We start from the raw sequence: 144,179 nt of genomic DNA, 5'->3' as shown, positions 1-144,179 counted from the left end.
TGTGCTTTTCTCAACAAGAACACTACTGTTATTCCACAGACTTATTATTTCACTTACTAATATTGCTGGTGTAATTTGAAATCTGATATGCTAACTCGTGTCCATGCATTTTTGTAAGAATTTATGAACAGTGTTGAGTACAGGCTAAGTCATAAAATGAGAATAGGTTATATTGAAATGCCCCTTGCTCCAATATACTGTTTGCCATGTTAGTGTTGTGCACAAGCCTGCTAGACAAAAATGGGAGTCAGAAATGCAGAAGATGTTGCCCATGTATGCAGTGTTTCCCAGCTCCACCCTTTGAGTACCCCCAAAAGCACACATTTTTTATGTTGCCCCGGACAAGCACACCTGATTCAACTAATCATCAAGCCCTCAATCAGTTGAATCAGGTGAGTTTGTCTGGAGCTACAATAAAACTGTGTGCTGTTTGGGGTACTCAAGGATTGGAGTTGGGAAACATTGAGTAGAGTAAGATGATTAAAAGTTTTGCAAATCAGACTCAACCACCTGAAGATTTACATTATTTAGATTTTTCTTAAATGTGGAGTAATTTGTAGAAATCAAATGTCACATGAACATAGATCAGAGGTAGCCAACCCTCTTGGAGAGCTACCACTAGGCAGGGATAGCCAATTTCACCCAAATTAATTATATTTTAATTTAACATATTTACATGTTTGTTTCTTATGGACAAGGAGAGACTGCATGTTTAGCCACTGCCACCAACCGTTAATATTAGCATTTTCTAACCAAAAACCAATGTAATTATTATATATATTTTTTTACTAATCAAGTCAGTTAAGAACAAATTCTTCTTTACAATGACATCCTACCCTGACCAAACCCTAACGACGCTGGGTCAATTGTGCGCCACCCTATTTAATGTCCCCCAGTTAGCATACTCTAAATGGCCAAATAATGGCCAAATAATCTCAAAGTAACTTCAAACAAAGTGGTCAAATGTTTAGTGTGTATTCAACTTTAAAATAATTATATTTAACATGTTTATTCCACCCTGGTCAAGGGCCTAAGCAATGTGAAAATATGTAGAATTGGAGGAAATTATAGTGACCGCACTATAACTTTCCCAGTTGGGACAATACATATATTGATTGACACACATCGTTTGGTTGGTTGGTTGGTTGATTGAGAAGAACTAAGTCAGCTTGATAATGTATGTTTTTTTTTTATCGCAGGCCCCTCGTTGTCAAGGAAGAGGAGACACCACCAGTGATTAAGAATTTGGAGGATAAAGAATGTCTGATGTAATTGCTGACAACAGCAAATCCCAGTCCAGAGATGCAGCAGGACATGGAGTAAAAGAAGGGACATCAATCAGATCTGGAATAACAATGGGAACCTCAATGATTGAATATAGCTACAACTCAACATCCTGACTCTGACACCAACGCCTTCTAACTCTGAAGCTGTCCTAATATGGACACCGTAATCTGGAATGGACTCCACCCTACGGTCAGAAACCTTACTGACTGGCCTTTGTTGCCCAACTCTATTTTATTGTTAATAAGACTTACATTCCATGACAGTGAGAACTTTCAACTTCCAGTGTGTCCAGTTTGCATTTGTTTCTCTAACTGGAAAAAAAAATCCTTTATAATCACTTAATGTAATAATGGCTCACAGATTATGTTCATTTGTTTACAATATTATGAGACGTGCAAACTATTGCATTGTAGTGATTTTTTATTCATGATTGTCTTCTCTGTCAGTGTTTTTTGCAGAACTGTAAACATATTATTGTAACATGCACCCAAGGAGTACATCAAAACAATATATTGAATATGATTGCTTCTCTTGAAATCTTTAGCCCACAACACAAAAAACATGCAAACCAAACATAATAAAATCTGAATGAGCCGTAGTGGTTTGACCAGGACCGTGTTCCTTAGGCACACAACAGAAAACGTTTTAAAGCGTATTGCAATGGAGAGTGCAAATGAGACTTTCTTATTGGACATGTCCAGGTATTCTATCCCTGTTTCAGTCCATTTTCTTCCATTTGGTGCCTAATGAGCACAACCCAGATGCAAATATGTGATTCACAGAGATACGTAAGCTTGTTTAATGTTTAATCGTTGTCTTGTCTTTGACTTGCTTCTAAAAGTAAGAGATGTAAATGTGACAAGTATGTCCTATGTCTACTTCTGTTTGGCTCATGCAATATAGTAGTGCAAATGCAAAAACACCGTTTTTTACAACACAATAAATGAATGTGAATTACAATGTGTGTTTGAACAGTGGGGAACCATAATGGCCTATTTTTTTATTTTACCTATTTAAATAGGCAAGTCAGTTAGGAAAACATCTTATTTTCAATGACGGCCTAGGATCAGTGGGTTAACTGCCTGTTCAGGGGCAGAACGACAGCTCAGGGATTTGAACTTGCATCCTTTCGGTAACTAGTCCAACGCTCTAACCACTAGGCTACCCTAGGCCCCATCCCCCAAAAATGTTTGTTTTTATTTCATGTTAGTCTTTGATGTTTTAAATTATATTATGATTTTTTCACTTCAGTTTGTATTGGAAAAACACTGAAGAGAAAAAAAAATATCCAATCAGGATTTTTCTTTGGTGCCCTTTGGGGAGAAAAATCGAGCTAGCTATGTCAGCCACTGGCTAGGTCCTCAGAAGGTAGACCAGGGATGAGCAACTTTGATGGTGGTGGGGGCCACAAAAAAATCTAAACTCATCATGAGGGGCCGCAGTTGCTCACGGTTTTGTGTACCCATATCCCCAAAATGTTACGATTTATCCAAGGGGTGTAAAGAAAAGCTTGCCGTTTTAAAGCAATTTTGCTACTATTCTGACCTGTTTCAGGAAACTAGGCGTATGTCGCAGGTCACTTCTTCACAGGAGAGCCATTTGAACTTAAACTTTTTTTGGCAGAAATGCCTTCTCGAACATGTGAACTTTCATGTGCCTTAATAACAAACATGTATGCCATCTGTAAATACAAATACAATTGTTAAATTATGAGCCTAGTTGGTTTTGCCGCAGAAAAAGTCAGCAACCTTCCCGCTAGCCGTGATTGACTGAGATAATGAATGGGCTGGACATGCTGAGAGATGAGTTTGGACTGATCTGCCATATAGCACGCTTCTGTCTATTTGAGCTGGTCAGTATGTGTAGGTAATCCGGTCTAACGTGGCTTTTACATTTTTTGATCACATTTTTTGAACACGTAAAACTGCATGAGTGTTGCTCTCCACTTTCTGGAGGCCCGAGTTTTGAAATCAGTGGAATTTGAGTATGATGGCTATAGAGATGGAGAAAACACCTGTCTCCAGATTACATCTTCAAACTAAGGCATCCGTGACAGGAGACGCTAACCCCATAGGATAACCCAGGCATAACCGTTTTGGTTCCATGTAAATCCCTTTCCACAGAGGGTTCTACATGGAACCCAAAAGGGTTTTTACCTGGAACCAAAAAGGGTTCTCCTATGGGGACAGCCAAATAACCCTTTGAGTGTATACACAACTGTAATCCCGTCCCCTGACAGGAAAAGTGGGTGAGTTGCAAAATTATTGCATCGACACAATTACACTTAGCTCCTCAACAAAAACTTGTTTGGTGGAATCCTAAAATCTACCTGAGAATAGATTTTTAGGAATCTCCAGGTGGTGACCACGGCCCCTACACAAATGTGTATTCAAATAGTCATCCAGTCAAACACAGATAGACATAGCCCCTACCAATTTACAATTCCTACTAATTCCTTATAGGGCATGGTTTAACCACTACACTCTGAAAATAATTATAGGACAGGAAAATGTTCTGCCAGGACTTGTTGTGGGTGAGAAGTCAGCAGGTGGTGGTTAAAAGTGTTGGGCCAATAACTTAAAGGTCACTGGTTTGAATCCCTGAGCCGACCTTGGTGAAAAAAAATATGTTGATGTGCCCTTGAGCAAGGCACTTAACCATAGCCGCAGGATGATGTATGGAGGTGGGTGTGGAAGAATATATTTTTCTGCATGTGCTACAGATCGCTATATCAGTCCGCTCCTGTAAATTGCTCTGGATAAGAGCATCGGCTAAATGACTAAAATGTAAAATGTACATGTACAAGTCTGGCTGTAGAGTTTTGAACCATTTGGAGTTTATGGAGGGAGCTTGTGTTGATTTCAAAGAGTAGTGAGTTACAGAAGTCTAGTTGTGCAGAGATGAATATATGAATGAGGGTTTCAGCGCCAGGACAGGAGAGGGAGGACCTGACTCCAGAGATGTAGCAGTGGTGGAAGAATGAGGTTGACAGTCTGTCAGATGCTAGGGGGTGGGGCTGCTGCAATGTTTTTGCCCAAGCTACAGATGGACATATTAGACAGCTAAAACAGGACTAGTAATACCTTTGTGAGAAATAAATAAATAAAAATGCAATTAAATATACATATATATTTGACCGACCAGTTCGATTCGGTCTTATATTGAAAAATGTGAATTTGTATTTTTTACATTGGATAAAAGTAGAGACAAAATGGTATATCATCCACTACAGTTGAGGAACAATGGGAAAGTTATTCTGCTGTGAATGTTGATAAACTTGTAACCCCACTTTTGAGAAAATGGCACTTCAGTGTTTTGGTACACCTATAGTCACTTCGCCCTCACCTACATGTACAGATTACCTCAACTAGCCTGTACCCCTGCACACTGACTTGGTACCGATGCCCCCTGTATATAGCCTTGTTATTGTTGTTCTTATTGTGTTACTTTTTATTTTAGCCTACTTGGTAAATATTTCTTCTTCTTATATCTTCTTGAACTGCACTGTTGGTTAAGGGCTTGTAAGTAAACATTTCACGGTAAAGTCTACACTTGTTGTATTCGGCACAGGTGGCAAATAAAGTTTGATTTGATTTGTATAGCACACTATTACTTATACAGCTGATATAAGGACATGACATGAGACAGGAGTAGAAACTAATGTGGGCATGTTTAATGCTTTCCACAGGACAAAAAAATCCAAGCATTGCAATGTACGTAAAAAAGGGGGGTGTTAGAGATCCATAAAGGGACAAACTAGAATATCAATACACAACATATTCCTCCCCCTTTACTTTTGATATCTTGTAAGGAAAACGTAAATATTCACTGTTTTTCATATTTTCTTTTCAACATAACTGTTCTCTTTATGTACATAAAGGAATTTTTTAGACTAACCTTTTCTGACCTAGGGAAAGAGGGAAGACTGCCTCATTTCCCAGACTTAACCCTGGGGTGTATTCTGCCCCAATTTCAGAGGTTAGTCTGAACTAAATATTCAACCTTTCACCTTTCAGGGGTCGTCTTTCTTTTGCAGGGTAATGACGACGTACAGGTGAGTCTACAGTCCCATTGACTCTGAGTCTGAGTGGTGATGGTGTATGCCCAGAATGGGGTGTAACAGTACCCTGAATAGGCACTCTGGCTGTTTCAGGTGAGTCAGGTGCACTTTCCACATTTGTAGGTTGCTTCTGTGGATGTTCAGGTGATGGCTCGTAGTCATGGTAGGTCTCCAGTAGCTGATCTTGGTTTGCCACTTGACATGAGTCATCTCTGAGGTTGGTTCCTGGCAACATTTGATCCACATGTCTCCTCCAGATTATGTTCTCCGGTGTGGGAACTGTGTAGGACACAGGCCCTGTTTGTGCGACCACTGTTGCTGGTACTCACTTTGAACTTTTGTAGGAGCTCCGAACAAGAACTCTCTCTGAAGCTTCTGTCTTTTGTCTCTCCACCTGTGCTCTCTTGTGTCTGTACAACCAGTTTAGTCTTTGGAAGTCTCAGGACATCGAGTCGCGTGTGAAGCGGTCTTTTCATCATGGCTGACACAGGTGTCACTTTGGTTGTAGCATGGGGGGTGTTTTTGTAGGTCAACAGGAAGGTGTTTAGGCACCCATTGAGGGACCTGTTGCCTTGTGATGATTTTAAAGCTTGCTTCATCGTCTGAATAAATCTTTCAGCTAGGCCGTTCGTTGCAGGGTGATACGGCGATGAATTGATGTGCTGAATTCCATTTGCCTCCATGAATGACCACCACTCCTCAGACACCAGTTGGGGGCCGTTATCGCTAACGAGTTGCGTAGGTAATCCGAAGTGACTGAAGATTGACCGTAGTGCTTCGATGGTTCTCTCTGCTGAGGAGCTCTTCATCATTGTGACCTCAGGCCATTTGCTGTGAGAGTCAACTATGACAAAGAACATACCAGTGTGCCTGCATAGTCTATGTGGCCTCGCTGCCAAGGCTCCTCTGGGAAGTCTCATGGGTGTAGTGGTGCTAGCTGAGGCATGTTAGCTAATAGCTAACATGGACTGTTAGCTAATAGGTCCATCGGCCAATTTCTCATGCCACTATTTCTATTTTGCCAATCGGCCTGGGCCCTTTTTACCACACAAAGCCCTGCTTATCCATCATGAATGGACTATTGACGTAATCTAATCTGCGACGTCCCCTGAATGCCCATCTGCTAGCCGCTAGCTGTCTAGAGCATATTGGACTGTTAGCTGAATAGATCAATTTGCCAATTGGACTGGACCCCTCTGCTACACGGAACTCTACTAATCCATCACAACTGGTCTATTGACGGAACCGCACGAGGAGGCTAAAACAGACTTCTCTCCGTCGCGTCGTCCCTCTAAGGCCCTTTCTGCTAGCTTGCTAGCCCTGGCCTGCTAGCTGTCTGAATCGCTGTGTCGCCAGCCCAACCATTCACTGGACCCTTATGATCACTCGGCTATGCATGCCTCTCCCTAATGTCAATATGCCTTGTCCATTACTGTTCTGGTTAGTGATTATTGTTTTATTTCACTGTAGAGCCTCTAGCCCTGCTCAATATGCCTTAACCAACCATGTTGTTCCACCTCCCACATATGCAATGACATCACCTGGTTTAAATGTTTCTCGAGACAATATCTCTCTCATCATCACTCAATGCCTAGGTCTACCTCTAATGTACTCACATCCGACCATACCTTTGTCTGTACATTCATTATGCCTTGAATCTATTCTATCGCACCCAGAAACCTGCTTCTTTTACTCTCTGTTCCAAATGTACTAGATGACCAGTTCTTGTAGCCTTTATTAGCCGTACCCTTATCCTAGTCCTCCTCTGGTGATGTAGAGTTTAATCCAGGACCTGCAGTGCCTATCTCCACTCCTATTCCCCAGGTTCCCTCATTTGTTGACTTTTGTAACCGTAAAAGCCTTGGTTTCATGCATGTTAACATTAGAGGCCTCCTCCCTAAGTTTGTTTATTCACTGCTTTAGCACACTCTGCCAACCCGGATGTCCGAGCCATGTCTGAATCCTGGCTTAGGAAGGCCACCAAAAACCCTGACATTTCCCATCCCAAACTATAACATTTTCCAACAAGATAGAACTGCAAAGGGGGCGGAGTTGCAATCTACTGCAGAAATAGCCTACAGAGTTCTGTCTTACTATTCAGGTCTGTACCCAAACAATTCGTGCTTCTACTTTTAAAAATCCACCTTTCCAGAAACAAGTATCGCACCATTGCGCTTGCTATAGAACACCCTCTGCCCCCAGCTATGTCCTGGACACCATATTGATTGATTGCCCCCCATCTATCTTCAGAGCTCATGCTGCTAGGTGATCTAAACTGGGACATGCTTAACACCCCGGCCATCCTACAATCTAAGCTTGATGTCCTCATTCTCACACAAATGATCAATGAACCTACCAGGTACAACCCCGAATCTGTAAGCATGGGCACCCTCAGAGATATCATCCTAACCAACCTGCCCTCCAAATACACCTCTGCTGTTTTCAACCAAGATCTCAGTGATCACTGCCTCCTTGCCTGCATCCGTAATGGGTCTGCGGTCAAACGACCACCCCTCATCTCTCTCAAACGCTCCCTAAAACACTTCGGGGAGCAGGCCTTTCTAAATCGACCTGGCCAGGGTATCGTGGAATGATATTGACCTCATCACGTCAGTAGAGGATGCCTGGTTATTCTTCAAAAGTGCTTTCCTCACCATCTTAAATAACCATGCTCCCTTCAAAAAATGTAGAACCAGGAACAGATATAGCCCTTGGTTCATTCCAGACCTGACTGCCCTAGACCAGCACAAAAACATCCTGTGGGGTGCTGCATTAGCAAAAAATAGCCCCCTGTGATATGCAACTTTTCAGAGACGTTAGGAACCAATATACACAGGCAGTTAGGAAAGCTAAGGCTAGCTTTTCCAAGCAGAAATGTGCATCCTGTAGCACAAACTCAAAAAAATTATGGGACACTAAAGTCCATGGAGAATAAGAGCACCTCCTCCCAGATGCCCACTGCATTGAGGGTAAGAAACACCGTCACCACCGATAAATCCACTACTATTGAGAATTTCAATAAGCATTTTTCCACGGCTGGCCATGCTTTCCACCTGGCTACCGGTCAACTGCCTGGCACCCCCCACAGCAACTCGCCCAAGCCTCCCCCATTTCTCCTTCACCCAAATCCAGATAGCTGATGTTCTGAAAGAACTGCAAAATCTGGACCCCTACAAATCAGCCAGGCTAGACAATCTGGACCCTCTCTTTCTAAAATTATCTGCCTAAATTGTTGCAACCCCTATTACTAGCCTGTTCAACCTCTCCTCCGTATTGTCTGAGATCACCAACGATTGGAAAGCTGTTGTGATCATCCCCCTCTTCAAAGGGGGAGACACACTAGACCCAAACTGCTAAAGACCAAAATCTAACCTACCCTGCCTTTCTAAGGTTTTCGAAAAGCCAAGTTAAACAGATGACCGACCATTTAGATTCCCACCATACCCTCTCCACTATGCAATCTGGTTTCAGAGCTGGTCATGGGTGCACCTCAGCCACGCTCAAGGTTGTAAACGATATCATAACCTCCATCGTGAAGAGACATTACTGTGCCGCTGTATTCATTGACCTGGCCAAGGCTTTCGACTCTGTTAATCACCACATTCTTATCGGCAGACTAAACAGCCATGGTTTCTCAAATGACCGCCTCACCTGGTTCACCAACTACTTCTCTGATAGGGTTCAGTGTGTTAAATCGGAAGTCCTGTTGTCTGGACCTTTGGCAGTCTCTATGAGGGTGCCACAGGGTTCAATTCTCAGCCCGACTCTCTTCTCTGTTTACATCAATGCTGCTGGTGATTCTCTGATCCACCTCTACGCAGACGACACCATTCTGTAAACTTCTGGCCCTTCTTTGGACACTGTGTTAACTAACCTCCAGACGAGCTTCAATGCCATACAACCTCCAACTGCTCTTAAATGCAAGTAAAACTAAATGCATGCTCTTCAACCAATCGATGCCTGCACCTGCCCGCCCGTCCAGCATCACTACTCTGGACGGTTCTGACTTAGAATATGTGGACAAATTCAAATACCTAGGTGTCTGGTTAGAATGTAAACTCTCCTTCCAGACTCACATCAAGCATCTCCAATCCAAAATTAAATCTAGAACCAGCTTCCTATTTCACAACAAAGCATCCTTCCTTCATGCTGCCAAACATACCCTCATAAAACTGACCATCCTATCAATCCTCGATGATGTCATTTACAAAATAGCCTCCAACACTCTACTCAACAAATTGAATGAATTTTTTTCACAGTGCCATCCGTTTTGTCACCAAAGCCCCATATACTACCCACCGCTGCGACCTGTACGCTCTCGTTGGCTGGCCCTCTCTTCATACTCATCGCCAAACGCACTGGCTCCAGGTCATATACAAATCACTGCTAGTTAAAGTCCCACCTTATCTCAGCTCACTGATCACCATTGTAGCACCCACCCATAGCACGCACTCCAGCAGTTATGTCTCACTAGTCACCCCCAAAGCCGATTCCTCCTTTCCTTCCAGTTCTCTGCTGCCAATGACTGGAACGAACTGCAAAAATCACTGAAGCTGGAGACTCATATCTCCCTCAGTAGCTTTAAGCACCAGCTATCAGAGCAGCTCACAGATCACTGCACCTGTACATAGCCCATCTGTAATATAGCCCATCCAACTACCTCATCCCCATACTGTATTTATTTATTGATCTTTCTCCTTTGCACCCCAGTATCTCTACTTGCACATTCATCTTCTGCACATCAGTCACTCTGGTGTTTAATTGGTATATTGTAATTACTTCAACACCCTGGCCTATTTATTGCCTTACCTTGCACACACGGTATATAGATTTTTTTCTACTGTATTATTGACTGTATGTTTGTTTATTCCGTGTGTAACTGTGTTGGTGTGTGTGTCGAACTGCTTTGCTTTTTTCTTGGCCAGGTCACAGTTGTAAATGAGAACTTGTTCTCAACTAGCCTACCTGGTTAAATAAAGGTGAAATTAAATAATAAATAAAAAAATAAAAAATAAAAAAATGTTTTTCTGTTGACATGCGGAACATGACTTGGCCTTGTCTTCGATAGCTGCTTCCAAACCTGGACACCAAAAGTAGCTGCGTGAAATCTCCTTCATTCGCACCATGCCACAGTGCCCTGAACGGAGTTCTTCAAGCTCCTGCCTTCTCAGTGGTGGCGGTATGATGACTCGAAAGCCCCATAGCAAGCATCCAGACTGAACTGTGAGCTAATTTCTCCTCACTTGGTAAGGTTTTAGACTAGTCAGAATTGGGGTAAAGATGAACGGAGCAAAACACAAAGGTCCTTGATGAAAACCTGCTCCAGAGCGCTCAGGACCTCAGACTGGGGTGAAGGTTCACCTTCCAGCAGGACAATGACCCTAAGCACATAGCCAAGACAACGCAGGAGTGGCTTTGGCAAAAGTCTCTGAATGTCCTTGAGTGGCCCGGCTGGAGCCGAAACTTGAACCCGATCTAACATCTCTGGAGAGACCTGAAAATATCTGTGCATCCAACTTGACAGAGTATGAGAGGATCTGCAGAGAAGAATGGGAGAAACTCCTCAAATACAGGTGTGCCAAGCTTGGGGAAAAAGTCTGAAAAAAACAACAAAAAACAATAGATCATATTCATAGAAATAATAACAGCACAATATTATAAACTCATGCTCATATTTAGAAAGTCCAAGCAAGCCTTTAGGCATGTCAGCCCAGCCTGCTCATTTCAGTGGATCCTATTAAGAGAAAACTACCTATATACTGTATATCGCAAGACCAGTTCTTTATGTTGATTTACATGCAAGACATATGTCATGTAGTCCTCATTATATCCTGTTTTATTCCGACAAAAAATGGAGGAAAAAGGAACATAGATTCTAACGGCCACTAATGACTGCCAGTAGAAATGTGTCTTAGGCATCACACTACTTATAAAGGAATACGTAAGTTTAACTTACAATCAACCCAGACACAGCCATGGCACAGTAGCCAAGAATAGATGGAGTTATGACAATCCAAAGCGAATAAACATGTAAAAAAAACTATCCTCTCTCCACCCACACACATTTTGTTTTTATTCCAGGGTCGTTGCTTTATCACCTCGGCTGTTTTACATCTAGGCCTATGTCATTAGGATCAAGAAAATAAAAAGTAGTTTAAACAGCTTAGAATAGAATAATAACCTGGGTGGTTCGAGCACTGAATGCTGATTGTCGGAGAGGTGTGGCAAATCAGACCTTTTACCACGGGTATGACAAAGCATTATATTTTTGCTGCTCTAATTACATTGGTGACCAGTTTATAATAGCAATAAGGCACCTTAGGGGTTTTGGGTATTTTGCCAACACACCACGGCCCGTAACCAGGCGTTGTGTCACGTTTAAGAACAGCCCCTCGGGCCTCACTGTTTAAATATACCCGTCAAAAGTTTGGATACTCCTACTCATTCAAAGGTTTTTCTTTATTTTTACTATTTTCTACATTGTAGAATGATAGTGAAGACATCAAAACTATGAAATAACACATGGAATCATGTAGAAAGCAAAAAAAGTGTTAAACAAATCAAACTATATTTTATATTTGAGATTCTTCAAAGTAGCCACCCTTTGACTTGATGACAGCTTTGCACACCCTTGGAATTCTCTCAACCAGCTTCACAAGTAATGCTTTTCCAACCAGTCTTGAAGGAGCTCCCACATATGCTGAGCACTTGTTGGCTGCTTTTCCTTCACTCTGCGGTCCCACTCATCCCAAACCATCTCAACTGGGTTGAGGTCGGGTGATTGTGGAGGCCAGGTCATCTGATGCAGCACTCCATCACTCTCCTTCTTGGTCAAATAGACCTTACACAGCCTGGAGGTGTGTTGGGTCATTGTCCTGTTGAAAAACAAATGATAGTCCCACTAAGCGCAACCAGATGGGATGGTTAAGGGTGCCTTGAATTCTAAATAAATCACTGACAATGTCACCAGCAAAGCAACCCCCACACCTCATCCTCCATGCTTCATGGTGGGAACCACACAGATCATCAGGTCACCTACTCTGCGTCTCACAAAGACACGGTGGTTGGAACCAAAACTCTCAAATTTGGACTCATCAGACCAAAGGACAGATTTCCACTGGTCTACAATCCATTGCTCATGTTTCTTGGTCAAAACAAGTCTCTTCTTCATATTGGTGTCCTTTAGTAGTGGTTTCTTTGCTGCAATTTGAAGCAGGCCATGAAGGCCTGAATCACGCAGTCTCCTCTGAACAGTTGATCTTGAGATGTGTATGTTACTTGAACTCTGTGAAGCATTTATTTGGGTTGCAATTTAAAAATATATATTTGGGCTGGTAACTAATGAACTTATCCCCTGCTGCAGGGTTAACTCTGGGTCTTCCTTTCCTCTGGCCGTCCTCATGAGAGCCAGTTTCATTATAGCGCTTGATGTCTTGAAGTTTTCCGGATTGACTGACCTTCATGTCAAAAGTAATGATGGACTGTAATTTCTCTTTGCTGAGTTGAGCTGTTCTTGCCATAATATGGGCATGGTCTTTTACCAAATAGGGCTATCTTCTGCATAATCACCTCTACATTGTCACAACACAACTAATTGGCTGAAACACATTAAGGAGGAAAGAAATTCCACATATGAACTTTTAACGAGGCACACTTGTCAATTGAAATGCAATTTTTGGGCACCAGTAGAGTAGCGATCTAGCTATATAAACCACGATTTGTTTAACACTTTTTTGGCTACTACATGATTCCATATGTGTTATTTCATAGTTTTGATGTATTCACTAAGCACACAGCTAATACAACGCAGGAGTGGCTTCGGGACAAGTTTCAATGTTGTTGAGTGTCCCAGCCAAAGGCCGGACTTGAACCCAATTGAACATCTCTGGAGAGACCTAAAATTAGCTGTCCAGTGATGCTGGTACTTATGTCCAGTGATGAATACTTATGTAAATATGATATTTCAGTTTTGTATTTTTAAATAAAATTTGCAAACATTTCTAAACCTGTTTTTGCTTAGTCATTCTGGGGTGTAAAATTGATGAGGGGAAAAAACTATTTAATCAATTTTAGAATAAGGCTGTAACGTAACAGAATGTGGAAAAAGTCAAGGTTTCTGAATACTTCCCGAAGGCACTGTATTTTTGGTTATGTGTTGTATCTCTGCAAAACACCCTTTTATAATTTCCATGTGCCATGTATGTTTCAACTGTGCTGTGATGTTTCACAGAAATTCTGAACCTTTCTAATCGCATTATATCTACAGATTGTAAGTTAAAGATAAATATTTGTACTAAAAGTGTTATTATTTTGTTGACTGAGTCTTTCCAAACCTCCCAACCTTGCTATTTGTAGGGTCATTTTAGATAAATGTTAATTTTTCAACCATTCCTGAACCTGTGACCAGAAAAAACGACATAGTGGCAATACCAAAATAAGTGATATAACAATTCTGTCTCTTCGTAGAAAAATCTGCAGAGATGAAATGGTTCTTTGCTCCATACACATAATTATCTATGTGGCAGGAATTATGTATAATAATTTCATTGTTTTTTGTGTCGGTTTATAAACCATGTGCTACAGAATTGGTACATCGAAAATCTCTTCCCAACTATTTTGCAACCCAAGTAAAATTGGTATATTTTTTTATTGATTGCATTTTTTTATGCCAATTTGTCTTCAATAAAGGGCAGACATACAAGTTCTCCACCTCTTCCCCGTTCCACTTGCCTGCTCCATTTTTGTTGTAATTTTGTATAGAGCTAACATTTCCATATATTTGTGTTAACTGCACAAACATCACTTTTCCTATTCATAATATCATTAACAAAGATAATTCATTTTTTTAATGTTTCCATAAAGAATGTTTTTTTTTATCAATTAGTATATTTAAATTTAACCATAATATTTGTTCTGACTTCTGGAGGAATAAACTGCCTTTCTATGGATTCTTTTAGAAAGGGCAATATTTAGAAAAAGGTTCCATTTTCAATTAAATTAAAGTGTGAGGTTGTAATCTAGATAAAAGGAAAAAGGCACGTTTTCAACAAGGGGTGAGCCATTCTTACTAATCTAATGGACAGTATAACTTTTGTATGACTGATGTTTTTAGTGAGAGGTTTAATGCTTTAATATTGAATCATTTTAGCCCCCCGAACTCATATTCATTATATAAATAAGCATGTTTAATTTTGTCTGGTTTGCCGTTCCAAATAAAGTGAAATATATGTTGCACTAATAATTTCAAAAACAAATAATTCAGTGTCGGCAGGGCCATAAGCAAATATGCAAAACAGGGATATGACTAAAGAATTCATCAGGGTGATTTTTCAACAAATAGAGCTTCCCATGGTAGCAAGATCTTACCTTTTTTTGCTAACTTTCTATTGAAATTTGTTTGAGTAAATTCATTTATTTCTTTAGGGATATAAATACAGAGTATGTCAACTTCACCATCAGACTATTTTATTGGGAAACAACATGCTAATGTAAAAGTTGTATTTTTTAGTTGTCCATTAAGTAGTATGGTCCCGTGTGGCTCAGTTGGTAGAGCATGGCGCTTTCAATGCCAGGGATATGGGGGACCAGTATGAAAAAGTACACAAATGTATAACTGAGCAATCCTATTGAATTGCATTACCTCTGAAGGCATATTTAGAAGTGTCACATACAATAAGGGAATCTGCTCTACCTACAGTATGTTACGCAGGAAAAAGTCATTTATAAAATCCTTTGTCTTGGTTAAAAACAGTTTGTCATTCAGTAGCCTTTTATTACATTTCCAATATCCTCGCCCATGTGGAAATTCTGTAAGTGACGTGGATGCCAATTATTTGATGGTCCGACAACATTCTGTCCCCTATCCCCTACTTTTGGTGCCAGCACGAAGGAGTACAAGAAAGTAATCAATGTACTGTATATATAACTAGGTCTGGATTTTTATGCTACCATATATCCACTAGTTCTGATGTGTCCATGAAATTCATTATTTCATCTGAGTGATAGTTTCTCGTGTGACTTCCTTATAAACCTGTATTATTATAATCTCCCACCATAATAGTCATTTGTTGCTTGTGAGCTCGATAGATTAGTATATATATTTTCGAATCAGTGTGCATCATCATTATTTGGATCATATAGATTAATTAGCCAAATACGTTTATAGTCCAATATTTAAAGGGATTTACCTTCCTTGCGGATCTGTTTGGACAGATTGCCCATTCGGATCAAAAACCTTTACAATTATAACTACTGTAGCTATACTTATTTCACCACTTACCATAATGAGTTTCAATTATGCTTACTGTAATATATGCCTGTAAAATTACTACTGACAAGTACCATGATGATCAAGCTGGTAGACACCCTGAATGTATCCATACTTACCAATACTACCAGAATCAATGTCTGACATCTATCCATGTAGCTGTACCTTAATATATGCACTACTAAGCATACTGTAGCTGCAAATTAGTAACCCTCCAATTGTATTGCAATATCTCTCCCATCATAGCCTCCGAAATAAAGAAATGGATAAATCAATAAGATAGTACTGAGGACAACAAGTCAACCAGATGTCAGCAAAAAGTGGAACATAATACTAATGACAATAACTAATTGTATCAATAGTGATAATCATACTAACAATATTAGCCATTAAAGAAATATACCAACAATAATATAACAGTACTCACCTTCCCAATATTCAACAACATCCAATTATGGTTTTCACCAATTACAGCAATTTCAATAATAATAATAGCAATAATGATAACAATAGACATATCACCATTACTGCTGTTAGATCAATTCCAATACTGACAATGACAATAACAATCATAGACACCAAGATCCTACCAATTATTCCATTGTGATCTTCGCCAAATAGTAATAATAACAATATTTATGATAATGATGCTTATATTGGTATTAATCATAAACACTATCATATTAATAGCTACAAAAACAGTGATAAATTGTAAAAATAACAATAACAACAACAATCCAATCATCATCCTCATCACTGGATTTTTTTGTTGTTGCAAAAACAGTCATGTCATATACAGCGGCTCATTATTGTCTCACTTTGCAAGTTGTCAGTTGTCAAATTCAACAAAAGAAAGGCATGTCGGGCCATTTCGTTCAGCTCATTAGATCCGTTTGCAATTCTTTTTTAAAAGTTCAGTAAAACATTAGGCTCACTTATTCCCATTCCTACAATCACAATAGAGGTAAAATAATTTGTTAATTCTTTAGATCAGAATTTCAGTAAAACAAGATTTTTGTTTTTTAACAACAAGAAAAGTTATTGAATTACTCACACATTTCCAATTTGGCAGAACATAAATATTAATAAAAAGTCCACATGTTTTATCCTTCTTATATTCTAGCATTACAAATATAATTTGAAGAACCTGCATTGATGATGGGAATCTGATTTACACATCACAAAACCCTTGAAAATAATACATCATCCTAATTTTCTAATTGCACTTGACCCTAAATGTCACGTACGCGAGGAGAGACGGACCAAGGCGCAGCGGATGTTGAGTTCCACATATTTATTATAAAGTGAAACTTAGCAAGAACAAAACAATAACTCATAATGAAACGTGACGACGTGGTGCACATACACAAAACAATATCCCACAAATGCAGGTGGGGAAACCACCTACCTAAATATAATCCCCAATCAGAGGCAACGATAAACAACTGCCTCTAATTGGGAACCATATTAGCACCCACATAGAAATATCTATACTAGATCACCCCCTAGTCACACCCTGACCTACTACACCATAGAGAACTAAGGACTATCTATGGTCAGGGCATGACACTAAAGGACAAATAGCACTGTATGCAGATCTGGCAATTATAGTGATTGTTATATACAGTACCAGTCAAAAGTTTGGACACACCTACTAATTCAAGGGTTTTTCTTTATTTTTACTATTCTACACATTGTACAATAATAATGAAGACATCAAGACTGTGAAATAACACATATGGAATCATCTAATAATCAAAAAAGTGTTACACAAATCAAAATATAAAGTTGAGATTTGAGATTCTTCAAAGTAGCCACACTTTCTCAACATCAACTGCTCAGAGGAGAATGCGTGAATCAGGCCTTCATGGTCACATTGCTGCAAAGAAACCACTACTAAAGGACACCAATAATAAGAGACTTGCTTGGGCCAAGAGACACCAGTAGTGGAAATCTGTCCTTTGGTCTGATGAGTCTAAATTTCAGATTTTTGCTTGCAACTGCCATGTCTTTGTGAGACACAGAGTAGCTGAACAGATGATCTCCTCATGAGTGGTTTCCACCGTGAAGCATGGAGGAGGTGTGATGATGCTTTGGTCGTGACACGGTCTGTGATTCATGGGACTATCATTTGTGTTTCAACAGGACAATGACCCAAAACACACCTCCAGGCTGTTTAAGGGATATTTGACCAAGGAGAGTGCATCAGATGACCTGGCCTCCACAATCACCCTACCTCAACCCAAATGAGATGGTTTGGAATAAGTAGTACCACAGAGTGAAGAAAAAGCAGCCAACAAGTGCTCAGCATATGAGGGAACTCCTTCAATACTGAAAAGCACTCCTCATGAATCTGGTTGAGAGAATGCCAAGTGTGCAAAGCTGTCATCAAAGCAAATGGTGACTACTTTGAAGAATATAAAATATATTTCGATTTGTTTGACACTTTTTTGGTTCCTACATGATTCCATATGTGATATTTCATAGTTTGGATGTCTTCACTATTATTGTTCAATGTAGAAAATAGTAGAAATAAAAAAAACTTGAATGAGTAGGTGTGTTCAAACCCTTGACTGGTACTGTATCTTTCGCCTTTATTTTTCCATCTTTTCATTCCTATATCAAGAATGTATGCTTATCTATAGCCGTGGTTACCCCTTGTATTAATATGTGGTTGTCGTCCTCCGATCAAGATGATCCAATCACTATCTAATTGAGATTTGTTTTGTCTACACATGGTAATAAACAAGGTAATAGACACCTCTTATAAATACGTACAGACATATGTTACTTTATCTCCAGTAACAGCATATTCGGGAATAGTACTTTCTCATCTCCACATACATGATAGCGTTATACCATCAAACTCCACTGATGAGACGTGTTATCCTTATCTCTAACGAGACATGTGACACTCTGAGACATGTTATCCTCGTTACTAAAGGAGACATGTTATCCTCAGACAGTGGTCACCAACCTTTTCTGAGTCAAGATCCCTTTCTGAGTCAAAATGCATGCCGAGATCTACCTCTCTTATTTTTTATTCACATGCCTTTAAAAATGTAAGCCTATGCAACATTAACCAATTAAAAACAGTACTGTAGCAATGAGGTTTGTGCAGTAAGGCCCAATACATGATCACCGCATACTGGCTTTGCCTGAATTTACCTTCCAATGCATTGTTGTTCGGGAATTAAAATATATATATATATTTAAACATTTGTGGTAGGCTATATGATCACACCGGTAATAGATCCATTGTTGTATTACTTGTGAGGCACAGCTGAGTGAGCATACATTTAAATAATTAGCTTTTTATTTTACTGGGCTGATGATGGTGCCTTCATCTGATGGTCAGTCTCAGAGGAGGGAGAGAGCAGCAGACTGAGGGTCCATCTCTCAACATCCCTCCGCTCTCCCTTTCCTCCACTGACACTGACCAAAAAGGGACACTCTCTTCCAGCTGATGGTGAAACTCAAGTCGCACCGCATTATTTCTGCCTCACGCACAAATTTATGTTGCTACTCCTATGATCAGAGAAAGTGAAATATTCCTTGATATTAAAAAAGACCCAAGCCGCTAATAATAACAACAACCCAAGCCTATAGATACACTTTCCTACTCATTCATTACTGCTTCCCTGCTTGTTGTAGCGCTGAGTGGAAATAGGAAGAACGGGCATTTTATGTCTTATAAAAGCGTTGAATACTAAGTGTTGACAGTGCTGAGTAAGAACTTTAACATGAACTCACTCGTTAAAAACAGCAGCTCTTTGTGCACTTACTTGATTTCCTCTCCAGGCCCACCGGGAAGACAGAGTTTGTACCTTCAGACATATGAAATGGTAACAGTTTGCCTACCCGGCACGCAGGGCAGCTGAATTGGCTGCACCTACCATCAACAGCCCGAGACAAAAAAAAATGGGAACAGAAGTCTTTAACGTTGGGTTTTTTACAGAAATGTTTGGCGATAGACTAGAAATGACTTGGAGATCGACAAGTCAATCGTGATTGACCGGTTGGTGACCACTGCTATGAGACATGTCACCCTCAAATGAGATCCTGAGACATTATGTTATCCTCTATCTGTAGATCCGATGGGCGGTAGTGGACTTAAGTATTTACATCCACACCACCCCATGTGCATCTTCAACAATTCTAAATGCCTACAGTAATACTTGTGCTATTATCAGTAGTTCAGACCACATAGGATGTAACTATAGAAAGGTCTATGTACTATATGTATTTTGTTGATGCTACTTTCTATACATATTTGTATTTATAATGGATCCCCATTAGTTGATGCCATTAGCTGCTCAATTTTCAGTATTTTTGCCAATCGGTTGTACAGCCAGACCTATTTACCATCTCTTTTGCCTCATCCCTCACAACCATACAGTCATTTTCTTAATGGATGCATGCTTATTAGTAACTGGGATAAGCAATTTCATAAATGTGACAAGGGTAGCATCTGGTTGCTCGTCATTACACTCCATGGAGCAAAAAATATTCACCTCAACAACATAGGAATCATTACAAAAATGATTGTATGACCTCTTATACACAATATTAGGCCCAACCTTTGGAACTTTGGTTTTCCTTGAAATGGCTGTGATCACTACATCCAATGGATTTGGATACTGCTTTCAAAAAATGTCTGCAGCATTAGCAAAGATATGATCAATACATGTTGATGATTTCGTTCCTGTACTGTTTGTAACTACCCTGGTAGTTTGATTGATAACCTGAACCAGGTTTCAGGCTCTAGTTACAGTTTGAAGCTTTTTCTTCAGTGGCTAGCCCGATGAAAGCCAGTCAATATCTTTTTTTTTTAATTACACCTCTCTATTGATATCACATACATTGTCAAACATTTCACACGTTATCCAGATACTGACTGTTAGCACTTGGTCTATCGAAGCTTCCCACCAGAACCCTGTGCTCAATAACACCACGTGGTAGTAGTCCTAGACTACGATGGCCGGAACTCCTAGATAACAGAACCGTAGATAACGGTATAGCTCGCAAAACTTAACTCACACAGAACTGGAAAACTCAGCTCATACAGAACATGTTGGGGTATTTATTCAGACCTCTTTCACATCAGAGCTAGTCCCCCTACAGCTCTCATTCACTCAGTACTTAATAGCTGAATTTCAATCCGATTATTATCCTAATTTCAAAAATATCCAAACTTCTCTTAAGTCCAACAGAGAATTGTCAGTGGGGCCTCTCCTTCCCTCACTCCAACATTCTCATAAGTCAAATCAATTAAGAGAAAGAAAATAGAGAAATAATAGAAAAATTAACACAAAATAATAAAAGTAATGATAAACAAGGAGTAACAACTTGCCTTCAGAAAGTATTCATACACCTCGACTTATTCCACATGTTGTTGTGTTACAGCCTGAATTTAAAATTGATAAATTATTTCTCTCTCACCCATCTACACACACGCATGTCATTGAGCATGTTTGGGATGCTCTGGATCAATGTGAGGGGGACAACATTCCACAGGCCACAATCAACAGTCTGATCAACTTTATACGAAGATGTGCCGTGCTGCATTAGGCAAATGCTTTTTTTTGTGTGACCAACGGATGCATATCTGTATTCCCAGTCATGTGAAATTCATAGATTAGGGCCTAATTGATTTATTTCAATTGACTGATTTCCTTATATGAACTGTAACTCAGTAAAATCTTAGAAATTGTTGTATGTTGCTTTATATGTTTTTGTTCAGTATTTCGATTGGACTGAGGCATCCGACCACAGTGCCAGTACGTACTTGGTTTCTAATGAAGACATGATCTTAATTCTGGAGGAATTGTAGGTGTCATTGTCCATAATTACTCCAATAAAAATTGTATTTGTCACATACACGTTTAGCAGATGTTATTGTGGGTGATGCGAAATGCTATATGAGTCTTCAACTACATCCAGAGGTGGTCAGGAAGCTCTATCACGATCACATCTATTGATTGTCTACACCTGTCGAAAAATGTAGGCACAATCAGAATGTGGACAAGATCAGGACAACAGACGTATGTTAGAACCAGGTATAAATGGGGTTTTAATGACCAAAAGGGTTGTGTGCAAGTTGGGCATATGAGATCTATGCATTAGGCCAAATTGGTACCATAATAGAGAGAATAAAGTAGACGGCACGGGTCAAAATGTCGATTTATGGCCCTGTGTCCAGATGACATATCCAAATATGGGCATCTGGCCAGGACATCCTGTTCCTGTTGTCACGTCTTAGAGGGTGTGTTATTTTATATCTATATTGCATATATTCCTTTGAAGTTGTCATGCTGATTGATGTCTAGGGACCTGGTTGAACTGGGGGGGGGGGTTCTGTGTTTGAACTTTTGAAAGAGTATGGCCCCACACCCCCAGTTTTATTGCCCTTATGGTTGCTATCTATGAAGCAGGAATGTCTGGGAGGGTGATTGTGTGTGTGTGTGTGTGTGTGTGTGTGTGTGTATATGTGTGTGTGTGTGTGCGTGTGTGTGTGTGTGTGTGTGTGTGTATATGTGTGTGTGTGTGTGTGTGTGTTAGAAACAAGGTCCCTTGGCATTGTGTACATTTCAAGCTTTCAACAACAATAAAACAGCCATCTAAATAATGTTTCTCAGCCTAACACACTGTTGAGTTTCCTATTTAGTTCTCTTTATATGTACATGCACAGAGCTTCCAGATGGCTCCAGCCTATGGATGTTCGGTGCATGTACACCGGGGAGATTAGAACCCCAAAGAAAAGATCCTAAAGATAATTTCAGATTCAGGTTTAGGGTGTAATAACTTCAGGAAAACCACATTTCACACTATATACAGACATAGAGAACCAACACATAAATGTGTAACAGGGATGAATGGATATTCAATGTACAACAGTAGTCTTCGGTAACAAGCAATACGTGTTAAATATGTGTCACAGTCAATCATGACAGCCTCTTTATGAAAGGCCTTTCATAAGTCATATGCAAAACCATAAAACTCTGACAAGAAAACAATAAACTTTAACACGACTACACGCATTGCCATTATTTTAGTGTCCATCCACCAATGGTTGAATTTGGTAAAATTGTGTGATGGCGATTGGCTGCAGGGGTTTTGCTTCTGAGAATCCCCGTCTAACAGTCGTTTCCCAATTCCCAATTTCCCCAATGATTTAATTCAAAATATTTACTACATACGTTTTAACACACGTTATAATTCAACATGTTTTACTATTTCTTACAGATAAAGGGGCTGGTTAGCCCTGACCATTATCCGTTTCCTATTCACCATCGCAAAGACGCTTGCCCGCTCCATCAAAGCTTGCCCGCTCCATCAAAGCTTGCCCGCTCCATCAAAGCTCCGTTTTTGCTCTGGACGTTTTCGCTCTAATTGTTCACGATTTTGGAAAAGACTGTCCAGCTTATTCATAAGTGTTCTGATTATATGATAATCACGCCATTTAAAACTGAACACCGGTATAAAAAAGTTTACATCCTTGCATGCTTTGGAAAATACATATGAACTGACAGATTTCGTCGCATTTGCACTATATCTGTCATGTTACTGTGGTCATTTTAAAAGTCAAACATGTGTGTAAAGTGTACATGTTTGTTTCACTGTAGATTTGTTTAAGCCCACCTAGAAGCACCTGATTTATCCCACAGCATTAATTAATAAGCTGGGTAGAAACTGTTTCGCCATAAGTAAAGGCCTTTCATAAAGAGGCTGTCATGATTGACTGTGACACATATTTAACACGTATTGCTTGTTACCGAAGACTACTGTTGTACATTGAATATCCATTCATCCCTGTTACACATTTATGTGTTGGATCTCTATGTCTGTACATAGTGTGAAATGTGGTTTCCCTAAAGTTATTACACCCGAAACCTGAATCTGAAATTACCTTTAGGATCTTTTCTTTGGGGTTCTAATCTCCCCGGTGTACATGCACCGAACATCCATAGGCTGGAGCCATCTGGAAGCTCTGTGCATGTACATATAAAGAGAACTAAATAGGAAACTCAACAGTGTGTTTAGGCTGAGAAACATTATTTAGATGGCTGTTTTATTGTTGTTGAAAGCTTGAAATGTACACAATGCCAAGGGACCTTGTTTCTAACACACACACACACACACACACACACACACACACACACATATACACACACCCACCCACCCACACAATCACCCTCCCAGACATTCCTGCTTCATAGATAGCAACCATAAGGGCAATAAAACTGGGGGTGTGGGGCCATACTCTTTCAAAAGTTTCAACACAGAACCCCCCAGTTCAACCAGGTCCCTAGACATCAATCAGCATGACAACTTCAAAGGAATAGATGCAATATAGATATAAAATAACACACCCTCTAACACGTGACAACAGGAACAGGATGTCCTGGCTGGATGCCCATATTTGGACATGTACACATCTGGACACAGGGCCATAAATCAATATGTTGACCTGTGCCGTCTACTTTATTCTCTCTCAAAAACCATTGGACCATGGTTGAGACAAATTGAAGGGGACAAGTGAAACAAACATGAGTGTTTATTTTCTTGTATATGGTCACCAAGCTCTAAATTATATGTCATCACTGTTATTTGTCATTGGCAGGAAGCAGAATTAAGATGTGTTGTGTGTAAAAGGGATGCTTTGCTTTCAATATTTTTGCTCTAATGTGCCTTTAAATGAGCCTCTTTCAGCTAGCTTGGGACAGCTTGACAGTGTTGTCTTTTGGTTGGGCTTTGTTGTATTTTTGGCTATTTACACCTGGCTCTTGGCTGTCATCATTTGCAAAGAGCTTAAAGGAGCCGACATCGATCTTCAAGCTTTCGCATTTTCAAAAGACCCCTTGATGTTTAGGAATTTATCTCTCCAAAATCACACACAGGATAAATATTACATTTATTGCTGCTTCTTGTCAGCCTTTTGCGTTGACGCAAGACGTCCTTTCATGTTTTAAGTGCTTTATCTGACACATGAAAAGGAATTAAAAACTGAGCTGACACGTTCGACATTGCTCCATCCCATAGTTGTTAAGGATTGTGATGGTAGGAGTCAAAGCAGGTATCGTATATGGAGAGAACCCAGACTGAACCACAGTGAAGGGAGCCCTTTCTTTCTACTGGGGTACATTGGGGTCAGAATCATTACAATATTTTAATTGCTAATTTGCCCCAACATTATTTAATCAGCATTACAAGATGCATATTTCTTGATGTTCAGTTGATCCCACAACAGTTAGAACATTCCAGTGGCTGATGTTCGTGGGAGGTAAATAACATTATTCACAATAACTTTCCACAAAGTTACACGGTATGTTTGATTGATAGTATTTATACTCCATTTTACCCATAGTGAATACAGATATTGACATATACACTACATGACCAAAAGTATGTGGACGCCTGTTCGTCGAATATCTCATTCACAATTCATGGGCATTACAATGGAATTGGTCCCCCCTTTGCTGCTATAACAGCCTCCACTCTTCTGGGAAGGCTTTCCACTAGATGTTGGAACATTGCTCCGGGGACTTTCTTCCATTCAGACACGAGAATTAGTGAGGTCACTGATTGTTGGGCGATTAGGCCTGGCTCGCAGTTGGCATTCCAATTCATCCCAAAGGTGTTCGATGGGGTTGAGTTCAGGGCTCTGTGCAGGCCAAGTTTTTCCATACCGATATCGACAAACCATTTCTGTATGGACCTCACTTTGTGCAAGGGGGCATTGTCAATTCGGGCAGGTCTCCTGGAAACCACCAAATCCAGATTTGTCCGTCGAACTGCCAGATGGTGAAGCGTGATTCATCACTCCAGAGAATGCGTTTCCACTGCTCCAGAGTCCAACGGCTGCGAGCTTTACACCACTCCAGCCGACGCTTGACATTGCGCATGGTGATCTTAGCCTTGTGTGTGGCTGCTTGGCCATGAATAGCCATTTCATGAAGCTCCCGATGAACAGTTATTGTGCTGACGCTGCTTCCAGAGGCAGTTTGGTAGTGAGGGTTGCAACTGAGGACAGACGATTTTTACACGCTACTTACTCGGCGGTCCCGTTCTGTGAGCTTGTGTGGCCTACCACATTGCGGCTGAGCCATTGCCACTCCTATACATTTCCACTTCACAATAACAGCACTTACAGATGACCGGGGCAGCTCTAGCAGGGCAGAAATGTGATAAACTGACTTGTTGTAAAAGGTGGCATCCTATGATGGTGCCACCTTGAAGGTCACTGAGCTCTGTAAGGCCATTGTACTGCCAATGTTTGTATATTGTTTGTAATGAGAACTTGTTCTCAACTTGCCTACCTGGTTAAATAAAGGTAAAATAAATTAAAAAAAATATATGGCGATTGTATGGCTGTGTGCATGATTTTATACACCTGTCAGCAATGGGTATGGCTGAAATAGCCAAATCCACTAATTTGAAGGGGTGTTCACAAACTTTTGGTGATGTAGTGTATATCAAGTGACCTTAACAAATGGCAGAGAACATTAATGAGAGGGAATTTCCTTGTTGACATACATAAACTGACTCAAAAGTTGTAGATGTTGGGAAGCCCTGTCATGTACCCCACCAGTAGGTCTGTGTCACTGTAATGACCAATGTCTCTGTGATGCGGACATATAGACCATTTTCTAAGTAAATTTGTCCACTGACTCAATTACCTATAGCAATTACTCATAGTTCAATACATTGGCTGTACGTTCACTTTAGCTGTAGAGTTAAATCTCAGACCACTACCAACACGTTGACCAGTGCCACTAATAATAGATTCTGACCATTTAAGTTTTTGTTTATCTGTCCTCTTGAAATTAAGTGAAGTCATAGTGAATTGGTTGAACTGGGTGTATGATTGTACGTAGCTAGCTAATAACTAGTTCCAAGTCTACATTATGTCACGTGAGAAAGCTGGAAATTGAGGTTCAAGACTAACTAACTCTTGTGGCAGAGCTCACAACATTCCAGAAAGAACTCCAGACACTCGGTGGGCTCGCAGCAGGACTCGAACAGGATCTGGTGGCAGTGGGCGTGGCAGTGTAAGTCCTTACACGGGTGCTTCCTGGAGGGCAGCACAGCAGCAGGAACAGCAGCGGAAGCAGGAGGAGCTGAAGGTGTGGAGGCAGGAGGAGCAGGCCTCCAACAGGCCCAGGATCAGTGTGGAGCACTGGCAGGACAGACAGGCCAGTATCAGGGGCAGGCAGCAGCCTACAGGCAGGCAGCGAGGGAGAGAGAGAATGGGAGGGAGAAAGAAAAGGCTTTGATTTAGTGACATACAGTACATCCAGTGGGAGAGCCAAAGTAGATCAGGTCAGATTGAGTGCATGCATACAAATCTACAATATAATCTAAAGTAGAATCCAATGTAGAACAGGTCATATTCTGTGTTCATACAAAATTGCAATATAATCATACAAAACTACAATAGAATCCTTTGAAATCCACCGACATGCATAAATGTCAGTACTGGGGTTAACAACTGCATTATTCCCAATTAATATGATATTATATTAACAATATATATGCCATCCAGAACTTAAGAGATTTTACCAGAGTGTGATTGTGTTTACATAAACTCAGTGCTTGATTACAGTCCACAGGGAGAATAAAAAAATAAAAGTGCACTGGTAATGAGCCACTGGTGCTGTCATGGAATAATTGCTACAAAATTTAAACTAAGTACATATGAAACTGCATATATTAACCTCTGTAATTATCATTGTTTTTGGCAAATCTACTGTGGGGTTATGCAAATTAAGGCATTTTATACTGTTTACTCAAGTGAAAAAATTTGATGATAATAGATCACCCCTGGGAGAGGGAGTTCAGCTCGTCACTGCTTCACACACACACACACACACACACACACACACACAAAGTTATGGTAATGATGCTTATGAACATGAAAAGGGCTCATGTATGAGGCTACAGTTTTGATTTAGTACAAAAGACTTGTTAGTACACAACTCTATAAAAACAACAACATGAACACAGTGGTAAACAAGACCTTGACTACAACAGACTTTTTCATAGTTATGTAAGAATTATTGTTTCAAATGATTAGTGTGTATCTGGCATCTTCATTGTGGCACAGGGGATGTGTGTGACGTATAAGCACGCAAGTCTGGCAGCAGGTGCAGAAGGTTTTAATAAAAAAAATTACCTGAAGTTGTTACAAAACAGGAGATGCATACTGAATGAAATTCAAACCAATACTGCCTGATGACTGAGGAAACTGGGGGCTATATTTAGGGCGAGTAGGTTTTTTCTCCCTCCTTAAGATCAACATTTAAAATGTTTGCCAGAGCCAGATTAGTTCAAATCGAACGAGGAGTAGATAAACCCTCTCAAACTTTTTCAGTTTGTAGTTGGCCGTCAGATTTGCACTGATAAACGATGGGGATGAGTAGCATGACTGACTTGTGACCATTGCCCTTGGAGTCAAATATAACCTATTTTTAAAACCTCTTATAAAGTTGTTTTGTAGCATAAACTAGGAATTTTATATTTTTTACATATATTATGATTGTCTGTTTGTTTCATATCTGCAAAGTAGTTCAAACGCTGTCAGTTCCACAGCAAATACGGGTGTTAATTGTCACCATGAAAGGTGAATGATGGGCATCTTTCAGGCAGAGTTATAATGCTTGTTCACCCATGCACTCTGCTCATGGCCAGGGAGAGGAGGGACATCCTGTGGTCCGTACCTCTGCGGGTCTCTGCCTCCAGGAGCCCCAGAGCGGAGGGTGCAGGCCCAGTGTGGAAGTCTGTATGGGGATCACTGTGGCTCCTGGTGGTAGCCCCTCTCTCCTCCAGAGGACCCCAGAGTGGAGTTTACAGCCGGTAGAGCCAAGGCCTGAGGCTGGGCTGGAGAGATCTGTCACATTACGATAAGAAACATGCCTTTTTCATTTGTTTTTATGGCAGATTTAGTGGAGTAAGACGTGAAGGAGACATATGGTTCCCCAAGCTGCAGAGTTAAGTTAACCATCCATATGGTCAAAACAGCCTTTTCCTATGGGTCTTCTATTAGATCTGAATGGTATGAGTTGAGTCACTACTCAGTCTTGTTAATGACTAAATCTCTGAGCAGTTTTAGAATATGAATGAATTGGAAGCCTCCCTCACATTTTTCTCACTGATTGACTGAGCTGACACACTGATGATAATTACTTCCCTTTCAATCAACCTCAGCCCAGGGTGAAAGGCCACTTTTAATATTAACTAGTCTAACATCGATATGATTTATGAAACATCATAATTTAACAGTTGATTAAGGCTAGTGCTAGACCTAGTCTAAAAGCATACAATGGAGATGTATTCATTGAAAGTGCAGTTGGTTTGTCTACATGCCTACTGCCAATATGTCCAGTCAGGGTCATCACTTACTTGTGATGTGGTTATTGTTGGTGGTGTTTTCCCTGGTCATGCGACCTTGTGCTGGAATTTTCCTCTGCAGTGGGATCGGAAGTGTGTTAACTTGAAGGAGAGCCAACAAAAAAAATGTTAAAAAATGTATGGACAGTACAATGAGTACACAATTATGGGATATTTGACAAGTTCTCTATCCATTGTCCATGAACACATTTGTTTCCATTTTGCAAAATATCAGCCTGGGTGCTGGACTGTTTCTGTATTACAACGCTATATTACCATCTCACCAAGACAGCGACAAATCATTTTACTAAAGCAGAAATAAACTGTCACTTTGGCTAGTAAATTACTTCATAATACCATTCTAATTCATAGAGCTATGTTTTCCGTAAAAATCTAATTACCATGTTACCATAGCATCGTCGTATTGAATTTGACACTATTTGTTAATTTGTAAATGTACAAATGTATAATATATTCTTACCGTGTTCCTGGTGTTCCTCCATTGAAGGTATTTCAACTGTCACGCCCACAGGAGAATGGTCTTCTATCTATGGACATGTCTTCTCATGACTGGTAGCTCACAAACATACTTTCTAACAGGTTTAAAGAAGACAATATTCAAGATATTCAAACTAAAATGAGTAATGTCCCTTCAATGCTTCACATTTAGTGTTTCTCTTTCTCTATCATTCACAGACAAGAAGTCAGCGCACCTCTTCACAACTCAATGCTTCCAGCCAACTAGTGTGAGTCATAACTGAACTGCCCCGCGTGCGTGTGTATGACTTCTGTACGTGTCTGTCACTTTTCATAGACACTGGGGTAACATGCCTTTGGTTCCTATTTAATAAATGATCAGTGTAACTGAAGACTGTATATTCTTTAGGTTAGGTTTTACTGTATGTGTTCGCTCCTGTGTGCTGGTAAGGGCACAGATGACAGACAGGTAGGATTCCTGTTGAGGTGGTTTAATAACGCTGACTATGCACAGGCACGGAACAGCACCGCACAGTGTATGTAGTATGGATGGGCTAAGGCACTTAGTGGTCTGGTAAATATCAACAAGGACGCACACTGGCCTTGTCTAACACAATGAAAGGTACCTGGTGAGAAAACACTTTCTCTCACTTGACTTCTCTCGAGCTGATCTTCTCTGAGCTGGAGATCGCTCAGCATGCTGTGCTACACTTCACCAGTGGGCGGAGCTACAGCTCTGAAATTATTAATTAACATTACTGATATGATTACAAAAGGCTGTGAAGTATTTGTAGTTACAATCAGTGAACTTCATTTGGGCCCCAATAACAGAACAGCTTGATCATGGAATAGGGGGGACAGCGAAGGTACAACTGTATGTATGACCAACCATAATGCCTTCACCGTTCTGCTTTAAGTCATCTAACACAATGCAGACTTATACCCCATGGTCTTGTCAGTAGAGCAAGAGCGCCCAAACCCTCACTCAACCCACCCAACCTCACCTCTCCAGAGCATCGCAAACAGTTGAACACAAATGGAAAGATACGTGCAATAACAATCTACACCTACAAACTTTTCATTAAAAAATTATGATATACTTATTTCTGTAATGTCAGTCTTCCTGTTGATAAACCACTGTCATTATCATAAGAAAGACTAGAGCTTTTCATGGGTTAGAAACAAAATGTGGATGATTTCATCATTAGAATCACGACAGGTCACAGCATCACAAACAGTACTGCACAGGTTAAGTGGACTAAATGATGAATCTTTTAAGTTAGCTTATGATATTTATAGCTCACCGGACATCTTCAAACAGAAAAGGGCTGGCTGTTTGTGGGAAAACAAAACAGAGGCCAGTCCTTTTTACCGCTACTAACAATGATTAGCTACGGATGTTACACGGCCAGCAGAAGACAAAAGTAGGGCAAGGTGAGAATTTAGGAAAAAATCTTCCAAGACCCATGTTCAAAAGAGGATGTCTACATAGCCTATATTTTGCACACTTCATAGCCGGTTGTATATTGGTTTGCTGCTTCAAATAACATGTACACCCTGGTGGGCACAATTCTTGAAATGATTCATTCGTTTCCTCCTACAACCTGGAGTACATTTTAAGACACCCTCAGCCTCACACCTACCCCTTCTTTGAGTCAATCATACTGTATTGATGATCTTTTTTGTATTCTTCAAAACAATAGAAAATGTGCCGTTTGAATAAATAACAGAGTACAATATTATATAAAATGCATGATTTTTCTAATCATAAATAATATTTGAGTACTCATAAACCACATACATGAATGTAAGAAGAAAGAAATGTGCATTTTGAACATTTATTTTTATCTAACCTTCATTTAAGAAGAGTCATGCTGAGACTACAGTCTCTTCCGCAGATGAGCCCTGATGAATACATCAATAAACAACAATTACACTACAGTGCATTCGGAAAGTATTCAGACCATTTGACATTTTCCACATTTTGTTACGTTACAGCGGTATTGAAAAATAGATTAATCCCCCCCCCATCAATCTACACACAATACCCCATAATGACAAAGCAAAAACGGTTTGCAAATGTATACAAAAAACTAAGGAAATATTACATTTATATAAGTATTCAGAGCCTTTAATCAATACTTTCTTAAGCACCTTTGGCAGCGATTACAGCCTCATGTCTTAAGTATGACGCTACAAGCCTGTCACACCTGTATTTGGGGAGTATCTCCCATTCTTCTCTGCAGATCCTCTCAAGCTCTGTCAGGTTACATGGGGAGCGTCGCTGCACAGCTATTTTCAGGTCTCTCCAGAGATGTTTGATCAAGTTCAAGTCTGGGCTCTGGTTGGGCCACTCCTGTGTTGTCTTGGCTGTGTGCATAGGGTCCTTGTCCTGTTGGAAGGTGACCCTTTGCCCCAGTCAGGTCCTGAGCAGGATTTCATCAAGGATCTCACTGTACTTGCTCCGTTCAGCTTTACCTCGATCCTGACTAGTCTACCAGTCCCTGCCGCTGAAAAACATCCCCACAGCATGATGCTGCCACCACCATGCTTTACCGTAGGGATGGTGCCAGGTTTCCTCCAGCTGTGACGCTTGGCATTCAGGACAAGGAGTTCCATCTTAGTTTCATCAGACCAGAGAATCTTGTATCTCATGGTCTGGGAGTCCTTTAGGTGCCTTTTGGCAAACTCCAAGCGGGCTGTCATGTGCCTTTTTACTGAGGAGTGGATTCCGTCTGGCCACTCTAGCATAAAGGCCTGATTTGTGGAGTGCTGCAGAGATGGTTGTCCTTCCGGAAGGTCCTCCCATCTCCACAGAGGAACTCTTGAGCTCTGTCAGAGTGACCATCGGGTTCTTGGTCACCTCCATGACCAAGGCCCTTCTCCCCCGATTGCTTAGTTTGGCCAAGCAGCCAACTCTAGAAAGAGGCTTCATATTACCAAACTTATTCCATTTAAGAATGATGGAGGCCACTGTGTTCTTGGGGACCTACAATGCTGCAGAAATGTTTTGGTACACTCCCCCAGATCTGTGCCTTGACACAATCCTGCCTCGGAGCTCTACGGACAATTCTTTCGACCTCATGGCTTGGTTGTTGCTCTGACATGCACCATCAACTGTGGGACATTATATAGACAGGTGTGTGCCTTTCCAAATCATGACCAATCAACTGAATTTACCACAGGTGGACTCCAATCAAGTTGTAGAAATATTGATCACAAGGGTGATCAATGGAAACAGGATGAACCTGAGCTCAATTTCGAGTCTCAAAGCAAAGGGTCTGAATACTTATGTAAATGATTTATTTCAATTTCTAATAACCTGTTTTTCGCTTGGTCATTATGGGGTAGTATGTAGATTAATAAGGAATATTAATTTGTTTTAAAATAAGGCTGTAAAGTCACTACATATCTACATTTGAAGTTTGACGTTTACACACCATTAGGTTGGAGTCATTAAAACTTGTTTTTCAAAAACTCCACAAACTTCTTGTTAACAAACTATAGTTTTGGCAAGTCGGTTAGGACATCTACCTTGTGCATGACACAAGTAATTTTTCCAACAATTGTTTACAGGCAGAATATTTCCCTTATAATTCACTGTATCACAATTCCAGTTGGGTCAGAAATGTACATACACTATGTTGACTGTGCCTTTTAAACAGCTGGGAAAATTCCAGAAGATGTCATGGCTTTAGAAGCTTCTGAGCTAATTGACATCATTTGAGTCAATTGGAGGTGTACCTGTGGATGTATTTCAAAGTCAGTGCCTCTTTGCTTGACATCATGAGAAAATCAAAAGAAATCAGCCAAGACCTCAGAAACAAATTGTAGACCTCCACCAGTCTGGTTTATCCTTGGGAGCAATTTCCAAACGCCTGAAGGTACCACGTTCGTCTGTACAAACAATAGTACGCAAGTATAAACACCATGGGACCACGCAGCCGTAATTCCGCTCAGGAAGGAGACACGTTCTGTCTCCTAGAGATGAACGTACTTTAGTGCGAAAAGTGCAAATCAATCCCAGAACAACAGCAAAGGACCATGCGAAGATGCTGGAGGAAACAGGTACAAAAGTATCTATATCGACATAACCTGAAAGGCCACTCAGCAAGGAAGAAGCCACTGCTCCAAAACCTCCATAAAAAAGCCAGACTACAGTTTGCAACTGCACATGGGGACAAAGATCATACTTTTTGGAGAAATGGGACAAGCAGTCTGGTCTGATGAAACTGTTTGGCCATAATGACCATCGTTATGTTTGGAGGAAAAAAACGAAGAACACCATCGCAACCATGAAGAACTGGGGTGGCAGCATCATGTTGTGGGGGTGCTTTACTGCAGGAGGGACTGGTGCACTTCACAAAATAGATGACTTCATGAGAAAGGAAAACGATGTGGATACATTGAAGCAACATGTCAAGACATCAGTCAGGAAGTTAATGCTTGGTCGCAAATGGGTCTTCCAAATGGACAATGACCCCAAGCATACTTCCAATGTTGCGGCAAAATGGCTTAAGGGCAACAAAGTCAAGGTATTGGAGTGGCCATCACAAAGCCCTGAACGCAGTCCTATAGAAATTTTGTGGGCAGAACTGAAAAAGCATGTACGAGCAAGGAGGCCTACTAACCTGACACAGTTACACCAGCTCTGTCAGGAGGAATGGGCCAAAATTCACCCAACTTATTGTGGGAAGCTTGTGGAAGGCTACCTGAAATGTTTGACCCAAGTTAAACTATTTAAAGGCAATGCTACCAAATATTAATTGAGTAAACTTCTGACCCACTGGAATGTGATGAAAGAAATAAAAGCTGAAATAAATCATTCTCTCTACTATTATTCTGACATTTCCCATTCTTAAAATAAAGTGGTGATCCTAACTGACCTAAAACAGGGAATTTTTACTAGAATTAAAAGCCAGGAATTGTGAAAAACTGAGTTTAAATGTATTTGGCTAAGGTGTACGTAAACTTCCGACTTCAACAGTATATATACAATTACACAATACATGAAAAGCAAAAACAATCATACGAAACACATTCTTCAGTAAAATATATATCAAATATACACTACATGACAAACGTATGTGGACACCTGCTTGTCAAACATCTCATTCCATTAATGTGGAGTCTGTCCCCTTTTGCTACAATAACAGCCTCCACTATTCTGGGAAGATTTCCACTAGATTTTGGAACATTGCTGCAGGGACTTGCTTCCATTCAGCCACTAGAGCATAACACGGAACCCAAACCGGCTGCGCGCGTGTGCTATCGTGCATAAATTAATTTTGTCCCCGTACACCAAACTCGATCACGACACTCAGGTTAAAATATCAAAACAAACTCTGAACCAATGACATTAATTTGGGAACAGGTCGAAAAGCATTAAACAGGTATGGCAATTTAGCTAGTTAGCTTGCACTTGCTAGCTAATTTGTCCTATTTAACTAGCTTGCTGTTGCTAGCTAATTTGTCCTGGGATATTAACATTGAGCTGTTATTTTACCTGAAATGCACAAGGTCCTCTAATCTGATAATTAATCCACACATAAAATGGCCAACCGAATAGTTTCTAGTCATCGCTCCTCCTTCCAGGCTTTTTCATCTTTGAACTTATATGGTGATTGGCACTTTCAAAGTATTACCACGACAACCGGCAACAGTTAGTCTTTCAATCACCCACGAGGGGATAACCAATGAGAAGATGGCACGTGGATACCTGTTTCTATAAACCAATGAGGAGATGGGAGAGGCAGGACTTGCAGCGTGATCTGTGTCAGAAATAGGAATGACTTCTATTTTAGCCCTTGGCAATGCAGACGCTCGTTGGCGCAATACTTGAAGAACATGGATTTTTACATTTATTTTGCGACGCTTGCGCACACGACGTGTCCGGTCTGGGCAGCATGTAAATGAGGCCTGACAGAAGAGCATAAGTGAGGCCTGGCACTAATTTTGGATGATTAGGCCTGGCTCTCATTTGGCGTTCCAATTCATCCCAAACGTGTTCGATGGAGTTGAGGTCAGAGCTCTATGCAGGCCAGTCAAGTTCTTTCACACCGATCTCAACAAACCATTTCTGTATGGACCTCGCTTTGTGCACTGTCATGCTGAAACAGGAAAGGCCCTTCCCTAAACTGTCCCCAAATGCACAGAACCGTCTAAAATGGAATTGTATGCTGTAGAGTTAAGATCTCCCTTCACTGAAACTAACGGGCCAACCATGAAAAACAGCCCCAGAATATTATACCTCCTCCACCAAACTTTACAGTTGGCACTTTGCTTTGGAGCAAAGTAGTGTTCTCCTGGGATCCGCCAAAACCAGATTCATCCCTCGGATTGCCAGATGGTGAAGCATGATTCATCACTCCAGAGAAGGTGACATTACATTTCATAACACTTTTCACAACAGAGTGAAGACCCCCTTGTCTGGTTTTGAAGAGAAGGCTGTAGGGTATAAGACTAAGTTCACACCCTACAGTGTTAAAGTACCATATTCTTCCGTTTTCTTTCTTTTGACATGGAAAACAAAATTCAAAGGCACTTGCACATCTGAGCAATTTTTTGCAGGTGCATGGCAACCGTTCAACAAGATGAAGGAAAAAGGAAACCGCACACTGCTCTTTATAGTATCACTGATATTTAATAAGCTTATGTATCGGCCTCACGACCTTCGTCTGAGCTTTTGTGATTTTTTTTAAATTAGGACCCTTATGTAGACCTAGCCCCACCCACATCCGTTCCACACATCGAAAGGGGTTGGAGGCAAAGGAAAAACAAATAAGTGTCCACAATGAGGACATAGCAAGTTTTAATTCATCATTGGGAACATCGTACGAAAAACAGAGTAATCTTAAACAGGGACATAATTCATGTTCAATTCCCACTTTTCGCGAGTTCAAAGTATATGTAGTTGTGAACATCACGGAGTGTTATTTAGCTTTAGCTAATGTGTTTTTGTAACAGTTCATCTCGTGTTTTTCCCAATGCCAAATTAAGAGTTTCATCCACACATTGTGACGAATAGCCTCTTCTTAGAAACCTAATGCGCATCTCCGCTGCTTTTTCTAGATAATCCTCTGTGGAGTGGCATATACGGCGTAGTCTGAAAAACTGGCTTCTTGGAAGTCCTCTTTTTAATGGCTCAGGAAGGAAGCTGTCCCCTGTAATAGAGTATTTCTGTCCGTTTCTTTTCTATACAGAGTTGTAAACAGGGTTCCATTTGATTTCTCAATCCACATATCGAGGTAATGAACACGTTGAGAGTCACGTTCAAGAGTGAATTTGAGATTAGGGTCAATGTCATTGAGTAGTGCCATACAATCTGACAGCTCTTTTTCAGTTCCTTCCCATATGCAAATAAATGTCGTCAATATATCAATACCACTTCAGGACTTTATTCAAAAATGGATTTTCGTTCTCATTATTAACAAAACCTTCTTCAAAAAGATCCACATAAAGGTTAGCATAACTCGGAGCGAATGTAGAGCCCATCGATGTTCAATTCGTTTGGAGGTAGTATTAATCATCAAACCTAAAATAGCTGTACGTAAAAACATATTCAGCCAGCTCTAGAATTACGTTTTTTGGTTGATATTCATTAGTATCTCTGTCTCCCAAATAGTGTGCTACTGCTGCCAGCCCCCCCACATGGGGAATGCTGGTATATAGACTCGACATCTAATGTGACCAAAATACAGTCTTCTTTTAAACCCGTTCCCGCTCTCTCAAACAGAGAATTAGTGAACATAAAAATTCAATCAGCAGAAACGACAGGGATTATCCAGTCGCAGTACATTTTAATGACCTAAAGCAGACATTTCTAACTTTAGATTTTGTGGCATAATACTCTGAGTAAAAGAGAATGTTTTGGGGATTTTCACCCTCCAGACATTATTTACTAAAAGGACTTAACGATGAAATGCCTATGTATGTTATGTTGTGAATTTGAACATGAATTATGTCCCTATTTAAGATTACTCAGATTTTTTTCATACGATGTACCCAATGATTAATGAAAACTTGCTATGTCCTCATTGTGATTTTACAGACGTGTTTAATAAGTCTTATTTATACACTTTTGTAATATTTATGAAATGCATATTGTTATATTTGGCAGCACTTATTTGTTTGTCCTTTGCCTCCAACCCCTTTCGATGTGTGGAACGGATGTGGGTGGGGCTAGGTCTACATAAGGGTGCTTTAAAAAAAAATTTTCATCACAAATCTCTGAAGAAGGCCGTGAGGCCGATACGTAAAGCTTATTAAATATCAGTGATATTATCAAGAGCACTGTGCGGTTTCCTTTTTCTTTAGACATGGAAAATTGAGTATGGTACAATATTGTGACAGCACTACTATCAAACCCCCTGGAGCTGACTGCAATGCATTGCTTGTCTGTCATACAATATACAGGAAGATCCACTGATGTGGAGAAAAAAAACAGACTACTGAGGAGATAAATTATTTTCTGTCATGTTCAGTCCCAGTAAGCATTACATATACTTGAACTGTGTAGGCAGTGCCGGCCATGTCTGAAGCTGTCTATAGCAGACACTATTAATTATGTACAGTAGCACTGCCACATTTTTTTATTTGTAAAAAAGTGTTTAATTAGTCCAGGTTTGACTAATTTGGGGCCACATTATTAATTTACCAACAAGATAGGGGAATGTCTTTCAATGTTAAAAAATATATATATATTTGCACAGTATTGAGGTAGACCAGTTGAAGATGTTAATCAAAACAAAAAAAACAAGTGTGACTTTTGCCTATCGACTTGCTAGCTCGTTATGGGGTCATTGGGTGGGAAATAGATATCTTTTAATTTTCCCGAAGTCTATTATTGGTTTGACTGGCAAGCGGAGAGAACAGAGTGGCAATCAACAGAACGGCATTATAGAAACAGAATGACCCACTGTGGAAATAATTTGTTTTATGCATGCGTTTATTTTCAAAACAATCTCTCCAACATGTCTTAATCACATTCCGTCTCTATTTGTATGGCTCCCTGTTCTACAACTTGATAATAATGTTTGAAGTTGTGTCTATAAAAGGATGAAAAAAATAATTATAAAGCAGTCAGTCTGTCAGATGTGCCCATCGAACTGTAAAGGAAACAAGTAAATGTAACCAAATTTGAATATAGCAACATCAGAAGATGACAGAGGACTGATCAAAGGAGAGAGACACACGGGATGGGGGCATCATAAACACACTACAGACCCTAATTTTAAGAAGTAGAGGGGAATGCGGTTTTAAAAGTGTATAACATCAAGTTTCAGACATGAATGATTTGTGGTGTGTGTGTTAGGAGTGGGGAGGGTGTAAAATATGTCAAATGAGCTAACGAAAGTTGGGATCACAAATGTGTGTACAATCTATACATGAAAAATGAACAAATGTTTGTAGACTTTTATTCATAAATGTACAGATCTTCTGTAATGTACTGTACAAGGGTTCAGATGGCTATTCTCTTTTTCCTTAAATATATTTTTTTATAGCAACTGTTGACCTTAAAAAAATACTGAAATGTTAAATTTTTTTCCAATGTAATATTTTTGGTAACTAAGATCAAACAAAAACGAATGTAACGAGGTACTACAAAATATGGGTACCCTGTTTAACTACAGAATATCCTCGTTTGTCTCATTCAAGTATATGTTGTGCATTACAACAACAAAAAAACAGGACAAAAACATATTGAACCATTACACGGCACATACCAAAAAAAGTGATATCTTGGTAATGTTACTCATGGTACATACATCCAATACTATAAAATATCCAATAAATCAATACCATAAAGTAAATGGCAAACAATTTTCAAGACAATCTGTACGCAGGAACCTATAGTGTATACACACTGTACTGAAAAGGACAAAACCATAGAAAAAAAACAGATCATACAAGAGTAACAATACTTAAGAACTTATATGTATGTATATATGTGTATGTATACATGTCTATATATACACAAGTCTGCTACTAGCCCATTGAAACGCATTGAATAACAGATTTGTTTATAGGAAAAGGTACATTTTTTTTGAAAGGAAGCTTGTTTTGAAGTGTCTGTCCTACATATGAGATAAGATTATTATAATAGTTTTCAGCAAATATTTAACCCCTTTTTTTACGCACTAAACTACTTCCATATACTCACCGGACAGTTTATTAGGTACACCCATCTAGTACCGGTTCGGACCACCCTTTGCCTCCAGAACAGACCGAATTCTTTAGGGTATTCTTCAAAGGGATGTTGGTCCATGCTGACGCGACGGAATCACGTAGTAGCTGCAGATTGGACAGCGATACATTCATACTACCAACAGCCTGTTCCATCTCATCCGAAAGATGCTTTATTGGGTTGAGGTCTGGGGACTGAGCCAGGCCACTCAAGTAAACTCTACTCACTGTCATGTTCCATGCAATGTTTTTCCACTCCTCAATTGTCAAGTGGTGTAGAAGGCGTGTCCCCTGGTACTGCTTCCTCTTATTTTTTATTTTTGAGTGGAACTCAGTGTGGTCGAATGCTGCAATAGCCCATCCGTGACAAGAATCGACAAGTTGCGTGTTCTGAGATGCCGTTCTGCACACCACTGATGTACTGCAACGTTATTTGTCTGTTTGTGGCCCACCTGTTAGCTGGCACAATTCTTGCCACTCTCCTTCGACCTCTTTCAATTAGCTGTTTTCGCCCACAGAGCCCTAGACATTGTAGTGCGTGAAAAGCCCAGGAGGGCAGCCGTTTCTGAGATATTGGATCCGGTGCGCATCGCACCGACGATCATACCACACTCAGTCACTTAGGTCACTCATTATGCCAATTTTAGCATTCAATCGAACAGTAACGGAATACCTCAATGCCTGTCTGCCTGCTTAAAATACCAAGCCCTGGCCACGTGACCCACCGTCTGTAGAAGTGATCCATTTTCGTGAACGGGGTAGTGTACCTAATAAACGGTCTGGTGAGTGTACACTTTGATTCATTTTTTAAACTGCTACCGGGCGAGTCTTGTGGTACCGGGTGAATCTTCGGGCGAGTCTTGTGGTACCGGGTGAGTCTTCAGACGAGTCTTGTGAGGTATGTGGGCATCTCAGAGCAAATCATGTATGTTTTCGTTAGAGTCTCATCTTTCCATAGAGGGGTCATAATAGGGATGTCTCATGGTTTGACAAAGACAGCTGTAGCGCTGCCATCTTTCACCGTAGATGATGAAGGCTGACATCGGTGAATGTGTTGGATTGAGACGTAGCCCATGCAAAAAAACAGATCTCTTGCTTAGAGATTTTTATGAAGATGTTTAGATTATATGTCCAAGGGGGCGCGGACATTGTCTCCAGGTTAATAACAAATATGTAAAAAAATATGGCTTTGAAAAAAAAAAATAGGATAATGCCATCATGCCATCTTTCTCGTGTATACAGTACATTCCGAAAGTATTCAGACCACTTGACTAACATTTTGTTAGGTTATAGCCTTCTAAAATGGATTAAATAAAACATCTCAATCTACACACAATACCCCATAATGACAAAGTGAAAACAAGTTGAGAAATGTTTGCAAATGTATAAAAAATAAAAAACTGAAATACCTTATTTACGTAAGTATTCAGACCCGTTGCTATGCGACTCGAAATTGAGCTCAGGTGCATCCTGTTTCCATTGACCATCCTTGAGATGATTCTACAACTTGATTGGAGTCCACCTGTGGTAAATTAAATTGATTGGACATGATTTGTAAAGGCACACACCTGTCTATATAAGTCCCACAGTTGACAGTGCATGTCAGAGCAAAAAACAAGTCATAAGGTCGAATTGTCAGTTGAGCTCCGAGGCAGGATTGTGTCAAGGCACAGATCTGGGGAAGGTTACCAAAACATTTCTGCAGCATTGACCAAGCCCAAGAACACAGTGACCTCCATCATTCTTAAATGGAAGAAGTTTGAAACCACCAAGGCTCTTCCTGGAGCTGGCCAAATTGAGGAATCAGGCGAGAAGGGCCTTGGTCAGGGAGGTGACCAAGAACCTGATGGTCACTCTGACAGTGTTCCTCTGTGGAGATAGGAAAATCTTCCAGAAGGACAACCATCTTTGCAGTGCTCCACCAATCAGGTTTTTAAATGGTAGAGTGGCCAGACGGAAGCCACTCCTCAGAAAAAGACACATGACAGCCCGCTTGGAGTTTGCCGAAAGGCACTGAAAGGAAACAAGAATATCTAGTTTGATGAAACCAAGATTGAAATCTTTGGCCTGAATACCCAAGTGTCATGTCTGGAGGAAACCTGGCAACATCCCTATGGTGAAGCATGGTGGTGGCAGCATCATGCAGTGGGGATGTTTTTCAGCGGCAGGGACTGGTAGACTAGTCAGGATCGAGGGAAAGACGAATGGAGCAAAGTGCAGCGAGATCCTTGATGAAAACCTGTTCCAGAGTGCTCAGGACCTCAGACTGGGGTGAAGGTTCACCTTCCAACAGTACAACGACAACGCAGGACTGGCTTCGGGACAATTCTCTAGATATATCCTTGAGTGGCCCAGCCAGTGCCCGGACTTGAACCCGATCTAACATCTCTGGAGAAACCTGAAAATAGCTGTGCAGCGACACTCCCCATCCAATCTGACAGAGCTTCAGAGGTTCTGCAGAGAAGAATGGAAGAAACTCCCCAAATACAGGTATGCCAAGCTTGTAGCGTTCGAGGCCATAAGTACTGACTAAAGGGTCTGAATACTTATGTAAATGTGATATTTCAGTTTTACATTTTTAATACATATGCAAACATATCTAAAAAACTGTTGCTGGTTTGTCATGGGGCATTGTGTGTAGATTGATGGGGGGGGGGGGGTCGATGTAATCCATTTTAGAATAAGCCTGTAATTTAACAAAATGTAGAGAAAGTCAAGGGGTCTGAATACTTTTCGAATGCACTGTAAGTGCAATGTGCATCACGTCTGTTTCCTTTCTTAAAAGACGTAGAATAAAGAGTAAACATTTTGGGGGGAATGTGTTATAGTGGAGTGGCTTTACCCTTTAGTGTTTTTCTCAATGTGCATGTTCTTTTTATATAAGCATGCATTGATGTGGCCCAGGGTGATGTTCATTGGAGCACCAAACGGGAGAAAACAGAATGAAACGGAAGGAATACCTGGACTTAAAAACGTCATTTTTGCCTTCCATTGCAAAACGTTTCCCATCGCGTGCCCTAATAAACACCACCCAGGTCATGGTAAAGTGGACAGTTGTGGCTCCCTTTGGGTAGCCCAGTGCTGCCTGGCCCTGCTATGGGTTGGTCAAATCATATAGTTTTTCTTGAGCACTTCCAGGTACTGCTGTGTGGCCCTGCTGACCGGGTCCTCCACCACACTGAGACCCCAACCCAGGCTAGTAGGGGAGCCCGAGGCAGAGCCCACCGGAGACATCCGGGCAGAGCACTCAAGCTCTGCTGTCGCTGAAGAGAGAGAAGGCATTGAGGGGAGAGAGAGAGACAAGGAGAGAAAGAAATTATTAAAGGTAATGAAATGTCAAAATCATGTTTTTCATGGAATTGGATGATATTTGGATGAAACCAGATCAAAGTATGAAAATGGACTGTTTCTACATGACTAAAGTTTGATCATAAAGTTACTGGTCCCCTCCCCCATGTCAAACACTTGGACTCAGGAGTCGGGATTATTAAGGGGATAGAGTGGCATCACCCTAATGCTTGTTTAAATACACCAACGGTAACATCATAGTCTATTACCTCATTTAAATAAAGATGTAACCAACATCGAAGGTGTGTTTTCAGAGGGGCGTGGTTTATAAAGCTAGATACAGTTGAAGTCGGAAGTTGACATACACTCAGTGCCTCTTTGCTTGACATCATGGGAAAAATCAAAAGAAATCAGTCAAGACCTCATACATTTTTTTTTAGACCTCCACAAGTCTGGGTCATCCTTGGGTGCAATTTCCAAATGCCTGAAGGTACCATGTTCATCTGTACAAACAATAGTAAGTATAAACACCATGGGACCACGCAGCCGTCATACCGCTCAGGAAGGAGACTCGTTCTGTTTCCTTGAGATGTACTTTGGTGTGAAAAGTGCAAATCAATCCCAGAGAAACAGAAAATGACCTTGTGAAGATGTTGGACCACCTAAAAGGCCACTCAGCAAGGAAGAAGCCACTGCTCCAAAACCGATATAAAAAAAGCCAGACTACGGTTTGCAACTGCACATGGGGACAAAGACTGTACTTTTTGGGCTGATGAAACAAAAATAGAACTGTTTGGCCATAATGACCATCGTTATGTTTGGAGGAAAAAGGGAGAGGCTTGCAAACCGAAGAACACCATCCCAACCATGAAACACGGGGGTGGCAGCATCATGTTGGTACGCAAGTATAAACACCATGGGACCACACAGCTGTCATACCGCTCAGGAAGGAGACGCGTTCTGTCTCTTGGAGATGAACGTTCTCTGGTGCGAAAAGTGCAAATCAATCCAAGAACAGCAACAGCATCATGTGGGGGTGCTTTGCTGCAGGAGGGACTGGTGCACTTCACAAAATAGATGGCAACATGAGGGAGGAAAATTATGTGGATATATTGAAGCAACATCTCAAGACATCAGTCAGGAAGTTAAAGCTTGGTCACAAATGGGTCTTCCAAATGGACAATGACCCCAAGCATACTTCCAAAGTTGTGGCAAAATGGCTTAAGAACAACAAAGTCAAGCCCTGACCTCAGTCCTATAGAAAATGTGTGGGCAGAACTGAAAAAGCGTGCACGAGCAAGGCGGCCTACAAACCTGACTCAGGTACACCATCTCTGTCAGGAGGAATGGGCCGAAATTCACCCAACTTATTGTGGGAAGCTTGTGGAAGGCTACCCGAAACATTTGACACAAGTAAAAAAATTAAGGCAATGCTACCAAATACTAATTGAGTGTATGTAAACTTCTGACCCACTGTGAATGTGAAGAAAGAACAAAGCTGAAATAAATAATTCTCCACTATTCTGACATTTCACATTCTTAAAATAAAGTGGTGATCCTAACTGACCTGAAACAGGGAATTTTACAAGGATTAAATGTCAGGAATTGTGAAAAACTGAGTTTAAATGTATTTGTGTATGTATGTATGTATGTATGTATGTATGTATGTATCTATGTATGTATGTAAACTTCCGACTTTAGCTGTAGCTACTCTACTGGTGCCAAAATTTTACTGTAGGGAGTCAGCAAATATAATTAAACAGTACCAGTCAAAGGTTTGGACACACCTTCTCATTCAATAGTTTCTTTATTTTACATTGTAGAATAATAATGAAGACATTAAAAAATACGAAATAACACATGGAGTCATGTAGAAACCAAAAAAAGTGTTAAACAAATCCAAATATATTTTATATTTGAGATTCTTCGAAGTTGCCACCCTTTGTCTTGATGACATGTTTGCACACTCTTGGCATTCTCTCAACCAGCTTCATAAGATAGTCATCTTGTGTTCCAAGATGGCATAGCAGTCGGACGTCTGTTATTGTCGTCCCGTTCCGTGTATATAATGTTTTCTTCCAAAATATTTAGCATATATTTTTGATCTCAATTTCCATCTACGGACTGAACATACTCTCCGGCAACCCGCCTCACCCAATTTGGTACGGATCTACTAGCTAGTAGTCAGTTAGCCACTGCTAGCGGTCATCACCGTTAACTCGGACATCAGCCAGCCTCAGCCCGTCAATTCCTGCCAGTCTGCAAAGCGCGATATCAACCTAGAGCATATCGGACTGATTTTCTCTACCACATCTCCGGATTCATATTGCAAGCTCTGAACCTTAACACCGGGTCATCGCTGCTAGCAAGCTACTCCTGAAGCATACACCAGTTAGCCTGGAGCTAGCCTCAAGCTAGACCCATCTCCCAGATAGCCGAAGAGATTCCATCAGACAATTCCTGGGCTACAATACCTCTCTTGCCAATTGGCCTGGAACCTTTACTGCCGACACGATCCATCATGACTCGTCTGCCGACGTAACCGTTCGAGGGCGTTTCTACAGGCTCTTCCGTTGCGACGTCCCCCGCAGGCCCATCTGCTAGCCCCAAGCCTGTTAGCTGTCTGAATCGCTGTGTCTCCAGCTCACCTAGCTACTCACTGGACCCTATGATCACTCGGCTACACACGCCTCTCCTTAATGTCAATATGCCTTGTCTACCTGGCTTAGGAAGGCCACCAAAAATCCTGACATTTCCATCCCTAACTATAACATTTTCCATCAAGATAGAACTGCCAATGGGAGCGGAATTGCAATCTACTGCAGAGATAGCCTGCAGAATTCTGTCATATTATCCAGGTCTGTGCCCAAACAATTCAAGCTTCTACTTTTAAAAATACACCTTTCCAGAAACAAGTTGCTCACCGTTGCCGCTGGTTAAAACCTTTTTGGGATGCAATCCCGTTAACGGGATGATATGACAACAGCCAGTGAAAGTGCAGGGCGCAAATTCAAAACAACAGATATCTCATAATTAAAATTCCTCAAACATACATGTATCTTATACCGTTTTAAAGGTAGTCTTGTTGTTAATCCCACCACAGTGTCCGATTTCAAATAGGCTTTACGGCGAAAGCAGCACAAACGATTATGTTCGGTCACCACCAAGCCACAGAAAAACACAGCCATTTTCCCAGCCAAAGAGAGGAGTCACAAAAAACAGAAATAGAGAAAATGAATCACTAACATTTGATGATCTTCATCAGATGACACTCATAGGACTTCATGTTACACAATACATGTATGTTGTTTGATAAAGTTGATAAATATTTATATAAAAAAATCAGAATTTACATTGGCGCGTTACATTCACTAGTTCCAAAAACATCCAGTGATTTTGCATAGCCACATTCAACAGAAATACTCATCATAAATGTAGATGATAATACAAGTTATACACATGGAATTCTAGATATATCTGTCCTTAATGCAACTGCTGTCAGATTTAAAAAAAACTTTACGGAAAAAGCAAACCATGCAATAATCTGAGACAGCGCTCAGAACAATCAAGTGAAAATAGTCGCCATGTTGTGGTCAACATAAACCATAAATTACATGCTAAATATTCCCCTACCTTTGATTTTCATCAGAATGCACTCCCAGGAATCCCAGGTCCACAATAAATGCTTGATTTGTTCAATAATGTCCGTTATTTATGTCCAATTAGCTACTTTTGTTAGCGCATTTGGTATACATATCCATACGCTTGTTCTGGTCAGCGTTACGTCGGACAAAAACTTCAAAAAGTTATATTACAGGTCGAAGAAACAATCAGAATGTTTTATCATTAATTTTCAATAAAGTTCCAACCAGAGTATTCCTTTGTGTCTTGAGGAGCCATGGAACACAGGTAGCTAATCATGTGAAATGCGCATGACCAGGAAATGGCTGACTGGCAGACACCTGATTCATTCTGCTGTCATTCAGTCCCATAACACAATAGAAGCTTCATTCAAATTTCTATAGATGGTTGACATCTAGTGGGAGCCCTAGGAAGTGCAACTTCATTAACTTCTTGCGTCGAGCAATCCCGTATCCGGGAGCGTGATCATAGCCTCAAGCTCATTACCATAACGCAACGTTAACTATTCATGAAAATCGCAAATGAAATGAAATAAATATATTGGCTCACAAGCTTAGCCTTTTGTTAACAACACTGTCATCTCAGATTTTCAAAATATGCTTTTCAACCATAGCTACACAAGCATTTGTGTAAGAGTATTGATAGCTAGCATAGCATTAAGCCTAGCATTCAGCAGGCAACATTTTCACAAAAACAAGAAAAGCATTCAAATAAAATCATTTACCTTTGAAGAACTTCGGATGTTTTCAATGAGGAGATTCAGTTAGATAGCAAATGTTCAGTTTTTCCCCAAATATTATTTGTGTAGGAGAAATCGCTCCGTTTTGTTCATCACGTTTGGCTAAGAAAACCCCCCGAAAATTCAGTCAAACTTTTTTCCAAATTAACTCCATAATATTGACAGAAACATGGCAAACGTTGTTTGGAATGAATCCTCAAGGTGTTTTTCACATATCTATTCGATGATAAATCATTCGTGGCAGTTTGGTTTCTCCTCTGAACCAAATGGAAAAATGCACGCAGCTGGAGATTAAGCAATAATTTCAACGGAGGACACCAAGCGGGCACTTGGTAAATGTAGTCTCTTATGGTCAATCTTCCAATGATATGCCTACACATACGTCACAATGCTGCAGACACCTTGGGGAAACGACAGAAAGTGTAGGCTCATTCCTGGCGCATTCAAAGCCATATAAGGAGACATTGGAACACAGAGCCTTCAAAATCTGGGGCATTTCCTGTTTGAAATTTCATCTTGGTTTCGCCTGTAGCATCAGTTCTGTGGCACTCACAGATAATATCTTTGCAGTTTTGGAAACGTCAGAGTGTTTTCTTTCCAAAGCTGTTAATTATATGCATAGTCGAGCATCTTTCAAATATCTTGTTTAAAACAGGAACGTTTTTTTATCCAAAAATTAAAAGAGCGCCCCCTATATCGAAGAAGTTAATATCCCAAGGGGATTTCAATGGGAACTGTGTTGAATACATACCAACCTGAGATTTCTCACTTCCTGTTTTGATTTCTCAGGTTTTTGCCTGCCATATGATTTCGCTTATACTCACAGACATCATTCAAACAGTTTAAGAAACTTCAGAATGGTTTCTATCCAATACTAATTATAATATGCATATATTAGCAACTGAGACTGAGGAGCAGGCCGTTTACTTTGGGCACCTTATTCATCCAAGCTACTCAATGCTGCCCCCCAGCCATAATAAGTTTTAAAGACCCCTTCAACCCCCAGCTGTGCCCTGGACACCATATGTGAATTGATCACCCCCCATCTATCTTCAGAGTTCGTACTGTTAGGTGACCTAAACTGGGACATGCTTTTAATGCCCCGGCCGTCCTACAATCTAAGCTAGATGCCCTTAATCTCACACAAACTATCAAGGAATCTACTAGGTACAACCCAGAATCCGTAACCATGGGCACACTCTTAGATATCATCCTGACCAACTTGCCCTCTAAATATTCCTCTGTCTTCAACCAGGATCTCAGCGATCACTGCCTCATTGCCTGCGTGCGTAATGAGTCCATGGTCAAACGACCACCCCTCATCACTGTCTAACGCTCCCTTAAACACTTCAGCGAGCAGGCCTTTCCAATCGACTTGGTCCGGGTATCCTGGGAGGATATTGACCTTCTCGTCAGTAGAAGATGCCTGGTTGCTCTTCCAAAGGGTTTTCCTCACCATCTTAAAAAAATGTAGAACTAAGAACAGATAATGAGCTTGGTTCACCCCAGACTTGACTGCCCTTGGCCAGCACAAAAACATCTTGTGGCGTTCTGCATTAGCATCGAATTGCCCCCGCGATATGCAACTTTTCAGGGAAGTCAGGAACCAATATACTTAGTCAGTTAGGAAAGCTAAGGCTAGCATTTTCAGACAGAAATTTGCATCCTGTTGCACAATTCCAAAAAGTTTCCGAACTTTTGGAGAATAAAAGCATCTCCTCCCAGCTGCCCACTGCTCTGAGGACTTATAGATCCAGCAAACTGGATGTAGTCTATCACAGTGCCATCCGTTTTGTCACCAAAGCCTCATATACTACCCACCACTGCGACCTGTATGCTCTCGTTGGCTGGCCCTCACTACATAGTAGTCGCCAAACCCACTGGCTCCAGGTCATCTATAAGTCTTTGCTAGGTAAAGCCCCACCTTCTCAGCTCACCATAGCAACAGCCACCCGTTGCACACGCTCCAGCAGGTATATTTCACTGATCATGCCCAAAGCCAACGCTCACTTTGGCTGCCTTTCCTTCCAGTTCTCTGCTGCCAATGACTGGAATGAATTGCAAAAATCACTGAAGCCGGAGTCTTATATCTCCCTCTCTAACTTTAAGCATCAGCTGTCAAAGCAGCTTACTGATCACTGTACCTGGACACAGCCAATCTGAAAATAGCACACCCAACTAACTCATCCCAAAATGATTACTTACCCTCTTGCACCCCAGTATCTCTACTTGCACATCATCATCTGCACATCGATCACTCCAGTGTTAATGCTAAATTGTAATTAACGCGCCTCTATGGCCTATTTATTGCCTTACCTCCCTACTTTTCTACATTTGCACACACCGTACATAGATTTATCTATTGTGTTATTGACTGTACGTTTGTTTATGTGTAACTCTGTGTTGTTGTTTTTGTTGCACTGCCTTGCTTCATCTTGGCCAGGTCGCAGTTGTAAATGAGAACTTGTTCTCTACTGGCCTACCTGGTTAAATAAATATAAAATTAAAAAAATGTGGAATGCATTTCAATTGCTAAAAGTTATTTTTGTGGACTTGATCTCCTTCTTAATGAGCCAATCAGATGTGTTGTGACAAGGTAGGGGTGGTATACAGAAGATGGTCTTTTACCAAATAGGGCTAAGCAAAGAGAAACGACAGTCCGTTACTTTAAGACATGAAGGTCAGTCAATCCTGAAGGACACCAATAAGAAGAAGAGACTTGTTTGGGCCAAGAAATACGAGCAATGGGCATAAGACTGGTGGAAATCTGTCCTTCGGTCTGATGAGTCCAAATTTGAGATTTTTTTTTGAACGGATGTTCTCTGCATGTGTGGTTCCCACCATGAAGCATGGAGGAGGAGTTGTGATGGTGTGGGTGTGCTTTGCTGGGGACACGGTCAGTGATTGATTAAGAATTCAAGGCATTCTGCAGCGATACGCCATCCCATCTGGTTTGCGCTTAGTGGGACAATCATTCGTTTTTCAACAGGACAATTACAACACACCTACAGGCTGTGTAAGGGCTATTTGACCAAGAAGGAGAGTGATGGAGTGCTTCATCAGATGACCTGGCCTCCACAATCACCAGACCTCAACCCAATTGAGATGATTTGGGATGAGTGGGACAGCAGAGTGAAGGAAAAGCAGCCAACAAGTGCTCAGTATATGTGGGAAATCCTTCAAGACTGTTGGAAAAGCATTCCGGATGAAGCTGGTTGAGAGAATGCCAAGAGTGTGCAAAGCTGTCATCAAGGCAAAGGGTGGCTACTTTGAAGAATCTCAATTATAAAATATATTTTGATTTGTTTAACACTTTTTTGGTTACTACATGATTCCATGTGTGTTATTTCATAGTTTTGATGTCTTCACTATTATTATACAATGTAGAATAATGAAATGACCCTGGAATGAGTAGGTGTGTCCCAACTTTTGACTGGTACTGTATGTTTCCCCTTTCATCTGTGTCGGGTGTTAGCTAGTTACTGGCTTGGTAGTTATTCAGCCAGCATAGAACAAAAGGTGTGTGTGTGTGTGTGTGTGTGTGTGTGGGGGGGGGGGGGGGGGGGGGTTCAGTTGTCATGTCAACACATCTGTCAGTGTTGCTGTGAACTGCATTACAATAGACATGCCAAATGGGAGACGTATAAACAAATTGACATCAATTTTCAGTTTTAGGGTCTTATTCTGGTGACAAATAAAATAAAAACATTATTGCTCTTTACCACAATCCACCCGCAGATCCTACACACACCGTATCTGCGAGCTGTTGTCCAGCGTAGGCACATTTTCTTTTAATGTGGATTTTTGTACGAAACTCTGTTGCCAATTGGATTGAAACCTAGCTATTGATGCAATATCAATGCTGTTTGAGTTGCTTAGTGTATCACCAAATTGGCTCCCCGCCCACTAAGCCAGTGTTTGCAAACTTCCTGGCATTTAGCCATGAGAGAATGTACTTGATATTTATAGGTGATGTTTTAGTCACTCAAAAGGCTATTTTACATGGGAATCAGAATGACTGTTCGGGAACTTTAAATTCTAAGCTAGTGTGTAAAATATATATTTTTTGCAATAATCTGGACTTGTTCTTCTAGTATTAGAATTTAAAAACAAATACATAATTTCCAGATCTGAAAATACAACCCTGTTATTTTGTGTTATGATATGAACTTAATTAAGTCCCTGCATAAACACTTACCATGGTCCAACTCCTTTGATATGTTTCTCTCCAATTCATTCTGCATCTAGAAAAGAAGAGGAAGCATATTCTGAGTTATTGTGGTATAACCAAAATCTTTATCACTGCTGTGGGCTTATAAACAAGAAACAAGTTCAATTTTTTTTGTTTTTTAATAATAATGGATATCCTTATAAAACAAAAATAACTTGTACCATCTGAAAAGTAGAAGACACTTTCCATAAAAAGAGGGAAATTGCCCGCTTTACTTGTTGGTATTAAATCCACTTAACATAAGCCAATGTTGGTAAATTGTGCTTGATGAAAAAAGGCATACAGAACTGCATGAGAAAAAGCACTGCAATTTAGCAACACAACAGAGCATGCAAGCAAAGCTCTGCTTCAGCCTAAATGGAAACCGAATGGTGTTTCTATAGTGATTGAATTACGCCAACTGAACAGTGTTCACTGTTAGATTCTATTACTGGGATGTCAGTGGCAGTCGGTGACTTTTAAGATGAGGGAAGATGATAATTGTTTTTATGAGCATGGCCTTATTTCTATTGCAACATATTGGATGACTGTCACTCATATTCCATTCACCAAGCTCGATGTAACATCGATAGGTTTAGGCTATGAACATGATACTGATATTTTCAGTTTAAGAAAGGATTTTCAACAGAATCGGAGGAATGAATACACCCCTGATTACACACAAACAGTTTTCATACAGTGCCTTGCGAAAGTATTCGGCCCCCTTGAACTTTGCGACCTTTTGCCACATTTCAGGCTTCAAACATAAAGATATGAAACTGTATTTTTTGTGAAGAATCAACAACAAGTGGGACACAGTCATGAAGTGGAACGACATTTATTGGATATTTCAAACTTTTTTAACAAATCAAAAACTGAAAAATTGGGCGTGCAAAATTATTCAGCCCCTTTACTTTCAGTGCAGCAAACTCTCTCCAGAAGTTCAGTGAGGATCTCTGAATGATCCAATGTTGACCTAAATGACTAATGATGATAAATACAATCCACCTGTGTGTAATCAAGTCTCCGTATAAATGCACCTGCACTGTGATAGTCTCAGAGGTCCGTTAAAAGCGCAGAGAGCATCATGAAGAACAAGGAACACACCAGGCAGGTCCGAGATACTGTTGTGAAGAAGTTTAAAGCCGAATTTGGATACAAAAAGATTTCCCAAGCTTTAAACAAGGAGCACTGTGCAAGCGATAATATTAAAATGGAAGGAGTATCAGACCACTGCAAATCTACCAAGACCTGGCCGTCCCTCTAAACTTTCAGCTCATACAAGGAGAAGACTGATCAGAGATGCAGCCAAGAGGCCCATGATCACTCTGGATGAACTGCAGAGATCTACAGCTGAGGTGGGAGACTCTGTCCATAGGACAACAATCAGTCGTATATTGCACAAATCTGGCCTTTATGGAAGAGTGGCAAGAAGAAAGCCATTTCTTAAGGATATCCATAAAAAGTGTCGTTTAAAGTTTGCCACAAGCCACCTGGGAGACACACCAAACATGTGGAAGAAGGTGCTCTGGTCAGATGAAACCAAAATTGAACTTTTTGGCAACAATGCAAAATGTTATGTTTGGCGTAAAAGCATCACAGCTCATCACCCTGAACACACCATCCCCACTGTCAAACATGGTGGTGGCAGCATCATGGTTTGGGCCTGCTTTTCTTCAGCAGGGACAGGGAAGATGGTTAAAATTGATGGGAAGATGGATGGAGCCAAATACAGGACCATTCTGGAAGAAAACCTGATGGAGTCTGCAAAAGACCTGAGACTGGGACGGAGATGTGTCTTCCAACAAGACAATGATCCAAAACATAAAGCAAAATCTACAATGGAATGGTTCAAAAATAAACATATCCAGGTGTTAGAATGGCCAAGTCAAAGTCCAGACCTGAATCCAATCGAGAATCTGTGGAAAGAACTGAAAACTGCTGTTCAAATGCTCTCCATCCAACCTCACTGAGCTCGAGCTGTTTTGCAAGGAGGAATGGGAAAAAATGTCAGTCTCTCGATGTGCAAAACTGATAGAGACATACCCCAAGCAACTTACAGCTGTAATCACAGCAAAAGGTGGCGCTACAAAGTATTAACTTAAGGGGGCTGAATAATTTTGCATGCCCAATTTTTCAGTTTTTGATTTGTTGGGGATAGGGCTGATTGCTGCCCCCTTTGGGGTGATTGCGTGCCCATAGTAAACAGAAAAAAAACTGTCAAAAATTGCTAATATATGCAATAAAAAATTATTATTGAATAGAAAACTCTAAAGCTTCTAAAACCGTTTAAATTATGTCTGTAAGTAAAGCAGAACTCTCAGGGCACTCATTCTCCCAAACTCTCTCTTGTCATCATAAAAGTTGGCCCAACTTTGACGTCATCGCCCCCACCCTTCCCAAGCACCTACAGTCCTGGGAACAGTTTCTATGCCTTCAGCGCGGTGTCCGCTTTCAATGGGGCTTCTCATTGTGTGAATCGCGCGCTCACGAGAGTATTGGCGGGCCGAATCCTTTCGGTCACGCGAGAAAACAGGTTACTCTCATGCGCGTTCTGCTCCGGTGATGTCTTTCTTCCAAGATTGATTAAACGATGCCTGTGTTTCTCTTCGTCCTGAGAATTGCTGTGAAGCTATATAACATGCTAACGCTGTGTTCTGAACATAGTTTGACAAGTTTAGTCGACATTTAATATGTAATTTCGACGTTTTGGTGCGCACCCACTTTACTTTTTGGCTGCATTTCAACCGAAATATGTCGTGTTTGATAACCGAAAGACACAGACTTCAAAACTAAAGCTGTTTTTGGTAAGTATAAACCCTTCCAGGTCTTCAGATGGAAGAACAGCAAAGGTAAGGGAATATTTGTGTGTTAAATTTGGGTTTCTGTGGACTCCGAGATAGAGGAGCCAAAATGCTAATTCCTGAGCGCCGACTCACATTATAGCCTAGTGAACGAAATCTGTAACATTAAAAATAAATGTAACACAGCGATTGCATTTAGAAGAAGTGTATCTTTCTATATATATATATGTAGAACATGCATATTTAGTCAAAGTTTATGTTGTGTATTCCATGTTAGCTGACGGCATGTGCCGAAGCCATCGTCATTTCTCCGGACATTTGAGTAGCATTTTTTTAACATGGCGTCATTGTAAACAGAGATTTATGGATATTTATAGCATATTATAAAAAAAAACATACATTTACTGTGTAACATGTTATATTACTGTCATCTGATGAAGATTTCAAAAGGTTAGTGAAATTATTTTTCTTTTAATCCTGCGTTTGGTGATTGAATATTTTGTTCAATTTGGCTATGGAAATTAGCTGTGTCTTCGGTGTGTCTTCGGTGGTGGTTTGACATAAATATGTGCTATGTTTTCGCCGTAAAACATTTTAGAAATATGACTTGCTGGCTAGATAAACAAGTTGTTTATCTTTCATTTGAGCTATTGGACTTGTTAATGTGTGGAGGTTAAATATTTCTACTAATATTTTTGCATTCCGTGCGCCACCGTTCCAGCTGACGGTGGGGGGGCTGATCCCCAATAGGGAACCAACATCTTTGTCAGGTTAAAAAAGTTTGAAATATCCAATAAATGGCGTTCCACTTCATGATTGTGTCCCACTTGTTGTTGATTCTTCACAAAAAAATACAGTTTTATATCTTTATGTTTGAAGCCTGAAATGTGGCAAAAGGTCGCAAAGTTCAAGGGGGCCGAATACTTTCGCACGGCACTGTAGCAGCCACATACAAAGAGCATGATCATTTTGCCGTTGTGTAATTCCTTCTCGCATCTAAGCGCTCTCCTCCTTTTACCTTTTCCATTCGCTTTTGGACTTCAGTACACAACCCATCAGCTGTGACCAGGGAAAAAATACTTTCCAAGCCAACACATATAAGCTAACGTCATAGTCAACATAGCTACTAGAACTAACACGTTAGTAAACCCGCTACAATCACACAGTAGTGTACTGCAGTTTTGCAGTTGCAACAGCGGGCCCCGGTGGCAAGAAATTAATACAACCAAAACCTTAACTTGTAAGAGTTCCAGTGTTGGATAGCCATAGCCACCTAGCTAAGATAGCATCCCTCTCCATTTGATACAGGTGGTTGAATAAGCTAAACTAGCTAGCTGCATTTGCCATAATTGTCATAATTGCTGAAGTTGAATCTACATAAAGTTCTTCATACATGAGTTGTCATGCAGTCAATATGATGTTCTGACCTTGTGTGCAAAGTCAAATGGCACAGACAAATCAATACGATGACGGAGGCTTGGTGTCCTTCAGCTACACCATGGTGCTACCCTACAGAGTGCTGTTGAGGCTACTGTAGACTTTAATTGTGCAACAGTGTGTTTTAATAAATTATTTGGTGACATGAATATATTTAGTATAGTTTTATATAAAAATTATAACTAATATTTCACTATTTTATAAAAAGTCTCTGAGCCTCTCATTAGATAATTTCAACAAGCACAACACCTCAGCAAGACAATACAGTAGCTGCATTTGCTGCAGTTTTATTTAACAGATACAGAACACATTGTATTTCATTTAAATCTTGTCAATTGTTTCTGAAACATTTGTGTGCAAATGAATGATATCCCAAACCATCAAATCGTTACTAAAGAATAGTAGTTTTGACATCTGTGACAACTGGCCTGCGTTGAGTGGGACAACGCTGCGGGAGGTTCAGATTTAAAATATAATGTAGAGCAGAGTCTCCAACCCTGTTCCTTGAGAGCTACCATCCTGTAGGTTTTAGCTCCTGATTCTAATAAATAAGCTGAATCAGGTTAGTTGCAACTGGGGTTGGAGCAAAACCTACAGGAGCATAGCTCTCCAGGATTGAGAGCCCTGATGTAAAGCAACCATGCCTCTCTGACATGTAGAATAAGGAATTACACCTGGCACATATATGCCATTTCTGTGTAACGTTTGCCAAACTGAACGTGACCCTGTATTACTTGATTGGATCCTGGTGCAGCTGCAATGGGTAGCCCTAAAGCTAACTGATCTAGCACTGGGTGCATACACTGTCACCCACCCAGTGCCCCAGATTTTTGACCATTCTATTTCTCATAGAGAAATCTCCACCCACCTGGGGCACTGGCCAAGCTAAAACAAATTCACCCGCTCTCACATGCTGTGAAACCACGGTTGTGTGTGGAGTGTTGCAAGCGTGGGCCAATGGGAAGGTGAGGGGAGAGGCCCAATGTGAGGGGGAGAGGGGAGGGTCAGAGGAGAGTGAAGCAGCAGCATGAGCTAACACACACCTACACACCTGGTCATGAGTCTGGCTGAAGAGAGGAGAGATGAGAGACAGACTTTTGAGCTAGAAGCTGAAGGATTGAGAAATAGAGAGGTTAGGCACAAAGTCCCACTATAAGAAAACTCTAAAAGAATAGGAAGGAAGGATGGCAAGAGAAGAATAGAGGTGATACAGGATGGACATTTAGTCACATAGGTCTAGTGAGAAAAGGAAGAAAGACAGCATTTGGAAAAAAATGTAAGCAAAGCATTAGAACAGTTTTGTCATTCAGCTTCATTTAACGACAGACACTTATACCTTTTTTAAATTACAATGTAACTACACTGCATGTTACATAAAAACAACATAAAAAGTACACTGCTAACTCACAAATATGACACCATGGAGATGGGATATGTTACAAAAATGGTCAAAAGTAAACCAAGGCAACCTGAATGCATGGAAACCCAATGCAACATCCCCGCAAGTCAAAAATATACTAAATCTCCAAAAACGTGAACTATCCCTTTATAAGCAATGTGGAGCACAGTCCCTGCATATTTGCTATTGCCATTCAAAATTCAGTCAGCCTGTTACCTTAGCCAGGTAAGCCTCCACCCTGCTGCTCTGACCCCCATCCCCCAGGGGGCTAAGGAGAGACCCTCCCAGGCTCCTGTTGAGGGGCCCCAGCGTTGCCCCGTAGGCCCCCACCGACCCCAGGGAGCCCATGTCCAGAGGCCCGCCCAGGCTGCCGTTGACAATGCTGCTGGCTATCAGGGACTTGCTGCGGTGGCGCTCGCTCATCAGCTTGGTGTTGGCCTCCGCCAGCCGCTCATTGGACCTGGGAGGGATGACGCAGAGAAGCACCATGACTGGGGGTTCAGCTTTCAGATTTGGGGTTGCAAAATTCCGGAAATGTTCCCAAAATTCTCAGGTTTTTCAGAAATCCTGGTTGGAGGATTCCTGCGAATCAGGAGGAAAACCTTCAACCGGGATTTCCCCAAAAAACTGTAATTTGGGGAAAGTTTGTGGAATACAGTACAACCTCAGAGACAAAACTTTGGTTTCGCAGCGTGTCAGAGGGTGAGTGGGTGAGTAACGAACTGACAGGTCAACCAAATAGGCAGTTCAACCCGGGACATTAAGCCTATTCAGTGCAACAACAACAAAAAACTTCAGAAACACTTTACTGTAGGTGTCCTTATGCATGTTTTGGCTTGAGGGCCACATTGGGATTTAGAAAATCAATGGAGGGCTGTACAGATACTTTTTTTTACTGATCTCTTTGTCAAATAAAGGGCATCTAGTTTTAGACGTTCATGAGTTTTAACCCATAATGATAATTTCAGTCTTTCGGACAAGTAGGAGAGATTTTTTACTTTTCCAAAAACTCACCTCACTTGTCCAAAAATACAAAATGTTTTGTAACAGCATTTCTACATCAATGTAGGATGCAAGGAACCACTTTACAAAATGAAATGCATTACTATCATTTTTTTTTACCATAATCAGACAAAAATGTAGGCTACACCATGGCTATTAGATTAAGGCTCCCCTGGAGAACAATTGGCAGCCTACAAAAAATAGCAACATTTAAATTACAACCTCGAAATTAAGGGCGTCCTGCCATCGATCGGGCGATACAAACTATGTCTACGGTTCAAAACAGACTCTGGGACAGTTCTGGAAGAACAGATCCAAAATTCATACAACCACTGCACATTAAAACACAAATATTTAAGAAAAGCAATAAGCTGATGAAACAGATCAGACCCTTTATCTTAAAATATTGAAGTTTTATTTATTTATATTATCAGCTCAATAAAGCACACATGGGTGTAGGCTAGGATTAAGCCTTTGGCAGCAGTACAAAAAAAGAACGTTAATTTGAAAACCAATAGATGAGAAAAATGCTTGTTTCAAAGGCATATTAAGTATTTCTAAAATAATTCCCTCAACGTGCGGTGCATTCGGAAAGTATTCAGACCCCTTGACTTTTTACACATTTTGTTATGATACAGCCTTATTCTACAATGGAGTGGAAATGAAGCAGACCAAACCATTATCAATTTCTAATGGTCCAATGAAGATTGATGCAGGGGTGTGGATAGGCTCACTTGAACAATTTATTTTAGGCCTTGCAGTTATTATGCAACTTGACTCTACACTGAACATCTCTAAAGGAAAGGTGACGTGGCAAATTGGACAACTGTAGGGATCTACAGTTCAGAACCATCCTATTGGGACTACGAAGAACAATGAGTGTGGGACTTTGGATATGGAACCAGTATGCTTGACAGGTGTTGCCCCACCTTGCACAAGACAATATCCTATTAGCAAGGAAGCTATGGCCGCTACTAAGTTAGTGATTAAAGATCTATGGGACATGGGTATAGTTGAAAAGACACATTCTGCCGACATGCTGTTCATACTCTTGACAATGATTCGAGCTGCACAGGTCACAGCTGCTCATTGGAACAAATGGTCAACTGTGCTGGAGGCTCCTAACATCATCATACAACGTGGCACTCCATGTAATCCAGCTACGCTGATGCTTCCTCCAGATACCACATTACTTGAACACGACTGTTATGAGTTGGTTTTGGATCAGCTTTCTGATGGGTTTACTAAAAGTCATCCGTTGGAAAATCCTGGTATTTGTCTTTTTTCTATAAAACATCAACTGCAAAGATATGAATTCAGACCCTTTGCTATGAGACTTGAAATTGAGATCAGGTGCATCCTGTTTCCATTACTCATCCTTGAGATGTGCCAGATGTGTCCCCCTGCTTAAGCCAGTACATGTCCAGGCCAGTTTGCTAGAGAGCATTTGGATGATCCAGAAGAAGATTGGGAGAATGTCATATGGTCAGATCAAACCAAAATAGAACTTTTTGGTAAAAACTCAACTCGTCGTGTTTGGAGGACAAAGAATGCTGAGTTGCATCCAAAGAACACCATACCTACTGTGAAGCATGGGGGTGGAAACATCATGCTTTGGGGTTGTTTTTCTGCAAAGGGACCAGGACGACTGATCTATGTAAAGGAATGAATGCGGCCATGTATCGTGAGATTTTGAGTGAAAACCTCCTTCCATCAGCAAGGTAAAATGCTGGGATCTCAAGCATTGAAGGAATCAAGGATCTCAAGCATTGAAGATGAAACGTGGCTGGGTCTTTCAGCATGACAATGTTCCCAAACACACCGCCCGGGCAACGAAGGAGTGGCTTCGTAAGAAGCATTTCAAGGTCCTGGAGTGGCCTAGCCAGTCTCCAGATCTCAACCCCATAGAAAATCTTTGGAGGGAGTTGAAAGTCCACGTTGCCCAGCAACAGCCCCAAAACATCACTGCTCTAGAGGAGATCTGCCTGGAGGAATGGGCCAAAATACCAGCAACAGTGTGTGAAAACCTTGTGAAGACTTACAGAAAACGTTTGACCTCTGTCATTGCCAACAAAGGGTATATAACAAAGTATTGAGATCAAGTATTTGGTCAATAACAAAAATGTGCAAATAAATCATTTGCAAATAAATTCATTAAAAATCCTACAATGTGATTTTCTGGATTTTTTTTCTCATTTTGTCTGTCATAGTTGAAGTGTACCTATGTTGAAAATTACAGGCCTCTCATCTTTTTAAGTGGGAGAACTTGCACAATTGGTGGCTGACAATACTTTTTGCCCCACTGTACTTGCATACTATTGTTTGAACAGATGAATGTGGTACCTTCAGGCATTTGGAACTTGCTCCCAAGGATGAACCAGACATGTGGAGGTCTACCATTTATTTTCTGAGGTCTTGGCTGATTTCTTTTGCTTTTCCCATGATGTCAAGGAAAGAGGCAATGAGTTTGAAGGTAGGCCTTGAAATACATCCAAAGGTACACCTCCAATTGACTCAAATAATGTCAATTAGCCTATCAGAAGCTTCTAAAGCCATGACATCATTTTCTGGAATTTTCCAAGCTGTTTAAAGGCACAGTCAACATAGTGTATGTAAACTTCTGACCCACAGGAATTGTGATTAAGTTAAATAATCTGTCTGTAAACAATTCTTGGGAAAATGACTTGTGTCATGCACAAAGTAGATGTCCTAACGAACTTGCCAAAACTATAGTTAGTTAACAAGAAGTTTGTGAATTTGTAAAAAGATAATAACATACATATTAACAACCACAACAGTGATGAATGTCGTTGGGGTGGAGGGTGGTATTCAGCAGCCTGATGGTAGAAAATATTGTCCAGTCTTAGTTTTTTTCCATGATACTCCTGTACTGCCTGCATCTGAGTGACTGAAGCGGGGAGAACAGGGCATGGGCTTGGTTGGCTGGTGTCCCTGATGACCTTCTTGGTCTTCCTGTGACACCTGGTGTTGTAGTTGTCCTGCAGAGCAGGCAGTGTGCACCCAACGGTGCACCCTCTAAAGAACCTTGCAGTCTGTGGCGGTGTCCGTTGCCATACCAGGCTGTGATGCAGCCCGACAGTATGCTCTCGATGGTGCTCCTGTAAAACACTGCGAGGGCCCTCTGGGACAGGCCAAATCTATTCATTATCCTGAGGTTGAAGAGTCGCTGTCGTGCCTTCTTCACGAGTGTCCGATTGGTTAGACCATTTCAGCTTCGCTGAGATGTGTATGCCGAGGAATTTTAAGTTATTGACCATCTCCATGGCAATGCCATTGATGAGCATGGGGGAGTATCTAGCCTGGTTCCTCCTGAATTCAACAATCAGCTCCTTTGCTTTGCTAACATTAAGGGACAGGTTGTTTACCCGGCACCAAGCCGTCAGAGTGCCTACCTCCTCCATGAAGGCTGTCTCATCGTTGTTGGTGATCAGGCCTACTACTGTCGTGTCGTCAGCGAATTTGATGGAGTTGGAACTGTGTGAGACCACGCTGTCATTGGTATACAGAGAAAACAGGAGGGGACTGAGGACACATCCTTGTGGGGTCCCCGTGTTGAGGATCAGTGTCGAGGAGGTAATGTTGCCTACCTTCACCACCTGGGGGAAACCTGTCAGGAAGTAAAGGATTCAGTTGCATAGGGAGGAGTTCAGACCCAGGGCTGTGCGCTTTGTAATGAGCTTATATGGTATTGAAGGACGAACTGTAGTCGATGAACAGAATCCTCACAAACATTTATTTTGTCCAGGTGGGTAGAGGTAGTGTGCAGTGCAATGGCGATTGTGTCATCCATGGATCTGTAAGGTGGTAGGCAAATTGGAGGGGGTTGAGTGTGTCAAGGCGGGAGGAGGTGATATGGTCTTTAACTAGCCTCTTGAAGCACTTCATGATGACGGGGATAAGTGCTACTGGTTGGTAGTCATTCAGTTACTTTCCCTTGGGCACAGGGATGATAGTGGACATCTTGAAGCAGGTGGAAATAGAGGCCTGAGCTAAGGAGAGATTTAAAATGTCTTGCGAGGGTTAACACGTTTGAATGACTTACACACATCCTCAGTGGAGACTGAGTGTGTAGCCATCGGAGGCTCTCCTCGGCAGCTTAGGGTCATTGTACTCGAATCTTGAGTAAAAGGTGTTTAACTTCTTGGTGACAGGGGGCAGTATTTTCACGTCTGGATGAAATGCATGCCCAAATTCAACTGCCTTCAACTGACGGTGAGTACCCACCAATTCGTATTCCAAAAGTTCTACCCGGGTGTGTGTAATAATGCACAAAACAATCAGATTAAGAAAATTAGAGAAAAACACCAGAAAAAATACAAAAAAGTAGAAACCTGCAATGTTATGTCGGAGCTCGAGGCGAGGGGCCTTCTGTCGGTGTCATCTTAGCCAAATGATATGGTTATGATGCTCATCATTCCATTCAATGTAATAATGTGACACAGGAGGTTAGTAAATTACACCTTGTTATTGTAATGTAGTAGTGTTGTGCAGTTCATGAACGATTCACTCAACTGAGTGAGTGACTTGTTCATTTCAGTCGTTCGTTTGACCTGCGGACCACAATGAATACTTTAGCAGGATTAATACATGCTCCACCGGCTCAGCAGCTCCGGGCACGTGCTCAGTCCAGCAACTGTCTTATTTAGTCTATCATGTGCACCAAAGGGGAATAGATCATGCTGTTGTCATGACGTGCCCTGGGGGGTATCATAGGTCTCTCTCGTTTTATGACTTAACGACAGGTGGTACATTCCTGGAAGGGACCCTCTCACCATTTGGACATGCAGCATTGAGAGAGAGAGAACAAAGGACTTCACTTGGCCAAACTGCTAAATCCCCAAAATGGGAGAATTAAATCATATTTAGCACTTCTGGGACCTGTTGGATCGGACGGTGAAGGCTAGGGCCATCCCTCACAGAAATGTCTGGGAACTTGCAGGTGCCTTGGTGGAAGAGTGGGGTAACATCTCACAGCAATAACTGGCAAATGTGGTGCAGTCCATGAGGAGGAGATGCACTGCAGTACTTAATGCAGCTGGTGGCCACACCAGATACTGACTGTTACTTTTGATTTTGACCCCCCCCCCCCTTTGTTCAGGCACAAATTATTCCATAATAATTAGTTAGTCACATGTCTGTGGAACTTGTTCAGTTTATGTCTCAGTTGTTGAATCTTATGTTCATACAAACATGTTAAGTTTGCTGAAAATAAACGCAGTTGACAGTGAGGACATTCATTTTTTTGCTGAGCTTATATTACAATTATTCTTAAATGAGTGGCCATTCATGTGCAAAGGATTAGCATTTCAATGAATATAATTATAGACTGTGTAGTGAATCCATTTGTCTATACCGCTCTCTCAGTCCCCACCACTCTCCTTTTGTCTACCAAGCTGTCATATAGGCATAGCCCACTAGCGACTTTTCTATCTCTGTTAGTAACCAATATCTACTGTTTGTGATGTATTTCTGTGATTATTTAGTTAGTAAATAAATAATTAAGCCAATGTTTATATTGCTGATTCATTATGGAAACTAGGGTTCGTGCAGATAACCAAGAATTTTACGACGTTCAGATGAGACTGATAGAGGGAAAGAAAAATTCATGATTGATTGATGACTGAAATGTAAGAGATTTTTAGATCTCTAAGAGTTCATTCAGAAGATGGAACTCCTTAAATAAACTTGTCTGTGGTGCCCCAGGTTATTAATGAGTTAATTGTTGCATGATTGAATTCAATGGACACAGCTTTTATTAGAACCAAAACATACACAGCCTGCCTCTGCTCAACACTCGAACTAGAGAACGAATCGTTCCGGGGCAGCTGCAGTTCGCGACTGAAATTGTGCTGATCTGCCTCCCTGCAGTCAAGCAGTGTCATAGAGCCGTTCACAATCTAGTCCGGTTGCGGCCACAACTAGACCTCGTTTCAAAGGTATCAATAAATAATCTTATTTGTATGCCTACCAATCACAAATGTACAATGCTTTAAGAACACTTTTATTAGTCTCAGTCACAAAGAACAGCTCCAATAACAAGCCTTCTATGGCGAATGAGACTTGTAGAATCTACGTTTTTAGTTCATTGTTCGCCGATAGGGGACCCTGCGTGCTCTGGACGTTACCGAATCAAATGAACAAAATGAGTCGAAAGATTCATTGTTTTGACTGAACAAGTTGAAAAGATCTGAGAGAGTAAAAGGAGGCGAACTTGCCATCACTAGTACGCAGATTCTTAATTAGCATGTAGTTACATAAGTTGTCATGAAGACTTCATAATAGCAATTGTTAGTAACAGTTGACAGAGCATATGAAAATAGGATGAACAGTAATTTTAACACCCATTACAACCGATTTTATAACGTTATGCCGTGACTCATAACTATTTAAAACTACTAATGACAGCTTTTGACAAAATGTTATGTTATATAGCTGTTATAAAGGCTTTATGAATGCCTGTATAAGGACACATACAGTACAGTTTAGTCATATCCAGAGCGACTGGATCAAGCAAATAAGGTTAAGTTCCTTGCTCAAGGGCACATAGACATATTTGTCACCTAGCTCGGGGATTCAAAACAGCAGCCTTTCGGTTACTGGCCCATTGCTTTTCACCGCGAGAATACCTGCTACCCCAGTAAAGTGTTACCAAAACTTTTGTAGGCTGCAGACAGATAACAGTTGCATTCATGTGCTTCAAATCATGTCAGACATTAACATTATCTGCAATTAAAATACAGACCATTTCAAAGTCACAATGACCTCCATTTGGTATCTCTGACGTCCAACTGCACAGGTAACTCCATACATACTAACAGCACACAGCCATGATCTATCACATCTCTACGGTTATCAAAGAGATGACACACCCAAACTAAGCACACATAACCACACTGAAGTTAAAGGGAGAGTTCACCTAAATAACAAATGCACATATCCTTACCTTGAAAGTAGTCTACGGGGCAGGAGAGGAAGGGAAACGTAAGTATTTTTTCATTCAGGCAATCTATCCTTTTAAGCTTGAAATGATAACATGTCCTATTTGTCTGGTTGCCACAGAGCTACACTATGGTTGTGTTCATTAGGTAAACAGTGAAAAAGTCCAGGTTGTCCCTCCCCTGTTCTGGTATAAATATACACGACCTACATCACCTTGCTTTCCCTCTTAACCTAACATCTAGGCCGAATCCCAAATAAACCCCTAGTTACTACGCACTTGTGGAAATCTGGGAGGATTTAACAGGTGTAAGCAATATGGTAATAGCGCCACTTGCTCACTGATGGGCTAGGAAATAGTCTCTCCATGATACTTACACCTGTCAAATCCTCTCAGATTGCCACAAGTACATAGGGTGTAGCGTCTAGGGGTCATTTTGGGATTAGGACCTAGATATATGCAGCCAGTACTTGGTCTCACCTCTCTAGTTTGACAGCCAGGGCCTTGCGGAGACGCAGCTCCTCAGTGTAGAGCTCCCGGTAGCGATCCAGCTCTGTGCGGGTGGAGTCTCGCAGGCTCATGCTGTCGTGCTGTGTGGAGTGCGCTCTGCCCAGCTCGCCCTCCAGCTCCCGGATACGCTGCTCCAGCGTGGAGCGCAAGCTGGCCTCGTTTGCTGCCTTGATCTGCTCCAACGCCTCCTGGGACGCCGCCTGGGTCTGAAGGAGGGATGTGTTCAACAGGCAGCAACAGGAATGGGTAAAAACATGTGTATACACACTCTCACCAAGTGAGTGCCATTCATCTGTTAATTAACTGCCAGGCAGAAATGGAAAACCAGCAGGACTAGCAGCCCTCAAGGACAACTTCCTTCCTTGAGGAAATCACTGATCTAACACGGTAAGGCTGATGATAGTCACAGGCTAGTAACCATGTTGTTACCTATCCACGTCATTATTTCAAGGGAGGGAGGGAGGAAGGATCAATTTTTAATTATTTTTATTTTACTAGGCAAGTCAGTTAAGAACAAATTCTTATTTTCAATGACGGCCTAGGAACAGTGGGTTAACAGCCTGTTCAGGGGCAGAACGACAGATTTTGTACCTTGTCAGCTCGGGGATTCGAACTTGCAACCTTTCGGTTACTAGTCCAACGCTCTAACCACTAGGCCAAGTTCTAGAATGTATCTTGTGCCCCCCCCCACCTGTAGGAAGAGGTTGACCTCCTCCAGTTTCTGTCTGATCTCCTGGCGGGCCCTCTCCTCTGCGTCTCGTCGGTACTGATCCACCAGGGTCTGGTCCATCACCCCCGCCTCCACCTGCCGTCGCAGGCCCAACAACTACAATACAGAATAGTATTTTACTAATAGATCTTGTAAATGCTTTACTTACTGAATATTTTACATATTAAAATGAAATATTCCATTGCACAGCCCTTAGTTTTTTTTGTTGACCCCCCCTGGGATATGAACCGCCGACCTTCCGGCTACTGGATCGTCTCTAACCTCTGGGGCTACCCACCTCCTCCTCCAGGTGCCTCTTGCTACGCTCGAGCCGCTCGTTGCTGCGGCCCAGGCCCTTCAAGGAGGTCAGTTTCTCCTTGAGCTCCCCGTTGACCCTCTCCAGCTGGCTGCAGCGAGACACCTCCTTCTCCAGCTGCACCGACAGGTCATCCACCTGGGGACAGAGGGTCATTGAGATGAGAGGATGTGTATGAAGTGGTGTAGGGTGAAGTTGTCCCTAAATGCTGATCTTGGACCAGTTTTGCATTTTCCAGATTGGGGGATCAGAAGGTGATCCTAGATCTATACCTTGGGGAAACTTGAACCCAGAGCTGTATGAAGTACAGGGTTGTGTTCATTCGGAACCAAACAGAAGAAAATAACCTGAAACAGGGAGGACTACCTGGACTTCTCTAATAAGACACATTTTTGTTTTAAGTTGCAAAACATTTAAAAAGGTTTTCCGTAGCGTGCCCTAATAAACACGACCCAGGAAATTGTAGAACATGAGATAAGATATATAAGATGTCAAATAAGAGGAAGATAAGGATCTGTGTGGGTCTAAACTTAACTTGATGAGTCGTCAATGCGTCCCAAATGGCACCCTAATCTCTATATAGTGCACTAGTACTTTACTTATTATGTCCATTGCACACATTCCCAGAGGAGCACAGATTCGAGAGTTAGCAGCAGTGCAGCACCCTTGGAAGTGAAGTAGTAGCACACTTTATAAGGAATAGGGTGCCATTCGGTACACATCCTTGGTTTCAGGATCAATTGGGCTTAGTACCTTGTCCTTCATCCTGCTGATGTCAGCCTCAGTCTGTCTGTGGCCCATCTCCCCTCTCATGCTGCTCATGGGCGATCCAAACTCAGCCCCGGCACAGTCCTGCTCCCGCAGCTTCTTCTTAGCCGTCTTCACCAGTGTCCGCAGCCTGTACAACATTCCACACAGAGACAGATACATACATATAATCTTAATGACACATGGGTCGTTCCACCAATTTGGTTCCTTGAGTACTGTAACTTGGAGAAAAATATTTGTGCTTTGTTTCACTTTATTTTAACATTGTCATAAAGAACACAACGTAATAAAAAAATATATGTCATCCCATCTCAAGAGGTTAAATTAAAAAAATACTATACTATTAAGTGCCAAGTAAAGAAACAGGATTGACGATTTAATCTTAAAATCAGCCATAAATCCTCTTGTGATAGGGGAATAGAAGCTTGTTGTCTGCAACAGCATGGATGGGCAATTGAATGAAAGCTTCACAATTGTTTAAAATTTTTTTGGGGTTAAAACATTTCTTGCCTGCAACAGTATTATGCTCGACCGTGTTCCACCACAAATCACCAGAAAATGGTGAAAGAGTGTGGAACCAGCTCACCTGCTTTTACACTAGGGTTTGACTATTCTTTTTAAAAAGAATTAAGGAATAGTTTCATCGTATTAAAACAAGAGTACAGTAAGAGGGTTAAACTTAAAATGAGGGACAGGTGTTTTTTGTTACCACTTATTACATTAAATAAATAAGTCAGAAATGACTGTCAAAATGCTTTCCAATGAAAGTGAAAACCTATAAGTCACACAGAAGGACATGTCAAAATGCAACATTTTTGCACTTTAGCAACTCTTTATTCATATAAAAAATCTGATTGAATTTTCCATGCGGTCTATGTTAAAAAGGGCACTACATGTAATATAACAAGCATTTAAAATGTCTACTTAAAAGATCAAAAGGCACTAATTTCATAGAACGACCTAGATGCCCTAGATCAGTCTGACTGATCGGACACCGAAACATCACACCACTGATGGGAAAACCCCCACATCTAACTCACAAACCCAGACACACAAATCATATCACAAACCTATAGACAGCAAAACACATCTAACCCATAAACACAAGGCATCGGCTAACTCACAACACACCCAGAGAGGTGCACCAGACAAAAGCCAGGGATGAATGCGCTGGGTCTACTATAATTGGGCTCTATAGTAGTACTATGGTGGTAATAGACATGGAGAGGTTGCTCTACCGTCCTGAGGAGGGTGCTGTGAAGAAGGGAGGTTGTACTGTCACCTGTACATTTCTTTCTGTAGTTCTGTGTTTCTCTTCATCTCCTGGTCCAATCTGGTGTCCACTGACTTTTTCTGCTCCCCTATCTTCTTGGCCTTCTTCTTCTCTAACTCCATCTGGAACACACAGGACAAACAGGGATGAAATACTGAAGTCTTATTTTTCATCTTCATCCAGATAAGTCAATTAAGAACAGATTCGACCTGTTAACAATGAAGTCTTCACACACCCCTACAGTGTAATAAGGTAGATTAAGGATGTGCATCTTTCCTTTTCAAGATGATTCGATACGTATCTAGATACATGGGCTCCGATACGATAAGTTTTGAAACGATTCGGTGTGATTCAGTTTGGTCAACTGGCAGCCCGCGGGCCGGCCCCCTTTTGTAGGCCAGCGGATCAATCCAGTTTTTTGGAACTCAGTCGGATTCTCAACTTACTGTTGAGCGTTAAAATAGTAGAAAATCACATATCTTAAACATTTGAACCGGGGAGCAATGCACATTGGTGAATCCCTATGGTAGATCCCTTTATCTGTGGCTTTTTTTCTATATGGCTTGTTGAATTGGACGGTAGTATTGTGACGTTCGACATAAAATATTCAATAGAAGCGATGCTGGGGATTGTTTCTGAACAGGGCCTTGGTTTAAGGCAGTGCTTTTTATGTTCACAGGTGAGGTGTTAATGGCCAGCTGTGCGTTTGTGTGTATGCCAGTGGTCGTCTTGATTGGTCACCTGGCTGCTGAGCTCTCCTTTCTCCTTCTCCAGCTCAGCCAGACGCAGACCCAGCTTGGAGCGGCTCTTCAGCTCCTCCTCCCACAGCGCATGGGAGTCCTGGGCGTTATGGGACAGCATGCTTTGCTTCTGCACCTGAGGGTAGAGGGGTAGGGTTACGCTACTAATGTAGAGCCGAATGTTAGTGGTCCATATCAAGACTAAAAACGAAAACCCTTTGCCCGTCTCTGAATTCGTGAAGCTAAACACGTAAAGATATATTGCAGGGCATCTGGCATATTGAGTTAATATTTTTGCAGCGTTGACATATTAGCACGAATGACGGAGAGATGTGGTATGTGGAAGCATCTTTAGACGATGAAGACACAATACAAATTTCAACCGAGGAAGTAGTAAAGTAATCAACCAACCTCCTGACTGAGCTGGTCCTCCAGGGTCATCTTGCTGCACTGCAGGCCAGTCACCAAGTCCTCCAGACGGTTCCTGACCTGAGGGTTGAAGAGTGATGCAACATGTGGACAAGAGATGTGGCTCCTCATCCAAATAAGATAGGATCAACTTAATTGTCCCAGAGGAAGAATCAAAAGACACAAGAGGGAGAAAATAAATAAATACATCCAAAGCATGTAACACCATGCAGCTCTAGAGAGAAACAAAAAAATAGGTCCCAGACCACACCAAGATAATATACCGGTATAGGGAGAAAAAAGAGATCAAAAGACCTCCGACTTGCAAAGAGACCACCACCAATCAAAAACAACCCAACACAACCAGAAGAAAACTCAAAGACATTTATAAAAAACAACTAATTCAAGCAATGTTTTTGAATTTCTGGTGTAGAAATAGTGCCCAAACAGCCAATCAAATCTAAAAGCAGTGGCTAAAGTGTAGGGAGTCTTGATCATTAATTTATTTTTCCTTTTGAGGGGGATCTTTCTTCAGAGAAGAAAATCAAACGCAAAGAAATGTATACAGCTACTATGTCTGAAATACCAACCCCTCCTCCTGCTGCAGAGTCAGATGGCTGTGAAGAGATTGAATACCTTTAAAGTCAATATTAATTTAATTACAACTAATTTACCCTTATATCTCCTGTAAAACAGTAACTTGTCTACTGTAAATTATAATTTCATGTCATAGCATTAGTAAGACCACAAAAAGACAGCCAGGGCTTATAAAGATTCAAATCAATACTAAAGTATAGTTCTGCAAAGTTACTCAATGTTTATTTACCTTGAAAGGCAGTCTTTCTCTGAAATAGCCCTTTTAACATGGCACATTATATCTAAACATGGTGCTTTTTCCCACCCCTATGCATGGGAACCAAAGACAATATGGAAAAGACTGGGGGGATGAAAATGTTTGGATGCAGATTGACTAGACTCACCATAGCAGAGTCTTGGACTCCTTTCTGCAGTGCCTCGATCTTGTTGGTCTGCTGCTTTGCTGCTGCCTCCAGCCTGGCATTCTCAATCTCCAATCTGCAGTCACACAACATGAATACGACAGTCACAACGTTCACATTCCTATAGTATGTAGTCTTATTCAGAAACAGTTTTATAACAGTTTGTTTCCCCCCAAAAATGACAGATTAAATTTCATACAACCCTAAATTGGTGACTGAGTTTGTGTGCGTGCGCTCACGCTTTTATATGTGTGTGAGAGTACAGTCGTGGCCAAATAGTTTTGAGAATGACACAAATATAAATTTCCACAAAGTTAGCTGCATCAGTGACATCAGATATTTTTTTGTCAGATGTTACAAAAGCCAGGGATGAATGCGCTGGGTCTACTATAATTGGGCTCTATAGTAGTACTATGGTGGTAATAGACATGGAGAGGTTGCTCTACCGTCCTGAGGAGGGTGCTGTGAAGAAGGGAGGTTGTTTCATAAGTGTCAAATGATTTTATTGACAATTACATGAAGTTGATGCAAAGAGTAAATATTTGCAGTGTTGACCCTTCTTTTTCCAAGACCTCTGCAATCCGCCCTGGCATGCTGTCAATTAACTTCTGGGCCACATCCTGACTGATGGCAGCCCATTCTTGCATAATCGATGCTTGGAGTTTGTCAGAATTTGTGGGGTTTTGTTTGTCCACCGCCTCTTGAGGATTGACCACAAGTTCTCAATGGGATTAAGGTCTGTGGGGTTTCTTGGCCATGGAACCTAAATATCGATGTTTTGTTCTCCGAGCCACTTAGTTATCACTTTTGCCTTATGGCAAGGTGCTCCATCATGCTGGAAAAAGCATTGTTCATTACCAAACTGTTCCTGGATGGTTGGGAGAAGTTGCTCTCAGAGGATGTGTTGGTACCATTCTTTATTCATGGCTGTGTTCTTAAGCAAAATTGTGAGTGAGTCCACTCCCTTGGCTGAGAAGCAACCCCACACATGAATGGTCTCGGGATGCTTTACTGTTGGCATGACACAGGACTGATGGTAACGCTCACCTTGTCTTCTCCGGACAAGCTTTTTCTGGATGCCCCAAACAATCGGAAAGGGGATTCAGAGAAAATGACTTTACCCTAGTCCTCAGCAGTCCAATCCCTGTACCTTTTGCAGAATATCAGTCTGTCCCTGATGTTTTTCTTGGAGAGAATGGCTTCTTTGCTGCCCTTCTTGACAACAGGCCATCCTCTAAAAGTCTTCGCCTCACTGTGCGTGCAGATGCACTCACACCTGCCTGCTGCCATTCCTGAGCAAGCTCTGTACTGGTGGTGCCCCGATCCCGCAGCTGAATCAACTTTAGGAGACGCTAGCTGGACTTTCTTGGGCGCCCTGAATCCTTCTTCACAACAATTGAACCGCTCTCCTTGAAGTTGTTGATGATCCGATAAATGTTCGATTTAGGTGCAATCTTACTGGCAGTAATATCCTTGCCTGTGAAGCCCTTTTTGTGCAAAGCAATGATGACGGCACGTGTTTCCTTGCAGGTAACCATGGTTGACAGAGGAAGAACAATGATTCCAAGCACCACCCTCCTTTTGAAGCTTCCAGTCTGTTATTCGAACTCAATCAGCATGACAGAGTGAGCTCCAGCCTTGTCCTCGTCAACACTCACACCTGTGTTAACGAGAGAATCACTGACATGATGTCAGCTGGTCCTTTTGTGGCAGGACAGTTTCAGATTCAGTTCATTTGCATGGCAAAGAGGGACTTTGCAATTAATTGTAAATTAATCTAATCACTCTTAATAACATTCTGGAGTATATGCAAATTGCCATCATACAAACTAAGGCAGCATATTTTGTGAAAATGTATATTTGTGTTATTCTCAACTTTTGGCCACGACTGTACTTTTGTGTTTGCTTGTGTGTATAAGTACAAGTGCACCTGTGTTCCTGCATGTTGTTGTGTGTGTGTGTGTGTGTGTGTGTGTGTGTGTGTGTGTGTGTGTGTGTGTGTGTGTGTGTGTGTGTGTGTGTGTGTGTGTGTGCATGCACGTGTATACCTCTGCACTGCCTCCTCCAGCTGTTTAATGGTGGTGTCTGAGCCTGCAAAGGCAGACAGCACCTCCTGCAGTTTCTGAGAGGCGGTGACCACCTCTCGCTCCTTCTCATCTAGACTGCTCTTCAGAGCTTTGATGCGCCGCTCCGCCTGAACGTACTGGTCCTCGCTCTCCTCCAGCTGTGAGGTAGCAAGTTCACAGAGTTAACGTGATTCCCTATTCTACTTGACAGACAATGACATTTGTTCTGCACAATATATTTATATCTGAACATTCTGATAGAATAGGGAATCATGCTATTATATCTGTCATATCTATTCTATACAATACTTTTCTATCGGAACATCCTGTAATGTCGCCCCCGCCCGAGGTCAATCGGTCATACGGTCATCTTTCAGAAGGTCAATCTCAGGTCACTAGCATCACTGTGAACATCTGTTAACCTATACATTGAACCATAGTTCTTACCGTAACCCTAACCCGGTCAGTAGCCAGCTGTACACAAAAAAATCCAACTTCATCAGTGAGCTGTCTAATCTAAGACAGGTTGATTGATGCCACAGCATCCACCACCAGCCAGTCTACATTGGAGAGACTGTAGATACCATAAACTGCCACAGGGAGGCACTGTCTTACTCCTACCAATATGTCTCCTTTAGAAATATAATTACTAGACTTGAACTTGAATGGGGATGTAAGTTCTAGTAAGTCTGGTTCTACAATGCTTCCAAGGGGTGACGTTTCCCCAGATCTAGGATCATATGCCCGTCACCTGATCATAACCTGAACCATTTGCATTCGCCCACCTTCCCCTTAAGGCGGTCCATGTCCTTGAGCAGTCGCGCCTTCTCCTCCTCCAGGTCATTGCGGTAGCGTGTGTTCACCTCCAGGGAAGCCTCGCTCATCGACAGCTTCTTCAGTGAGTCGGCGAGTTCTTGCTGCAGCTGCCTCAAACTGGTCTGTGGGCCATGAAAAAGTATGAGCAAAATAACGTTTTCTTTGTTAAACAGAGAGACTGAACTTTTCCGGGCTGGTAGAGAGAGAGCGCAGGGGGGTGATTAAGACAAGCTAATCCTCTTATGTAGTAGAAAACGGGAGGATGGGAAGCGCCACAAAACTACACTAGTAGATCATGAGAAGCGTAGGTTGAAGGTGCTCTTTGACTTGCAGCTATTAGTGGCTAAAGTTAGCTTCCGTTTGTAGTGGATGTTATAGAGGTGACGTGTTTACTTATTCTACATGTCTGAGGCATGTTTGTTCTACATTAAATAGTTATATCTGTACATTCCACAGCGTAGTGCCCTGCTGAATGCTATCCTGTTCTCTATCCTGGGCCCTGTTCAAATTCTAATCAAGCTGCATCCTTCCTCATTTTTTGAAGTAGTCACTGATTAGAAATGACTGAACAGGTGAAAACCATGGTTTGGAGGCCTTGCATTCACCAATCTAATATCTAATCTGTGATTATTTCAATGAAGGAAGGATGCATTTTTTAGGGTATACATCAAAGCGTTTTTCTGTGATTACTTGAATACTATCTCCTTGCCTCCTTCTCAACCGTATTGTAGGAGGAATGTCTGAGGTCCCTCCCCTTATTCTTCTCCAATACCTTTTTGATGTGAGGAGAGAGAATGTGAGGAACCCAGGAAAGATGAAGTGAGAAAGAGCCTTTATTCTACATTATAGATTTAAACCACAACGTTGTGCCTTGCTGAATGCACCCCACCCCTATATCACACCTCTCTGTCGTTCTTCTCCTCCTCCAGCTTGTAGACCTGGTCGCGGAGGTCGGCAGCCTTGGTGGCCAGCTCCTTGCTCCTCTCCTCTACCAGCTGCACACGCTCCTCCCCGTCCGAGCGCAGCTTAGCCAGCAGGTCGCCAAAGCGCTCCTGGGCGTCCGTCACCGCCTTCTCCTTCGCCATCCCTTTGAATTTAATAAACTGTATTACTCCCATGGCACTCATCGTAAGAGTAGGGGGTGTTTACACTGGTGCCAACCTGGCTTCATTTTTATCATGGCCACCTAATCATCCCCCTCATTCCTAATTGGCATATCTCTCTCCACCATGCTAGCTGTGTGGTGAGTGTTCTGGCACAAATGGTTGCCATGCATCACCCAAGTGGGTGCCACATATTGGTAGTGGATGAGTCGAGTAAATCTCAATAATTTTGAGCACCTAGGTGGAAAAGCACTTATTCCATTTCATTATTATTATTGTAAATCCCCAAATGGGAACATGGATGTGTCACCAGCATGACAAAGTGAAGACATCTTTTTTAGAAATCTTTGCAAATTTATTGAAAATGAAATTCAGAAATCTCTCATTTACAAACGTATTCTCACCCGAGTCAACACTTTGTAGAAGCATCTTTGGCAGAGATTACATCTGAGTCTTTCTGGGTAAGTCTCTAAGAGTTTTCCAAACCTGGATTGTGTAAAATTTGCCCATTATTCTTTTCAGAATGTATCATTGCTAGACAACCATTTCCAGGTCTTGCCATAGATTTTTCAAGTAGATTTAAGTCAAAACTGTATCGGCCACTCAGGAACATTCACGGTCTTCTTGGTAAGCAACTCTAGCATAGTTTTCGTCTTGTGTTTTAGGTTAATGCCACCACTATGCTTGAAAATATGGAGAGTGGTAACCAGTATTGGATTTGCCCCAAACATAAGACTTTGCATTCAGGACAAAAAGTTAATGGCTTTGCCACATTTTTTTGCAGTATTACTTTAGTGCATTGTTGCAAACAGGAAGCATGTTTTGGAATATTCGTATTCTGTACAGACTTCCTTCTTTTCACTCTGTCAATTAGGTTGGTAATTGTGGCATAACTATAATGTTGTTGATCCATCCTCAATTCCCTCCTATCACATCCATTAAACTCTAACTGTTTTAAAGTCAATCCATGAGCGGTTTCCTTCCTCTCTGGCAACTGAGTTAGGAAGGACGCCTGTATCTTTGTAATGACTGGGTATATTGATACACCATCCAAAGTGTAATTAACTTCATGCTCAACGGGATAGTCAATGTCTGCTTTTTAATATTTACCCATCTAACACTAGGTGCCCTTTGTGAGGCATTACAAAACCTCCCTGGTCTTTGTGGTTGAATCTGTGCTTGAAATTAACTGCTCGACTGAGGGACCTTGTAGATAATTGTATGTGTGGGGTACAGAGATGAGGTAGTCGTTAAAAAATTATGCTAAAATCCATGCAACTTATTATGTGACTTGTGAAGGACATTTTTACTCCTGAACTTATTTAGGCTTGCCATAACAAAGAGGTTGAATACTTATTGACTCACAGCATTTCAGTTTTTCATTTGTAAACATTTTGAAGAACATAATTCCACTTTGACATTACAGGTTTTGTGTGTAGGCCAGTGACACAAAATCTAAATTTAATTCATTTTAAATTCAGCCTGTAACAACAAAATGTGGTAAAAGTCAAGGGGTGTGAATAGTTTCTCAAGGCACTTAGTGTCAGAAGACTTAGCACTGACGGCTGATGAAACAAGAACAATACATGATGTTGCCAATAGATTCAATAGGATAAACTTCAAGCAAATGAATTAAATAGAATAAGTTAGATCAATGCATTAGAAAATCATCAGTGATCTCAGCTCATATAAAGTAACCAGTACTGATGCAAAGTGCAGGTACATAATTATAGCACCACCTGGATAATATGCATTAAAAAGCAAGGGAACTGTACAATACAATATCAACACATTAAATATCAACACATTCTTCCCAGTCAGTGGTGTCATGTCAGCTGAAGCTAGGGGTTGGCAGAATGATGTCTGGACCTCTGTCTCCTCCCATCACAAATCAAGACACAGGCTGAGGCAGGCAAGAGAGATCAGGGAGTTCTTCAATAATGGACTACTGGAATAACTATTGAAGTCTATTCAAAATTGTTGGTCTTAAGCTAGGGGATGGTGAATTCAATTGCTTGCCACTCCTAAAAGACATGGTCCACCTTAGGATACACATAAAATACATTGGTTAAAAACTCTGCAATTGCATGCACCTTTGTTCTGGGCCTCCTCCAGCTGTTGCCTCAGCAGCATGGCCTCGCTCTGTGCCGCCGCCAGCCTCTCCTGCAGCGTCTCCTGCCGGGCGCACACTCTCCCAGCCTGCTCCCTCTCCGTCTGTAGAGTTGCCTCAAGCTCCTTCACTCGCCCCCCTATTTGCTCCTTGTCCCTCTGCAGCGTGGCGACCACATGCTCCATCTCGGCAAGCGACATTGTGACGCGGTGCACCTCATTTTCGAGGCCGTTTGCACGTGATTCTGCCTTAGCGAGTTTCTGCGACAGCCCACCCACCGCCTCGCGTTTGTTCGCTGCCTCGCCCGTAAGCTTGTCCTGGGCACGCTGGTGCCCCTCACGCTCGCGATGAAGAGCTCTTTCGGCGTCAGCGCGTGCCACCTGGCATCTCTCTGCCTCCTGAAGAGCGCCAGTCAGCCGCGTCCTCGCTGACTCACCTTCGGCTTCCAGCTGCTCCCTCACCTGGCGCTCGTGCTCCAGCCGTGTGGAAGCCACAGCCAGTTCGGCCTTGACGGCGGTCACCTGGCTGGTGTACTGGTAGACTGTCTGGGCCAGCGCCTCCTCGTTGAGTTTGAGGTCGCGCCGGGCATCCTCTAGGCGCTCCCTCAAAGCCTCGCTCTCCTCGGAGCGGCGGGACTCCTCCTGGCGACTGTGGGAGCAGGAGCGCTCCAGCTCAGCTCTCAGGGAGCTCAGCTCGTCCTGGAGCACAGAGCTCTGCTGCAGCAGCTCCCTCTCTCGGTCAGTGGCCTCCGTCAACTGGGACAGGGCCTGACAAGTGAGAACAGCAGCAGAGGTGACACAGCACACTAAACATCACTTTCAATGGCGAACATGAAAAAAGACGGCAGAATTCAGTTATGACATCATTGTTCTAGCATTATCCACTGAGTTTTTAAAACTAAAGCACATGATATGGTTCAATGTGCCAATAAAATTATCTCCATCTTCTTTAGTTTCATTTAATTGCCGTCATCTTGAAGCTAAAATTGGGATCATGTAAACTCTGCTAATGGCCATACAGAAAAAAAAAGTGTAACGGAGAGCAATGTACAATACTGAGAACTTTGCAAAATTGCATGGGGCCGCCATCTTTATGCACCTCTGCTATTAGAGCCGGACCGGAATCTCTGCTTCAAGATTGTATTGATCACCCAGACTGGGATATGTTCTGGGTTGCCACCGAGAATAACATTGACGTACACTACCGTTCAAAAGTTTGGGGTCACTTAGAAATGTCCTTGTTTTTGAAAGAAAAGCAAGTTTTTTTGTCCATTAAAATAACACCAAATTGACTAGAAATAAAGTCTAGACATTGTTAATGTTGTAAATGACTATTGCATGTTACTGCAATACAGATAGATTGTGAACAATGCAGTTTCAAATTTACTTTAAGACTAAGTTGAATTCATTCAGCCAGCAGACTCCCCATTCTTGTTAATTAGTGTGCTTGATCAAACATTTCCACATAAATCTAATCCACTGCCATAGATGAAAACATTTTTAGTTTAGATTACCTTCTTAGGTAGAACTTAGTGTTTTGTATTAACTTTCGTATTTTTGGTGGTTATCATGTAAATGTTCTTAAATTATGTTAATTGGAATATGTAGCTAAGGGCCCAGTGCCGTCAGAATAAATGTTTTGCTGTGTATTGTGTCATATTTTTATTTCCTGATAGTTGCTGGTTGAAAATACAATCTTCACAGGACCTTCTAATCAGCAGGTCTGCATGGGTTTCAGCTTTCAATGGTGACATCACCATGCAGTAAATTGTGCTCCTGGGTGACGCAGCAGTCTAAGGCACTGCATCCCAGTGCTAGAGGCGTCACTACAGACCCTGGTTCGATTCCAGGCTGTATCACAACCGGCTGTGATTGGGAGTCCCATAGGGCGGCGCACAATTGGCCCAGCGTAAACCGGGTTAGGGTTTGGCCGGGGTAAATAAGAATTTATTCTTAAATGTTCAATAAAATAAATAAAAAATGGTTAATAGACTAACACCAAAGAGAGATCCAAATAACAGCTCGTTATTCCCCCCTCCCCCCCAGTCCGACCCTGGGTTTATAAGTGCGGATATTGACTCTGCCGCTCGAGCATGCTTTTGGGGCACAGTCGATAGCGCGCTGGACTTCGGGCTAGAAGGTCAAGGGGTCGAGGCCTGCTCCCTGCCCGTTTCATTACAGTATGTTACCTCGTTGCTCTTACTGATGGTCCTCCTGTTCTCCTCCTCGATCTGCTGCTGCTTGCGGAGGTGATTGTTGAGGAGGGTCTCCGACAAAGCTCGGGCACCTCGCTCCTGGGTCAACAGCCTCTGGGTCTCGCTGCGGTCCTCCTCCGACTAGGGGATGACACAAACATACAGGCTAAATTCATACTCATTCACGTCATTAATAGTCTGTTATTGAGCACACAGCATTTAAGAGAAGATATGGAGAAAGGTGTATTGATGTGGTTCTGAGTGATTGTTTATAATACTCTCATGACACCTGTGGTATGTGTGTGGCAATGGCGGAATAACATTAAAAACTCGCTAAATATGATTGATGGTGATGGTCATTTTTGCTCGCTGTAACCAACAAAATAATACATGGTAACAGGAGTGGAAATCGTGTTTTTTCTGTGAATGTTGGAGTTTAATTTAATTTTGTAGACCTAACCTCATCTATATGTCGAGATCAGATTGCGTTTGATATAAATTACTCCAGAGTTAGAGAAAGATTTCTGCAGGAAAGTAAGTTACATTTGGACAGTGCAGTAAAAATTCAGGCAAATGAGCTGTCACAAATACATATTAACACCTTTTGCTCCACACCAGCAAACACTGCTATGGAGGTAGAAAGCAGAGCAGTGGATTTTGTAGACAAGGAAACGAGGGGGCACAATGAGCAAAGGAGCCACAAGCAATATGATTGTAATAGGTGTGGCACCAGGCCATGAAGTGCCCTGCTGTTGGAAAACTTTGCAACAAGACCAAGGGGAAGTAATTTTGGAAAAATGTGTTTAGCAAAAGGACAAGTATGGGACTTTGTGGGCACTGTGGATTGCATGGAGGATGTGCAAGAACCATTACAGGTCCATACTGTAGCTAGTGACCACTTGGTTGTACCACTCGTGGTCAATGGTACAATTTTGACCTTAAAGCTGGATGCAGGGGCTAAAGCCCACCTGATCAATGAGGGATTTTCATGAGCTAAAGCACAAACCAGCAATCATGCAAAAAGATGTCTCTCTGGCCAAGCAATTGAGACTAAAGGTTTGTGTCGGCTAACTGTAAAGAGGGAAAACAAGAAGCCACACACTTATGTTTGATTGTACCAGAGGGGCATGATTCTCTTTTGGGGGATAAAGCATGTGGATCGTTGGGAGTGGGTAAGCGAGTGTACACCATTAATTTCTGACTGGCTGCACAGTGTTCAACAAGTAATCAAAATGGTGAGGAGATTGCACAAATATATTCTGATGTGTTCACAGGATTTGGAGCAATGCCTCTCATTTACTCTATTACTCTCGCAGAGAATGCCAAGCCAGTGATTCATGCACCACGCAGAGTTCCAGTGCCAATACGGAAGGATTTAAAGATGGAGATCGGGAAGAATAGTGAAACTCAATGTGCTCGTGAAAACAGAGGAGCCAATAGACGAGGTCAATTCCATGCTGTGTGTTCGGAAAAGGAACGGAGATCTGAGAGTCTGTATGGACCCCAAGGACCTTAATAAATGTATCAAAAAGGATGTTCAGATACCTAAGAGGGAGGACAGTGTGTGAAATGGCGGGTGCACACTATTTCTGAAAATTGGATGCTTCAAATTAGAGGTTGAGCGATTAATCGGAATGGCCGATTTCAAGTTTTCATAATCTGTATTTTTGGACACCGATTATGGCCGATTACAATGCACTCCACGAGGAGACTGCGTGGCAGGCTGACTACCTCTTACACGAGTGCAGCAAGGAGCTAAGGTAAGGTGCTAGCTAGCATTAAACGTATCTTAAAAAACGATCAAACATAATCACTAGTTAACCACACATGGTTGATGATATTACTAGTTTATCTAGCTTGTCCTGCATTGCATATAATCGATGCAGTGCCTGTTAATTTATCATCGAATCACAGCCTACTTCGCCAAATGGGTGGTGATGATTTAACAAGCGCATTCACGACAAAAAGCACTGTCGTTGCACCAATGTATACCTAACCATAAACATCAATGCCTTTCTTAAAATCAACACACAAGTATATATTTTTTAAACCTGCATACTTAGTTAATATTGCCTGCTAACATGAATTTAGTTTAACTAGGAAAAATTGTGTCACTTCTGTTGCGTTCTGTGCAGCAGTTTGGGCTGCCTGGCTCGTTGTGAACTGTGTGAAGACCATTTCTTCCTAACAAAGACTGTAATTAATTTGCCAGAATTGTACATAATTATGACATAACATTGAAGGTTGTATAATGTAACAGCAATATTTAGACTTAGGAATGTCACCCATTAGATAAAATACGGAACGGCTCTGTATTTCACTGAAAGAATAAATGTTTTGTTTTTGAAATGATAGTTTCTGGTTTTGACCATATTAATGAGCTATGGCTTGTATTTCTGTGTTATTATATTATAATTAAGTCTATGATTTGATATTTGATAGAGCAGTCTGACTGAGCGGTGGTAGCGAGCAGCAGCCTCGTAAGAATTCATTCAAACAGCACGTTCCTGCATTTGCCAGCAGCTCTTCGCTGTGCTTTAAGCATTGAACTGTTTATGACTTCAAGCCTATCAACTCCCGAGATTAGGCTGGCAATACTAAAGTACCTATAAGAACATCCAATAGTCAAAGGAATATGAAATACAAATGGTATAGAGAAAAAAAATCCTATAATTCTTAAAATACCTACAACCTAAAACTTCTTACCTGGGAATATTGAAGACTTATGTTAAAAAGGAACCACCAGCTTTCATATGTTCTCATGTAAGGAAGGAACTTAAATGTTAGCTTTTTTACATGGCACATATTGCACTTCCTTCTCCAACACTTTGTTTTTGCATTATTTAAACCAAAAATTTAACATGTTTCATTATTTATTTGAGACTAAATAGATTTGTATTAATGTATTATATTAAGTTAAAATAAGTGTTCATTCAGTATTGTTGTAATTGTCATTATTACAAATAAAAAATAAAAATTGGCCGATTGATAGGTATCGGCTTTTTTTGGTCCTCCAATAATCGGTATTGGCGTTGAAAAATCATAGTCGGCCGACCTCTAACCTGTGGTATATGTGTGGCAATGGCTGAATAACATTAAAAACTTGTTAACTATGATTGATGGTGATGGTCGTCTTTGCTCGTGGTAACCAACAAAGTAATACAGAAGGTTGTACACTACTAGATGTTGTAGACCAGTCCTTATTGACGTTTTACCACTTTTTTTATTTGACCTTTATTTAACCAGGCAAGTCAGTTAAGAACACATTCTTATTTTCAATGACGGCCTGGGAACAGTGGGTTAACTGCCTGTTCAGGGGCAGAACGACAGATTTGTACCTTGTCAGCTTGGGGGTTTGAACTCGCAACCTTTCCTGTTACTAGTCCAACGCTCTAACCACTAGGCTACGCTGCCGCCCCACTGACCAATATAAAGCGCTAGGTCAGGGGTCATCTACAAAGTACAACATAGTGTAATCAAGGTATAAAACAATTATGTTATTATCATAATTTAAATAGGAAGAGGAGGGCTTAGTGAAAGAGAGAAAAAGAGTCAGAGTGCATTCTACCTGTTTCATGTTGTTAAGGATGGCCCTCATCTCCAGCTCCAGGTTCCTCATGGCCAGTTCCACCTTGTGCTTCTCCTCTGCCTCGGCCCGTAGCTCCTCCTCCTTCCTCCGCAGCATCTCCCGGTTCTTGTCATACAGCATGGAGGCGTTCCGGTGCTTCTCCTGCTCCTGCTTCAGCTGGAACCTACAGCACATAGGGCAGAGAGATGGAACACAGAGAAAGCAGTGGGTCACATCTACACTTAGTGTGTTAGCAGAGACAGAGTGAGAGGAGAGATGATAAAAATCAAAGGTGACAGAGAAAGATTTGAAAGAGCATAAAAATATGAAAAAGGTTCATTGAGAGGGAGAGAAAAAAAACAAATTGTCTCACAGAACGACAAAAAAGACCTCAACTCTTTGGCTAACTTACTTCAAGTTGTTGAGGTCCGTGTCCAGCTCAAGCTGCCGGTGATCCAGGGCCTGCTTGCTGTCCCGGCTTTCCTCCAGTGAGGCCATCAGCTCGCGCTTCTCGACCTCCAGCTGGCTCACCTTGTCAGAGAGGTGCCCATGGCGGCCCCGCTCCCTCTGGATCGTGCGCTCATACTCGTGGAACATGTTCTGGAGCTTCACGATGCTCACAGAGTCTGAAGGGACAGAGGGGTGGGAGGGGACTAGGGTTAGAGCCTTGGGGTCTTCCTCAATTCATCTTTCCTGGATTTCTCGCCTCCTTCTCAAAATGCATTGGAGATAAATGTCAAAGGGGAGGGACCTTGGATCTTCTCCTCAAATATGAAGGAGGCAAGGAGATAGAATGCGAGGAATCATGGAAAGACAGTTTGAGATAGAGCCTAGGATGGATTTTGGGCCATGTGTACCTAAAGTGGCAGAATCGAGCTGTTTGATGAGAAAAGAGGCGTGACGGTAGCCAGAGGTGGGGTCTTCGAGGTCAGATGTGGCCGTGTCCGATGACTGTGTGAGCTCATCAAAGTCCTCCGCCATCTCAATCTCGCCAGCAGTCTGAGGTTGGGGACGCAACATAAAACAGATCAAAGATTTACACTACATACTAACTTTTACACATGGATATAGTGTATGTTTGAATGTAATTTGTTAATTCTTTACTAAACTCATGATATTTTCTTTAAGGGACACTGCACTCCAAAATCAACATTTGTCAGATTTTTTCAGACCTCAAAAGTCCACATCCCAAGTCATCAGTTTAGAACTGAGGGGTTTGACATTAAACTCTAAGTATCTAAAATTGATTGTGTAACTCAATGAAGTCACTTAAAGTCACGTAAAAAAATGTAGCACATTAATTGGAAAGGAAATGCAGAGATATTTCATTTACATAAGTATTCACATCCCTGAGTGTCAGAATCATCTTTGGCAGTGATTAAAGCTATGAATCTTTCTGGGTACGTCTCTAAGAGCTTTGCACATCTGAATTGTACAATATTTGCCCAGAATTATTTTCAGAATTCTTCCAGCTCTGTCAAATTTGTTGTAGATCATTGCTAAACAACAATTTTCAAGTCTTGCCAAACATTTTCATGCAGAATTAAGTCAAAACTGTAACTTGGCCACTCAGGAACATTCCCTGTCTCTTGGTAAGCAACTCCAGTGTCGACTTGGCCTTGGGATTTAGGTTATTGTCCTACTGAAAGGTGAATTAATCTCCCAACGTCTGATGGAAAGCAGACAACCAGGTTCTCTTCTAGGATTTTGCCTGTGCTTAGCTCCATTCCGTTTCTTTATCCTGAAAAACTTCCCATCATCACACCTATAGCACAATAAATAAATTACACATTGTGAACATCAGTTTTTTGGACCCAACTTGCTTACAACTTATTCCATGTGGTTTATTCCTTCAGACTCCATGAAATGACTACGTCTTCTAAATATTTGGTCACATGATTCATTTTGTGTATTGTTTCCTAGAAACAAGGGGTTGTTCAACTTACCCTTTGGCACAACTTACCCAACTCTCCCCAAAGGTACCATTGATTTGCATTGGATTTTTGCCACAAACCCTAAAATGTTTAAAAAAATAATAATAATTCCCTGTGCCAAGTAAGAAAATGTAGATGATAGCCTATAATTAAAGTAACCTAATAATACAACATTTAAAACATCTATCCAGGGAATGCATGATTGATATTTTGATGTGCAACCTGTCAAAATAGGATCCAGAATGATCAGATTTCCTTTGATCTCTTTAGAGATGAATTTGCTTATATCTTTGTGCATAGGCTATAGGCTACAGCTGTCTCCACATGCTTCAAGATGTTCCTTGTTCCTGTACCCAAGGCAAAGGTAACTGAACTAAATGACTATCACTAATAGACTCACTTCTGTCATCATGAAGTGCTTTGAGAGACTAGTCAAGGATCATATCATCTCCACCTTACCTGTCACCCTAGACCCACTTCAATTTGCTTAACGCAAATGCAATCGCCATCACGCTGCCCTAACCCATCGGGACAAGAGGAATAACAATGAGGTCGATGGACGATTAATTAGGGCCGATTTCAAGTTTTCATAACAATCGGTAATGATTATTTTTGGACACCGATTATGGCCAATTACATTGCACTGCGTGGCAGGCTGACTACCAGTTATGAGAGTGCAGCAAGGAGCCAAGGGAAGGTGCTTGCTAGCAATAAACTTATCTTATAAAAAACAATCAATCTTAACATAATCGCTAGTTAAACTAGTAATATCATCAACCATGTATGGTTATCTAGGTTATCCTGCATTGCATATAATCGATGCGGTGCCTGTTAACTTCATATGGCTGCAGGGGCAGTATTGAGTAGCTTGGATGAAAAGGTGCCCATTGTAAACAGCCAGCTCCTCAGTCTCAGTTGCTAATATATGCATATTATTATTAGTATTGGATAGAAAACACTCTAAAGTTTACAAAAATGTCAAAATATTGTCTGTGAGTATAACAAAACTGATATTGCAGGAAAACTGCAATCCACTCAGAGCATGGCTGGCCCTTGGATGTACACAGAGAGCAAACATTAATAATATGCATGTCAATCTCTCCTGGCGCAAAGTGGAGGAGAGATAATCTTAAATCACTACTTGTATTTGTGGGAGGTATTGACATGTTGAATGCACCGAACAGTAGTTTGAACTACTGACACCCATGCATACCCCACAAGACATACAACCAGAGCTTTCTTCACAGTCCCAAAGTCCAGAAGAGACTACGGGAGGCGCACAGTACTACATAGAGTAATGACTACATGAAACTCTATTCCACATCAAGTAGCTTATGCCAGCAGTAAAATTTGATTAAAAAAAAAAAAAACACCTTAAAGTACAACGGAACTGTGAAGCAACACAAAGAGACACATGCATACAAACACACGTTTATACTATACACACACGTACACATGGATTTTGTGTTATAGATATGTGGTAGTAGAGCAGAGGCCTGAGGGCACACACTTAATATGTTGTGAAATCTGTTATGACTATATTGTAATGTTTTTTTTTTTAAATGTACAACTGCCTTAATATTGCTGGACCCCAGGAAGAGTAGCTGTTATCTTGGCAGCAGCTAATGGGGATCCATAATACATACAAATACTTGATGAGGCCTATTCACCGTAAATGACGCGCTCCACTCTGCGGGCACATCAAAACCATACATCATAGCCTAAAGTGGTGCCATTCCTTCAATATTAATTAAGAGTTGATAAATTATATACTCACAGAAAGCTGTGCCTCTTCTCTATGTTACTAGAACAACAGTAGTTGCTTTGAATACTGTATTTATCCTGTAATTCTATTTTGAGCAACGGTCATATGCTTGTGCATATCAAAATACAGCTCTCCCTCCGTGCGCACTCTAGTGGGTAGAGGGAGTGAGAGTGCCTCGAACACACAGCAGTCAAAAGGGAAACGGGGACAGGCTGATACTTTTATAGTAGGAATCAACATCATGCATAGGCTATTACTGTTGACCAAATAATGGTTTTAAACAGTCTACAGGAACGTTCTGTAGAAAAATAACTGAACATTACCGACGTAAGCAAAATGATTTGGTAAGAGGAAGGCAGTGTCGGTGTCAGTAATTTTTGGTTAATCGTCCCAGCTCTAGTGAACTAAGTGTTTATCATTTCCATTAATTTTGTACTGTGGTAGATCTACAAAACAGATAGCCTAGACATGAATTCACAACCTTTGATTTTGGAGTGTAATGTACCTTAAAAAAAGTGGAGGGGAAAAAAGACCAAAAGAAAAATGACGATGCCAGAAGTTTACCTTGTCTTTCTGATGCCATGCAGAGAGAGCCCTGACAACGACAAACAAACAAACAAACAGAACAAGAGTCGGAAAGATTATTTTGGAAAACGTCACGAATGCTCGCTCCTCAAGCTCTCCGACGAGCAGCACGACATATTTTGTAGAAGCGCGATGGTATAACACAGTAAACCTTTTAAAATGATCAGTTTAAGAGTTTGACATGCACCCTTTTTTAAAGCAGAAGATAGAGAGATAACAGATTAAGTCAAAAGACAAGTCCAGATCATATCCCACCACCAATCATTAAACTGTCAGAGTTAGTGACATCGTCAGTTATGTAAAATGGCATACTGCATATATACCTTCCATCATCGTCCGACACTTCACTTAAAGTACTATCGTCAAACACTGAGAGAGGGTCTCCTGTGTTAACATGGTTAGCTGCCTGGGGGGCTCGGCCATGCCTGGCTCCCCCCAGAAAGGGACACTGTAAGGTGGCCTCGTTAGATACAGCTCTCCCCTCCTCCTTCTTCTGCTGCTGATGTAGTTGGTCCTCCAGGGCCCTGTCAGCGCATTAGGGAGAGCATAGACCTAGCGGTGAACGTCATGCCCCATGACATGTAGCCGTAGCCAATAGCTGGGAATATGGTTGATTGCTCTGGAGTGGGAGGTGTCATTTAAGCAGTGGCAGCAAGGTAAAGGACAGGGGATGGAATCAAAACTAAACCAAAGTACAGCTGTAACAAGGGATTGTCTTAGAGTGGACCAGTGTATGATAATGGAATATGCCCGTCTGCCAGCTGGTATAAATTCGACCCTTGGATGAGTATAAGCAAGGAAGTGGCAGTGTTTCCACTATATTGCTTTCACCTTACAGAGCTGCATTTATCGAAATGGGTTGGGCCAAGGGTGAGCAGTAGGGAGATAATTGTAACCGAATGTCTTTGGTTGCCTTTGGACTGCTGGTCTTTAGGTGACAATTACAACTAATATCTGAGCTCATTTGATCCCACTCTTGCAAATAACTGCTCCAAGCCTTATAGGCCTCTTGATTCTGTCAGTCATGTTTTGATTGTCCTCTGTCCTTCAGGAACCTTATTGCCTGGCTCCTAAATCTATGCACAATAACAAAGCAAAGGGTATTAATTGGGGTGGGGCTAAATCTAAACAAAGACGCATACCTCTTTGGACTTTTGGACCCGTGTCTTTGGGTAATACGGTCTGTTGCTCTGAGCTGATGTTCACTGTCTGTTGCTCCATTTCCACTGCGTGACACTTTAGGGTGTCCTAAACTGGTCTCAGGTTTCTCCTCTTCTTTGTCTAGTTCACGTTCACATCGCCTGCTCATTGATCCTCCAGCAACCCGTGAGGCACTTGATTTTTGCAGCACCTCCATGTTGGCCTTTGTCTCGTCTTCGCCCACCTGAAAAGACAGGGTAAATGTTTAATGATCAAAGCTGCAGAATTAACATCACATACTATTTGAGAATGGTAAGTTTAAGCAGGCCTTTAAAATGTGTTTTGGAGCAGGTATACTACCATACATAATTGAGTCTGTCACCCCTCTCCTGAGAGACCTAACACCTTCATGTAATATGCTCCAAATAGCACCCTATACCCTAGATAGTACACTAATTTAGACCAAAAGTAGTGCACAGTAGGGAATAGGGTTCCATTTGGATGCAACTATTAGTTAGGCTTAATTACAGGGATGCCACAGCTTTACAGGCAGCTCCATTCCTATGCAATACTATACAGCTACGTTAACCTTTCACAGAGCAGACATTATCCAAAATGCCTGGAAAAACACATTCAAAAGGCTGGCCAAAATGTTTTGGTTAAGGGTGTTTTCAAATTAATTTAGTTGGATTTGAAATTCTAACTTGAAATACCTTACACTATTAGAACTGCGTGGATGGAACTGCTTGCTGTTTGAGGTTTAAGGCTGGATTTCTATACAGCACTGTGACATCGACTGATGTATTTATAAAGCCTTATTTACATTTGATTAATTGATTTATTGCATCTACTGAGTGAGAAAGGGGAGTGCAGAACGGTCTGGTTTCAGTCACAGATAAGGTCGAACAGCAATGAGTTAGGGGGGAGAGAGGAATTCGGTCCGAGGTCAGATGAAGTGAGAAAGAACAATTACCACTAAAGTCCTGCCTAGCAACAGATGTATTGGCTATCCAGATGTGCAAGGAGGACACTCAGCCTCGAAGGAGGGTATAAATATATGTACTTGTGTAAACATGTGTAAACTTCCTTACCTAGAAATCATCAGCATTTTCATACAAAAACAAACGGATAAGGACAGAAAGCAAACCATGCTTTGGTTTTTGTTAAACTAGCCACTGCCCCAAACGCTAATATTAGCATTTGACCAATGTAAGTCAATGTCCTTCAAGTTAGCATGCCCAAATCATCAAACATTATTTTTGATTTTTTTAAATGATTTATTAACTCAACAACTTGGTTTGAAGATACTTTGAGATGATTGGAGCATGCCATCTAGGGGACATTGGCTTACATTGGGCTTTGTTCGAAAATGCTAACATTAGCTAATAATTGCAGATTTGGCTGAACTAACGCTTTAATGTCATCACAAAAACATGCATAAAACACTGCACAAATGAAACAACCGCTACACCAACACATCAGTCCAACTTGGCTTCTTTTCATAGAAAAGAAAGGTGTTTCTATAGGTAAACCTTTACCACTTCAAATCACACCAGCTAGGGAAAATGAGCAAATGAGAAATGACCAGAGTAGCAAACAACTGTTTTCTCAACATGTGGCTGCATGCAAAGCACACCGATGGAGAAAAAGACCCAACAATAAACAAAACCAATCACTACAAGAGAAGATGGATGGACGATGCCCCTTTGAGTGTGGATGAGGCGTTGGTGAAATCCTGGGAGTACACGCTACTACAGCTGAGAGAGAGAAAAAGAAAGAAAGAAAGAAAGAAAGAAAGAAAGATAGAGAAAAAAGAAAGAAAAATCTTCCTGAGGCCTGTGTGTGACTGACATTTATAGTGCTGATCTTTAATGTCAATCAGCTTAAAGTAGGAAAGGAGAGAGGAGATTTAAACGAGGCCAATGAGGTGTTAAATGTCACTCTGCACCTCATTAGGTGAGGGAGTGGTTGATGAAGTGAAGAACTGGCGCGGACAATGAGAAAAATAACACTCACTTTGCTTCATGAAAAAAATGATTAAATGTCGACCATTTCCAATAAAATAAAAGAGGAATGGCAGAAAGTAGAAAAAAAAGAAAAAAAATAGAAAAAAAAGAGTGAAACAGGTTGTCTACAAGAGGTATTTCCCTGGCATTGTTTTTTTTTTTCACAGAAGTGATGGAATGGAAAAAGCGGAGAAAGAAAAAGCGAGACAGAACAAGAAAGAGTTGGGGGACTAACGGGAGCGAGGGCAGTCATAATCCTCTACCTCTTTCCAGAGCAGGGCCTTCTCTTTCTCCAAATCCAGGAACACAACCTTCAGCATCCCTACCTCGTGCTTGAACCTCTGTAGGTCCTCTTCCAGCTCTTCGTCTGAGGGAAGTAAAGGAGCTGGGGGACACACATTGCTCAATGAGGAGGGCTGAGACTGGGAGGGACACACTTCAGGTTCTTCTTCATACATGGAGGGGCTCGTCTCATCGCCCTGTTGGACTTGCCCTGGCCAACGGTCCTCTGCGGCAGGCTTTGGTTTGGTACTGGCATCTTTGTCTGGGCTAGGGTTGGACTTTCCTTTGTTCAAGGACGAATCCATATGAACATTGTCTGATTTGAGATCCACTGAGGCTGCATTGCAATCTGTGAAAGTCTTGGTGCCATCATCGACATTGTAGTCTACTTCTCGCTCTCTGTCGATTTCCCCAAACAGTTGAGGCAAAGCAGACCTGTTCTCTGGCTCAATGCCACAGAGGAGCTCCAGGTCCCCCATCTCACTGTCCTCGGCACTGGGGGAGAGGTCGGGACTCCCGGGGGTGTCACCATGCTGAGTCCTGTCTTCGCATAGGGAGTTGTCAGCCGACTCGGTCAGAGAGTCCTCCAGCCCGGACCCCCTCTGCTCAAGAATGGTCAGCAGGACTGCATTGCTGCTACTCCTCCTTGCCCTGCTCAACAGACAGACTTTAGGCTCCCCCACCTCTTCGTTGCTCGACTCTTCCTCAGTGGTTCTGGCGGGAGATTCAACTATCTCTACGTTCTCCTCCTGTTTTTCTTCTTCTGTAGTTTCGTCAGAGGCGGATTCAGCTGGAAGTTTTCCAAATTTCTGCTTCAGTTCGGCCGCAACGTTCCTGTAGGAGGACTTAACCTCCCTCTTCTCTAACTCCACCCAGATCTTCCCATAACGTTTCTCCCAGCCTGGCTCTTCCTCTTTACAGTCTCCCTCTCTTTCTCTAACTACATATCTCCCTTCTTTCTCTTTGTCCTCTTCCTGCTCCTCCCCAGTTTGGGACCCGACAGGGACAAGGTGGTACCGGTTACTTACGTCGAACTCTGATGCAACATCTTTCTCCTTTGATGGCATGAGTAGACAAAGGAAATGGTGTTAACACAGACGCCTACAATGGGATCTACAATTAGGGTATACAAAGCATGAATGTTCACAAAAACACTGAAAACGCCAACATTAAAAACCAATTGTGTGTAGGGGCATGCAGGTAACATTCAAACTTGTACCACTTTGCCACAATAACAAGACTAATATTTCATACATTTCATAAAATAGTCAGTGGCCAGCAGTCAAAATTTGGAACATTATGTACTAATGATAAACATTTTCTGATTTTAAACAGGTTCTGGTTGAAAAGATGGGAAGTCATATAGCCGTTGTTACAACCAGAGAGAACATAGATATTTTGGTTATTATCTGTTCAGATAATCAATAATCAACCAGATAAATATGTATTTTTTGGATGCTAAAAAGACATCCACAAAATGTCCTTATACAAGCAATGAACTCAATGAGGTCATTGCAATTAGTTTTGCCTACTGGTTGAGAGAGGGACTACATTGGTGGTTCATAAGCCAGTCTGTTGTGAAGGGGATGATGGCAGATGAGATGGGTGATGCAGATGAAATGTAGCTATGCCAGGTGAATGACGGGCTTTATTGTAAGGTAGGGGAATGCTGTACACTACAGTAATATGATATACAAAATGTGACGAGGGGGTGTGGAGGTAGTCATGGCCAAACGGTCATGATTTTAACATCTAGATTTTAATTAGTGTGAGTTTCGGCTATTCCTTCCAAAATGTTTATACTATTTTTGGGTTGCACCTCGTCGCATATTGGTTGAGCCCATTCTACTCCTCTCCAGGGTTGAGGTGGTAAAATAAGAAAGACTAAATCAATTTAAAGTAGGGGAATGTAGTGATTTGTGGGGGTAGGAGATTAGGTAAACTGGAGATGGTATTCTCTGACTAATGCCTCCACCTCTTGTGGCTGCTCCTCAGGCTCTCGACTGCTCTCACTCTCTTGCTTCACCGGTGAGGGCCTACGCATATAGTCACAATGGACCTCAGGATCTCGTCACAGTATCTCTGTGCATTCAAATTGCCATCGATAAAATGTAATTGTGTTCGTTGTCCGTAGCTTATGCCTGCACATACCATAACCTCACCTCCAACATGGGACACTGTTCACAATGTTAACATCAGCAAACCACACCCACATGACACCATACACGCTGTCTACCATCTGCCCGGTACAGTTGAAACTGAGCTTCATCTTCATCATACTTCTCCAGCTTGCCAGTGGCCATCGAATGTCAAAATCTTCCCACTGAATACCGTTACGACGCCGAACTGCAGTCAGGTCATGTTGCGTTTATATTTGTGTTCAGTATAGTTTTGCCTACTGTGTCAGTTAGGGGCTACATAGGGTGTTCATAAGGCAGTTTGTGGTGTAGTGGGCCATGAGAGACGAGATGCTGTAGAGGTGATGTAGATTATTTGTAACTATGCCGTGGGTATGATAGGCTATATTGTAAGATGGGGATTATACACTACTGTGAAGTAGAAAATGTGACGAGGTAGGTTAGAGGTGGTAAAGTAAAAAAGTTAGATATATTTTAAAGCAGGGAATATGTAGTGATTTGGCGGAAGGATGAGATGAGGTAAGCTGGAGAAGGTTTTCCCTGACTAAGGCCCCCACCTCCTGTGCCTGCTCCTCGGGCTCTGGACTGCTTTCGCTCTCTTGCTTCACTGGTGAGGGCTCATGCAGAGGGTTATCTGCAGGGAGATAGAACCCGTTTTAACAAGAGCAGCAGTGGATGTACGTCTGCAAATAGTCAGTCTTAAATCAACGCTAATTAATTAGGTAAACTTTAGGTTACTCACTAGGTTTCAACACTGCGACGGTCTCTGTTACGTTTGGTAGTTGCTTCCCAGTCCTGACTGGGCTGGGGGTGGAGGTATTCACGTGGTTGGAATCCCAATTAAAGTCTAAGCACAAGGAAGAAAAAGTACATTTATGCACTGCTTACATCCTTGGCACCAATGGACAAAAAGCCCATCTAAAATTAGCCAGAAATACACTCAAAAGTACATGCAGTATCTATAATCTCCTTACTCCCTTACCTTCCTCACTCTCTGTTCTCTGGAGCAGCATCTTCCGAGCACAGGGCTGGGGTTGGGTTTGAGGGGTAAGGGAGCGCGGGCTGGCCAATGGGAGGGGTCTCTCCGAAAGAAAGTGTCTCTTCTCCTCAGGACCGCTCCTCTCCGCTATTAATGCATCTGGCTCCTGCTCCTGGACAGCCGGCAGAGGGACGGGGGATCGGGAAGAGGCCTCCTCCCTCAGCTCCTCGCCACCGGGGGAAGGCACTCCGTGGCCGGGGAGGGTTCTCCTGCTGGCGGTGCTGGCCGTGTCCCAATCAGAGGCATCTGCAGCAGCAACACGGAGACAACAGTCAGACAATCAGCATGTCTGAGCGGATCAATTTTAGCAAAGTAAGTAGCCTTACACGAGCCTTGGCTTGTTTGAGCCAGAACAGCTCATAGCAAGAGCCTATCTCCTGTTTCTGTAGCGTGAGGCAGCTTTATGTACACCCCCTGGACAGGACGCTATAGTCTAACACAGGGCCTTACCCCAAATCTAAAGTGGGGTCTGAAATTATTGACACCCTTGACAAAGATAAGCAATAATGACTGTATAAAATAAATTATTCAAATACTTAGCTATATTGTACACCAAAATTTTGGGAAATTAAATTATTTTAATTCTAATACAAATGCTCTGAGAAAGATATTTGGTTTAACTTCTTATGGATGGGGGCAATATTGAGTAGCTTGGATGAAGGTGCCCAGAGTTAACTGCCTGCTACTCAGGCCCAGAAGCTAAGCTAAGCTAAGATATATTATTAGTAGATTTGGATAGAAAACACTCTGAAGATTCTAAAACTGTTTGAATGATGTCTGTGAGTATAACAGAACTCATATGGCAGGCAAAAACCTGAGAAAAAATCCAAACAGGAAGTGGGAAATCTGAGGTTTGTAGGTTGTCAAGTCTTTGCCTATCCAATATTCAGTGGAAAGTTGGTCAGATTGCACTTCCTATGACTTCCACTAACTGTCAACAGTCTTTAGAACCTTGTTTCAGGATCCTACTGTGAAGGGGGAGCGATTAAGAGTAGTTTGAGTCAGGGGTCTAGCAGAATGCCATGAGCTAAGTCATGCGCGCTGCCGTGAGAGCTAGCTGCGTTCCTTTTCATTTCAAGGAAGGAATTGTCTGGTTGAAATATTATTGAAGATTTATGTTAAAAAACATCCTAAAGATTGATTCTATACATCAACTGACATGTTTCTACGAACCGCAAAATAACATTTTTGACTTTTGGTCTGGACTAAGTGTGCCTGCGCCTCATGAATTTGGATGTGTGAACTAAACGTGCAAACAAAAAGGAGGTAGTTGGACATAAATGATGGACTTTATCGAACAAAACAAACATTTATTGTGGAACTGGGATTCATGGGTGTGCATTCTGATGAAGATCAAAGGTAAGTGAATATTTATAATGCTATTTCTGACTTCTGTTGACTCCACAACATGGAGGGTATCTGTATGGCTTGTTTTGGTGTCTGAGCGCTGTACTCAGATTATTGCATGGTGTGCTTTTTCAAAATCTGACAGAGGTTGCATTGAGAAGTATATCTTTAATTCCATGTATAACAGATGTATTTTCATCAACATTTATGATGAGTATTTCTGTAAATTGATGTGGCTCTCTGCAAAATCACTGCATGTTCTGAACATAACACTCCAATGTAAACTGAGATTTTTGGATATAAATATGAACTTTATCGAACAAAACATACGTATTGTGTAACATGAAGTCCTATGAGTGCCATATGATGAAGATCCTCAAAGGTTAGTGATTCATTTTATCTCTATTTCTGCTTTTTGTGTCTCCTCTCTTTGGCTGGAAAAATGGCTGTGTTTTTCTGTGATGAGGTGCTAACCTAACATAATCGCATGGTATGCTTTCGTCGTAAAGCCTTTTTGAAATGGGACACTGTGGCTGGATTAACTTCTTGGTGACGGGGCAGTATTTTCATGTCCGGATGAAATGCATGCCCAAATTCAACTGCCTGCTACTCATCCCCAGAAGATAAGATATGCGTAGTTTTGGATAGACAACACTCAAGTTTCTAAAACTGTTTGAATCGTGTCTGAGTATAACAGAACTTTTTTAGCAGGCGAAACCCCGAGGACAAAACATTCAGATGTTTTTTTGAGGTCACTCTTTTCAAAGGGTTTTGAAAAGATTTCCAGATTTCTAAGGGACCTTCTTGCAGTTCCTATCGCTTCCACTGGATGTCAACAGTTTAGAAATTGGTTGAGGTTTATCCTTTGTGTAATGAATAAGTACGGCCATCTTGAACAAGGGTCACTTGAAGTGTACTGTTAGATAGAGGCGCATAACCAGAAAGCCAGCTACAGTTTGTTTTCCTCCTGTATTGAACACAGATCATCCCGTCTTCATTTTTAGAAATTATTTACGTAAAAAAATACCTAAAGTTGTATTACAAAAGTAATTTGAAATGTTTTGGCAAAGTTTACAGGTAACTTTTGAGATATTTTGTAGTCACGTTGAACAAGTTGGAACCAGTGTTTTTCTGGATCAAACGCGCCAAATAAATTGACATTTTGGATATATATCGACGGAATTAATCGAACAAAAGGACCATTTTTGATGTTTATGGGACATATTGCCAACAAAAGAAGCTTGTCAAAGGTAAAGCATGAATTATATTTTTATTTCTGCGTTTTGTGTCGCAACTGCAGGGTTGAAAAATGCTTTTCTCTCTTTGTTTACGGAGGTGTTATCCTCAGATAATAGCATCGTTTGCCTTCACAGAAAAGCCTTTTTGAAATCTGACATGTTGGCTGGATTCACAACAAGTGTAGCTTTAATTTGCTATCTTGTATGAGTGATTTAATGAAAGTTAGATTTTTATAGTAATTTATTTGAATTTGGCGCTCTGCATTTTCCCAGAGAGGTTAACAACACGTTTCTTTAAAATGGTGTATAATATTTGTATGTTTGAGGAATTTTAATTCTGTTTTGAATTTGGCGCCCTGCACTTTCACTGACTGTTGTCAAATCGATCCCATTAACGAGGATTTAATCCGTAAGAAGTTAACAAGTAGTACCTTTGTTCAGTCAAAAAGGCAAAAGTCTAATTTATTGACACCCCCCAATTCTTATAAAGCAGTCAAAGGTTTAGTATTTGGATCCATATTTCTTGCACGCAATGACTAGAATAAGCTTGTGGCTCTTAAAATCTCTACAGGATCAGTGTCCCCCCCCCACGGGACGGTTGAGCTAACGTAGGCTAATGTGATTAGCATGAGGTTGTAAGCAACAAGAACATTTCCCAGGACATAGACATATCTGATATGGGCAGAAAGCTTACATTCTTATTAATCAAACTGCACTGTTCAATTTACAGTAGCTACTAAAATGAAAGAATACTATGCTAAACTTTGCTGCCAAAATTTTAGTGACCAAAATCAAAAACGCGCCTAACCTGGAACAGTACATTGCAAGCTTTCTCTTGCATTTTCAAAGATGGGCGCAACACATGTTTTTTTTCTTTGTTTTATCTTTTACCAGACCTAATGTCTTAAATTCTCCTACATTAATTTCACATTTCCACAAACTTCAAGGTGTTTCCTTTGGTATCAATAATATGAATATCCTTGCTTCAGGTCCTGAGCTACAGGCAAATACAGTCGGAAGCTAACATACACTTAGGTTTGAGTCATTAAAACTCATTTTTCAACCATTCCACAAATGTCTTGTTAACACACTATAGTTTTGTCAAGTCGGTTAGGACATCTACCTTGTGCAAGTAATTTTTCCAACAATTGTTTACAGGCAGATTATTTTACTTACAATTGACTGTATCACAATTTCAATGGGTCAGAAGTTTACATACACTAAGTTGACTGTGCTTTTAAACAGCTTGGACAATTTCAGAAAATTATGTCATGGCTTTAGAAGCTTCTGATAGGCTAACTGACATCATTTGAGTTAATTGGAGGTGTACCTGTGGATGTATTTCAAGGCCTACCTTCAAACTCAGTGCCTCGTTGCTTGACATCATGGCAAAATCAAAATAAATCAGCCAAGTCTGGTTCATCCTTGGGAGCAATTTCTAAACACCTGAAGGTACCACGTTCATCTGGACAAACAATAGTACACAAGTATAAACACCATGGGACCACACAGCCGTCATACCGCGTAGGAAGGAGACGCGTTCTGTCTCCTAGAGATGAACATACTTTTGTGCGAAAAGTGAAAATCAATCACAGAACAACAGCAAAGGACCGTGTGAAGATGCTGGAGGAAAAAGGTACAAAAGCATCTATATTCACAGTAAAACGAGTCCTATATCAACATAACCTGAAAGGGCGCTCAGCAAGGAAGAAGCCACTGCTCTAAAACCACCATAAAAAAAGACAGATTATGGTTTCCAACTGCACATGGGGACAAAGATCGTACTTTTTGGAGAAATGTCCTCTTGTCTGATGAAACTGTTTGGCCATAATGACCATCGTTATGTTTGGAGGAAAAAAGGGAGGCTTGCAAGCCGAAGAACACCATCCCAACCGTGAAACACGGGGATGGCAGCATCATGTTGTGGGGGTGCTTTACTGCAAGAGGGACTGGTGCACTTGACAAAATAGATAGCATCATGAGGAAAGGAAAATGATGTGGATATACTGAAGCAATATCTCAAGACATCAGTCAGGAAGTTAATGCTTGGTCGCAAATGGGTCTTCCAAATGGACAATGACCCCAAGCATACTTCCAAAGTAGTGGCAAAATGGCTGAAGGGCTACAAAGTCAAGGTATTGGAGGGGCATCACAAAGCCCTGACCTCAAACCAATAGAAAATGTGTGGGCAGAAATGAAAAAGTGTGTGCGAGCAAGGAGGCCTATAAACCTGACTCAGTTACACCAGCTCTGTCAGGAGGAATGGGCTGAAACTCACCACAATTATTGTTGGGAGCTTGTGGAAGGCTACCAAAAACATTTGACCCAAGTTAAACTTAAAGACAATGCTACCAAATACTAATTGAGTGTATGTAAACTTCTGACCCACTAGGAATGTGATACAGTGAATGATAAGTTAAATTATCTGTCTGTAAAACAGTTGTTGAAATAAACTGAAATAAATGATACTCTACTATTATTCGGACATTTCACATTCTTAAAATAAAGTGGTGATCCTAACTGACCTAAAATGGAATTCTTACAACGATTAAAAAGTCAGGAATTGTGAAAGATTGAGTTTAAATGTATTTGGCTAAGGTGCATGTAAACTTCCGACTTGAACCGTAGATTTGGGTATGTCATTTTAAGCAAACATTTAAAAAAAGGGTCCGATCCTAAAGAGGTTGTTAACTTGTTGGATGCATTTGCAGTTTGTTTTGGTTGCGTTTCAGATTATTTTGGGCCCAATAGAAATGGTAAATAATGGATTGTCATTTTGTAAATAAGAAAGCAATATGTTTCTAAACACTTCTACATTAATGTGGATGCTACCTTGATTACAGATAATCCTGAATGAATAATGATGATGAGTGAGAAAGTTACACCCAAGACATGCTAACCTCTCACCATTACCAATGACAGGGAAGGATAGCATTACCTGGGGGTATTCTCTTTGAAACTAAATTTCTCATTCATCATTATTCACAATTCATTCAGGATAATCCTTAATCATAGTAGCATCCTTATGGCTGCGATCTCTTATGATGTATATACAGTGCCTTGCGAAAGTATTCGGCCCCCTTGAACTTTGCAACCTTTTGCCACATTTCAGGCTTCAAACATAAAGATATAAAACTGTATTTTTTTGTGAAGAATCAACAACAAGTGGGACACAATCATGTTGGATATTTCAAACCTTTTTAACAAATCAAAAACTGAAAAATCGGGCGTGCAAAATTATTCAGCCCCTTTACTTTCAGTGCAGCAAACTCTCTCCAGAAGTTCAGTGAGGATCTCTGAATGATCCAATGTTGACCTAAATGACTAATGATGATAAATACAATCCACCTGTGTGTAATCAAGTCTCCGTATAAATGCACCTGCACTGTGATAGTCTCAGAGGTCCGTTAAAAGCGCAGAGAGCATCATGAAGAACAAGGAACACACCAGGCCAGGTCCGAGATACTGTTGTGAAGAAGTTTAAAGCCGGATTTGGATACAAAAAGATTTCCCAAGCTTTAAACATCCCAAGGAGCACTGTGCAAGCGATAATATTGAAATGGAAGGAGTATCAGACCACTGCAAATCTACCAAGACCTGGCCGTCCCTCTAAACTTTCAGCTCATACAAGGAGAAGACTGATCAGAGATGCAGCCAATAGGCCCATAATCACTCTGGATGAACTGCAGAGATCTACAGCTGAGGTGGGAGACTCTGTCCATAGGACAACAATCAGTCGTATATTGCACAAATCTGGCCTTTATGGAAGAGTGGCAAGAAGAAAGCCATTTCTTAAAGATATCCATAAAAAGTGTTGTTTAAAGTTTGCCACAAGCCACCTGGGAGACACACTAAACATGTGGAAGAAGGTGCTCTGGTCAGATGAAACCAAAATTGAACTTTTTGGCAACAATGCAAAATGTTATGTTTGGCGTAAAAGCATCACAGCTCATCACCCTGAACACACCATCCCCACTGTCAAAGATGGTGGTGGCAGCATCATGGTTTGGGCCTGCTTTTCTTCAGCAGGGACAGGGAAGATGGTTAAAATTGATGGGAAGCTGGATGGAGCCAAATACAGGACCATTCTGGAAGAAAACCTGATGGAGTCTGCAAAAGCCCTGAGACTGGGACGGAGATGTGTCTTCCAACAAGATAATGATCCAAAACATAAAGTAAAATCTACAATGGAATGGTTCATAAATAAACATATCCAGGTGTTAGAATGGCCAAGTCAAAGTCTAGACCTGAATCCAATCGAGAATCTGTGGAAAGAACTGAAAACTGCTGTTCAAATGCTCTCCATCCAACCTCACTGAGCTCGAGCTGTTTTGCAAGGAGGAATGGGAAAAAATATCAGTCTCTCGATGTGCAAAACTGATAGAGACATACCCCAAGCGACTTACAGCTGTAATCGCAGCAAAAGGTGGCGCTACAAAGTATTAACTTAAGGGGGCTGAATAATTTTGCACGCCCAATTTTTCAGTTTTTGATTTGTTAAAAAAGTTTGAAATATCCAATAAATGTCATTCCACTTCATGATTGTGTCCCACTTGTTGTTGATTCTTCACAAAAAAATACAGTTTTATATCTTTATGTTTGAAGCCTGAAATGTGGCAAAAGGTCGCAAAGTTCAAGGGGGCCGAATACTTTCGCAAGGCACTGTATATATAAACACACATACATACATACATACAGTGGGGCAAAAAAGTATTTAGTCAGCCACCAATTGTGCAAGTTCTCCCACTTAAAAAGATGAGAGGCGCCTGTAATTTATCATAGGTACACTTCAACTATGAATAATTTGCAAATAAATAAATTAAAAATCATACAATGTGATTTTCTGGATTTTTTTTCTCATTTTGTCTGTCACAGTTGAAGTGTACCTATGATGAACATGACAGGCCTCTCATCTTTTTAAGTGGGAGAACTTGCACAATTGGTGGCTGACTAAATACTTTTTTGCCCCACTGTATATATTTTGCAATGAAATGTGTGGCTTGTTTGTGTGTGTGTGGGTTGTTTCTTTTGGGTGTGTGTGTGTGTATATATGTATGTGTGTGTGTATATATATATTTTGTGTGTGTATATATATATATATATCTATCTCTGTGCTCCTCTGTGAATTTGTCCACTGAATTTGTCCACCATACATATATACACACACACACACACACACACACACACACATATATATATATATATATATATATATATATATATATATATATATATATATATATATATATATATATATTTTCCTTTTTTTTTTATTCCCCATTTCCATATGAAATAGCCATTGGGTGCTGTTCAGGGGAGGGCAGACCCACAACAATGGCCGGAGTTGAATGGAACAGCACTTCACCTTAGTGACTGTTCCCTCTGCTCTATACAATACATATGTTTATTTTATGTGATGATAAAAGGCTCATACAATACAAATATTTTTTTTAATGTTTTCTTTCACAGTGATAGCGACTCCGACTGTGAGCCCCCAGTGCCAAGCTGCCCGCTCTACCTCTGTCCCCAATGGTGTTCATATGCCACAGTTCATTACTGCAGGCATGACTGTGCCTCAGGTCAAAAAGGGCACAGCATGGAGGCGTCGTTGTGTTCTGTGTCGCATGACCTCCACCACTTGTTCAGTTTGCCTCTGCTTTACATCAGAAAGAGACTTCTATGGGACATGGCACAGGCAGCAAAATATTGTGTATAGGACTTCCAAAGGGTGTACTGTTTTTTTTAATGGTTTTTTTCGAATATTTTTTTTAACCTTTTTTTTTGTGTGTGTTAGAATTGCTTTTTAATATGTTGTATATAGTTATTTGCACTGTTGTATATTGTTATAGGTCATTTCACCAACTCGGCCACTTGGGTACATTTGAGCAACTTGTGTGGGACACCTGGGTGACTTCATGCTAAATGTCATGTAGCTCACCCATTCCTGAAGTTATCAGTCTGAAACTTTGCACACCTACAGTTGCCCTCTTGTGTTATCCATCAAAATTAAGCATCCTATCTGACTGTGTGGCTATTCTAGTACATGTAAAAGATGATGCTACAACAATAAAAAACAGAAAACTTATGCTCTTTCTTTCGCTTTTCTTCCACCAGATCTACTGTGTTATATTATCCTACATTCAATTAACATTTCACACAAACTTCACAATGTTTCCATTCAAATGATACCAAGAATATGCATATCATTGCCTCTGGGGCTGAGCTACAGGGAGTTAGATTAAGGTATGTCTTCAGGCGGAAATTGAGAACAAGGGATGCAGCCATAAGAGGTTAATATAATTGCACCTTTTTTTTGCATACCACATAGCTCAGTATTTGAATAATTTATTTGATACAGTCATTATTGCTCATCTTCATCAAGTGTCAATCATTTCAGACGATGAAGTAGCACTACAAGTAGAAAAACTATATAGAATCACAAAACATTGAATCTATTCCTACTGGAGGTATGCACTGACCTGCAATATTTTTTTTAGCTTCTTAAAAGTGTTAAATGAAAGAAAGAAATTGTTAACATTAATTATATGGTAGATTAAAGGTTTTGAACGTGGTAAATTAACTAATTTAGTTGTGAAATTACCTTCAAGATCATCAACATCACCCAACCCAAGCTCCTCCATTATGTCTGTGGAAGAGAATATGGGAAAACGTTGCACAAATAGAAGGGCTTATTTTTTAAGTATATAATACATAAAATTGACAAATAAATAAATACTAAAGCACACAATAAAAAAAATGTTTCCTTACCAGTCTTTTTGTCAGCATCTTTTTTGGACAGTTCAAGCTTGGTCAAGATGGACAGAGTTTCCCTTTTGATTTTCTCTGGCTGTTGAGACCGAGAGGAAAACATTGTTACATTTCACACCAAGAATAGTGGACCTTAACTTTGAGTGTTTTCCCGACATCTGTACTCACCTTTTCTGGGACATTGTCATTGTCGGCATCATTATCATAATTTCTTAAAACTGCAAGAGAACAAATGGGAATGTGGTGAAACATTGTGATTGGCTCATGTGCTCTCTCAGCCTCAACAGTCAGGAGGACAGCACAAGGCCAGTTGGATGAGCTGGCTTGGCCATGCTAAATGAAGCCAGAACAGTTTTGTCTCTCATGCAGATGAGATCATGGTTAATACACTGAGAGACAGTAGGTTGTTAGGGGAATGGACGATCATAACAAAACAGATCTGGGTCCGTATCCACAGTCTCACGAAAGGTCCTAGGATTCCTGTTGTTTTAAGACTTTTATATTTTTTTATGACAATGTGGTGAGTGATGAACATGAATTTATCATGTCCTTCAATGTTGCATTCATGACAAGTGGAGCTAGGTTGTCAAATCCTCCCAGGTGTTTCTAGTACGACCAGCTGTTTTCAGCCACTTTCAGTCATATTGGCAGATTTCCTACAAACTTTAGCTGCTAGTTGAGGACTTTGTTTCTTAAACTAGACACTAATTGACTTGTCCTCTTGCTCAGTTGTGCACCGAAGCCTCGCACTCCTTTCTCTATTCTGGTTAGAGCCAGTTTGCCCTGCTCTGTGAAGGGAGTAGTACACAGCGCTGTACGAGATCTTCAGTTTCTTGGCAATTCTCGCATAGAATAGCCTTCATTTCTCAGAAAAATAATAGACTGACGAGTTTCAGAATAAAGTGCTTACTTTCTGGCCATTTTGAGCCTGTAATCGAACCCACAAATGCTGATGCTCCAGAAACTCAACTAAGTCTAAAGAAGGCCAGTTTTATTGCTGCTTTAAATCAGCACAACAGTTTTCAGCTGTGCTAACATAATAGCAAAAGAGTTTTCTAACAATCAATTAGCTGATAACGGGCCTCTGCAAGCCTATGTAAATACTCCAGCTACAATAGTCATTTACAACATTAACAATGTCTACACTGTATTTCTGAACAATTTGATGCTATTTTAAATGGACAAAAATGGGCTTTTCTTTCAAAAACAATGACATTTCTAAGTGACCCCAAACTTTTGGACGGTAGTGTATACCAATAAATGTCACTAGAAAACAGCATAAACAAACGCAAATGCAGCTATTTTGCCGTTATTATGCCTGCACTGTTTGACCTGATCGTTAGCAAGCAAGGGATAAGAACTTTTCCAGCCTGCAATGGCAACGGAACAAAAAGAACGAAAGACTGGGTCGTGTCCATAGAGAGAATAAAAAGTATAACCAACTGCTTCTCTGGCAACCAAACCAATAGAACTAACAACAAGGAGTATAAAAAATTAAGAATTGACTTTAAAAATGAAAATATAATTTATAACCTAATTTCTAACGATAAACGATTGTTTTCCTTGGCAACTGTGGTATAAGCGGGATAAACGTCTCTGTTATGTACATTACCTTGGATCTAATGAACTCAGCTGAGAGACTCGGCTCAGCCTTGTCCATTATTTCCACTGTAAGGTACAGAACTTTGGCGTTTATCCCTTACATGTAGGTCTAGAATATTTATGGGTTGAACATATATAAATATACTCCAAAGCAACTGCATGTGGTGCAGGAACCACTGACTCGTTGCATTTTTCTATTATCAAGACATCTGTTGGTAACTCTTAACTGGTTAGAACAGCTCATGAAAATGATTATTGTCTATCAACAATGACAAGCCACCTGGGACTGACAACTTGGATGGAAAACTGAGGATAATAGTAGACGATATTGCCACATCTTCAATTTCAGCCTAGTAGAAAGGGAAGCAAAAGTCATTTTGCTACCTAAGAATAGTAAAGCCCCCTTAACTGGCTCAAATAGCCGATCAATCAGCCTGTTACCAACCTGTAGGAAACGTTTGTTTTTGTTTTTTTTGACCAGATACAATGCTATTTTACAGCAAACAAATTGACAAGACCTTCAGCACGCTTATAGGGCAGGCCATTCAACAAGCACAGCACTTATACAAATGACTGATGATTGGCTGAGATAAATTGATGATAAAAAGATTGTGGGGGCTGTTTTGTTAGACTTTAGTGCGTCTTTTGACATTATCGATCATAGTCTGCTGCTGGAAAAATGTATGTGTTATGGCTTTACATCCCCTGCTATATTGAGAATAAAGAGTTACCTGTCTAACAGGTCACAAAGGGTGTTCTTTAACACAACATAATCCAGGTAGAATCAGGAATTCCCCAGGGCAGCTGTCTAGGCTTTGAGTAAAGACGATGTGTCGATGTATACGGATTACTCAACACGTCAGCTACTACAGCAACTGAAATGACTTCAACGCTTAACAAAGAGCTACAGTTAGTTTCAGAATGGATGGCAAGGAATAAGTTAGTCCTAAATATTTCAAATACTAAAAGCATTGAATTTGGGACAAAACACTCACTAAACCCTAAACCTCAACTAAATCTTGTAATAAATCATGTGAAAAATGAGCAAGTTGAGGTGACTAAACTGCTTGGACTAACCCTGGATTGTAAAACTGTCATGGTCAAAAACATTGACAACAGTAGCTAAGATGGGGAGAAGTCTGTACATGATAAAGTGCTTCTCTACCTTAACAGCACTATCAACAATGCAGGTCCTACAGGCCCTAATTTCGTAACACCTGGACTACTGTTCAGTCGTGGTCCGGTGCCACAAAGCAATTGGCTCAGAACAGGGCAGCACAACTGGCCCTTTGATGTACGTAGAGAGCTAACATAAATAAAATGCATGTCAATCTCTCCTAGCTCAAAGTGGAGAGATTGACTCAAAAATCATCACTTCCTGTTGAACACGGAATGAGGAAGAGCTCAGTTTTGAAAAGTTTGTTGTTACAAAGTGTATTGAAAGTTCTTGGTAGGGTACAACTTCTTAGTTTGGATCCCATGACGCAGTTGGGATTTGTTGCTGGGACTGCTAGTCTCTGTCCAGTGATCCTGCCGACCAAGGACGGGTCTGAGGAGCTATTTGGTGTCACAGCAAGACTAGCTGCATATCAAGTTAGCGGGTTTATCTTGAACGCAGCCCGCGATGCGGTTAGCCATTGTGGCTGGGTCTGCGGATTGTACCAGGTTTGTGGCTGTCTAGATCTCTGCTGTTTGTTGTTTTCAATCTTCTCTGTGACCTGCCCTGTCTGGAACTGCGAGGAGTAACAGCGTAACCTACGTTGCTAGCTACCATGACAAAGACCAAAGTCGGGGGGAGTACCATTGAGGACAGTGGTGTCTCTGTATCACACGTGAAGGATCTTTTAAACAAACAAAAAGAGACCTGCAAGCAGTTGTTAGAACAAGAAAATGGCTTAAAGTGTTTTGTCCAAATACTTGTGGATTCCACTAACAAAAGAATAGACGACCTGACCAGAGAGGTCCAGGACCTGAATAACAGTTCGCAGTTATGTCGGAGAGGCTTCCATTAAAGAATAACCTCTATGTTATGTTAAGACAGGTAACTCTTTATCCACAATATAGCAGGGGATGTAAAGCCATTACACATACGTTTTTACAGCAGCAGACTATGATCAATAACGTCAAAAGTCGCACTGAGGTCAAACAAAACAGCCCCCACAATATTTTTTTCATCAATTTCTCTCAGCCAGTCATCAATCATTTGTGTGCTTGTTGAATGTCCTTCCCTATAAGCATGCTGAAAGTCTGTTGTCAATTTGTTTCCTGTGAAATAGCATTGCATCTGATCAAACAACCATTTTTTCAAAAAGTTTCCTAAGGTTTGGTAACAGTCTGATTGGTCGGCTATTTGAGCCAGTAAAGGGGGCTTTACTATTCTTAGGTAGCGGAATGACTTTTGCCTCCCTCCAGGCCCTGAGGGCACACACTTTCTAGAAGGTGACCCTGGTTGGTTGTCACTGTTGATAGACAACAATCATTTCTTAACCTCCACCACACATACTTTACAGAATTCTAAATTACAATGCTTGTCTTTCAGAATTTGGTCAGATATACGTGGATGTGTAGTGTCAGCTTTTGTTTGCTGGCATGTTCTGCCTAAATTTGCTAATCTTGTCAACTAAAAAATCTAAACAAATAGTTGGCAATATCAGTGGGTTTTGTGATCGGATTCAATGAATGATGGAACCGAGTTTGTCTTTTTACCCAAATGTTCATTTAAGGTGCTCCAAAACGTTTTACTATAATTCTTTATATGACTTATCTTTGTTTCATAGTGTAGTTTCTTCTTTTTATTCAGTTTAGTCACATGATTTCTACATTTTCAGTGCATTTGCCAATAGGTTCCTCATCAATCCAAGGGGATTGAACAGCTTTTAGTCATTTTCTTAATGACGGCATGCTTATTTAGTAACTGGATTAAGCAATTTCATAAGTGTCAAATGCAGTGTCTGGCTGCTCCTCATTACACACCACAGACCAGCAAATATTATTTAATCATCAACATAAAAATCACAAAAAAACATAACCATATTAGGCCCAGCATTTTCCTAGATATGGCTACTATATTGTGATCACTACATCAGATGGATTTGGATACTGCTTTAAAGCACATTTCTGCTGCATTAGTAAATATGTTATCAATACATGTTGATGATTTCATTCCTGTGCTGTTTGGAACAACCCAGGTAGGTTGACTGATAACCTGAACCAGGCTGCAGGCACTGGTTACAGATTGAGGCTCTCTTGAGTGGGCAGCCTGATGAAACCAATCAATATTGGAAATCACCTAGAAAATATAACTCTGATATCACATGAATTATCAAGAAATTCACACATATTATCCAGATAATGACCGTTAGCACTTGGTGGTCTATAGCAGCATCCCACAAGAATGGGCTTTATGTGAAGCAGATGGGTTGGCAGGTAGCCTAGTGGTTTGAGCATTGGGCCAGTAACCGCAATTACAACAATACTGAATGAATACGTATTTTAACTTAATACAATGCATCAATAAAATCAAATTAGCCTCAAATATATAATGAAACATGTTCAATTTTGTTTAAATAATGCAAAAACAAAGTGTTGGAGAAGAAAGTAAAAGTGCAATATGTGCTAGGTAAGAAAGCTAACGTTTCAGTTCCTTGCTCAGAACATGAGAACATATGAAAGCTGGTGGTTCCTTTTAATATGAGTCTTCAATATTCCCAGGTAAGAAGTTTTAGGTTGTAGTTATTATAGGAATTATAGGACTATTTCCCTCTATACATTTGTATTTCATTAACCTTTGACTATTGGATGATCTTATAGGCACTTTAGTATTGCCAGTGTAACAGTATAGCTTCCGTCCCTCTCCTCGCTCTTCCCTGGGCTCGAACCAGCAACACAACGACAACAGCCACCATCGAAGCATCGTTACCCATGCAGAGCAAGGGAAACAACCACCCCAAGGCTCAGAGCAAATGAAGTTTGAAACGCTATTAGCGCGTGCTAACTAGCTAGCCATTTCACTTCAGTTACACCAGCCTCATCTCGGGAGTTGATAGGCTTGAAGTCATAAACAGCGCAATGCTTGACGCACACCGAAGTGCTGCTGGCAAAACGCACGAAAGTGCTGCTGGCAAAACGCACGAAAGTGCTGCTGGCAAAACGCACGAAAGTGCTGCTTGAATTCATGTTTACGCGCCTGCTTCTGCCTACCACCGCTCAGTCAGATACTTAGATACTTGTATGCTCAGTCAGATTATATGAAACGCAGGACACGCTAGATAATATCTAGAAATATCATCAACCATGTGTAGTTAACTCGTGATTATGATTGATTGTTTTTTATAAGATAAGTTAATGCTAGCTTGGCTTACTGCATTCGCGTAACAGGCAGTCTCCTTGTGGAGTGCAACGAGGTCGTTATTGCGTTGGACTAGTTGGCGATGACGAAGCCTCTGCTGGAGTCAGTGTACTTGGAGTCAGCACCGTCGTTGCAGACACAGGCAATCCCAGGAATGAAGGTGCAGGTAGATCAGGCACCAGTGCAGCGACACGTCTTCTTCTGTCAATCTGCTCCGAACCTATTGCAGTCAATCTCGTCCACTTAGCAGCATGCCGCTGCGTTTGGTTTCCACAACTTGGGACATTGGACCAGCGCTGATTGGAACAGTCTTCATTACAAGATTGAGGAGGAGAAGCAAATGGAGACGACTTCTTTGGCACACAAATTCCAGGCCGCACAGACCATTTGGATAGGGGCAGATGACAAGTCAGGCCCGAGTGGCGTCAAGCCATAGGAGTTGAGAACGAAAACTTTCTAATTTGCGTTTTCCTCATAAATTCATGCAAAATTGAGATTTGCTTGCTAAGCATAGCCACCTCATTCATGTAATCCTCCACGAGCAAACAATTGCCACATTGGCACTCTGGATTGTCATTACAGTCCCGGACCAGCGCATAATAAACACAGCTTCTACAGCGCTGAAAATGTTTGTTATTCCAGGTGAAGCGGGCTCCATTGCAACCTAGCTAGCTAGCTGGCTAGTTGGTAGCAGGTGTTGACACAAACACTTATAAAAATTAAAATAAAACCAAGTAAAAAAAACTTTGGAAGTAACAGGTAGAGGAGCAGGAGGTATCAGAGTTTGTGACAGGAAATGACGGCAATATATTCACCTGTATTTACCCCTCAAAAATTAAACGCTAATTAGCTGCTAATGTGGATATCATAAAAAACTACAATGCTCTGGATGAGACTGACAAATTGTGGCAAAGGTAAGAATCTCTGGATTAACTATCTAATGTTAGCTAAATTTTGTTGAATTGAAAATTCCATTTAACGGTCTTGAGCAACTAAATTGACACAATACCCTGTTAGCAAAGATGTTAGATTGAGATAACGTGCAGGAGCTTGCAGGGATTTGTAGTCTTGCATGTCTACTTTGATGCTATTGAGCATTTTCGAATCTGAAGAGTATATAGGGCCAAATACATTGATAAAAGTCAACTTGTCGGAGATTGACATGGTTATTAAAACGTCACCCGAGGGTAAGCCTACACGAAACACAGCCCTTATTCTAAAATTCTCTACAGAAAAAAATGAATGGTGGAAAAACGATATTAAACATGGAAATGGTTCCTATGGGTAATATGACACCTCCACTGTGGGGCTCTATGGGCACAGGCATAAACATTGGACTAACTACTAAAGTGAGACTTTATCCTCGTGTTTCTTGGGTATTTACATGATTTGTTCACAAGTTAGGTTGTTTTTCATTGTTGGAGTCTGCTACCACTGCTAGCGAAGAAAAGAGACATCGTAGGCCTCTACTAGTCAGATTCGCACAGGCAAAACTCAAGAGGCCCTGTTACCACAGTAACCATAAAGGGGCAGCTGAAATGTTTGGTCTCATCTGTGATATTTTGGTCAAAAGACTCAGGTCACAAAATATTAAAATAAATGCAACAATATACCACATCAGTTCTTAATAGAAAGACATTCCTTGTTTTAGAAACATTACTAAACATGATCATCCGTTTTGTTGTGTTTTTTTGGTGTAATTAATGCAAGAAAAAATATTTTGTCTGGTAAAAAAAATGAGTGACTGGTAAAAATGTTTTATCTACCTGCCACGGTGGCTGGTCGACAAAAAAGTGTATATTGTTTGCAGGATAGTCATAATTGGAGCGTCAAATTATAGCTAGAATGATTGCAAAGCTATAACGGCAGTCATCCATCCATTTGCTAAGAGATCATCAAGTGCTTGATGGGGTTAAACATTTTACAGATAAATGTGGGAATGAGAATTACCTTCTTTGTTCTCCCCTGAAATAATGGAAACATGTGGCACCTTTACAGGATCTCGGCCATGATGTTTTCTGGGACTGACAGAGCCAGACTGGAAGAGGAGTTTGTCTGTTAGTAAATCTGACAGTATGGCCATTGGCCAATGCTACCAGGGAGTCCAAAAAAAATCCTTATTTTTTTACAGTACCTCAGTGTCCCATGAGTCTTCCTCATCATCTTCCTTCTCCAAACCCAACTCAGAAAGGAAATCTAAGAAGGAATTATTTCCAAATGTTGCATTTAAAAACATATATACAGTGGGGAGAATAAGTATTTGATACACTGCCGATTTTGCAGGTTTTCCTACTTACAAAGCATGTAGAGGTCTGTAATTTTTTAATCATAGGTACACTTCAACTGTGAGAGACGGAATCTAAAACAAAAATCCAGAAAATCACATTGTATGATTTTTAGGTAATTAAATTAGCATATTATTGCATGACATAAGTATTTGATAACCTACCAACCAGTAAGAATTCCGGCTCTTACAGACATGTTAGTTTTTCTTTAAGAAGCCCTCCTGTTCTCCACTCATTACCTGTATTAACTGCACCCGTTTGAACTCGTTACCTGTATAAAAGACACCTGTCCACACACTCAATCAGACTCCAACCTCTCCACAATGGCCAAGACCAGAGAGCTGTGTAAGGACATCAGGGTAAAATTGTAGACCTGCACAAGGCTGGGATGGAATACAGGACAATGGGCAAGCAGCCCATTGGTAATAAGGTAATAACTGTTGGCGCAATTATTAGAAAATGGAAGAAGTTCAAGATGATGGGTCAATCACCCTGGGTCTGGGGCTCCATGCAAGATCTCACCTCCTGGGGCATCAACGATCATGAGGAAGGTGAGGGATCAGCCCAGAACTACACGTCAGGACCTGGTCAATGACCTGAAGAGAGCTGGGACCACAGTCTCAAAGAAAACCATTAGTAACACACTACGCCGCCATGGATTAAAATCCTGCAGCGCACGCAAGGTCCCCCTGCTCAAGCCAGCGCATGTCCAGGCCCGTCTGAAGTTTGCCAATGACCATCTGGATGATCCAGAGGAGGAATGGGAGAAGGTCATGTGGTCTGTTGAGACAAAAATAGAGCTTTTTGGTCTAAACTCCACTCACTGTGTTTGGAGGAAGAAGAAGGATGAGTACAACCCCAAGAACACCATCCCAACCGTGAAGCCTGGAGGTGGAAACATAATTCTTTGGGGATGTTTTTCTGCAAAGTGGACAGGACGACTGCACCGTATTGAGGGGAGGCTGGATGGGGCCATGTATCGTGATACCCAGTAAGAGCATTGAAGATGGGTCATAGCTGGGTCTTCCAGCATGACAACGACCCGAAACACACAGCCAGGGCAACGAAGAAGTGGCTCCGTAAGAAGCATCTCAAGGTCCTGGAGTGGCCTAGCCAGTCTCCAGACCTGAACCCAATAGAAAATCTTTGGAGGGAGCTGAAAGTCCGTATTGCCCAGCGACAGCCCCAAAACCTGAAGGATCTGGAGAAGGTCTGTATGGAGGAGTGGGCCAAAATCCCTGCTGCAGTGTGTGGAAACCTGGTCAAGAACTACAGGAAACGTATGATCTCTGTAATTGCAAACAAAGGTTTCTGTACCAAATAGTAAGTTCTGCTTTTCTGATGTATCAAATACTTATATCTTGCAATAAAATGCAAATTAATTACTTAAAAATCATGCAATGTGATTTTCTGGATTTTTGTTTTAGATTCCGTCTCTCACAGTTGAAGTGTACCTGTGATAAAAATTACATGCTTTGTAAGTAGGAATACCTGCAAAATCAGCAGTGTATCAAATGCTTGTTCTCCCCACTGTATATTTCAAGTGAAGTACTCTCTGGACAGAGATTTTTATCTCTAGATTTTTGCAAGTTACCTCTTTGTTTTTCTTTGGAGGTGTCTTGACTTCCAGGGACTGGTGAATCATCAACAAGGGAATCATCTTTCTCCTCTTCTGTCTGATATTTTGTCTTTCCCATCTCCTCCTTGAAGCTTTTCTCTTCCTCATCTTCTTCATCACCACCTCTGTCTTCATCATAATCTTCTTCATCCTCTGTGGAATCTTTTTCCTGAGTGGAGAAAAACATTTGTTCAGGCTCTGTTAACTGCAACAAGCACCTTTTCGATGATGATTAGTTTATAATATTGGTTTGTGTTTGAAGGAATCAAAAGAAAACATTGAACTACATGCCTAAAGCCTAGTTGTTGTTCTATAACTCACCACCTATAACTCTTACCCATTTGATAGGCAGATTGATGCCTTTGACTGGGTCTTCATAGTCTCTAACCTCTAACGTTGCCCTTTCAATGTACTCTGGCTCGCCCTCGAAGGGCGAATCAACATCAACATCATCAATGTCTGTTTGAGGCAATTCTTCCTCTTGATCTGAAAATCCATCGCTCATGTCAGACTCATGCTGCTGAACAGCAGCGACATAAGTATGGTCTTTGCTGTGGGTACTCTGTAGCTCCACATCATCCTTCTCAGGTTTGTCCTCATGAGTTTCACCAGGGTCATTCTGGTCAATAGTCTCCTGGTCAAGTCCACCTTGTCCGTCAGAGATTTCATCTATATCCTCTATTGGAGTGTGAGCAGCATTCATGGCATCAGGCGTTGGGTCATCCTCGGAATCAAGGTCTGAGGCAGCCTCGTCTTCACTTGAAGTATTTCCAAACATTTTACAAGTCTCAAGACTATGTTTTATTGGTGTCACTGGAAGTCTACCCGATTTCACATCGTAGTTCTTACCAATGCTCTCAATGTCCTCTTCTCCTAGAATTTCTTGTGTGTTATCAGAATAGTTTCCCTCATCAGGAACTTTGATAGTACCACTGGCAAAATCATATTGCAGTTTTTGGTAATGGCTGTCAGGGTCTTCGCTTCTCTCTTTGTCTTTGTCACTCATAGCAGACGACAAGGGACAGGATAATGCCATCTCTTTTTCATCCCGCCAATCATCAATCATTGACACAGGAACTGACTCAACATCCTTTTGGGGTTGAGAGAGATCCAGTTCATCAGCCCCTTTACTTAACATCTCGTTTGCAGTAGTAGGTCTGGATAATGCACTTGTAGACCTGGATATTGGTGATTGCGAGTCTCTTGGCTTCAACTTCTGCTCATCTGCACTCTCAGGCCTGGATATAGGTGATCGTGAATCTCTTGATGTCAACTTCCGCTCATTTGTAATGGCAGGCCTAGATACTTTACTCGTAGGCCTTGATATTGGTGATAGCAAGTCTCTTGATGTCAACCTCTGCTCATTTGCACTCGGAGGCCTGGATATTAGTGATAGCAAATCTCTTGGAGTTGAAGGCCCTCTCTCCAAATTGTCCATGTCCTTTATCTCTCTTCTGGGGGACCATGGAGGGCTTGTCCATTTACGAGGAGAGTTCTCATCTGTCTTGTGTTGAATGGGAGCAATGGCTTCTTCGGGTTCAGGAGACCCTGTAGCTGCTACATCCCTATTCACATAGTAATCATCATCCGAACCATCATCATCATACATATTTTTATCCTCAACTTGTTCACCAGTTCCTGGTAAATCATCATCAAATGATTCTTTAATGGCAGCCTTTTTCTCTCCTGGTTCTGGAGACTCTGCAGGAGAGGCATCGTCATTTGGCATCTCCTCAACTTCATCTACCACATCTTCGTCTTCCCATGAATCATCAGAACACTGTTGGTCCTCGGCCCGGATTCTTGGTGATGCGACACTCAGGCTTGGTGACAACTTACCTGCCTCTACTGAAACATGAACCTCTAAACATCCATCTCTAATGTGTGAGGCACCTTTTTTGACATTGTCATCTGATGAAGATTTCCAGAAGGACTTGGGTTCATCTACCTTTGGTTTTAGTGAGATGCACTTTGGTGATATGCTTTGCACGGGGGAGGTCGATGGTTCTAGTTGGAAATCTGATATTAGATTTTCTCCTTCAAGATGGGGAATCTCATCAATTATCTCATCTTCTCTAGTTGTTGAGGCACCATCGACTTTATCATTTTCATCTGATGTGGAATCCCATGAGGATTTGCATTTATCTACTTTTGATTGAACGCAATCCTCATGTAGCTCATCATAATCATCTTTAGTGGATGAGGGGCCATTGTCTTCATCATTTTCATCTGAATGGGAATACCATGAGGATTTGCATTTATCTACCTTTGGTTTAGCAATATCATCATCTTTGGAATCAAAGGAATCATCTGAAGAACTTGGCCTATGCGTTTCACCATGAGAAACTGTGCTTGTGTTTTTTGGCTCCCCAAGAGTTGAGGTATGATCTAAAGCTTCTCTGATATCTTCATCATCAGCAATAAGCTTTGCTTCATCACTCCAGTAGTCTGCAGGTGCATCTTCATCACCAATCCCTTCTTCATCATCATCATCATCAAAATCATCTAAGTTTCTCTGTGATGGAAGAACTCCTGTGCTGTGTGGGGGAGTCTTGGGCACTGCTGGAAAACCTGGCTCTGGAACAAACTTATGATCTGATGTCCCATTTAGCTCATAACCTAAACTGTCCTCTTCATCTGAAAACCTGGACTCTACCCTGATGGCTGACACCACACAGTCCTCCTCTACATCTAGAGTTGCTGGGATACCATAGTTTGATGTTCCAAATAGAATCTCAGGAACCATTCTCTCATTGGCTTGGCGCTCCGCATTGAAAACCTTCTTAGGAGCCCCCATCTCTCCAGCTGTATCGACATGTTCTGAATCAGCTACTACAGTATCAGAGACCTTAATACCGGGAATAGTTTGATCATCCTCATCAACAATGTCAACAGCTTCAGCACTGGACGTTTTGGGCACTTCCTCTGCTCCAATTCCTTCTGCCTTGACCGAAGTTGCAGCAACGTCACACTCTTCTTCCTCTTCGCCTTCCTGCTCTTCTTCATAGTCATCTTCATCATCCTCATCTTCCTCATCATCCTCATTGTCATCATCATCTTCCTCCTCGTAATCTTCATCGTCTTCGTCATCATCTTCGTCCTCCTCTTCATCATCATCCTCATTATCTCCCTCAGGGCTTTCCTCAGGTGAGTCTCTACCTCTCGCCTGACTACCAGACGGCTGCTCGGAGAGCAGCTCACTCCCCTGAGTCTCCTCCAGCTCCGTTCCGTCGCCTTCTGCTTGTAAATGTGTTAATGGATGAGTAAAAGGAGAAAAGGGAGAGAATAGAGAGAAGGGTGTCACACAGAAGCTCAAGTTAACACAGTGTTAGCTACACTACATTACCTTTCTGGAACTCTGGAGACAGGTAGAGATCATCTGGGCAGGTTTGGAGGTAAAGGAGGCAGAGGGTGAGGGGGAGACTAGGTGCTGGGGGGCACTGCTGGGTGGGAAAGCCTTGGGGAGGGATGGGTTTCTCTGGACTTGGTTCTCGCTCTCACACTTGGCCTCAGGGCCGCTCCATGGCTTTTCGAGATCGGTTACAGCTACAGGGCAGGGGTGATAAGTTACTACACAGCCACAGACTAACAGAGGGTTACTAATAAGTGAACAAACTTAAATTATTACCGTCATTCTTTCCCTTTTTGGAGGCATTCATCAGATTCTTTAGGTTTAGCTTTGGATGTTTCTGTAAGATACAAGGAAAATCATACAGCTAGTCAAACTCAAAATGAATCAACAGATGGTTGTGCAAATAATGGATTCATCATAAAGACCTTTTGGGTTATATCCAATTCGTCCTCTTCATCTGAGGATGGCCAGGAATCGTCTGCCGCACTTTTTGACGCCCTAAAATGTAAGTAAATTTGATGCAGAGAAGTAATGAGGTTCATGGTTGTGCAAATGTACTTACTATATCAGAGAAGATGTAGCCTGTTCCCCCATCCTGACCACTGCGCTTGATACAGAATGTAAGCTCGCGAGATAAGGATGGTCGAACGAGGCTAAGATGATCATTGCTTACCGGCTTATTGACTCCGTTTGCGAATTGTCTTCAACATCTGCAACATGGTAAGCCAAATTAGTATTGTCAAGGATCAATTTCAACAGTTCTAGGTGTGATAACATTTAAAATCAGCTGATGATCACAAATAACAAAAGACATACATCTACAGCTTCACCATGAAATGATTAATCTTACACTGCAGATTTTCACACCCTAACTATCTTAAATGAAAAAAGCCACCGGGAGAAAAGCTCAATACAAAACACTGCAATCAAGTGTATAGAACAACAAGCTCAGATGTCTATCCTCGTTGGGATCAAGAAGGCCAACACTAGCTGAACACAAATTAGTCAGTTAAATACCAAAGTTAGACCTTAGAAGATACTTTAGCCTAAATGCCTCAAACACGTTCCTTTCATCTCTGAAATTACACAATGCTTTACAAGTTTGTCTGATCTTGTTGTGCTATTTTCACTGCTGGCAATACCTCTCCCTCCTCCACTTGCTCCTTGCTCTAGATCCAGCCAAGTGGTATTGCATGAGGGGTAAATGAAACAATCGAGGTGAATGAATAATATTAACATGGAAATGAACATGAAAAATTGCACATTGCCTTAACCTGTTACAGAAGACAATACATACAGTAACTAACATTTGCATTATAGTCATTAGTAAACAACACACATAAATCAATGTAACATTATGAGATGAAATGGAATCCTTTATGTACCATCTTTGTCAGTTGCTGGTCCCCCCAGAGAGAAACCTGCTTCTTCGGAAGGGCTGCACAACATGGAAGCTCGCTTCTTTTTGGCAGGGGCGGGAGACGGCATGGACTTCCTCTTGGTGCCATGCTCAATAATGAGATGGGAACAACTGAAACAAGGATGACACAGGATTGGAAATGCATCTACTGTTAAATAAACTTTATTGATCCCCAAAGAGGAAATTGGATTCGTCACCAGCATAAGTCACAAAAAGAACAAGACATAATCACAGGCATACATCAGAACAAGGAGAAAATATGGCTGGTGGAACAAGAATAGAAATTCTGTTAACTGTGCTAAACAACTAAGAAAAGACAACGGACAACAAATAAAATGTTATTTGCCACATGCAACGAATACAAGGCTTTAACCAACAATGCAGTTCAAGAAACAGTTACATTAACTAAACAAACTAACGTAAAAAATAAATAATCTAAAAGTAACAAACTTACATATCAATAATGAGCCTCTATAAAAAGTTAATGTGCGGGCCTATAGGTTAGTCGTGGTCATTTGTAAAGTGACTATGCATAGACAAACAGCGAGTAGCAGCAGTGTAAAAACTAAGGGGGGGTGTCAATGTAAATAGTCCGGGCGGCCATTTGATTAATTGTTTAGCTGTCTTATGGCTTGGGGGTAGAAGCTGTTGAGGAGCCTTTTGGTCCTAGACTTGGCGCTCTGGTACCGCTTGCCGAGCGGTAGTAGAGAGAACAGTCTATGACTAGGGTGGCTGGAGTCTTTGGCAAATTTTAGGGCCTTCCTCCGACACCACCTAGTATATAGGTCCTGGATGTCAGAAAGCTTGGTCCAAGTGATGTACTGGGCCGTACGCACTACCCTCTGTAGCGCCTTATGGTCAGATGCCGAGAACTTGCCATACCAGGCGGTGATGCAACCATACCAGGCGGTGATGCTCTTGATGGTGCAGCTGTCGAACTTTGAGGATCTGGGGACCCATGCCAAATCATGTCAGTCTCCTGATGGGGAAAAGGTGTTGTCGTGCCATCTTCACAACTGTCTTTGTGTGTTTGGACCATGACAGTTTGTTGATGTGGACACCAAGGAACTTGAAACTATCGACCTGCTCCAATTCAGCCCCGTCGATGAGAATGGGGGCCTGTTCCGCCCTCCTTTTCCTATAGTCCACCTTCAGCTCCTTTGTGTTGCTCACATTGAGGGATAGGTTGTTGTCCTGGCATCACCCGGCCAGGTCTCTGACCTTCTCCCTATAGGCCATCTCATCGTTGTCGGTGATCAGGCCTACCACTATTGTGTCGTCAACAAACTTAATGATGGTCTTGGAGTCGTGCTTGGCCACGCAATCATGGGTGAACAGGGAGTATATTCAGACATAATACTCAGACATAATTTTAGTGTTTTCTATCCAAATCTACCAATTATATGCATATCCTAGCTTCTGGGCCTGAGTAGCAGGCAGTTTACTTTGGGCACACTTGTCATCCGGATGAGAAAATAGTGCCCCCTAACCTTAGGAAGTTTTAAAGCAGCAAAGGGGGGGGGACCAACTCCATATAAATGCACATGATTTTGGAACAAGATGTTTGACAAGCAGGGATCCACATACTGCTGACCATATAGAGTACATAGTGCATTTGGAAAGTATTCAGACCCCTTGACTTTTTACACAATATTCCTTGACTTATTCCAAAAATTATCAAATTATTTACCCCCCCCTCAATTTACACACAATCTCCCACAATGACAAAGCAAAAACAGGTTAAGCCATTTTAGAAAATTGATGAAATATAAAAAAACTTATATCACTTTGACATAAGTATTCAGACCCTTTACTCTGTACTTTGTTGAAGCACCTTTGGCAGCGAAGAGTCTTGAGTCATCTTGGGTATGACGCAACAAGCTTGGCACACCTGTATTCGGGGAGTTTCTCCTAATCTTCTCTGCAGATCCAATCAAGCTCTATCAGGTTGGATGGGGAGTGTCGCTTAGGGTCGTTGTTCCTGTTGGTAGGTGAACCTCCGCCCCAGTCTGAGCGCTCTGGAGCAGGTTTTTAATCAAGGATCCCTCTGTACATTGTTCCGTTCATCTTTGCCTCGATCCTAACTAGTCTCCTAGTCCCTGCCTCTGAAAAACATCCCCACAGCATTATGCTGCCACCACCATGCTTCACCATAGGGATGGTGCCAGATTTCCTCCAGACGTGACGCTTGGCATATTAGTCCAGTGGAAATCTGTCCTTTGGTCTGACGAATCCTAATTTTAGATTTTTGCTTCCAACCGCTGTCTTTGTGAGACGCAGAGTGGGTGAATGTATGATTTCTGCATGTGTGGTTCCCACCGTGAAGCATGGAGGAGGTGGTGTGATGGTGCTTTGCTGGTAACACGGTCTGTGAATTTTTTTTTTTATTCAAGGCACACTTAACCAGCACGGCTAACACAGAATTCTGCAGCGATACACCATCCCATCTGGTTTGCGCTTAGTGGGACTATCTTTTGTTTTTCAACAGGACAATGAACCAACACACCTCCAGGCTGTGTAAGGGCTATTTGACCAAGGAGAGTGATGGATCAGATGACCTGGCCTCTACAATCACCCGACCTTAACTCAATTGTGATGGTTTGGGATGAGTGGGACCACGGAGTGAAGGAAAAGCAGCCAACAAGTGCTCAGCATATGTGGGAACTTCAAGACTGTTGAAGTTAAATGCCAGGTAAATGCCAAGAGTGTGCAAAGCTGTCATCAAGGCAAAGGGTGGCTACTTTTTAGAATCTCAAATATAAAATATATTTTGATTTGTTTAAGACTTTTTTGGTTACTACATGATTCCATGTCTAAGGAATTGACAGTTTGAGTACTTACGCGTGGTGTCCATTCATCACAGCATAGTCATCGGACGACCATCCATTATTGTCCTTTAAGGTGATGTCTGCGTCGTACTGCAGGAGTAGCCGCACCATACTGATTTGTCCATTGCAAGCAGCGATCATCAATGGGGACCTAAAGGTAGCATAAGATGAAGGTTGAATAAACGTGCACATATCGGTCTGTGCATTCTCCAATATCAGAATCAAGCATTCCAAAATTCCATTCCCTTTCTTGAAGTAACCTAATCACAGATATGACAAAAGCTAAGTAATGGAACCCTTGCCGTCACCTAATAATGTGTGTCAGACCACAGATTACATCAAGGCAGGGAAGAAAGAAGGAAGAGTTGCCATGGTGCCCTAGGGGGCAGCCTCGCTGGGCTGTTAAGAGCTAGCAAATGTTATTATATTTAGTGTTTTTATGTTCAATTATTTGAGACATATTTGAGACAATGACAAAATGTGCAAGTGCAAGGCAAGGCAATGTGCAAGGCAAGGCGGAGCCAGGCTACTTGCAAGTCGTTGCAACCAAAACGGATTGGACAGTGAATGATGCTGGCTGGCTAGTTCTGCCATCTATTCCCAAGGACAGCAACCATTGTCATCTGGAGGACTATACAAATGTGTTATGTTTTGCAGTTAAATTATTTTGGCTGTGACTTTTACTGCAATTTAGCTTTTAGCTGTGAATGTGTAACATGTTTGAAGTTTGGCCAAATGTATTTAGCTTGCTGACAAGTCTTTAAAATCGAGCACACAGCCATGCAATCTCCATAGAGAAACATTGGCAGTAGAATGGCCTTACTGAAGAGCTCTGACTTTCAACGTGGCACCGTCATTGTACATTACCTTTCCAACAAGTCAGTTTGTCAAATTTCTGCCTCGTTAGTGCTGCCCCAGTCAGCTGTAAGTGTTATTGTGAAGTGGAAAGGTCTAGGAGCAACAACCGCTAAGCCACGAAGTGGTAGGCCACACAAGCTCACAGAACAGGACTGCCGAATGCAGAAGCGCGTAGCTTTTAGAAATTGTCTGTCCTCGGGCTGCAACACTCACTACTGAGTTCCAAACTGCCTCTGGAAGCTATGTAAGCACAATAACTGTTTGTCGAAAACTTGATGAAATTGGTTTCCATGCATACGATCACCATGGGCAATGCCAAGCCTCGGCTGGAGGAGTGTAGCTCACCACCATTGGAGCAGTGGAAACGCGTTTTCTGGAGTGATGAATCACGCATCACCATCTGGCAGTCCGACAGACAAATCTTGGTTTGGCGGATGTTAGGAGAAAGCTACCTGCCCAAATGCATAATGCCAACAGTAAAGTTTGGTGGAGGAGGAATAATGGTCTGGGGCTGTTTTTCATAGTGCCAGTGAAGGCGAATCTTAACGCTACAGCATACAATGACATTCTAGACAAATCTGTGCTTACAACTCTTTGGCAACAGTTTGGGGAAGGCCCTTTCCTGCTTCAGGATGCCCCCTTTCGTTCACAAGAGAGGTCCATACAGAAATGGTTTGTTGAGATCAGTGTGGAAGAACTTGACTGGCCTGCACAAAGCCCTAACATCAACCCCATCGAATGAGATGAGATGTTCGACGAGCAGGTGTCCACCTACTTTTACATTTAACTTCTTTGGGTCATCCTCGACAAATGCTTAAATGCATTGTATCCACATTGTGGTTGTGTTTTTAAAAATGGGTCAAATAATGCATTTCTTTGATATAATTTATTTGTTTACTATTCAACCAGATCTCTCCATCTCAGGAAAATGGATTTGATCTTTAAAAGCATCACACAAACCCACCTGTGTCCCTGGTCCTTAGTGTTGACGTCGGCCCCCTCCTTGAGGAGGAACTCGGCCATCTCGGCATGATTCTCCTTCACTGCCATAGTCAGAGGGGAGTATCCCTCCTGCAAGATCATCCAAACATTCATTGTCAAATATCTTGTAGATCCACATAGCTTAGTCATGTTTGTACCACAGTAACAGCTCTCCTACCCTCAGCTTCATCCTCTTTCTCTATCAACCTATGAGTCAGGATTACTCTTCAGCAATCTGGGGCCTTGTTAAGATCTCTCTCTCGGACCAGTGCCTGAGCAGTGACAGTCCTGAGTGGTGCTAGAGGATCTGTGAGCAACAAATTGACTCATCTGTAGGATTGGGTTGGTGTAAGCCACCCATATTACCACCATATTGTCACTTATGGACCCACGGCTCACCTTGTTCTGGGCGTTGACATTGGCCTCGTGCTCCAGCAGCAGCATAGCGGTGGAGAAGGCAGGTATGCAGGAGGCCAGGTGCAGGGCCGTGTTGCCGTTGATGTCCACCAGATTAGGTTCGGCATCATGCTCCAGCAGCGTGGCCACGCAGCGTTCCTGCTGGCACTGCACTGCCTGCCAGGGGTACGGAGGAGAGGAACATTAAGATAGAAATATGTTATGCACAAAAAACATCACTCTGACATATAGAATTAGGAATCACATCAGTTCCATTCATGACATTTCTATCTGCAACAATCTACAACGTTTGCCAATGCAAGAGTTTTGCTAAATGTAAAGGTAGATGGACAAGTTGAAGATTATAGTGATACTAATTTATCAAATTGCAGCTGCCACTACCACTCTTCGAGGGAAGCAGAAATTAAAGAGAACACTTTACAGATGTTAACTATATTGTTGATGATGCATTCGCTCTATGGATATGACATTCTGGTGAGCAAGGCTTTATCAGTATTGTAGAGCATCAAGTAAGGACAGAAGAGAAGCTGCATGTATCTAATTATAAATAAATTGACAAACAAATTGCCTAACAAATAGTGCTGCTCAGTATACCGAAACGTTGGTACTTTTTTGATACCAGGATATTAAAAACTGTTCGGTACTAGAATTTGTTACTTCAGTCAAATGTGTCTCACAGATCACGCCTGTCTATCAGCTCAGCCGACCCTTTATTATAGTAAGCACCGTGCCTGCTCCACTTAATCATTGCTAGCTTGCAATGGGAGTCTGGGCTGCATCATGTTAACTTCTTTGTAGCATGAGTGTTAGGCTAATACACTAATACAGCATGTAAAAATGTTGAAACTGTTACTGTTCAAAAAACAACGTCCATAAAGGCTAGAACACTTCACAATTTAGGAAGATACATAGATATACGCATAGATAATAACAGAGAGTAGCGGCAGCGTAAAGGGGGGGGGGGGGGTAGTCTAGGTAGCCATTTGCTTAACTGTTCAGGAGTCTTATGGCTTGGGGGCAGAAGCCTTTTAGAAACCTCTCGGACCTAGACTTGGCACTCCGGTGCCGCTTGCCGTGCAGTAGCAGAGACTAGGGTGGCTGGAGTCTTTGGCAAATTTTAGGACCTTCCTCCGACACCGTCTGGTATAGAGGTCCTGGATGGCAGGAAGCTTGGCCCCAGTGATGTACTGGGCAGTACACACTACCCTCTGTAGTGCCTTGAGGTCAGAGGCCAAGCAGGTGCCATAGCAGGCAGTGATGCAACCAGGATGCTCTCGATGGTGCAGCTGGTGCACCTTTTGAGGATCTGAGAACCCATGCCAAATCTTTTCAGTCTCCTGAGGGCGAATAGGTTTTGTGCCCTCTCACGACTGTCTTGGTGTGCTTGGACCATGATAGTTTGCTGGTGATGTGGACCCTAAGGAACTTGAAGCTCTCAATCTGCTCTACTACAGCCCTGTCAATGAGAATGGGGGCGTGCACGGGCCTCCTTTTCCTGTAGTCCACAATCATCTCCTTTATCTTGATCACGTTGAGGGAAAGGTTGTTGTCCTGGCACCACACGGTCATGTCTCTGACCACCTCCCTTTTTTGTCCATTAAAATAACATCAAATTGATCAGAAATACAGTGTAGACATTGCTAATGCTGTAAATGACTATTGTAGCTGGAAACAGCAGATTTTTTTATGGAATATCTACATGGGCGTACAGAGGCCCATTATCAGCCACCATCACTCCTGTGTTCCAATGGCACGTTGTGTTAGTTAATCCAAATGTATCATTTTGATAGGCTAATAGATCGTTAGAAAACCCTTTTGCAATTATGTTAGCACAGCTGAAAACCTTTGTCCTGATTAAAGCAGCAATAAAACTGGCCTTCTTTAGACTAGTTGAGCATCAGCATTTGTGGGTTCGATTACAGGCTCAAAATGGCCAGAAACAAAGACCTTTGTTCTGAAACTCATTAGTCTATTCCTGTTCTGAGAAATTAAGGCTATTCCATGCAAGAAATTGCCAAGAAACTGAAAACCTCATAACGCTGTGTTACAGAGCAAACTGGCCCTAACCAGAATAGAAAGAGGCGTGGGAGGCCCCAGTGCACAACTGAACAAGAGTACAAGTATATTAGAGTGTCTAGTTTGAGAAACAGATGCCTCACAAGTCCTCAACTGGTAGCTCCATTAAATAGTACACGTAAAACACCAGTCTCAATGTCAACAGTGAAGAGTGAAGAAGCGACTCAGGGATGTTCCTCTGTCATGTGTCTGTGTTCTTATGCCCATCTTAATCTTTTATTGGCCAGTCTGAGATATGGCTTTTTCTTTGCAAATCTGCCTAGGAGGCCAGCATCCCGGAGTCGCCTCTTCACTGTTGACATTGAGACTGGTGCTTTGTGGGTAAAATGATCAATTTGGATTAGCTAACCCAACGTGCCTTTGGAACACAGGTGTGATGGTTGCTGATAAATGGGCCTCTTCACGCCTACGTAGATATTCCATTAAAAATGCAGTTTCCAGCAACAAGTCAATTACAACATTAGCAAAGTCTCCACCGTATGTCTGATCGCGTTCATGTTATTTTCATGGTCAAAAAAATGTGTTTCTCTTTCAAGAACAAGAACATTTCTAAGTGACCTCAAACTTTTGAACGGTAGTGTACATTCCCACAGAATGATGCTGCCACCACCATGCTTCACAGTAGGGATGGTGACAGGTCTCCTCCAGACTTGATGCTTGGAATTCAGGCCAAAGAGTTCAATCTCGGTTTCATCAAACCAGAGAAACTTGTTTCTCATGGTCTGAGAGTCTTTAGGTGCCTTTTGGCAAACTCCCAACGGGCTGTCATGTGCCTTTTACTGAGGAGTGGCTTCCGTCTGGCAACTCTACCATAAAGGCCTGATTAGTGAAGTGCTGCAGAGATGGTTGTCCTTCTGGAAGGTTCTCCCATCTCCACAGAAGAACTCTAGAGCTTTGTCAGAGTGACCAACGTGTTCTTGGTCACCTCCCTCTCCCCTGATTGCGCAGTTTGACCAGGCGGCCAGCTCTAAGAAGAGTCTTGGTTGTTTCAAACATCTTCCATTTAAGAATGATGGAGGCCACAGTGATCTTGAGAGCCTTCAATGCTCCAGATATTTTTTGGTACCCTTCCCCAGATCTGTGCCTCAACACAATGTGCCTCAACACAATCCTGTCTGAGCGCTACGGACAATTCCTTCAACAATATGGCTTGGTTTTTGCTCTAACATGTACTGTCAACTAGAGGTCTACCGATAACGATTTTTCAACGCTGATGCCGATTATTGGAGGACCAAAAAAAGCAGATTCTGGTTAAATCGGTCTATTTTTGTTTATATATATATATATATATATATATGTATATTTGTAATTAATGACAATTACAACAATACTCAATGAACACTTATTATAACTTAATATAATACATTCAATAGATTCATATTTGTCTTAAATAAATAATGAAACATGTTCAATTTGGTTTAAATAATGCAAAAACAAAGTGTTGGAGAAGAAAGTAAAAGTGCAATATTTGCATGTAAGAAAGCTAACGTTTAAGTTCCTTGCTCAGAACATGAGAACATATGAAAGCTGGTGGTTCCTTTTAACATGAGTCTTCAATATTCCCAGGTAAGAAGATAAATGATAGTTATTATAGTAATTATAGGACTATTTCTCTCTATACCATTTGTATTTCATATACCTTTGACTATTGGATGTTCGTATAAGCACTCTAGTATTGCCAGCCTAATCTCTGGAGTTGATAGGCTTGATGTCAAACAGCGCTGTGCTTCAAGCATTGCGTAAAGCTGCTGGCAAACGGAGGAAAGTGCAGTTTGAATGAATGCTTACGAGCCTGCTGCTGCCTACCACTGCTCAGTCAGACTGCTCTATTAAATATCAAATCATAGACTTAATTATAATAAACACAGAAATACGAGCCTTAGGTAATTAATATGGTCATATCCGGAAACTATCATTTAGAAAACAAAATGTTCATTCTTTCAGTGAAATACGGAGCCGTTCCGTATTCTATCGAACAGGTGGTAACCCTAAGTCTAAATATTGCTGTTACATTGCACAACCTTCAATGTTATATCATAATTATGTAAAAATCTTGCAAATTAATTACGGTCTTTGTTAAGAAGAAATGGTCTTCACACAGTTCGCAATGAGCTAGGCGACCCAAACTGCTGCATATACCCTGACTCTGCTTACACTGAACGCAATAGAAGTGACACAGTTTCAGGCACCGCATTGATTATATGCAACGCAGGACAAGCTAGTTAAACTAGTAATATCAACCATGTGTAGTTAACTAGTGATTATGTTAAGATTGATAGTTTTTTTGTAAGATAAGATACTTTTTGAGGATCTGGGGACCCATGCCAGATCATAGTCTCTTGAAGTGGAATAGGAGTTGTCGTGCCCTTTTCAACTGTCTTGGTGTGTTTGGACCATGATAGTTTGTTAGTTATGTGGACGGCAAGGAACTTTAAGCTCTCGACCCATCGATGTGAATGGGGGCGTGCTTGGCCCCCCTTGTCCTGTAGTCCACAATAAGCTCTTTAGTCTTGCTCACGTTGTTGGAGAGGTCATAGTCCTGACACCACACTGCAAAATTCTTGAACACCTCCATGTAGGCTGTTTCATTATTGTTGGTGATTAGGCCTACCACCATTGTGTTGTCGGCAAACTTAATGATGGTGTTGGAGTCGTGCCTGGCCATGCAGTCGTGGGTGAACAGGGAGTACAGGAGGGGACTGAAAACGCACCCCTGGGGGGCTTCAGTGTTGAGGATCAGTGTAGTAGATGTGTAGTTGCCTACCCTTACCACCTGAGGGCGGCACGTCAGGAAGTCCAGGATCCAGTTGCAGAGGGAGGTGTTAAGTCCCAGGATCCTTAGCTAGGTGATGAGCTATGAGGGTACTATGGTGTTGAACGCTGAGCTGTTGTCAATGAATACCACTCTCACATTTCAAAACACTTCATGGCTATAGACGTGAGTGCTACGGGTCTGTAGTCATTTAGGCAGGTTGTGTTCGTGGGCACAGGGACTATGGTAGTCTGCTTGAAACATGTTGGTATTAGTCTCTGTCAGGGACAGGTCACAAATGTCAGTGAAGACACCTGCCAGTTGGTCAGCACATGCCCGGAGCACATGTCATGGTAATCCAACTGGCCCCGCAGCCTTGAGTATGTTGACCTGTTTTAAAAAAGTCTTACTCACATCGGCTACGAAGAGAATGATCACACAGTCTTCCGGAACAGCTGATGCTCTCATGCATGCCTCAATGTTGCTTGCCTCGAAGAGAGCATAGAAGTGATTTAGCTCATCTGGTAGGCTCGTGTCACTGGGCAGCTCACGGCTGTGCTTCCCTTTGTAGTCTGTAATAGTTAGCAAGCCCTGCCACATAAGATGAGCGTCGGAGCTTGTGTAGTACGATTCAATCGTAGCCCTGTATTGATGCTTTGCCTGTTTGATGGTTCGTCAGAGGGCATAGCACTATTTCTTATAAGCTTCCGGGTTAGAGTCCCGCACCTTGAAAGCGGCAGTTCTACCCTTCAGCACAGTGCGAATGTTGCCTGTAGTCCATGGCTTCTGGTATGTACGTACAGTCGCTGTGGGGACGACGTCCTCAATGCACTTATTGATAAAGCCAGTGACTGATGTGGTGTACTCCTCAATGCCAACGGAAGAATCCGGGAACATGTTCTAGTCTGTGATACCAAAAACAGTCCTGCAGTTTAGCATCTGCTTAACCTGACCACTTTTTTATAGACTCACTGGTGCGTCCTACTTTAATTGTTGCTTGTAAGCAGGAATCAGGAGGATAGATTTGTGGTCGGATTTACCAAATGGAGGGCGAGGGAGAGCTTTGTACGCGTCTCTGTGTGTGGAGTACATGAGACCTAGAATTTCTCGTTCCCTGGTTGCACATTTATTAACATGTTGAAAGAAATGAGGTAGAACTGATTTAAGTTTCCCTGCATTAAAAAGTCTCCAGACACTAGGAGCGCAGCCTCTGGGTGAGCGGTTTCCTGTTTTCTTATTTCCTTAAACAACTGACTGAGTGCGGTCTTAGTGCCAGCATCCATCTGTGGTGGTAATTAAACAGCCACGAAAAGTAAAGCTGAAAACTCTCTAGCCTCTACTCTCAGCCGTTGTTTATGAATATGCACAGACCGCCCTACCTCTGCACCGGCAAGATAGAATGGCACACTCCGGTAAGACAATATCCCACTAGCTGAATATCCATGTCATAATTCAGCCACGATTCCATGAAACATAAGATATTACAGTTGATGTCCCTTTGGTAGAATATTCATGATCGTATCTCGTCTGATTTATTGTCCAATGATTGCACGTTGGCGAGTAATATTGACAGTAATGGCAACTTTCCCACTCACTTTCTGCGGGTCCTAACGAGGCACCCCGCTCTGTGTGTTCTGTACCTGCATCTCTTCCTCTTGCAAATAACTGGGATGTTGGCCTTGTCGGGTGTTCGGAGAATGCCCTGTGCGTCCTGCTTGTTGAAGAAAAAATCTTTGGCTAATCCGAGGTGAGTGATCGCTATTCTGATATCCAGAAGCTATTTTTTGCCGTAAGTTACGGTTGCAGAAACATTATGTACAAAATAAGTTACAAGTATCACAATTCAAGTGGGTCTGTCTCCTAGAGATGAACGTACTTTAGTGCGAAAAGTGCAAATCAATCCCAGAACAACAGCAAACAACCTTGTGAAGATGCTGGAGGAAACAGGTACAAAAGTATCTATATCCACAGTAAAACGAGTCCTAGATCAACATAACCTGAAAGGTCGCTCAGCAAAGAAGCCACTGCTCCAAAACCGCCATAAAAAAGCCAGACTAAAGTTTGCAACTGCACATGGGGACAAAGATGGTACTTTGAGGAATGTCCTCTGGTCTGATGAAACAAAAATAGAACTGTTTGGCCATAATGGCCATCATTATGTTTGGAGGGAAAAGGGGGAGGCTTGCAAGCCGAAGAACACCATCCCAACCGTGAAGCATGAGGGTGGCAGCATCATATTGTGGGGGTGCTTTTCTGCAGGAGGGACTGGTGCACTTCACAAAAAAAAGAAGGTGTCATGAGGAAGGAAAATTATGTGGATATATTGAAGCAACATCAGTCAGGAAGTTAAAGCTTGGTCACAAATGGGTCTTCCAAATGGACAATGACCCCAAGCATTCTTGAACTTGTTCTCAACTTGCCTACCTGGTTAAATAAAGGTGAAATAAAAATAAATAAATACAATTCTTCCACAGTTGTGGCAAAATGGCTTGAGGACATCAAAGTCAAGGTATTGGAGTGGCCATCACAAAGCCCTGACCTGAATCCTATAGAAAATGTGTGGGCAGAACTGAAAAAGCGTGTGCGAGCAAGGAGGCCTACAACCTGACTCAGTTACACCAGCTATATCAGGAGGAATGGGCCAGAATTCACTAAAGTTATTGTGGGAAGCGTGTGGAAGATTACCCGAAACTTTTGACCCAAGTTAAACAATTTAAAGGCAATGCTACCAAATACTGAGTAAACTTCTGACCCACTGGGAATGTGATGAAAGAAATAAAAGCTCAAATCTCTACTATTATTCTGACATTTCATATTCTTAAAATAAAAGTGGTGATCCTAACTGACCTAAGATACTACGATTAAATGTCAGGAATTGTGAAAAACTGAGTTTAAATGCATTTTGCTAAGGTGTATGCAAACTTCCGACTTCAACTGTATATACCGTATTCTTTTCTACAGTATTTAGTCAATGCCACTCTGACATTGATCACCCTAATATTTATATATTTCTAAATTCCATTATTTTACATCTAAATTTCTGTATTGTTGTGTGGTGTTAGATACTACTGCACTTTTGGAGCTCGGAACACAAGCATTTTACTACACCTGCAATTACATCTGCTAAATATGTGTTTGTGACAAATAAAATTTGATGTAAGTCATAACTGTAACTCGGCCACTCAGGAACATTCACTGTCTTCTTGGTAAGCAACTCCAGTGTAGACTTGGCTTTTTAGGTTATTGTCCTGCTGAAAGGTGAACTCATCTCCCAATGTCTGTTGGAAAGCAGACATTCAGGTTTTCCTCTAGGATTTTGCCTGTGCTTAGTTCCATTCCGTTTCTTTTTTATCCTGAAAAACTCTATAGTCCTGAACAATTACAAGAACACGCACAAAATTATGCTGCCACCACTTTGAAAATGTGGAAAGCGGTACTCATTAATGTGCTGTATTGGATTTGCCTTGCTGCAAACAGGATGCATGTTTTGGAATATTTGTATTCTGTACAGGCTTCCTTCTTTTCACTCTGTCAATTAGTTAGCATTGTGGAGTAACTATAATGTTGTTGATCCATCCTCAGTTCTCTCCCACCACAGCCATTAAACTCTAACGGTTTTAAAAAGTCACAATTTTTTTATTATTTTTTTTTACCTTTATTTTACTAGGCAAGTCAGTTAAGAACAAATTCTTATTTTCAATGACGGCCTAGGAACAGTGCGTTAACTGCCTGTTCAGGGGCAGAACGACAGATTTGTACCTTGTCAGCTCGGGGGTTTTGAACTTCCAACCTTCCGGTTACTAGTCCAACGCTCTAACCACTAGGCTACCCTGCCGCCCCAGGCTACCATTGGCCTCATGGTGAAATTCATGGGAGGTTTCCTTCCTCTCCGGCAACTGAGTTAGGAAGGACACCTGTATCTTTGTAGTGACTCAATTTTAAATTAAACCAAATGTGGAACAAGTCAACAGGTGTGAATACTTTCTGAGCGCACTGTATCTAAATGCATATCAAATTGTGCTTGAAAGGAAAGATTCACTTCCCAGTATGACCTAATGAATACCACCCAGGTGTAAATGTATATGGAAGACTCACAGGTAATACATAAGAATTAGGCTACACATAAGCCTATCATCTCAGCAACATGTCTAAATTGAGATGGCCAATCAACTATCATATTCCATCCTCAAATCTTTTTGAAAATGATGGATAATTCCACCCACTGACAAAGCAAAAATAGGACACAGTACCTTCATCAACGGGGATCTGTTTTGATTGTCGCATAGGTTGAGCTTGGCTTTGCTCTCAACCAGGAACTGGACCACGTCTGTATGTCCATTGGCACAGGCAATGTGAAGTGCTGTTCTGAAATGTGAACAAGGGTGACATAAGTGGCAAACAGTCCTTTGGCCCTCCATTTCAAGTCATTGCATCACAATTTCCGGTTGCACTGGTGCGAGCTGCACATTCTACCTGGTCCCCATCAAATCAAAACAACTTATTATTAAGAGGATAAAACCTTGAATTTGTTCAACAGTAAAGTGCATTATGTTTCCTGTAATAAAAGTGTCTGTCCTGCCACTGTGCATGCCTGTTTCGTTGTCCCTCACACTCTCTCTCCCCCTCGTGATTGCATAACATTTCAAAATGTAATTCCAGGGGGAAAAACTACTTTGGAAGCAACTAAAAGTCCATATTAAAAAGGAGGGTCTCAGCTTTGTGTAGGTATAAATATATTGAGCTCAAACCACACTGATTTACAATCGAGATATTTGATATGGCTTTCAAATAAGAAATTGCACATCGGCAATCGCGAGTGTACTAGGTCTTATTGCAAAGTTTTTTTAGGATATTACATGGCTACTAGCAGTTTATAATTTTCTAATTAAACTTTGCAAGTAAGAACAAATTATTATTTACAATGACAGCCTACCAGAAGGCAAAAGGTCTCCTGCGTGGACGGGGGCTGGGATTAAAAATAAAAATATAGGACAAAACACACATCTCATCACATCTCAACAAGAGACACAACAACACTACATAAAGAGAGTAGTAAGAGTATTATATTTAGAGTAAACAATCTAGCTAATGTGTTGTTTCCACTTCCTAAAGTGGTGAATTAGCACCAATTAGGCCTATAAATATTATTCGTGCACATAAAGATGAAGGAAAATAAATATATTTAACAAAAAAAACAAAAAACATAAAATAAAAACAGCCTAATTGTCAACCCAAGACAATCACTGGATTAGGTTGCATATTAAACAATTTTGAATCATGCACTTCTGCTTGGACATGATATTCAATACATAAATAAATCTCAAAAGTCTATTACACTTCTTAATAAAGCATTATGAATGACTATAATGACTTTATAAGATGACTAAAATGTATTATATTGTGCAACGCTGCAGATTTTTTACTTTTTGGTGTGCCACCAAAATTTGGGCTGGTGCCACCAACTGAATAAGTAGGGGAAAATGTTAGTTTGGAGCCCTGCAAAAGCCACGAAATGTTATTATCACATTATTAAATGTTATTATCACTCCAGCTTGATTTGTAGCTACACTTAGGCTACACCACACATACACACACACAACTGTTCAAAAGTTTGGGGTCACTTAGAAATGTCCTTGTTTTTGAAAGAAACGCACACAAAAAAGTCCATTAAAATGACAAAAAACGTCACTCTATTCTTGCTCTGAGAAATTAAAGCTATTCCATGCAAGAAATTGCAAAGAAACTGAAGATCTCGTAAAGCGTTGTGTACTCCTCCCTTCACAGAACAGCGCAAGCTGGCCCTAACCAGAATAGAAAGAGGAGTGGGAGACCCCGGTGCACAACTGAGCAAGAGGACAAGTACGTTAGTGTTTAGTTTGAGAAGCGCCATTAAATAGTACCCGCAAAACACCAGTCTCAACATCAACAGTGAAGAGGCGACTCCGGGATGCTGGCCTTCTAGGCAGAGTTCCTCTGTCCAGTGTATGTTCTTTTGCCCGTTTGTCAACGTTATTTTTATTGGCCAGTCTGAGATACAGCTTTATCTTTGCAACTCTGCCTAGAAGGCCAGCATCCCGGAGTAGCCTCTTCACTTTTGATGTTTTTATATTTGGGATTCTTTAAAGTAGCCACCCTTTGCCTTGATGACAGCTTTGCACACTCAATGTAGAAGCAACAGTACATTTTCATATTTTGGCCATCATACTTTGATTGTTTTATTCAAATATCATCCAATTTCATGAAAAACATGATTTTGACTGTTCATTACCTTTAAAAGGTCAAAAATAGCATATAAAGGATAAACTGTGCTGCAAGCACAGGGACATGGATAGAAGTATCCTAAAGTTTAAGGACAGTGACAGAAAGGGTTTTCTAAAGTTAGCCAACCTAAATAGGGTGGCAGTATGAGTAAGTAGTCTAAGTAGCCTCATCCGGTATCTGTGGCGCAAAGTACCTTGATCCACAAGTGCACCCCCTGCCCTGGAAAGAACGGTAGTCTATCACAGGTTGGTAGAGACTGGAGAAGTCATACTCCAACACTTGTCACACATACAGTACATTACACAAGGACTGTCTAAGTACAGACCTCAGAAAGTAACAGTGGCAATACCAGCTACTAACTGGCAATAGTCTCATCTTTCATACCTGTTCTCCTTATCAAGCTGATTGATGTCATTCTTCTTGGCCAGATGCTTCAGTTTGGCCAAGTCACCCCCATAAGCAGCCTTGTGTACCTTTCCAAGGTCCTTCTCCTTCAAGTCATAGCCCACAGACAGCACACTCCCAGTGTCTGAGGTGTTAGGTGAGAATCCTTTCTTTTTCTTGGTGAAGTTGAATATCTTCTTCATTGTATATGGTGGATGCCCAGATGACAGTTAGCAGACTGCATTGCCTTTGGCCTTCACTACCTGACACTGAGGTGCCGCCGGAGGATCACCACAGCATGCGTCTTTCCCATCCCTAAAAATAAAGCACAGCAAATCGGATTAAGTCATGTCAAAGTCGAGAGAAGGTTGCTGCTGCACCATCGCCGTTGCAAAGACTGAGACGAGGAACTCGCATCAAACGTACTGTGTATATAGCTACAGTACATTTCGGATCAATTAGCAGCTAAAAAGCCATGGCGATTTTTGGTGCATGGGTTATCATTAATAGGTCACCATATTAGTCTTCAGATTATGCTTATTCGTATGCTGCATACGATTGACAGGAGATCGTAGTACACATTGGCCATGACAAATAATGTACTGCTAAAATAATACGATAATGGCATAATGCACAACAACAGTTGATATATTCTATAACCAAGGCTAGCTAGCTAACGTTAGCTAACAGCTGGCTATAAGATTGTAGTTACACACGCTCACACACGTTGACAGATCAAGTATATAGATCCGTCCTTACCTTGACTAGAATGCCAAAACACCAATATTAATATAACATGTTTCAACCGGCATTAAGCCATATTAACAGAGCATGGCTTGCAGGAAGATAATTCACTAGAACCTATGTTATTTTGGATGGCTCACTCGCTCACTGTCATTACAATCAGGAAGAAACGTTGATCCAGTCTGTTACCAAGGCGGCTACCCACAAATATCAGTAACAAGTATCAGAAAAACAAATAACGTTACGTTCAAATTCTAATATTATTGTTAATTTCATATGAGCAAATATTACATATCTAGCCATTTCAAGTCGATTCATACAGTTAACCCATAATAAAATATTCAAATCAAGTAAAAACCGATTCGCATGTTTTTTCCTGGAGTCTAAAGAAGCAATTCAGCTGGCTAGTTACACTAGTTAACGATGCAAACTATCATTAACGTGTTTGTAAACCGTAATCGCAGCCAACGTAGTCACCTCCCAAACGTGAAGCAACCGCGACTTTTAAATTTGTAACAGTCAGCACAGGCAAAGCAATTTTTTTTTTGATTAATCCGGTAGTTGGTCCCAAACTAAATCACTAAATTACATTATTGTTTTGCGCTAATAAGGTAGCTAAACAACCTACAATTAACAAGCTAACGTTAGCTAGTTCCGACAGAGAAGTGATTGTAAAAATGTAACGTTATGTCTAGAGTAGCTAGCTAGGCAGTTTCTGGTTAGCTAATGTGTATTTAGTTAGCGCGCAGGGCAGTCTGCTATCTTGGCTGTCGCATGGTAGCTATAATTCATTTTACTACAAAATGTACATGCAGAAAATAGGTCTAATTTAGATAGTTAGAAAGCTGATAGAAACAAAATGACCTGTTGATCGCTCCTGCTGCCAGCTGCTTCTTCTTCGGGATCGGGTTGGCGGACCGCAGCCAACTGAAAGTTGCATACAACGCCACCTACTGTACAAAATCATGAATACCCATGTTTCTTGACATAGTTTCTCGTCGGGTGATTGGTTGAGCATTCGTGAGTGTGTGATGTCAGATAGATGCTCTACCAAGGCGCCTGTTTATCGAGATCGTGCCGCCTAAATGAGCAGAAGCACCAAAGATTATGGATAAACTGACAACATTTAGGTGTCTCTCCGCCCTAACAATGAGAGTCCTCGTCCACAAAGTGGCACGGATGGCTTTCTAGATCCCGCCTTTCTTTCTGTTTGGTTGATAATGCCCGTGTTCTTACCGTGCCAATATATCCTCCAAACACCGGCTTCGAGGGCATTATCACTTTTATACAACGGGTTACCAACATATTGAAATAGTGATTCACATATTTTAATTAAAAACTTGATTTGGATTAATTTATTCATACTATTTAATCCTTCCACAATATATTGTGTCGACCCTGGGTTTATAAACGCGGATATCGACTCTGCCGCTCGAGCATGCTATTGCGGCACAGTCGATAGCGCGCTGGATTTAGGTCTAGAAGGTCGAGGGTTCGAGACCTACACCCTGCCTGTTTCCTTACAGTATATTCCCGATGAAAATCTGGGGTTACTACCCAACTCGGCTGGTCAATCGTTTTATCGGTTCAGTTGCCAGAGTGGAGTCCCAGTCGTTCTGAGAATATGGATGCGACTCAGTCGTTCAATCAAAACGTTCCATTGCCATAACGAGCCAACTATGACTAATTTACAGTCACGTCAAACAGTGCAGCCAGAATAACAACAAAATAGCTGCATTTGTTTAAACTGTTTTCTAGGGACATTTGTCTATAAATAATGAGCTAATTGAGGCGCAATTTCGCTAGGCATAGAAAATGTGCTCTCTTGTCAGAACACCTTTGTTCAGATGAGCTATATGAGGATTCTGAGTTATGCACTATAGCCCGTTACCATATATGTGATTGAATATTATCTGCTGTTGGCTTGTGTGGATGTATGTATGTGTTTTGCAACATAGCTGACTTGAAACATTGTTAACAGTTTCAGGGCCATGGGCCTTTCTCATGATGGAAAAATACAGAATAACATGAAGACAGGAACTGTGCAATGAGTTGGGGGGGCACATTCAGAACGTAGTGTTGCGAGAACAAACGGTATTTTGTTAGATAACAAGAGCCAGGTGCGAGATAACGGTATCGAGCATGAGCGCATAGATATTCATCACAGCAACAGTTACATCTATCAACTGAAGCGCTTAGGGGGCTGGGACCAGCCTCTGCGCCAACAATCAACGATAGGCTGGGTGAGTTTAAACCACGCCCAGTCTCTACTCTGACAGGCCGGCTCGGAAGCAGGAACTATTTCTGTCAGGGTATATTTATGATATCTTTGTCAAGAACAAGTCAGTTCTCTGTTTGCCCTGCGAGGTGGGACAGAGTCCCGTATATACGAAAAATGCATTTACCACTTATTGCTTAGCTAATAAAAAATACATAGTATACAATCGGTGACTCATTGTCATATTTATCCTGATACCAGATTCGAATTGACGCAAATCTAACAGCTAGCCAACAACACATCTACTGTAACACAATAATTTCATACTGAAGCTGGAAAGACTGCAAACTAGCTGCATTTCGTTTCATTTTAATCTTTTTTTCAATTGACATTTCTTTGTATATATCCATCAAAACTATGCCAGCTGATTCGTGATTTCAATTGGATGAGAAAGCTGCCTGCCTGTCTCTTCCAACAAGTTCATTACTATGGGACAGCTGGAGATCGAATTTGAATATTGAAACAATGTTGCAAATGTCGGAGAGCTGGACAGCAAGTTTAATACAAAACTCCACTGTTGAATACTAAATGTTAGTCTAAAAGAAATGTGAGATAATTTCTAGATGCTTTTTATAGTGGAGATCAAGTTTTTTTGGGCTGATGAGACAGTGGATCAGATGGATCAGATGGAATAAAGTAAATAGACATTTTAACGTCCTAAATTTAGCAGGCGGTAACTTGTGGAATAGACACTGGCTGGAATGCGGTTTTAACCAAACAGCATTCAGGATTAGACCCACCATTGTATTAATCTCATTATTCTTATCTTTTTGTTGAATATTTGATCATGGTTGTTGACATCAACCTCCTGTATTCAAGAGAGAGATGCTCTGCTACTCTCCTGACATTTTTCTGTTTATTTTATTTGAGATACTTAAAAACACTGTTGTCACTGATAATACTGTGTGTAATGATTTTTATTTAGTGTTTTTGTTCATTTGCTTTACATTAATGTTATTTTATATTTCTAGAGAGAAAATATACTTGTAGTGATGTCCTATGTTTTTGTTATTGAACTGTATTTGTACTGTAATTTGACATTACATAAGAAAAAAAAAGAGAAAAAAAAGATGCCTTGCTATTAGGCTCATTCATGAATAGTCATCTGGAGACAATGCTGATATAACACTCTTTTCAGAGCAACTTACAGCAGGGAATGCATACATTTTCATACTGGTCCCCCTGTTGCGGTAGGGCATTTTGCTATAGGACCGTTAAGGTACCCCCGTCGAGAGTGATACAAGTCGTCTCACTCAAGTTCTTATGTCACCTGGCTAACTGGTGACTCACAGATCCGCCGGACTGACCTGGTTATGTATCCTGCACTTTTATTCTGAGATTAGCCTTATGTGATGCCGTTAGGCGTGTTTCGGGATCTTAGATAATATCAATCAGACTTAGAGTACCTCGTTTTACTTTCTCTTTCCCTTTGTATGCTCATATCTAGACTCACGCAAGCTATACCTTGGTTATGATTTACAGTCTATGTCCGTCGACTAATACTACTTGAGTATTAATATAGAGGATACCTGTTACAATAACATGATTATTCTGTCCAAACCATCATATTGTCTTTAGTGTAAAAAAAAAAACACTTGTTCCCCTAGACTGGGAGTGTCCGAGGTGTTCTCTCCCCTAGGGTTTTGGGTCTAGTTTCTAATTTTTATTTAATGTTTGAAATTCACACAGTTGTACACGTTATTACAGTTTCTTTTTAGTCCTTAATATATAACATCAACAATCATCAAAACACTTAATAGTAGTAATGCCTTATATATGTATTACAACAAGCTGTTAATTAACTTAGCGTAGGCTGACCTGGTTGGTTCCCAAAGAGTATGTTCTTCCACTTACAATTGCTCTAGAGGTTTATCCAATCACTCAGTATCTGTTTCTCCTACTAGAAGTTTGTACTATTGTCACGTTCCGACCATTATTTCCTTTGTTTTGTCTTTATTTAGTATGGTCAGGGCGTAAGTTGGGGTGGGCAGTCTGTGTGTGTTTTTCTATGTTGGGGTTTTGAGTTCAGCCTGGTATGGTTTTCAATCAGAGGCAGGTGCCGTTAGTTGTCTCTGATTGAGAATCATACTTAGGTAGCCTGGGTTTCACTTTTGGTTGGTGGGTGTTTGTTTCCGTGTGAGTGTTTGTTGCCACACGATACTGTTTCGGTCACGTTTATTGTTTTGTATTTCATAGTGGTCAGTTTGTCTTAAAATAATCGTTATGAACACTTACCACGCTGCGCATTACTCCTCCGATCCTTCTCGCTACTCCTCCTCAGAAGAGGAGGAAGAATGCCATTACAACTATGATTTACTGATTAGTGAAGAGAACGGGTCGAGACAAAAAAAAAAACTTATAACACCACTGATGCTATTTATCCACTCTGGTTAGGAGGTGGATGTATTCAGCACGAGGCGCGTGGAGGGTAGTTGTCTCAGTATGTCTCATTCAGAAAACAGAAGTCAAGAGATACAATTGTTCTAGAGTATGAAAGTCAGATATTACCTTTTAGGTTGATGATAGTTGAAGTAGCACAAGCTGTCTGCAAGTCAAGTAGCACTATCATGCCCTCTTAAGGAAGGCATTCGCTTTTTATGCTCTTTTCGGGACCAGGTCAGTTTTTGCACTGAGTCATATTCTAACCTTGTGGCGAGCTATTTCTGTAAAGGGTCAGTTTGACATGTTACTGTGAAACATTACTAATGACAGATGCATCCTCTATCCCCAACTCTCGCATCAGTTTAACCCATTCAAATTCTACTGCTAGTTTAGCTTTTCTTCCTTCCGTTGATGGCCCGCTCTCTCCCCCTTCTGGGGGCGGTGCCCAAATGCAAGGCATCTCATAGAGCCAGCTATCCGGCCCCCACTCAAGAGGCGGAGCCGGTGGGGACAGTGTGTGCTGATCCAGCAAAGGAGGTGTCATCAGAGTCCTTTTTTGTGCTACCGCATCACCCCGTGGGAATCAACCTCGCAATCCTTGTGTTACAAGTGCAACACTCTACCAACTGAGCCACATGGAACTCAGACTATACCATGAGGATGGCACCCTCAAGTCTGCGTGTCTCTCAGTTCACTTCCTCACTGTACCGGAGGTCCCACTTCGGTAACATACACATAAAACACATTTAAATTATTGTATATGGACATAGCTCGTCTTTTTTTCCTCTCACTTCCTTCCACTGTCTGTAAATATCTCCCTCTCTGTGTCTGGTTGGTCTCTAGGGAAGATGATTTCAAGTTTGTACGTCTTGATGGCAGTATAAGAAAGAGAAAGGATGTTACGGCTTTCTTCCGTTGAAAGAGGAGCGGACCAAAATGCAGCGTGGTGGTTACTCATGTTCTTTAATAAAGATGAACCAACAATCAATACAAAACAACAAACGTAACGCGAAAACCTATACAGCCTATCTTGTGACAACACAGAGACCGGAACAATCACCCACAAAACACACAGTGAAACCCAGGCTACCTAAATATGGTTCCCAATCAGAGACAATGAGACTGATTGAGAACCGCCTCAGGCAGCCATAGACTGTGCTAGACACCCCTACTCAGCCACAATCCTAATACCTACTAAAACCCCAATACAAAAACACAACACAAAATAAACCCATGTCACACCCTGGCCTGACCAAAATAAATATATAAACACAAAAGACCAGGGCGTGACAAAGGAGTTCCAGAGAGACACACCCACCAGCCCATTGAACAATCAGCTTTCATTTATAACTTGGGAGGTGGGCCTAAAGTCAACCTCACATTTGCCTCTCATCTTCCTCATGGACCCAGCCTGGAACTTAACAACAGAGGACCGCTGTAACCACTTTGGCCAGAAGAGGGACATTGTCATTGTCACGTTCTGACCTTTATTTCCTTTGTTTTGTCATTATTTAGTATGGTCAGGGCGTGAGTTGGGTGGGCAGTCTATGTTTGTTTTTTCTATGTTTTGGGGTATTTCTATGTTTCGGCCTAGTATGGTTCTCAATCAGAGGCAGGTGTCATTAGTTGTCTCTGATTGAGAATCATACTTAGGTAGCCTGGGTTTCACTGTGTTTGTGGGTGATTGTTCCTGTCTCTGCACCAGATAGGACTGTTTAGGTTTTCCATGTTTATTGTTTTGTAGTGTTAATGTGTACATTTACATATTAAAAGAACCATGGACACTTACCACGCCGCATATTGGTCCTCTGATCCTTTTCGCCTCTCCTCTTCAGAAGAAGAGGAAATCCCTGACAGTCATCATTAAGTTTATATAGTAGAGGACAACATGGTGAGGAGGCAGAAGTAGGATATGGTAGAGGAGGCTTTCGGGCCTCCCCAGTGAGAGGGTGGTGTCTCATATAGCTGATATTCAAGCCCTAAAGGCAAATGGTATTTTGATTTTGATTATTGTTACAATTCACCTTTCACCAAAGTTTAGAATAGCAAAGAATAGGGAATAAAACCTGATTATTTCAACTGCAAGCACTGTTTTGGGAGTCCTGGTTATACACAACATGACCACCATCAGAGCGGGATAAATATTTGTGTCTTTTTGACTCCCTCTACTATTATTTTTACTTTATGTAATACCTGTGCTTCAGGATTGTTTACCTTTCTTTAGCTTAACGGAATAGGTGATATTAAGTTTAGTTGGCAAGGACAATCTAAAAAAAGTAGAATGTGAGAAGTGATGCTTTGCACCAGATATGTCCTTAACATATTTATAACCCACCAAATCATGATTTATATCATATATGCATGTGTATAAACTGGGTGGTTCAAGCCCTGAATGCTGATTGACTGACATAGCACGGGTATGACAAAACATTTATTTTTACTGCTCTAATTGCATTGGTAAGCAGTTTATAATCGCAATTATGCACCTTGGGGGTTTGTGGTATATGGCCAATATACCACGGCTAAGGGCTGTATCCATAAGAACATACCTTAGACTTGGTATATTGGCCATACACCACACCCCCTCATGCCTTATTGCTTAAGTATATACTGCACATGTCCTTATCGCATTGCACATTATCTCTCCCTACTTATTGCTGTTTAGGAGTATTACTATCTGTCCAGCTTACATTGAGAAACTGTTGCATCTGCCTGAGAAAAGAAGTGTAAACTTTGGGTGGAGTACATAGGAATGGTCTGAGATTATTTTATTTGGCTGTCCCATGATTGTTCGCACCCATCATATTCATTGATGTCTGGACAGTAATTTTAAACGAACTGATAATTTCACAAACCAGGTTTAAATGCCATATAATAGAAAGCTCTCTATAACAGTCCGGTAGAATAGGAGCATGACCTTGGGTTTGACTCCAGAAACCCTGAATCTACCCTGAGTAAAGTCCACATTATGTAGCACCACACCATAGGTCACCAATGGATTTTAAATTAAAAAACATTTTCTTGACATGTATGAGGTGGTGGTGATCACAACACGCTCACACACGGTGCTCGTTCCATGGGTAAGCGAATGCTCCTACCACTGTCTCTCTCAAGCATCTTTGACTGGTGTTTTGACTTACTGCCCCCGCATATTGCTTGTATACACAGCACTAACTTGGGAGTTGGTAATCTCCCACTAGTTTAGTAATGTGCCGCCAGGATCCCCATACAGTGAGCAAGTTCTCCACTTTCTCGTACTGGTGCATGTGTCATCAAGTGTGTGTTTGTGTATGTTTGCCGCTGGCGGAGCTTGTGTTCTGGAGGTGGGTGTGAACTCATTTTAGCTCACAATAAGCATGTAGAATGGCTACTAGACAACAACAAAAACTGCAAAGCTCAATGCGGACAAAGAATACTTATCAAGCACTACACTCCATGAACTACTCAACAAATAGTTACATAAAGATGTATTAGATCTGCAGGAAAATTACTTTAAGTCCTGAAACTCTTTATAGATTCTACCAACAGAATGGTTGATGATCTGTTTAAGGCTGTAATGGAATTTGAGCAGTCTGAGGAGGAGGAGCAAAAATGCCCGAAAGTCACCAGCCAGACCGCATTCAAAACCATGTCTGAGGATTTCGCATGGAATTGGGGAGATGGAATTGGGAATTAAAGACTGAAACTTGTCACAGAAGCCAAGGCCAAGAAACTCCTGGCAGATCAATTCAAACTGGACCCTAAACTCATCGAGATGGAGAAGGCTCATAGGAATGGCTTATAGGAATGGCACATTCTTCCTCGATGGACGGCCCAGATCTATAGCGGTAAAACTGCATCTTTCTGATGGACGGCCCAGATCTATAGCGGTAAAACTGCATGTTTCTGATGGATGGCCCAGATCTATAGCGGTAAAACTGCATCTTTCTGATGGACGGCCCAGATCTATAGCGGTAAAACTGCATCTTTCTTTTTCCCAACGCAGTTATGCCAAAACTACACCCCGTTATTCAGAGGGGCGTTCTACTACTCTCCCATTGGCCTTCTAGTGTTGTCTCACTCACAGGCGATCAGCGCAAAGACAGTGACTTTCCAAGGTAAGGATGTAAATGTTTTGTCATAACTGCGTTGGTAAAAAAGAAAGATGCAAGGATGGAAAGTGTAATTTAACAACTAGCTGCCTATCGTAATGCCGGCTTATTATTATCATGTTTGGTAACATTTGCCGATGTATTTATTTTCAGAGTTGCAATGGGTTGTAAAAATGTCTCAGAAAACTCTGCTGAATTCCCTCAATTAAAGGTCAGGTAAGTTAACCTGGCTACTTAACATCAATAGCACCGTATTTGAAGTTGTTATATTATCATTAGTAGTCTATTATCAGATAAAAGCATTTACTTATTATTCATAATTTGTCAAATATTTTTTATTTAATCATTCAGTCGAAAACTATGCTCCAGCCGTTGAATCTGTCCTTTAGCGTTAAGGGACGTTAAAAATGGCTAGCTCGGTCCACGACATTATGTTATTTTTCAATCTTGAAATACAAGGGCAACTGTTATTAATCAGTGACAAAAATTTCTCGCTACGTGATATTCACTTCCAGACTTGGAGAGCGCTCAAAGTAT

The 144,179-nt window shown here is 41.4% G+C and overlaps 1 protein-coding gene across 8 annotated transcripts; it reads right to left on the bottom strand.

Annotated features, from left to right (window-relative positions):
• Nucleotides 1-38,409: 38,409 nt before the first annotated feature.
• On the bottom strand, nt 38,410-135,879 carry ankrd26 (ankyrin repeat domain containing 26). Of its 8 annotated transcripts, none has more exons than XM_020456164.2 (45): nt 135,756-135,879; nt 134,148-134,462; nt 131,753-131,867; nt 122,657-122,830; nt 122,241-122,347; nt 120,432-120,569; nt 117,556-117,701; nt 117,313-117,339; nt 116,844-116,880; nt 116,596-116,668; nt 116,447-116,507; nt 116,165-116,364; nt 112,795-112,987; nt 111,050-111,111; nt 110,866-110,953; nt 103,134-103,183; nt 102,966-103,044; nt 102,799-102,843; nt 93,556-93,858; nt 93,316-93,420; nt 93,131-93,207; nt 88,150-88,391; nt 87,331-87,531; nt 86,987-87,017; nt 83,581-83,722; nt 83,136-83,349; nt 82,724-82,907; nt 79,150-79,296; nt 76,945-77,728; nt 74,651-74,835; nt 73,718-73,870; nt 72,915-73,090; nt 70,849-70,942; nt 70,459-70,485; nt 69,872-69,949; nt 69,462-69,596; nt 68,730-68,842; nt 67,433-67,577; nt 66,662-66,817; nt 66,346-66,480; nt 65,625-65,860; nt 65,151-65,162; nt 57,401-57,644; nt 51,533-51,578; nt 38,410-42,928 (listed from the first exon to the last, which is right to left on the bottom strand). In XM_020456164.2, exons 2-45 carry the CDS (start codon nt 134,348-134,350, stop codon nt 42,771-42,773), a joined length of 6,321 nt encoding a protein of 2,106 aa, XP_020311753.2. In that variant the 5' UTR covers nt 134,351-134,462; nt 135,756-135,879; the 3' UTR covers nt 38,410-42,770. The 8 variants fall into 8 exon arrangements, 7 of the variants coding, with proteins under 7 accessions (XP_020311753.2, XP_031657124.1, XP_031657129.1 ...); XM_031801264.1 differs by lacking the exon at nt 135,756-135,879 and adding an exon at nt 134,907-135,382; XR_004204796.1 differs by lacking the exon at nt 135,756-135,879 and adding an exon at nt 56,837-56,894 and having other exon boundaries at nt 42,859-42,928; nt 134,148-134,350.
• Nucleotides 135,880-144,179: the final 8,300 nt, after the last annotated feature.

The sequence above is a fragment of the Oncorhynchus kisutch genome, linkage group LG22 (assembly GCF_002021735.2).
Source record: "Oncorhynchus kisutch isolate 150728-3 linkage group LG22, Okis_V2, whole genome shotgun sequence".
Taxonomy (NCBI): domain Eukaryota; kingdom Metazoa; phylum Chordata; class Actinopteri; order Salmoniformes; family Salmonidae; genus Oncorhynchus; species Oncorhynchus kisutch.
This window is presented reverse-complemented; position numbering and strand designations above follow the sequence as displayed.

Bases quoted from the DNA above. Each gene is read 5' to 3' on its own strand.
- ankrd26 (XM_020456164.2), bottom strand. From the start codon at position 134,350: ATGAAGAAGATATTCAACTTCACCAAGAAAAAGAAAGGATTCTCACCT. The intron at 83,350-83,580 runs GTACACATGGCC...CTGTCCCTTCAG, and splicing joins GCTCGATTCTGCCACTTTAG to ACTCTGTGAGCATCGTGAAG. The intron at 82,908-83,135 runs GTAAGTTAGCCA...TATGTGCTGTAG, and splicing joins ACGGACCTCAACAACTTGAA to GTTCCAGCTGAAGCAGGAGC.